This window comes from Sarcophilus harrisii, chromosome 5 (assembly GCF_902635505.1).
Source record: "Sarcophilus harrisii chromosome 5, mSarHar1.11, whole genome shotgun sequence".
In the NCBI taxonomy this organism is placed as follows: Eukaryota; Metazoa; Chordata; class Mammalia; order Dasyuromorphia; family Dasyuridae; genus Sarcophilus; species Sarcophilus harrisii.
Genome location: NC_045430.1, coordinates 54975678 through 55119856, shown reverse-complemented (window position 1 = coordinate 55119856; position 144179 = coordinate 54975678). Strand labels below are relative to the sequence as shown.

General features: G+C 35.5%; 1 protein-coding gene across 1 annotated transcript; it reads right to left on the bottom strand.

The window, feature by feature from the left end:
* Positions 1 to 23108: 23108 nt before the first annotated feature.
* On the bottom strand, positions 23109 to 130823 carry CAPS2 (calcyphosine 2). The gene is given in 16 exon segments (XM_031940159.1): positions 23109 to 23668; positions 91529 to 91625; positions 95177 to 95296; positions 102184 to 102197; positions 106253 to 106396; positions 111877 to 111912; positions 111915 to 111940; positions 113032 to 113150; positions 118671 to 118764; positions 118849 to 118944; positions 119965 to 120039; positions 121730 to 121890; positions 128087 to 128242; positions 129406 to 129525; positions 129671 to 129716; positions 130735 to 130823. Coding segments are annotated over 16 exon segments (1953 nt in total).
* Positions 130824 to 144179: the final 13356 nt, after the last annotated feature.

Sequence of the window (144179 nt, the reverse complement as noted above, 5' to 3'; positions counted from 1 at the left end):
ATCTATTTTGTTGTTTTTGTCACAAAACCAACTCTTAATTTTATTTATTAATTCATTAGTTTTTTTTTACATTCAATCTTATTGATTTTTCCTTTTATTTTTAGAATTTCAAGTTTAGTGTTCGGTTGGGGGTGGGGTTTAATTTGCTCTTTTTTTAGCTTTTTTAGTTGCAAGACTAATTCATTGATTTTCTCTTTATTTTTCTTTATTTTATGCAAGTAAACCTCTGGAGATATAAAATTTCCACTTATTACTACCTTGGCTGCATCACACACATTTTGGTATAATGTCTCATTATTGTCATTCTCTTGAGTGAAATTATTAATTGTGTCTATAATTTGCTGTTTCCCCCAATCATTCTTTAGGATGAAGATTATTTGGTTTCCAATTACTTTTTAGCCTATTTTCTTTTTTTCTTTTTTTTTTTTATTATAGCATATCCATGCCAGGGTAATTTTTTTACAACAATATCCCTTGCACTCACTTCTGTTCTGATTTTTTCCCTCCCACCCTCTACCTCCCTCCCCTAGATGGCAAGAAGTCCTATATATGTTGAATATGTCCTAGTATATCCTAGATACAATGTATGTGTGCAGATCCAAACAGTTTTCTTGTTGCACAGGGAGAATTTGATTCAGAAGGTAGAAATAACCCAGGAAGAAAAAACAAAAATGTTTACATTCATTTCCCAGTGTTTTTTCTTTGGGTGTAGCTGCTTCTGTCCATCATTGATCAATTGAAATTGAATTAAGTCTCTTTGTCAAAGAAATCCATTTCCATCAGATTACATCTTCATACAGTATCGTTGTTGATGTATATATAATGATCTCTTGGTTCTGCTCATTTCATTTAGAATCAGTTCATGTAATTATCTCCAAGCTTCTCTGTATTCATCTTGCTGGTCATTTCTTACAGAACAATAATATTCCATAACATTCATATACCACAATTTACCAAACCATTCTCCAATTGATGGGCATCCACTCAGTTTCCAGCTTCTAGCCACTACAAACAGGGCTGCCACAAACATTTTGGCACATACTGGTCCCTTTCCCTTCTTTAGTATCTCCTTGGGGTATAAGCCCAGTAGAAACACTGCTGGATCAAAGGGTATGCACAGTTTGATAACTTTTTGGGCATAATTCCAGATTGCTCTCCATAATGGTTGGATTCGTTCACAGCTCCACCAACAATGTATCAGTGTCCCAGTTTTCCCGCATCCCCTCCAACACACATCATTATTTTGTCCTGTCATCTTAGCCAATCTGACAGGTGTGTAGTGGTATTTCAGAGTTGTCTTAATTTGCATTTCTCTGATTAATAATGATTTGGAACACTTTCATATGAGTGGTAATGATTTCAATTTCATCATCTGAAAATTGTCTGTTCATATCCTTTGACCATTTATCAAATGGGGAATGGCTTGGTTTCTTATAAATTAGAGTCAGCTCTCTATATATTTTGGAAATGAGGCCTTTATCAGAACCTTTAACTGTGAAGATGTTTTCCCAGTTTGTTGCTTCCCTTCTAATCTTGTTTACATTAGCTTTGTTTGTACATAAGCTTTTTAATTTGATGTAATCAAAATTTTCTATTTTATGATCAATAATGGTCTCTGGTTCGTCTTTAGTCACAAATTCTTCCTCTTCCACAAGTCTGAGAGATAAACTATCCTATGTTCCTCCAATTTGTTTATAATCTCGTTCTTTATGTCTAAATCATGGACCTATTTTGATCTTATCTTGGTATACGGTGTTAAGTGTGGGTCTATGCCTAATCTCTGCCATACTAATTTTCAGTTATCCCAACAGTTTTTGTCAAATAATGAGTTCTTATCCCAAAAGTGAGGATCTTTGGGTTTGTCAAACACTAAATTGCTATAGTTGACTATTCTGTCTTGTGAACCTAACCTGTTCTACTGATCAAGTAATCTATTTCTTAGCCAATACCAAATGGTTTTGGTGACTGCTGCTTTATAATATAGTTTTAGGTCAGGTACATCTAGGCCAACTTCATTTGATTTTTTTTTTCATTAATTCTTTTGAGATTCTTGACCTTTTATTATTCCATATGAATTTTGTTGTTATTTTTCTTCATTAAAATATTTTCTTGGAAGTCTGATTGGTATAGCACTAAATAAATAGATTAGTTTAGGGAGTATTGTCATCTTTATTATCTAAAACCGTCCCGCCCTTGAACAAAAACAGACCTTTCCTGGGGAATCTCAAGGATGTCTTCTCTTCGTAACTGTGGGTTTTTTTTTTTTTCAGTCAGGCATTAATTCAGAGGCTTGTAATGAGATGGATTCTGAGAGAAAATGTGGAGCTTACACAGCTGTGTGCCTCCTCGCCGCCATCTTGGCTGGAAGTCCTTTTTAGCCTATTTTCTCCTGGATTTTGATTGAATGTAATTTTTATTGCATCATGATCTGAGAAGGATGCCATTTACTATTTCTGCCTTTCTGCATTTGAAATTGATGTCTTTATGTCCTAATATATGGTCAATTTTTTTACAGGTTCCGTGAACTGCTGAGAAGAAAATACTCCTTTCTTTCTCTATTCAGTTTTCTCCATAGATCTATCATACCTAACTTTTCTAGTGCTCTATTTACTTCTTTAACTTCCTTCTTATTTATTTTGTGATTTGATTTATCTAGTTCTGATAATGCAAGGTTTAGATCTCCTGCTATTATAGTTTTGCTGTTTATTTCTTCTTGCAGATCTCTTAATTTCTCCTTTAGGAATTTAGATGCTATATTACTTCACGCATATATGTTTATTATTGATATTGCTTCATTATCCATGCTCCCTTTTAGCAAGATATAGTGCCCTTCCTTATCTCTTTTAATTAGATCAGTTTTGGCTTTTGCTTGATCTGAGATCAGAACAAGAATGGCTACCCCTGCTTTTTTGGCTTCACCTGAAGCTTAGTAGATTCTGCTCCAGCCTTTTACCTTTATTCTGTATATATCATCCTGCTTTAAATGTATTACCTGTAAACAGCATATTGTAGGATTCTGGCTTTTAATCCAGTCTGCTATCTGCCTCTGCTTTACGGGGGAGTTTACCCCATTCACATTTATGATTAAAACTACTAATTCTATATTTCCTGCCACTTTATTATCCCCAAATTATGCTTTTCTCTTTCCTTTCCCCCTTATCCTATTCCCCAGTATTAGACTTATGAGCACCACTTGCCTCATGCAGCCCTCTCTCTTTAGAATCCCTCCCTCCCGCTTGAAGTCCCTCCCCTTTTCTTAAAACTTTTCCTTACTATTTCTGTATTCCCCTCTATTTAGCCTACCACTTCCCTTTTCACTTTTACCTTCCCACTTTTCAGTGAGGTGAGAGAAGTTTCTATGTAAACCACAAATGTCTAATATTTCTCTTTCAGCTAAATCTGATGAGAGTAAGATTCACACTATTTTCAACCTCCTCCCTTCCTTTGCTCAAACATAATAGATTCCCTTTGTCTTTTTGTGAGATGTAGTTTCCCTCTTTTTACCTCCACTTTTCCCTTTTTCTGGTACAATTTCCTTTCCACCTCTAGTTTCTTTTTTTTTTTATATTATAACAGTAAAACCAAATTATATATGTAGTCTTTATGTATACCCATAACAGAAATGCAGTTCTCAAGAGTTCTTTTTACCTTTTAAACCTTCTCTTGAGTCCTATATTTGGAGGTCAACCTTTTTGTTTAGCTCTGTAATTTTCATCAGAAATAAATGGAATTCACCTATTTCTTGAATATCCATCTTCTTCCCTGGAAGAAAAAAGGCTCAATTTTTCTGGGTAAGTTATTTATGTCTGCATGCCAAGTTCTTTTGCCTTTAGGAATATTAGATTCCAGGCCCTTTGATCCTTTAATGTAGATGCTGCTAGATCCTGAGTTATCCTCACTGTGCCTCCGAGCTATTTGAACTGTTTTTTTTTCTGGCTGCTTGTAATATTTTTCCCTTGGTCTGATAGTTCTGGAATTTAGCCATAATATTTCTTGGAGTTTTGATTTTGGGATCTCTTTCAGTAAGTGATCAATGAAGTCTTTCAATGTTTATTTTACCTTATATTTCTATAACATCTGGGCAGTTATCAGATTGCTTTTTGACTGATTGATTATATCAGAGTATTGAACTTCTAAAGACTCCCTGGGTGTAACCTCGACAGCTATTATGCCCCACCTGGTTTTTGCCTGGGACCTGGGAGCTGGGCCCCGCCTCTAGTTTCCCTGAGTCAATCTACATTCTGATGCCCAATGGAAGCTTCTGTTGCATTTTAGACATAAGGTTTTGGATCTTGTTCTCCCACCCTGTTTTTTAACTCTATCTTTATGCCAACATTGAGCTTTCAGATACCCTACTTTACCACAGTGAAAACATTGATGAGTCTCTATGGAAATCCTTAGCCAAAAGAGACCCTGTCTTTTCATGTTCATATCTTGAAAAGTCTGCATCATAGCCTGGATATAAAAGGCTTTTGTGCCCACTGTTGCATAGGGTCTTATGATCTCCTCTAAAGGAGTATCCTTGTATAGTCCTAGTATAATTCTTCTACAAACCTCATTAGCATTTTCTCTAGCAAGTTATCTTATCATAATTTCTGTTGCTACATTTTCACCAGTAGTTTATATGACAGCTATCTACAGATGTCCCACAAAATCATAAAAGGGTTCGTTTGAATCTTGCTCTATTTTCGTGAATGTTTCCCTCTATCTTGTCTTCCTGGGAGGGTGCCTCATGCTTTGATAGCAGCAGCAGCAATTTTCTCATATGCTATGAAAGGGTAATTAATCTGTGCTAATATGTCTGCATAATGACCTATACCTGTTGGGTGATCAAAGGTGATTGGTATATTAAGTCCCGTTTGCCTATTTTGTTGTCTTGTATTCTACATAGTTCTCTATACTCTGAAAGCCACAACAAGTTTTGTCCAGGTTCTAAACATGTCCTTGCTATAGATTTACAATCACTAGGGGTTAAAATTTCATAAGCCAAATTCTCTAATACTATCTTAACATAAGATGATGTAGCCCCGTAAATAGTGCAACCCTTTCTCAGATCTTTGATAATTTCCAGATCAAAAGGAGTGTATCTTCTCCTTTCTTGACCTGAAGTGTCATATGCTTCTATTCTTAACTCCGGTATATCCTGTCCTTCATTTTTAGCTTTAACTAGTGCCTTTTGTAATCTTGTCCTAAGGAGTGGGCAAAACTGCTTTGGTGGTGCTGATGGTGTCACTGTCCCCTCCCCCTCCTCCTTCTCCCTCCACCCATGAAGGGTTTATTGAGAGAGGTAGCTCAGGATATAGGAAAATGCCCTAATGGCTCCTGTTGTGAAGCATCACATTCCTTAATTTCAGAATTGTACTTAACTCCTTTCTTCTCTAATTCTTCATGCTTTCCAGTTGTTTTATCACTACCCTCCTCCTGCTCTGTCTTCTTTTTTCCTTATTCTAATACTTATGTAATTCCTTAAAACCAATTGTATTAAGTTATATGTATAGAATATTTCTTTAGGAACTGAATCAGGACCATTATCATTGTAATATTCTATTAATATTCTAACCCTCTCCTACTAGTTTCCACTTGCCTGGCTCTAATTCTTCTTCCTTAAAGAACTAAGGAGATGTGCATTTTAATGTTTTGAAGAGTTCAATGATCTACTTCCAAATTACAATCAAACCTTAGTTTTTTTTATTAGCCTAACTATGTTTTCTACACACTTCCCTTGGAGTGGGGAAGGCTCTTTTCTAAGCATTTATCCCATTTCAGCTGAAATACTAATTTAGCCTTTAACGAATTTTCCTGCTTGTCTATTTTTGTATTCACCCTATTTCTGGGTCATGGATGTATATCCTTAGTCCATGTTTGGGCTCCAAATGGAAGGTTCTGGTTAGCTTTCTGGAGGTCTTAGGACCAGGCTTGGTTTTAACAGAGTAATTACCATGAGAATAGTCAGGAATAAAGTCCAAAGTCTTTATCATCTCCTTCACAGTCTGTTATTATCTCCTTCACAGTCTGTCTTCTTTGCTTGAGTCCAGGTTGGCTTTCTGGAGGTCCTCTGGAAAGGGTCTTGGTTTCAGTGAAGGAATGCAGTAATACAAGAGACAGGAGAGCCACCAGGATGGTCTCTAACTTAAAGTCTATCTCTCTCAAAGTGCAGGAAGCAAGAGAGCCACCAGGACCCTGATCAAAGATGGAATGTTTCTCTTCCAGTCTTTGTTGGCTTTTATATACTCTATTACAAGTACATTATCATAGGTGTCAATCATGTAGAATTATACTGTAAAGTACATGTAAACTAGAGAACCATTATCTTAATTCCACTGAGTTAACACCTTGTTGTAAGATTAAATCAATTATACAGAACTAGAGAACTATTAATCATCATGCTAACCGAGATAACCATTGTTTTATCAGTTCCTCTGAGTTAACGCTTTGTTTCAAGTATATTTCTCCAGAATTCTGCCTTTTACACATAATAGAGTATGAGTTAGAAAATTAGAGTTAGAGGAATCACAAGAATGTGGATAAAGGAGAAGCCTTGAAGTCAAAGGCTATGTTCATGTGCCAACACTGCCATATACTTGTTATAAAGCCCAATATAATGGTATTGAGATACCTCTCAATACCCTAATCAATTTTATTCACATTACCAGTTACAGAAAAAAAGAGACCACTCTGCCTTGCCTTTCATCACAATGAAATGTCAGCTTCATTTCCTTCTCATTAGCCAACAGGCTCTTAGACCTGAAGAGATGGGACATAGAACAGGTAAATTTTGAGACAAGAATCACTTGGAGTAGGAGGAGATTCTTGGAAAAGAATAGAAATGCCTTCATTGTGAGCTGAACTAATGCTTTCCCTTAAAAGACAGTAAAACCATCCTTGAGACATAAATGAATAAAGGGATCAGAGACTCAATCTATTGCTATCTCTGATCACTAGAAGACAAAAAGTATATGCTTCATGTTTCACTGAAGGACCACTATGATGAGATAGAGGAGAAAAACTTTAACATAATAATAGTATATATATATATATATATATATATCTGTTTTATATGACTATTGTCAATCTTACGTAAATAGAATGTACCATATATGTGCTTATATGCATATATGTGTATACATATACATGTGTTAAAGTTGACAAGTCAAAGATAACTTTTCAAAACTATTTACTTTAAGTTAGAAACTATAAATAAATAATCTGGTGGGAAGTAGAGGAGGGAATACATCTATATGAATATCAGCTACTCCCTCTCCCCCTCCCAAAAAAGGGATGGCTGAAGTAGCTAAAGTCAATAAGAGGGGCAATATTATGTAGTGGATAGATAATTGGCCATAAAATCAGAAAAACGAGCATTCACAGTCTGCCACATGCTGACAGTATGATCCTGGATAAGTCATTTACTCTTTGATTGTCCCTAGGTAACTTTCTTATACTATAAAGTTAGAGAATAGCTGAGCTACAGAAGCAACTTTCCTTACCAATATGAAAAAATAAATAAAGCATTGAAAGAGCTGAATTTATGAAGATACATCTGTCTTCTAAAATACTACCCTTATTGATGTAAGAAATTACACAATAATTTTTTGAGGAAATCCAGATAATAAACACAGAATCCTATCTTATATTTAGTAAGATCTCTGAACCCTCTAATGGAGGATATGAACCTAGGCACTCATCTTCCTCTCTATGAAGAGGTTTATATTGTATATATATGCATTTGTAGGTATTTAATAGTTACACTTAAGAATCATTATGAAGTTATGTAATGGATTCAGACAATGATTTGACAATATTTTGTAAACAATTAGAACAAGTTGTTAGACATGTCTGACAATCCTCAAATAGATGAGACTTTTCATTTTCTAAGATGCAGGGGGAGGAGGAGGAAGGGAATATATTTGATAAGACACAATTTTCAAGTGAAAAGCAAACTCAGATTACCTAACCCAGAAACCAGTGGGGTGGGTGGCTATGGGACTGCATCAAATCTTAGATTTATGAAGTTACAATGTTGATAATTTTTATAGGTTTCATGAGAGGACCACAGCAAAAATGATTTTCTGAGATCAGTATGTGGCTGAGAGAAGACTGTTTTCAATGGAAAAAAAGAAATCAGGAGCTAACCTGTTTCTATGGTAACAGTATAACAGGTAGCCAACAGCTGGAGAGAAAAGGATCCAAGTTACATAGACAAAAATTTTGCTCTTGTTTCACTTTATTAGTATTATGATCCTTATATACCAGTCAAAATTTAATTTGTCTCTCAACTCATGACCCTGGCCCATCTCATTTTAAATGATAATCATCAATGATTAATCAACTCAATCTTTCTCAAGACATCCCCACAACACATCAGAGAAAGTCAAAGTTGAAAGAGACCCTCGTTGAGCCACAGGATAACAGGATGAACTGAAGATCTACTAGTCCATGTCAAACTTGGGCCATGTATTGACTTTAAAAACACACACACACACAAATTAACATTATCTGTATTGTATTGTATTTTTATTTATGTATTTCTCAATCATATTTCAAACTGGTTTGGGCCATACTCAGAAAGGTTGTGGACTGCTATCAGTAGTTGTAAGCTTACACCTCCACTCTACTCTGATTTTTAAATAAAAAGACCAAGGCCAAGAAAGATAAAGAATCTGTTTGGGGGTCCCCAAAGAAGTTACATAATAATACATCCAAGTTTCAAATTCATTTTTCCTAATTCCAAACCCAGTCCATTATGCTGTACTGAGATCATCTTTATTTTGCAAATAAGAAAAACAAGATGTTAAAAAGTAACTTTACTCAAGATCACTCAGTGACAGAACTCAGGTCTCCTGACTTTCATTCAAGATTCTTTTTGGTATTCATTCTACTACATTAATACATTGTTTCTCATGTCTCTCTCCTTATTTCAAAACTACTTTCTAAAATATACTGACTAGTTTATGGAAATCAGTTAAGAACTTGCAACAATAATAGAATATAAAAGTCCTTTATCATCTCTAAAGAATACTATCCCCCTCAAAAAACAAACAAAAAAAGAAGCAATTATTCATTCCTAACGCAAATAGAACTCTGGGATGAGTTTATATAATACCCTACATTTCATTTGACCAGATTGCTTTTCCACCAGGTAGTTGCTATTATTTTCTTATGCTGTTAGTTAAAGATCTTTTACAAATCGTTTAATGTCCTTTACTACTTTGTTTAAATGTATTTCCAAAGATTACCATAATAGATGGATATATGACTCAGAAGATCTAAAACTATGAGACCTGAAATGATATTGACTTCATTTGTAGAAGTAAAAGAGGAAGGTAATAATATGCATTTTAAGATTTGAAAACTCTGGCATAACTTTTATGAAAACATAGATATTTCTTTATCTTCAGATGTTTAGAAAGTAACATTTTTGACAGATAATACATTTTCCCTCTTTTTTCTCATTCCTCAAATTTCTTTTATTTTTATTATTATGCCATAATACTCCTGTAAACACTTCTGAACCTGGTGAACTACATTAATCAGATTATCTTTTGAATGCTGATTGGTTGGCAAACATCATGAATAAATAATTGACCCAATTATGTTAAAATAGACCAATTGACTATTTTGGTTCTTTGGATAATTCTAATGAACCAAGTACACCAATTCTTCAGCAATCTAACCTAATGAATGCTCAGCACTTTATCATATGATTGCTAAAGTAAATAAAACTGCTCTATATCAATTGGCTTTCACCAAACTAAGACATTTGGAAAGGCATAACTAAATCAAAAAATGTTGAACTACTTTTGTTTGTATTGCTATGTAGTTGACTGGGTAAATGCTAAATGGTCAGCCATTGATCCATTTTTTTTTTTTTAACATGAATTGAACGTCCCACAATTGGTTCATTTGTCTTAGGAAAGAACAGCACTGAATCGGTGCTAACACCTTGTTACTATAACAAAGATACCCCCCCAAATAACTAAAAAAAAAAAAAATGAGAAATACAAATCAACGAACCAAAAGCACAATAACCTCACAATTATGATAGACAATATTTGTGACCATATTTCTAACAGAAATGGATGCATATATTTAATGTGTCAGATTTTTTATACATACAATTTTACAATTTATAATATCCCTTTTAATATTAATTTATTCTTATCACTACAGTAGTAAACGCAACTTTCTAAAACTAGATAGTTAGATATCACAGTGAATAGGATGCTCATCCTGCAGTCAAGATCTGAGTTCAAATTTTATCTCAGACATTTACTAGCTGTATGACCCTCACTTAACTTATGAATATCTTAATTACTTCATATGTAAAATGGACATAATAATAGCACCTCTCAGATTGAGGTAAGGATGAAGTGGGATTAAATTTTTTAAGCACTATATTAACACTAGCTAATATGATTTTTAAAAGCCCATTTGGAATCTTGATTCTTTGAATGAGAACCATGATAAAGGAAAAAGTACTTCATTCAAAATATCTAAAGAAATTTTGGCATACAATAAAATAATGTTTGACCCAACTTTCATTCATATAATTCATTCATTTCATTCATATCAAGATTCATATGTATCACAAAGATAAAAAATAAAAATGCCAGTCACAAAGCAAGGCATACAGTAAATGGTCTGTGTGCTCCATGTTAAAAGATCAAAAAGAAAATTCCAGCAAGGATGGTCTCCCTATGGTAGATTTATATGGAAAGGTAGTCCAGAAAAACACAGGATGTATTGGTATGGCTAGACAACAATTTGCATTTTTGGAAGAAGTACCACTTCAGTATCATTTAATTATTTAAGTATGTGTCACTTTATTGTCTTTAGGGCAAATTTCCTGATCAGCCACTTAAAATATTTGGGTTTTTGTTTTGTTTTGTTTTCAGTTTTCTTCGGGTGTCTTTTTTTACATAATAATTAACTATGTTATGGTAACTTTGGTACAACTACAGGAATAACAAAAAAAAAAAATCCTTAAGAACTAATTAAACAAAGACCAAATTTCATGGAATAAATGCTGTTTTGCCTCATTGCTTTTACTGGCAATTGAGGATATAATTTCACTAGTATTTTACTAACACTGCCTCGTCACTGTATCATTGGAATCACTGTAATATTTTAAAATATCATGTAAAAGACACAATTAACAATTGTCTCAAGATTTTGATATTTTGTTTAAGAAATGTTTTAGATGCAATAACATTACATCTACAAAAAGCAACACTTTGCTATGTCATTGTAGAAATTCATACTTTCCTTACCCAATCCCTTCCCTCACATTCCCTGCAAAATATTTCTGGAAAAAGGCAATAGAGTTGCATAAATTGTGAATGGTATACAGATTCATTGAAGGAGATTCAAACTCTTCTAAGTATCTGAATTTCAATCTTCTCAAAAAATTAAGTTTCAAGAGAAAGTTTCATATGTTCATAGTTACATTACCAAAAGGATGAGGCAAACATTTTTTAAACATAACTTTTTGTAATCACCTTGAGTCCTTAAGAGTATTTTTTCTAAACTTTAAAAATTCAGGTTCATTAAAGAATCTTTCTACAGGCATCTTTTTGTTCACTAGTAATAAAATATTTTAACAGAAAATAAAATACATGCTCCATTTGCTTCTAAAGTGTAAGTACTGAATTAGAAGTGAGAGACAAAACATAAGGTCTGTAAACATCTCAGCATAACCTTGTTCAGAATGTTTGTACAGTATGATCTGATAATATCACTAGAATAATCTCTCCCTTCCTCTCCTGATCTGACTTTCTTGCTAACAGGTTACCATGACAATTTATATTTGAATTTCTATAAATTTCTATTTTTATAGAGTACATAGTTAAGGATAAAATTTCATGTCATAAATAAGAAATGTGACTTCATTTACCAAAATACATTAAACTAATTTTGCACATTTATGGGTTGTGATTATCTATAGTTTTTAAGGGGGCAAAAAGTGGAAGGAAGGGATTTAGGCAACAACTTAAGCAAAAGGCAAATATGTAACTAATTATCAAATTTCTAATAATTGTGGTTTCATCATCTGCAACAATAAGTTATTAGACCAAACATCTCACTTAAGCAATTACTAGACAGTACAAAATAGAGATTTGAGAAAAAGGATGAAGAATCTGTATTCTGTTGGTTCTGTATTGAACCTGTGTTCAAATACAAATGATGAAAACACATTTAAATGAATTAATGTGGCTGAAAATATTCAGTAAAAGGGAATAAAAATAATATTTTTATTCCAAAAATCATAAAAATTAAAGTACTTAGATATATTAAAAATAAAACATAATGAAATATTTTGCTGAAACAAATGATTTAATTAATTCATTTATGTCTATTATGATAATAATATTATATATGTACATGTTATATATAGAGATATAATTTCTACCTCAATCTACCAAAGCAGTTATATTCATTAAATTGGGCTCATTACTCAGGGTATTGACTTAATTGCAAACATTGTCCAAAGTCTTGAATACTTTCAGAGTCATCATTAAAACTCACTTGTATTATAAATCACCATTTAAATATGTAGGTATTATTATTTATAACGTTTCATCATTATTATTTGTCAATTAAAAATATAAATGATTATATCTTTTTAAAGGTTCTAGTAATTTGAAATGGGCCTTCCCAGAACTTCAAAGATTATTTTTAAATTATTCTACATTCTCACTCTTTCCCACAGGAAGCAAAGAATATCAATTCTACTAACCTAAATGTCATTACAAAACCACCAAAGTTGTATATTACTCCTAAATATTAAAATTTCAATAACTATAAAACAATACACCAGTTCAAAAAGCAACATAGATCCACAGAGAATTAAAAGATTACAAATTTAGGAATAAAAGTTCATAATTTACTCAACTTGTTTTCTAATTGTTATTCTTCATTGTTTCTTATCTCATCTATAAGTTAGGTCAAATCTTCAATATTATTCATCTCAATGTGTTGAAAGCACTTCTGATGCAGTGATTTACATTTATGAAGAAAAATTCAACATAATGAAATTCCACCACAAAGTGGACACCTCATTATTGACCTAGACTAATATATCCCTTCAGTTACCATAGAGAATGCTGATAAAACACTGTCATGCATATACAACACCTGCAAACCCTGATGTGTAGTGAGCCCTAAAAGAAAGAAAAAAAAAAAAAAACAAACAAACATGATTCTCTTTTCAGCCAACAAAGGAGAGGATTCTGGGGTTCTCAGCTTGAAAACAAAAGAGGACTACAATAATCATAAAGTGCAATTAGTAGCTCTCTGTGAATGTTAGAGCTTTAGGATTAAATTTTAAGAAAAGTCATCCCAAAGAAAGTTATTAATACTATTTCTAAAGATAAATATATGAACAAACAAGAGAAAATATGTGTGAGAGAGAGAGACTTCTTTTATAAGGGGTGGAAGGAAATACTATACCAGATTTTCTCCTCCAAAAACTAAAAATATTATCACCCTCTGCTCCTCAAGACATATGTAACAAATCTCTTCCATTTTAAAAAGGTATTATTTAAAACCAGTCATCAGATCTTGTTACCAAATATTATCATGGAAAATTGACAGAGGAGGAAATGAAAATGGGGCTAAAGTGTAATAAGAGAATCCTTTGACAAATGTGATACAATGATTTTAAAAGGGGAAAAAATAAATTATTTTCCTATGCAAAATAAAATCCCATAACTATGTGACTTTCTATTTATATTTATAAATGAACCTCTAAATTAAATTCCTTCTGAAAAAAAATTGAAGACTTAATCTGGGCTCTTTCTAAGCAATGATTGAAGATAGAAACTAAAAAGAAAATTGAGCTGGACTTACATTCCAAACAAAATTTAAAGTTTGCCTAAATAAGTAATTCAAAATTAAGCTATTAGTAAACTGGCTGAACTCTTTGCCTGGCTTTGTTTTTTGTTTTTGCTTTTTAAAAAAAATACATATGCGGTTTATTCCAAATTCATTGTCTTGATGAGTTTTATAAATTCCTCAAAACCAACTCAGTGAAGTTTAGCAGACTTCCAAAGCAGGGAGGGAGTGAACTCTAAAGAGAAGTAAGATTCTCTTGGCCAAACATCTTGCATGAATAAACACACACACACACACACACACACACACACACACACACACACACACACATTATTCCTTCACTTCCCAAAATAGGACTCTAATTGAAGTCACTATTCTGGATGAATTAGAAGGTTATGGAAAGTTATGCTTCATTTGAAATGTTAAATCAGGATGACTACAATGTAGAAGAAAATAGTAAAGGTAAATGAAAAAGTGGAAGACAGAATAGAAAAAATAAGAAGAGTTAAAAGTGATTTGAGTTTCTGGAACTCCCAGACCAAGGTTTGCACTAATCCATAAAGTAAGATAACTTTTATTTATACCCCGCTTCCCATCCTAAATGGAGGAAACCATAGTCGCCTTTTTATGGTCTACAATCCTGTGGCTCCATGGAGTCCCTTGGCAGCACAGGCCACTTCTGGAACCCTCACAGAACCACCCTTCCAAAAAGGGAGCAGAAAGGAAGAAAGCAATCGAGAAATAATGAAATTAGGGAGTTTGGGGAAGAAAGTGGGGTCGACCCTGGTCTTACCCTGGCGGCTTGAGAAGAGTAGGGGTCCTCGAAGAGAGCCCACATCCGGGGCTGAAGCCTTTTCCAACGGTTGGTTTTGCAGTCCGGGCCACCCACCCCTACCACCTCCTCAATGCCCAGCCTCTTCTTAGCCGTCAGATCTTCTTCGTCGCCCTGGTCGCCGCCAATGAGGTCGGGGGTCTCAAAGATGTCGAGCGCCTCCTCCGCGTCCCTGTGCTGCCTATAGGTCATCCAGCAGCAGGGCTCCACGTCAGTCTCGTCGATGCCCCAGAAGGCCAGCTCCTCTTCGAACAGGGGTCCGCACACGTCAACAGGGCAATGCAGCTTGCCTGTGCGGTAATAGTTGAGTACGTTGGCGAAGACCCCAGGGTGCCGATCGAAGAAGAACTCGACCCTCCCGCATCCGGGGGCGGCCGGAGAGTTACAGTTGCTTGCTCTGTTCTGGAAGCAGCCTCCAGCTGGGCCAGGCAGAGGAGCGGGAGGCGTCTGGGGAGGGGGCGATGGCTGCTGCTCATCACCTCCAGTTAAATAATCTCCTTGGGGCTCCGAGGCTAGCAAAGCTAAGCGGGTCCCTGGAATGGTCTTCAGCGTGCTGCGGTAGGTTTCATGCCGGGTCCCTCCCACGTTGAGGATCACCCTCTCGTTGTTCTCGATCTTGCCCATTTCTGTAGCTCAGACATGACTGAGGGGAAGCGAATACACCACCGGATTAAAAACAAGGCAAGAGGCCACCTCCCACCCCCATCCCCCCCATTTCCCCTCACTCCGCTTTTCTCACAATCCCCTCCATCCCCGAGAGGAAGTGAATAACGACAATGAGAGTGGAAAGGGGGCCAAAAGCTGGAGGAATCAGCTTTGGATGCTAACTCCCCTTCGTCACACCTACTATTAACAGCCTCTTCGGATTGCCTCAGATCTTATCCGATCCTTTCGGTTTTCCTTAGCTCACGCCCTTTCGGCTTCGCAGATATCTCCCCTAATTCATCTCTTACCCCTTCCTCCCCTTATCTTCCTAACCATCCCTTTCTCCCTCTTGCTCCACTCTTCCCCAAGCGCTAGGGAGCTCATAATCCTCACTGCTCTCACAATTTAGGAACCGGTGTGAGGTAACCGCAACCTTTCCTTTTCTTTCCTTATTCCTAGCCAGACTTAAAAGTCTGTGATTTTAAATAAATAAATAAAAAGTAAACCCTCAACAAACACGGAACGGATAGTTGCTTTTCCCAACTGAGTTTTGAGTTCCCCTGGTCTCGAGATTTTTATTATTATTATTATAGCTTTTTATTTACAAATTATAGCATAGGTAATTTTACAGCATTGACAATTGCCAAACCTTTTGTTCCAATTTTTTTCCTCCTTCCCCCATCCCCTCCCCCAGATGGTAGGTTGACCAATACATGTTAAATATGTTAAAATATAAATTAAATACAATATAAGTATATATTTCCAAACAGTAATTTTGCTGTACAAAAAGAATCGGACTTTGAAATAGTGTACTATTTAGGCTCGAGATCTTTAACTCAAGTTCACTTCTCCACTTGGCCTTACAGGATAGTCAAAAGGATTGAAGGCAGAAGTCATAATATAAATAACATAAATACAAATAGACATAATATAAATAAACAGATAAGGCTGCCTCTTAACTAGCAGACCCTTACCTAACCTATTCTTCCTACCTTCGGAGGAAGGGGGCGGGGCATGAGAACAGATTGTTTGGAGCAGTCCCTCTAAATGCAAATAATCCATTCAGTGCGCTCTCATTCCCAGGGGTAATGAGGGAAGGGGACACTGGAGAAAAGCATTTGTTTTCTAGGAGGGGGATAGTCCAATCCAAGGAGGACATCTTAACGGATAGCCGTTGGCAAATCACCATTACTAGCTGTTTTAACTCTAGCCTACCACTCATCTTTCCCTGAGGTTTCCCTGAGGCCGCTACAATCAGATGCCCAAAGAGTAGAAGGGTATGCCTGTCAGCCAAATACACTTATCCTGCAGCATCCCCAAATCCATTCCTTCCCTCCCTCTCCAGTTTCCTTCCATCCCAGAATACCTTAACAAGCAAGAGCCCGAGAGAAAAATCAGTCTGCTTGATTTCCAATCCTTCACGACTTTTTTCCCAGTCGATGTTCCTTCGACCAATGAGAAACTACTTGTTGGATTTTTTCCTGTTCAGGTGGCTATGCCGCCTCCCTCAACCCTGAACTTGGGAAGATACAGAAACAGCGTTGTGTTCATGTTGTGAGATGTACGCCAGGCTTCAGCATGGAAGCCCACAGTCAACATCATAGAAATCTGGGGAAACTATGGAGCTTGGGTGGATACAAGCAATACTCCCCAACCCTAATAAAGAACCGATGGATTGGAGCGTTCTGAAGTGTCTTCTCCGGCCAAATGAAAGTCACTCCCCTCTAGAAGGTTGTCACCTTTGCAAAGCGGAGTATTGTTTTCTTTGAGAAGAGCCTATTCTTTCACAAACTAAAACTGTCCTTTCAGCATTAATCTTTTCTCTCCTTGTGCTCCGAGGCTCACTTGGCAAGAAAGGATGGGTAGGTCTGAAGAAACTTTATAGTACAAACTTAGCTCATTTTTTTTTAATGTAGCTCCATCCTCACCTTCCCTGCAGCTTCTGCCTTCTTTTTATTTCACTCCCTGAATATTGGGAGTACAACACATTGCCAACAGAAAATATTCTCAAAATTCTCCAGAAAAGTTCTGTTTTTGCTTGGAGAGGGGACAGAATGGGGTAGGCCATACACAGATCTCAGGAAGGCAGTGAGAGCACTGGAAACAGGGCATGCTGAGCAAACCAGAGTGGGGCGGAGTATGGTCTCTGCTGGCAGAAAATCTGCTAGGAGAACTTTACCACAGTGTGAGCTATTTTGCTCTGGCAGCAAGCCAGTAAAGAAGAAAGTTATGGGTTTCCTCCCAGAGTGCTCTCTGGCATACTGGCAGCAAGCCAGTAAAGCAGCAGAGAAGCTATAAACACAGTAAAGACTATAACCCCAAAAGCTAGAGTCTCTCTGGACCTAGCTGCACCCACTCCACTCAACACCTGTAGTTGATGAGGTATGGATCGTGGCAGGAATATGGGTTGGTCTCCTAGTTCTCCAAAATAACCAAGTTAGGGTGGGTTCGCATAGAGAAATGCTACACAAAAGGCTGTGATAAGAAAAGGCACTTTATTAAAGAGAGAAAGACACTAAGATGTTCTCTTAGTGGGCAATGTCAAAGAATTGCAAAGAGACATTTTCTCAGGGCTTACTTATATACAGAAACAAAACAATTTGGGCTTTGCATCCGAAAGGAACATACTTGAGACAGGGTGTGGGAAAAGAGTCTTTCCCAGGGAATGTAGATTTAGCATCCAAAAGGTGCATAATGTGTGGGAAGAGAGTCTTTCCCAGGGTATGTAGGTTTTGCATCCAAAAGGTGCATAATGTGTGGGAAGAGAGTCTTTCCCAGGGAAGGTGCATATGGGAAGAGAGTCTTTCCCAGGGAATGCAGATGCTCTTCTGGACTAGGCTGTATTGTCCTCATCATCTCCCCCCCTCAAACACTAAACACAAATTCTTTTGGGAAAGGGCCGGTGGTCTCAAGTCTTCTGTATCTACTTCCTGCTGGGAATGGTCATAGAGCTCAACCTAAAGGGGGGAAGAAGGGCAAGTGGTGCTTGGGGGAGAGAAGCGAGATCTGAAAGCCGCAGCCACAGTGTCCAGTGGATGCAGAGTTCGTACATCAGTTATCTCAGAATTCCCGGGTTGCAGGAGAAGTTGGAAGTTTGCAGCTTGTAGCCTAGAAGAAACAAATCTCACGAGCAATCTGAAAAGGCAAGGACCAAATATGAGCAGAAGGATTACAATGAGGAGGGAAGAAGATTAGAGTGAGAATCTTCTTTCTCCAGAGTTTTTCCAGGAGTCTTGCGGAAGAGAAACTTCAGGTCCTCAATGGGTTCACAGGAGTACTCTGGGGTATCTGAAGGAGAGGTAGAAGCAGCATTTTTAATTCTAGAGATATGGGTCCAGCTGGGGGATCCTTCCAGTTTAACAGCTGTTAGGAGTGGTTAAAATGACCTTTTAAGAGCCTTTCCACTTTACACCTAGAGGGTCTGATCCCTGGAGCTTCCAGGTTTTCAAATACACCAAATCACCTGGATTGACCTGAGACAGGATTTGGTTTGAGGGTTCTGAGGGAGGTGCTCTTTTGCGTATTCAGAGAGCGCCTTTTGAAATGCACTGAGCTGAGTAGCAAACTGAGTGCAAGTCCTCATCTAGTAGGATGTCAGTGATTAGGAAAGGCCTCCCACACAGAAGTTTGAAAGGACTTAGTTTAATTTTTCCCGGGGGGGTGGGGGGGCCCGATTCTCACTCTAAGTAGCCCCAATGGGAGATTCTTTATCCAGTCCTCCCTAGTCTCCAAACAGAGTTTGGTGAGGACCCTCTTAAGGGTGTAATTCATTTTTTCTACCTTCCCAGAGGCTTGAGGACGCCAGGCAGAGTGGAGATGATAAGAGATGTTTAGTGCCTTGGCTATCCCTTGGGTTATCTGAGAAATGAAGGCTGGTCCATTATCGCTCTGCAAGGAGCTGGGCAACCCAAAACGTGGTATGCTCTCCTTCAGCAGACACTTAGATACCTCATGGGCCTTTTCAGTCCTGGAAGGAAAAGCTTCCACCCAGGTAGTGAATGTATCAACAAATACCAAAAGCAACTTAAAACCTCTACAAGGAGGCATATGGGTGAAGTCTAGCTGCCAATCCTCACCAGGGTATTGCCTCTCCTCTGGACTGGCTTCAGGAGAGGTGGGGGCTTAACAGCTCCCTCAGGATTTATCTGGGCACAGATTGGGCAGGCCTGGCATACCTGTTTGTTTCCCCCAGCTTGTGGCCCGTGAAAACGCGTTTCACCAGGGAATGGAGAGCATTTCTCCCCAGGTGTGTGGCCTGGTGGAGACCAGAGATCAGTTTCCATTGACTTGCCTCCAGGATTAAGAGGTGGTCTAAGGGCGTTTGAAACCAATCGGAGGGAGAAAGGCTGTATCCCCTTTCCTCTGCAAGAGCTTTTTCCTGTGAGCTATAGGAAGGAACAAAAGACTCAGGCAGTTGGGGTATTAAAGGTGCCACAATCAGTGGTGAAAGGGCAGCAGACTTAGCGGCTAAGTCTGCCAGCCTGTTTCCCTTGACCTGAAATGAATCTCCCCTCTGGTGCCCTTTACAGAATATGATCGAGACCTCTCTAGGTTCACGGACAGCTTGCAATAGATGCATAATTTCTCCTGCATATTTAATGGGAGAGTTTTTTTGCTGTCAACAAGCCCCTTTCTTTCCAAATAGCTCCATGAGCATGTAAGATATGGAAAGCATATTTGGAGTCGGTGTTGATGTTGACTCTCATCCCCTTCCCAAGTTCTAACACTCTGGTTAATGCTATGAGCTCCGATTTCTGTGCAGAGGTGCCAGGAGGCAATGGCTTGGCCTCCACAGTGCCATGAAGAGACACCACAGCATAGCCTGCCTTTCTCTCCCCATTTTTGAGAAAGCTAGACCCATCCGTGAACCACTCCCCATCTGGGTTCTCAAGGGGGGGGGTGTCCTTTAAGTCAGGTCTGCTAGAGTAGACAGAATCTATAACTTCCTCACAATTATGAACAATCTCTTCCGATTGAGAGATGTCAAGGAGAAGAGTGGCAGGATTTAAAGTGCGACAGACTTGGAGGGACAGCTCAGGGGTATCCAACAGGAGAGCCTGGTACTTAGTAAGCCTCCCACTTGAGAGCCACTGATGCCCTTTGGCTTCTAAAATGCTTTGGACCCTGTGTGGGGTTAAAACCTCTAATGGCTGACCCAGGGTCAGTTTGGAGGCTTCCTCAATTAACAGGGCTGTGGCAGCCACTGCTCTGAGACAAGAAGGCCATCCTAGGGAGTCAGAGTCTAGTTTCTTTGAAAAATAAGTCACGGGTCTGGGGTCAGGCCCTAGAAGCTGAGTAAGGACACCCAATGCTTGTCCACGCCTCTCATCTACATACAGAGTGAAAGGTTTCTGTAAGTTAGGCAGGGCAAGAACAGGAGCAGAGGTCAGTTTGGCTTTCAGGGTTTTAAAAGCTTTGACCTGCTCTGGTCCCCATTCAAGAGGAAGGTTATCAGGACCTTGAATAGAATCATAGAGGGGTCTGGCAATAATCCCAAAATTAGGGATCCAGATACTGCAGAAACCAGCCATTCCAAGAAAGGTTCTCAGTTGCTTTTTTGAGGCAGGATCTGGGAGACTTAAAATAACCTGTTTCCTCTCCTCAGTTAGAGATTGAGAGGTGGGGGTGAGATTGTGACTCAAATATTTGACTGACTGGCGGGCAATGTGGGCCTTTGGTAGGGAGACCCTGTACCCCCTCGAGGCTAGAAAGTTTAAGGTCTTTGTGGCCTCTATCAGAGACTCCTCTCTGGTCGGGCTGCAAAGTAATATATCATCTACATATTGTACAAGACTACTGCTGGACAGATTAAGGTCCCACAGATCTTTAGCTAGGGCTTGGCCGAATAAATGAGTGCTGTCCCGAAAGCCCTGGGGCAACACAGTCCAAGTTAGTTGATGGGGAAGTTCCCCTGGTTTAGCCCATTCAAAGGCAAAAAGGAATCTTGAGTCCTCATGTAAAGGGATACAGAAAAAGGCATCTTTAAGGTCCAGGGTGGAAAACCATTGTGTATTCCCTGGAATTTGTGTGAGAATTGTATATGAGTTAGCCACTATGGGATGGATTGGGACAACCGCTTCATTAATCGCCCTAAAATCCTGCACTAGCCAGTAATCTCTGTTGGGCTTTCTGACAGAAAGAATCGGAGTATTACAAGGGGAGTGGCAGGGAATCAGGAGTCTGAATTTAAGGAACTTGTCAATTAAAGGCTGCAGCCCTATACTGTCTTCCTGCTTAATTGGGTATTGGCGCCTATGAGGAAATACACTAGGATCCCTTATCTGATAAGGGCTGGAGTGGCATGCGTGGCTCTCCCAGAGATGCCCTGGTCCTGTGTGGGACCTATTTCCCCCCAGATTTCACAGGGAATGGGGGGAGGGGGTCTGGAGAGGAGTGCACAGAGATTATCTGGAGGCCTCACCAAAGAGAATTGGGCTCCCAGTTTCATCAAGTCCCTACCCATCAATGGGCTGGGACAGGAAGGGATAATTAAGAATGAATGTGGAAACAACAGGTCCCCGAACCGACAAGGTAAGGGGAGGGTTTCCAAACGGCGAGTAGGACTGGAATGCTCGAGCAGAACAGAGAAAGAAGCCCCGGTGTCAAAGAGAAAAGAGACTGGTGTACCTCCTACGTCCAAGGTCACCTTAGGCTCGGCTTCGATGATGGAGGTAGGGGGTCCATGGCCAAGCCCAGGGCCCCGTCAGTCCTGGCCTGGAGAGGCCTGGAGAGCGAGGCTGGAGGCCGTGGTTCTCCCCTTTTCTGGGCAGTCGCTCTTCTGGTGTCCTTCCCGTTTGTATCTGAGGTAAGGGCCTGGAGGTTGGTTCTTCTGAGGGCAGTTTTTTGCCCAATGGCTGGGCTGATTGCACCTAAAGCACAAGCTTTGGGAACCCTTGAAAATGGCGACAGCCAGAGACTGGGCGTGCTCTCTGTTCCTTGCTCTGACTTTTTGGTCCTTCTCCCAATCCCTGTTGTTAAATACCCCAAAGGCGATTTCCACTAATTGATTCATGGGAGTCTGGGGCCCTAGTTCCAATTTCTGCAGCTTCCGTCTGATATCTGAGGAAGACTGGCTGATAAAATGCATGCCGAGGACTGCAGTCCCCTCTGAAGAAGTGGGATCTAGGTTAGTATATTTCCTAATGGCTTCTACAAGGCGCCCCTGAAATAAAGCGGGATTCTCAACAGCTGCTTGGGTGATTTCTCTAAGCTTATCATAATTCATCTGCTTTTTAATCCCCTTTTTCATACCCTCAATGAGGCAGGTTAAGAAATGATCCCTTTTCTCTCTATCCCTGCTCCCCTGCTGATAGTCCCACTCGGGGTCTGCAACAGGCACTGCTGCAGCCCCTGCTTGATATCAACTAGGGGAGGTGACAGCCAACTCGTCTCCAAACTTCTGGGCCAGGTCCCAGATCCTCTTTTTCTCCTCTATGGTACAACAAGTGGAGAGAAGGATGTTAACATCTCCCCAGGACAGATCATACTGGAGAGTAACAGCTCTAAACCCCTCAGTAAATTTAGTGGGATCTTCAGAATATCTGCCCAGTTTGTCCTTAATCTGGGAAAGATCCAACATGGAAAAGGGCACCTGCGCTCTAAGCATCCCCCCTCCAGGGCTGGGCATTTCCCTTAGGGGGCAAAGATTAGAAGAGGTCCCCAAACCAGAGTCCCGAGCCACAGCTGTGATGCGATCAGGCTCTGGGGGAGGGGTAGGAGGGTGGAGGCTTGGGGCCAGAGTGGCCAGAGGAGGTGGTAGAGAAGAAGGTGGAGGAGGAGGAGGAGGTGGGAGAGAGCTTCAAGAGAAGGGAGTGCCTCTTCTCATCCAAGAAGGGCTAAACAATGCAGAAGCCTCAGCCCCAGAGTCCAGCTCTGGGGGAGGGGAAGGAAGGAAAGGTCGGATAGTGTGGGATCCTGGGTCCTCCGTCTGATAAGGAGGTGGCTTTGGAGGCGATTTAGGAGCAACCTGTGGAGGGCCACAAGGAGGGGCAGATGCTCCCTGCACCTCCAAAGAAGTAGGAAGGAGAGAATCATTCAGAGGATCAGCTTCTTTCTCTATTTCCTCCACAACAAACTTAGCCAGCAACATCCTGCAAATTAACCGTGATTTAGGATTCTCGGAAAGGGCCATGAAGGCCTGGACATAAGGAATTTCCATCCATTTCTCTTGTTTCTTGAAAAACAAGTCCAATTCTCTAATAGTGGTGAAATTGATAGAGCCATTAATTGGCCATGCCTCATGATTGTCTAACTTATAGTGAGGCCAGATAGAATTACAAAAATAGACAAGCCTTTTCGATTTTGAGTCTTTTAAGCCAAATTTGTTCTTATTTCTCAAGAGATAGCCCAATGGAGAATCTTTAGGGATGGAGGAGAAAAACTAACCCATTTTTGCCACAAGCCCAAACAACTTTACAATTCTATAGCCTAACCTTTCTAGACGTCTCAAGAAAGGTGTCAACAAAAGGGCCTCTTGTAAGAAGACAATTAGTCCAAAAAAAAAAAAAACAGGATTTGTCCCTACAGTGTCCTACAGGCAACTAATTTCCTCTTAATAGACTCCCGGAATCTGTCAGCAGCTTAGGTTCTAACCCAGGGTAACCAGAGCTGCCCCCCGCTATAGAAGAAATTATGGTGGGCTTCTTACCTCAGTAAAAAGAAATCCTCCTACAGGCCACCAAATGATGAGGTATGGATCGTGGCAGGAATATGGGTTGGTCTCCTAGTTCTCCAAAACACCAAGTTAGGGCAGGTTCGCATAGAGAAATGCTACACAAAAGGCTGTGATAAGAAAAGGCACTTTATTAAAGAGAGAAAGACACTAAGATGTTCTCTTAGTGGGCAATGTCAAAGAATTGCAAAGAGACATTTTCTCAGGGCTTACTTATATACAAAAACAAAACAATTTGGGCTTTGCATCCGAAAGGAACATACTTGAGACAGGGTGTGGGAAAAGAGTCTTTCCCAGGGAATGTAGATTTAGCATCCAAAAGGTGCATAATGTGTGGGAAGAGAGTCTTTCCCAGGGAAGGTGCATATGGGAAGAGAGTCTTTCCTAGGGAATGCAGATGCTCTTCTGGACTAGGCTGTATTGTCCTCATCATCTCCCCCCCTCAAGCTAAGAACATTACATTTTGGTGCCCAATGTGGGGCTAAGAATCTATATCTGTGACCCAGAAATTAGGGAAAATACAAAAATAGAAAAGAAGGAAACTTTTTAAAGGGCTAAACTAGTATTGCAGCTGAAATGGGACAAATGTTTAGAAAGAAGCCTTTTCCAGTTCAAGGAAAATGTGTAGAGAGCACTGTTAGACTTATGAAAAACCAAGATTTGATTGTAACTTGGAAGCAGATCATTGAACTAGTCAAAATATTAAAAATACAGATCTCCTTGATTCTCTAAGAAAAGAGATTTAGACCCAGACTAGTGGAAATTAGTAGGAGAGCAATAATGTGAATACTACAATGATAATGGCCCTGATTCAATTTCCAAAGAAACATTTTATACATATAACTTAATATGACTGGCTTTAAGAATTATATAAGTATTAGAGTAAGAAAAAAGAAGAAAGTGCAGGAGGGGGAGGAAACTGACAAACTAAGTGAAAAGGATGAAGAATTAGATAAGAATGGAGTTAAATACAATTCTGATTAAATTAAGGAATGTGGTGCTTCACATCAACAGCCATTAGGGCATTCCCCAACCCCTGAACTTCCCCAACCCCTCAATTAACTCTTCATGGGGGGAGGGAGAAGGAGAAGAGGGAGGGGCAGTGACATAATCAGCACCACTTATGAAGCAGCCTGTGACAAGATTACAAAAGGCACTAGTTAAAGTTAAAAAAGGAAAGGATATATTTGATTTGATAAATGTATACCCTGTGATTGAAGAATTTGATTTTTGAAGTCAAACCAGGAGAAGATACACTCCTTTTGATTTGGAAATTATTAAAGATTTGAAAAAGGGTTGCACTCTTTATGGGGCTACATAATCTTATATTAAGATGATATTTGAGAATTTGGCTTATGCAATTTTAACCCCTAGTGATTGGAAATCTATCACAAGGACATGTTTAGAACCTGGACAAAATTTGGGTTTTTTGGAGTATAGTTAACTATGCAGGATACAAACCCAAGAAAATAGGCAAACAAGTTAATATACAAATCACCTTTGATCAACTAGCAGGTAAAGGTTAGTATGCAGACACTTTAGCACAGATTAATTACCCCATAGTTGCATATGAGCAAATTGCTGCTGCTGCTATCAAAGCATGGGGCTCCCTCCCAGGAAAACAAGATGGAGAGGAAGCCTTCACAAAAATAGAGCAAGGTCCAAATTAACCCTTTGCTGATTTTGTGGGACGTCTGCAAACAGCTGCCCCAAGAACTATTAGAGAAAATTCAGTTCCAGGAATTATGATAAGACAACTTGCTAAAGAAAATGCTAATGAGGTTTGTAGAAGAATTATATGGGGACTACACAAAGATGCTCCTTTAGAGGAGATCATAAGACACTATGCCAAAGTGGGCACAAATGCCTTTCATACCCAGACTATAATGCAGAATATGGGAAGACGGGGTCTCTCTTGGCAAGGGATTTCCAGAGAAACTCATTGATACTTTCAGTGTGATAAAGTAGGGTATCTGAAAGCTCAATATAGGCATAGAAATAGAGTGAGAAGACAGGGTGAGAGAACAAGACCCAAAACCTTATGTATAAAATGCCATAAGGGCTTCCACTGGGCCTCAAAATGTAGATTGACCCAGGGAAATGAGAGGTGGAGCCCAGCTCCAGGGTCCCAAACAAAAAACAGGGGGGCATGATGGCAATAGAGGTTACACCCAAAGAGACTTTAGAAGTTCAGGACACTGATATGATCAATCAGCAGAGAAGCAATCAGATGAGAGAAAGGGATTACATGATCAATCATCAGAATAGCAATCAGATGGCAAAAGGGGATTACAATTGAGGAGAATATAGGCTTTTTAACTTGACAGAAGGGCAGTGTCCAGTGGGAGCAGCTCCAATGTAATTGCCAGGTGATGAGGAGAGATCTTGAAAGTGGTAAATGGAAGGGACTAAATAGGTTAACTGCTTGGGAGAAAGGGTTTGCTTGTATTCCTACAGAAGGAGAAGGAAACAGATGGGTGTCAACAAGCACTTGGAGAGAGACAGAAAAAGACAAAAACCTCAAAACAAAGAAGACCTAAAAAACATCTGTACTGAAAGAGCATGGCTGATAATAAGACTATTACAGAACTTTAAAACCAGAAGGAATCATTGGATTCCCTAAGACATGATAAGATTATTGCAGGACTTGAAAACCATTAGGAATCATTGGATTCTCTGAGACATGATAAAGATTGATACAGGACTTCAAAAACTTGCAGGAATCATTGGATTCCCTGAGACATGATAAAACTAATACAGCACTTCAAAACTTTCAGGAATTATTGGATTCCCTACACATGTGAAGTAATGGACAATAGATTGGTTTTGGACTATTTCTAGGACTTATGGACATGTATAATTCCTCATGTTGATTCATGTTTGTTATGTCACCACTAGCCTGTGTTACTATGTGCTTGTGTAATGACTCCCCTTCAGAAACCCACTAATCTGTTTTGATTCCCCATTTTCCTTTGGTTTTCTTCTCCCTTCTTGAGTCATCACCTTCTTTTTGGTGTTTTCATCCCTTTTTTGAAGAGTCAGGGAAGGTGTGATCACCTTTTTTGGGATTCTCACCTCCTTGAGAAGTCAGGGAGAGTGTGATCACCTTATGTTCTAAAACAAAAGAAAGCAGGAGATGTTATAGGCCAGAATTCTGAAACAAGGATTCTTACAAGATGACAAGTCAGTGGAATTGATGAGACAATGGTTATCTAGTTTAGCATGGTGATTAATATATCTCTAAATTCAGCATGATTGATTTAATCTAACAACAAATAATGGTTTCCTAGTAATATAATGATTGGTTTATACTCAGTGTAGAGCATATAAGCTGGGAGCCTCAAACAGATTCATTCAGAAGAGAAGGCAGAGAAGACAAAGGACTAGAGGAAGGAACTCAAGCTCTTGGAGCCAAGGAGAGAAAAATTCATTTCCATCTTCATCAGCACTGTCTTCCTTAACTTCTCTATTGAAACCAAGATTCCAGAAGGCCTCTAAGAAATCTAGTTAAAGCCCCAGGCAAGGAGACAAGACTTTGAAAGAGATAATAAAGGATTTGAACTTTAACCCCTGGCTACTCTTGTGGTGATTACTCTACTGAAATGAAGGCTGCTTCAGGAATCACTAGAAAATCCAAACCAAGAATATTATATGTCTGTCCCTGAGGATCAGCATTTAGCAAGAAAAAGTTAAACTTTTAATTGAGCTTAAAAGCCTGAAGGAAGAGGTCAGAAAAGAGGGTGGGGACCATCTAAAAGAGAAAGCTTTATGAAGGAAATTTTTTTTTCTGGCTAATTGGGGCCATTCAATGGGGTTAGTGATTAGCTTTTCTGCTTGTGAATATCCAAAAGGTGATAATTAGCTTTCTTCTAAACCTAACAATTTCAATCCTAACCACTGTTAGACTCTGAAGATATAATGAAAACAGGAAATCAGCAATTATCTTAAACTTCTGCCACAAAGCTCAGTCTTATATCAATGAAAAACTTGAAGAAAGCCAAGGGAAACATTGAACTACGAAAAACTGCAAGATATATTGAAAACAACATAGAAAATAATAAAGATAATAGAAAATAATGAATAGGAGAGGTAAATATGCACAATAAAATTTCTTGATAATTAAATGAATTGCAAACTTTTTGTTAGATCTCAGGACTAAATCTTATTGTTATCATTATTGAATGGTTTGCAAAATGTAGTTTTAAAAATGATAATCGAAGAACAGAAAATATTACACTAGGTTATACAAGACTTGAGTAGAAATTGTGCTGGACTTTAAATGACATATGAAGATGATCCATGGAGAAAAATAAACCATATATCTCTTCTTGTACAAGTATTGGAATACTCAGACTAATTTCTGTAGTAGAGAGAATTAAGGGAAATAAGAAATGTTATGGTAGTCAGAGACATGGAAGAAAATTAAAGAAGAGCTGAACACCATTGGTTTCATTTCTTTGCTAAGGAAAAAATGTGGAGAGAGAAAGGAGGTTATTCATCCTTTGTTCTTGAAGAGGACAACTGACATGAGGGTGATACCTTAACTTCCATGTAAGTGGATTTAAATGAAGTAGAGCTGTACAGTCTGACTTTCCTCCAGACACATCAAAGTCCACTGACAAAATATCAGTCAAGATGACTGGAGATGACCTGGGATATAGTGGGTGAACAATGGTTCTTCTAAATGAAGATCTTTCATGTTGGAGGGGATGGGGGAAAACAGGGATACTGATACATTGTTGGTGGAATTGTGAACACATCCAGCCATTGTGGAGAGGAATTTGGAAATATGCCCAAAAAATTATCAAACTGTGCATACATACCTTTTGATCCAGCAGTGTTTCTACTGGGCTTATACCCCAAAGAAATACTAAAGAAGGGAAAGGGGCCTGTATGTGCCAAAATGTTTGTGGCAGCCCTGTTTGTAGTGGCTAGAAACTGGAAAATGAATGGATGCCCATCAATTGGAGAATGGTTGAATATATTGTGGTATATGAATGTTATGGAATATTATTGTTCTATAAGAAATGACCAGCAGGATAAATACAGAGAGGATTGTCAGGACTTAGATGAACTGATGCTAAGTGAAATAAACAGAACCAGGAGATCATTATATACTTCAACAATGATACTGTATGAAGATGTATTCTGATGGAAGTGGATTTCTTTGACACAGAGACCTAATTCAGTTTCAATTGATCAATGATGGACAGAAGCAGTTACACCCAAAGAAAGAACACTGGGAAATGAATGTAAACTGTTTGCATTTTTGTTTTTCTTCCCTGGTTATTTTTACCTTCTGAATCCAATGTGCAACAAGGGAACTGTTTGGTTCTGCACACATATATTGTATCTAGGATATACTGCGACATATTCAACATATATAGGACTGTTTGCCATCTAGGGGAGGGGGTGGAAGGAGAGAGGGGAAAAATCAGAACAGAAGTGGGTGCAAGGGATAATGTTGTAAAAAAATTTACCCTGGCATGGGTTCTGTCAATAAAAAGTTATTATAATAAATATAAAAAATAATAAATAAAAAAATAAAAAATAAATGAAGATCTTTCATGTTGGAGAGGATGTGGGAAAACAGGGACACTGATACATTGTTTGTGGAATTGTGAACACATCCAGTCATTCTGGAGAGCAATTTGGAACTATACTCAAAAAGTTATCAAACTGTGCACACATACCTTTTGACCCAGCAGTGTTTCTACTGGGCTTATACCCCAAAGAGATACTAAAGAAGGGAAAGGGACCTGTATGTGCCAAATGTTTGTGGCAGCCCTGTTTGCAGTGGCTAGTAGCTGGAAAATGAATGGATGCCCATCAATTGGAGAATGGTTGAGTATATTGTGGTATATAAATGCTATGATTATTATTGTTGTATAAGAAATGACCAGCAGGATGAATACAGAGAGTTTTGGCAAGACTTACATGAACTGATGCTAAGTGAAATGAGCAAAATCAGGAGATCATTATATATCTCAACAACAATACTGTATGAGGATGTATTCTGATGGAAGTGGATTTCTTCGACAAAGAAAAAATCTAATTCAGTTTCAGTTGATCAAGGATGGACAGAAGCAGCTACACCCAAAGAAGAACACTGGGAAATGAATGTAAACTGCTTGCATTTTTGTTCTTCTTTCCAGGTTATTTATACCTTCTAAATCCAATTCTCCCTGAGCAACAAGAGAACTGTTCAGTTCTGCACACATGTATTGTATCTAGGATATACTGTAACTATTTAACATGTATAGGACTGCTTGCCATCTGGGGGTGGGGGTGGAGGGAGAGAGTGGGAAAATTGGAACAGAAGTGAGTGCAAAGAATAATGTAAAAAATTACCCTGGCATGGATTCTGTCGAAAAAAAGTTATTTAAATAAATAAAAAATAAATAAATGAAGATCTTTCTCATGTCTTTGCTTATCTGAGGCAACTTACATTTAATGATTAAGATCTAGGCAAGAAGTGAAACAAAAGATAGAATAATTTACCATCACAAGGGAAAGACTCTCAAAGTTTCTGGCCAGAACAAAAAACAATTGATATAAAGGTAGAATTCTGAAGAAACCACATTGTACATCAAAAAAAAAAAAAAAGTTTAGCATTAAAAAAAAAAATGATCCAACCAAAGAAGGTTCAAAAGGACTGAAATAGGGATTTTTGGAATTCTGGTTTCATGAAACCTATCACAACTTGCTATGGAGTAATTTATTTTATTTTATTTATTTTTGCTAAAGCAATTGGGATTAAGTGACTTGTCCAGGATCACACAGCTAGGAAGTGTTAAGCACAGACTTGCTGACATATAAAATGAGCATAGTTGTCTATAATTTGACCATTCTTTGCAATTGCCCTTCCTTAGGATGAGGATAAAAATTGATCTTTTTCATTGTAATTTTCATTACAATTTTCATTGTAATTACAATGGCCATTGCTGAGTTTTTCAAATTTGTTAATAACAGTTTTTAAGATTTTAAGTAGCCATGCAGGAATTCCATCAACAAGCCTTATTATTTTCAATGCTTCCAAAGGCCCACTTGACTTTATTCTGACTCTAGACCAATAATCATACCATTGTCATTATCTGGAATGTTATGGTCTTTCCTATATAGTTTTTCTGTATATTCTTGCCATTTCTTCTTAATCTCTTCTACTTCTGTTAAGTCCCTACAATTTTTTCCATCCTTACAATGTTTTTCCCTTCTCTCATGCCCATTTTTACATAAAATATTTAAAAACTCTAATTTTCCTAAAGAGATCTATTATCTTTTCCGTTCTATTTTTCTGCTATTTCCTTGTGTTGCTCACTTAAGAAAAGCTACTTATTTCTCCTTAATATTCTTGAAATTCTACATTTAATTGGGCATATCTTTATCCTTCTTCTTTACAATTTGCTTTCATTCTTCAGTTATTTGTAAAGCCACATCAGACAGCCATTCTTGCTTTTCTTTTTCTTTGGGTTGTTTTAGTTACTACCTCCTTTTCAATATTGCAAACTTCTACCCAGATCTAATTCCTTAAATATATTTATCACTTCGATTTCATATTCATAAGGGATGTTATTTAGGTCATATCTATATGGTTTGATGATTTTCCCTACTTTAATTTAAATCTGGATTTTACAATAAGAAACTCATACTCTGATTTACAGTCATCAGGAGGTCTTGTTTTAACTAATTGTATAGTGCTTTCTTTTCTTTGGCTACAAAGTATATATTCATGTCATTATTGAAATCTGGTAATGTCCATGTGTTGGATCGCCTTTTGAATTATTGAAAAAAAGCGTTTGCTATGACAAGTGAGTTATCTTCATAAAATTATCTTAAGTTCAACCCCACTTCATTTTGTACTCCAACACCAAACTTGCCTATTATTCCAATTATCTTTTGATTTCCTACTTTAGCATTCCAATCCCCTATGAAAGATATGATACCTATTTTAAATTTTATTTCTACAAGATGTAGATCTTTGTAGAATTGAAATGCTTTGGCCTCTTCAGAATCAGTGATTGGAACATAGACTTGTATTATTGTGATGTTGAATAGTTTGCCTTGGATTCAAAACCATATCATTCTATCATTTTTTAGATTATAGCCCAGTACTCCTTTTCTTTCCCTTTTATTGACTATAAGGGCTACTTCATTCCTTCTAAGAGATTCCTGCCCATAGTAATGTATATAGAGGCCTCATGAATTAAATAAAATACTCCCATTCATTTAAGTTCACTGACATCCAAGATTTCATTTATAATTTTTCTATCTTCTTTTTGATTGCATCTGACTTACATTGCACAGACACATTACAGGTTTAAATATTCATAAATGGCATTTTTTTAATTAAAGTTTTTTATTCACAAAGCATATGCATGGGTAATTTTTCCAACATTGACTCCTGAATAGCCCCCTGTTGCAAATTTTCCTTTTCTTCCCCCCATCCTCTCCCCAACATAGCAGGCAGTCTTAAAACATGCCAAATATGCCAAAATACATGTCAGATCCAATATATGTATACATATTCACACAGCCATTCAGTTGTGCAAGAAAAATCAGATCAAGAAGGAAGAAAAAGAAAAATTGAGAAAAAATAAACGAAATGCAAGCAAATAATTCTCTCTGTGTTAAGAGAGAATGTTATGCTGTGTTCCACCCTCTGTTCCCATGGTTCTCTCTCTGGGTATAGATGGTCCTCTTCATCATTGCACAAGTGGAACTGATCCGAATCATCTAAATGTTGAAGAGAACCATGTCTGTAAGAAATGATCATCATATAGTCTTCTTGTTGTGTATAATGATGTTCTGGTTCTGCTCATTTCACTTTGTATCAGTTCATGGTAGGTCTCTCCAAGCCCCTCTGAAATCATCCTGCTTTTCTTACAGAACAATAATATTCCATAGCATTCATATATCATAATTTATTCAGCCATTCTCTAATTGATGGGCATCGACTCAGTTTCCAGTTTCTTGCCACTACAAAAAGGGCTGCCACAAACATTTTTGCACATGTGGGTCCCTTTCCCTTTTTTAAGATTTCTTTGGGATATAATCCCAATAGAAACAATGCTGGATCAAAGGGTAAGTACAATTTGATAATTTTTCGAGTATATTTCCAAACTGCTCTCCAGAATGATTGGATCCGTTCACAGTTCCACCAACAATGTATCAATATGACATTCATTTTTAATAATTTTTTTTCTTTTCTATTTTTTTAAAATTTATTTAATAGCCTTTTATTTACAGGATATATGCATGGGTAACTTTACAGAATTAACAATTGCTAAACATCTTGTTCCAATTTTTCACCTCTTACCCCCCCACCCCCTCGCCTAGATGGCAGGATGACCAGTAGATGTTAAATATATTAAAATATAAATTAGATACAAATAAGTATACATGACCAAAACGTTATTTTTGCTGTACAAAAAGAATCAGACTCTGAAATATTGTACAATTAGCTTGTGAAGGAAATAAAAATTCAGGTGTGCATAAATATAGGGATTGAGAATTCAATGTAATGGTTTTTAGTAATCTGCCAGGTTCTTTCTGGGCATAGCTGGTTCAGTTCATTTACTGCTCCATTAGAAATGATTTGGTTGATCTCGTTGCTGAGGATGGCCTGGTCCATCAGAACTGGTCATCATAATATTTTGTTGAAGTATATAATGATCTCCTGGTCTGCTCATTTCACTCAGCATCAGTTCTGTAAGTCTCTCAGGCCTTTCTGAAATTATCCTGTTGGTCATTTCTTACAGAACAGTAATATTCCATAATATTCATATACAACAATTTATTCAGCCATTCTCAACTGATGGACATCCATTCAGTTTCAGTTTTAACCATTACAAAAGGGCTGCCACAAACATTCGTGCACATACAGGTCCCTTTCCCTTCTTTATAATCTCGTTGGGATATAATCCCAGTAAGTAACACTGCTGGATCAAAGGGTATCACAGTTTGATAACTTTTGAGCATAATTCCAAACTACTCTCAAAATGGTTGGATTCATTCACAACTCCACCAACAATGCATCAATGTCCCAGTTTCCCATCCCCTCAACTATCATCATTATTTTTTCTGTCATCTTAGCCAATCGCAGGTGTGTAGTGGTATCTTAGGTTGTCTTAATTTGCATTTCTCTGATTAATAATGACTTGGAGCATCTTTTCATATGACTAGAAATAGTTTCAATTTCTTCATCAGAATTGTCTGTTCATATCCTTGACCATTTTTCAATTGGGGAATGGCTTGATGTTTTATAAATTAGAGTTAATTCTCTATATATTTTGGAAATAGGGCCTTTATCAGAACCTTTGACTGTAAAATATTTTCCCAGTTTATTGCTTCCCTTCTAGTCTTGTCTGCATTAGTTTTGTTTTACAAAACCTTTTCAGTTAGTATAATCGAAATTTTCTATTTTGTGATCAGTAATGATCTCTAGTTCTCTTAGGTCTAAAGACCTTCCCTTCCACAGGTCTGAGGGGAAACTATCCTATGTTCCTCTAATTTTATTAATAATTTCATTCTTTATGCCTAAGGTCATGAACCCATTTGACCCTATCTTGGTGTACGGTGTTAAGTATGGATCAATGCCTAGTTTCTGCCATATTAATTTCCAATTTTCCCAGCAATTTTATCAAACATAAAGTTCTTATCCCAAAAAGCTGGGATCTTTGGGTTTATCAAAGACTAGGTTGCATATTTGTTGACTGTTTTATCCCTTGGAACCTAATCTATTCCACTGATCAACTAATCTGTTCCTTAGCCAATACCAAATAGTTTTCGTACTGCTGCTCTATAATATAATTTTAGATCTGGTTTAGCTAAACCACCTTCATTTGATTTTTTCATTAATTCCTTAAAATTCTTGATCTTTTGTTTTCCATATGAACTTTGTTGTTATTTTTTCTAGGTCATTAAAATAGTTTTTGGACTCTGATGGGTATAACGCTAAATAAATAGATTAGTTTAGGTAATATTATCATCTTTATTTATTTCTCACCCTATCCAAGGCATTTAATATTTTTTCAATTGGTTAGATCAGACTTAATTTGTGTGAAAAGTGGTCTGGAATTTTGCTCATAAAGTTTCTGATTTTTCCCTTGCAGATGATTCCTAAATATTTTATATTATCAGTAGTTACTTTAAATGGATTTCTCTTTGTAACTCTGACTGTTGGATTTGTTAGTGATATATAAAGATCTGATGACTTATGTGGGTTTATTTTATAACCACAACTGCTAAAGTTTGGATTATTTCTAATAACTTTTAGCAGAATCTCTGGGTTCTCTAAGTAACCATCATGTCATCTAAGGTGATAATTTGGTTTCCTCATTACCTATTCTTATTCCTTTAATCTCTTTCTCAGCTCTTATTGCTAAAAGCTAGCATTTCTAATACAATATTAAATAGTAATGGTGATAATTAGGCAACCTTGTTTCACTCCAGATCTTATTGGGGATGGTTTGCAGTTTGTCTCCATTACATATGATGCTTACTGATGGTTTAAATAGATGCCTTGCTGATTATTTTAAGGGAAAGGATCCATTTATTCCTATACAATCAAGTGTTTTTAATAGGAATGGATGTTGGATTTTATCAAATGCTTTTTCTGCATCTATTGAGATGATCATATGGTTTTTTAATTTGGTTATTAATGGCCAATTATATTTGATAGTTTTCTAATATTGAACCAGCCCTGTATTCCTGGTATAAATCCTACCTGATCCAGTGTATTATCTTGGAGATGATTTTCTGTAGTCTTTTAAATATCTTATTTAAGATTTTAGCATCAATATTCATTAGGGAGATTGGTCTATAATTTTCTTTCTCTGTTTTCAGCCTACCTGGTTTAGGTATCAATTACCATGTCTGTGTCATAGAAGGAATTTGGTAGGACTCCTTCATTCCCTATTTTATCAAATAATTTATATAGCATTAGGGAATTGTTCTTTAAATGTTTGGTAAAATTCACATGTAAATCCACCTGGTCCTGGGATTTTTCTTAGGGAGTTGTTTAATTGCCTGTTCTATTTCTTTTTCTGAAATGGGACTATTCAAACAATTTACTTCCTCCCTCTGTTAGTCTGGGAAGTCTATATTTTTGGAGGTACTCATCCATTTCCTTAGGTTATCAAATTTATTGGCATAAAGTTGAGCAAAATAACTCCTTATTATTTCTCTAATTTCCTCTTCATTGGTGGAAAGTTCTCCCTTTTCATTTTAAGACTACTAATTTCATTTTCCTCCCTCCTTTTTCTAATCAGATTTACCAAAAGGCTTATCTATTTTATTGGCTTTTCATAAACCAAACTCTTAGTTTTATTAATTGGTTCAATAGTTTTTTTACTTTCAATATTTTTAATTTCTCCTTTTAATTTTAAATTTCCAATTTAGTATTTGATTGGGAGTTTTAATTTGGTCTTTTAGTTTTTTATTTGAAGCCCAATTCATTAATCTTTTCTTTCTCTGTTTTATTCAAGTAAGCCTCTAAGGATATAAAATTCCCTCTTATTACCCTTTGGCTGCATCCACAAATTTTGGTATGATGTCTCATCGTTGTCATTATCTTGAGTGAAATTATTAATTTATCTATAATTTGCTGCTTCACCCAATCATTCTTTAAGATGAGATTGTTTAGTTTCAATTACTTTTTGGTCTATTTCCCCTAACTTTTGTTGAATGTAGTTTTTATTTGCATCATGATCTGAAAAGATAGCATTTACTATTCTGCTTTCGCATTTAATTTTGGGTCTTTTGTCCTAATATATGGTCAATTTTTGAATAGGTTCCATGAACTGCTGAGAAGAAAGTATATTCCTTTCTATCTCCATTCAATTTTCTCCAAGATCCAACATACCTAATTTTTCTAATATTCTATTTACTTCTTTAATTTCTTTCTTATTTGTTTTGTGGTTTGATTTGTCTAATTCTGAGGTGCAAGGTTGGGTCTCCCTACTATTACAGTTTTTTTGTCTATTTCTTCTTGCACTCTCTTAACTTCTCCTTTAGGTAGTTGATGCCATATCATTGGTGCATATATGTTTAATATTGATATTGTTCCGTTGTTTATGCTACCCTTTAGCAGGATGTAGTTTCCTTCCTTATCTCTTTTAATTAGATCAATTTTTACTTTGTTGATCTGAGATAAGGATGCTCCCCTCTTTTTGACTTCACCTGAAGCATAATAGATTTTGCTCAGCCTTTTACCTTTACGCTATATGTATCTCCCTGCTTTTAAATGTGTTTCTTGTAAACAACATTTGTAGGGTTCTGACTTTGATCCAGTCTGCTATCTGCCTCCTCTTTTGTGAGTTCATCCCATTCACATTTATGGTTAGAATTACTAAATCTGTATTTCCTACCATCCTAATAACCCCAGATTATGCTTTATTCTTGCCTCCCCCAACCCTCTTTCCCCTTTTAAACTTATGTACCCCTTGTGTCCAAAGCACCCTCTTATAATCCCTCCCTCCCCCCTTGAGTCTTTTCCCCTTCCTTCCCTTATTACTCTTTTCTTTTCCCTTTTCCTCTCCCCGTTTTTAATGGGCGAGGAGAATTTTCTCTAAAACAAATATCAATTATTTTCAATTTGAGCCAACTCTGATGAGGTAAGATTTTACAATGTTCTCCCCTCTCTAATTCCCTCAGATATGGTAAGTTTCCTTTGCCTCTTTGTGGGATGTGGTTTCCCTCTTTTTTCCCTCCTTCCCACCTATTCTGCCATCATCCCTTTTCCATATCTACTTCCCTTTTTTGTTATTTCAGTACAATCAAATTATACATGCATTCTTTTGATATCACAACAAAATACAATTCTCAAAATTATTTTACCTTTTCTGCATCTCTTGGGTTCTTGGTTGGAGATCAAATTTTTGTTTAGTTCTAGTTTTCTTCAGAAACAATGGAATTCATTTGTTTCATTAAATTCCATCTTCTTCCCTGGAAGAAAATGCTCAACTTACTGGGTAGTTTATCCTTGGCTGCATCCAAGTTCTTGTGCCTTTTGGAATATCATATTCCAGGCCCTTCTTTCCTTTAATGTAGAGGAAGAGAATAGATCTTGGGTGATCCTTTTTGGCACCTCAGTATTTAAATGGTTTTTTGGCTGCTTTAAAATTTTTTCCTTAATCTGATGGTTCTGAAATTTGGCCACAATATTCCTTGGGGTTTTATTTTGGGGTTTCTTTCAGAAGGTGTTCGATGAATTCTTTCAATCCTATTTTACCTTCTGATTCTATTACATCTGGGTAGTTCTCTTTGATGATTTCTTGTAAAATAATCTAGGCTCTTTTTTCATCATAGTTTTCGAAGTCCAATAATCCTCAGATTATCTCTCCTAGATCTATTTTCAAGTCTGTCGTTTTCAAGTAGATAATTCATGGTTTTTCAGTTTGTCATTTTTTTGTTTTGCTTGACTGATTCTTCTGTCTCAATGAATCATTAGTTTCAATTTGTTCAGTTCTAATTTTGAAAGAATTATTTTCTTCATTAGCTTTTTACTTCTTTCTGTATATGTCAATTGAGTTTTAGATGTATTGTTTTGGTGTGTGGAATTTTTTTCCATTTCACTAATTTTTTTTAGTGAATTATTTTCTTTTTCCAATTCACAGATCCTACTTTCTTAGTGTTCTTTGTCTTTTCCAATTCACAGATCCTACTTTCTTGCAGTTCTTTATCTTTTCAATTCCACAAATCCTACTTTCTAGTGAATTCTTTATTTTTCAATTCATAATTCTTACTTTCCGGTTTTTTATTTTTTTCCAATTCACCAATTTTGTTTCCCTCACTGCCTGGGAATTTTTTCTTTTCAATTCTATTTCAGGAGTTTTGCTCTCTTTAAGGCTTCTCTTTCCTTTCCCCATTTTCTTCTAACTCTCTTTTGAGACTTTTAATGGTCTCTTCTATGGGAAGCATCATGTAAGGAGGACAGTCTGATGCATTTTGCTGTTTGAGGATCTCTTCAGGTTTTGCTGACCTGCTCTTTTTCTTCATAGAAGCTTCGTCGTTCTTTTCATCTTTTATTCATGTTTAAAGCCTTTGGGTGGTCTCCCTAGGCAAGGGGGTTTCACTTCTCTGCAGACAGGGAAAGATGTAAACCGATTTCAGAGCTCTGAGGTATGGGGGTGCTCTGGGTGAGGGTTTTCCCTTCCCCAACAGGAAGTGGATTCAGCACTGCTGAGCTATCCAGTGCCAGTTGGGCTGTGCGGGTTAGTGAATTGCCCTCGGCTGAACTAAGGGAGTGAAAGTGTCACTCCCCAGGCGGAGCCTTTTGGGACTGTGAGTTTGCAGCTGACCAGAGCGCAGACTGCCCAAACTCTGCCAGCGTCTCTGCCTGATGCAAATCGGCCCTGGAAAAGCTCTATGGCCCCAAGCAACTCCCCCACTCGCAGATTGGAGGCTAACCCGGGCTAATCCTCCTGCCGTGCAGGATCGCTGCCCAAGGAAAAGCCCCGTCTGCGGGTTGGGGTTGTGAGCTTGTCTGAGATCTGTGCTTTCACTTTCAGGTTTGGGGGCTCTCCTCGGAACCCTAATTTCTTTCCGTCTGTGCTGATCTCCCCTGGCCCGAACCAACCTTTTTGGCGAGACTGCAGATTTTCTTCAGCCGGTTGAGTTGTTCTACTTCTTATCTTTACGAATTGTAGCAGTCAAGACTATTTTTGAGGCTCGATATAATATTGATAAAGAGGGTAAGAGAAGAGCTTAGAAAGTCGCCTGTGTCTTCTCCACCATCTTGGCTCCGCCCCCCATTTTTAATAATTTTTTAAACAATCATGCTCTACAGCCTTTCCACACCACTTCTACTACTACCTCTTGGAAGTGATTCTAATTTTTTTTAGAAGAGCTAGGGTATGTTGGAGCCAGGTACGGATGTAGTCTCAGTAGAGCAAAGTATAACAGAATTAGAATTCCCTCATCTGGATATCATATTTATTTCCTCTAAAACGGGTAACCTAAGATGGATCAAGACATTCAACTAGTTTAGAAAATGTGTCTAAATATGCTATTATTCATTTCATCTAGTCAGAAGACTGCAGTGATAATGTGAGTAACTATGTCAATAATTAATAACTTGATAAAAGTCAGGCATCTGCTAAATTGATTTTATTGATATTGGTATTCTTTGTAATGGTAAAAGTTACAGTACATCCATGGCTTCTTATTAGGTTCAAATCTGTATTATGACCTTCAACAAATCCTCCACATGGGGTCCCCCCCACTTTCTGGGGACTTTCCTCTAAATTTCTTGATGTTGTAAGGTATGAAGGATACCATGCTGTCTGTCTTTTTTTCTAGCTACATTAGTGTTCTATCTCTTTTTGTAATCATAAATTTCTGTGAAGTTATTCTTTATGACAAATTTTCTCCAGAATTCCTCACATATCAACAAAATATCCATCTCTTGATGAAGAAGTAATGACTCAAGATTTAGTATAAGACATATATTTTGGGAGGATGGAACCAACAGGACAGAAATGTCTTTCTGTGACCTCCTTTGACATTCCCTCAATTAACAGGGAATCAACAGATTAAGACTCTAAACTGGTTTTAGAGTGACAGAACCCACAAATATTTGGAATACAACAAATTTCCAGAAGAAGATACTATGGAAGAACTTCAGAAAAGGTCTGTTTCAATCGGGAATGGGGAGAGACTGTGAATCCCAGACCACAGCATAGGGAGTGCAAAGTAGGGGGCTGGGGCACAGAGCCAGGGCATTGCTGCATCCAAGCACCAGGTAATCTACTGTGACATTCTTAGACTATTTTGTCCTGGTTGCAAGCTGGTGCTTAAAGCAGATTTGCTGTAAGATACCCAAAGTCCAATACAAAAGGCAAATTTTAAACCTCTGAGGCCTGGAAGAATGCAGGACGTTTCTGTGCTTACCCAGTCCCTGAAGTTAGTCAGGAGAACTGTTCCAGGGCAAACTAAAGCAGCTATGACCCCTTTTCCTTAAGAATAGATTTCAACTATTTTTTAAATGAGCAAAAATGTAAAAAGAACTCTGATTATATACAGCTTTTATAAAGAAAAAGAACAGATCTCAAAACCTGAATATCCTAAAAGCAAACCAGCTCCAGGTGAAGAACCAAAGAGTGATATGAGTTAGTCCCCATTTCACAAAGCTCTCTTGGAAGAATTCAAAAAGGATCTTAAAATAGAGTTAGAAGAAAGTGGGGAAAGGAAATGAAATCTTTGCAAGAGGGTATGGAAAAGGAAAACCAGAAATTATCTGGAGAAAAGTCCTTTAAAATGGACTTGATGAAATGGAAAAAGCATATAACTCCTTGAAAAATAGGTATGAAAAAGAAACCAATTCACTGAAAAACAAAATTTGTGAAATGGAAAAAAATGCAATGAACAAAACACTTTATATAAAAGTTCAATTGGCCAAATGCAAAAGAAGATAAAAAAGCTAACTTAAGAAAAAAATTCACTAAAAATTCAAATTGAACAAATGGAAGTGAATGAATCAATGAGATTTCAAGAATCAGTCAACTTTAAAAAAAAAAAGAAAAAATAGAAGAAAATGTAAAATATTTCATTGGAAAAACGACTAACCTGGAAAATAGATCTAGGAGAGACAATCTAAGAATTATTGGACTTCCTGAAAACTATGATGAAAAAAGAGTTTAGACATCATTTTTCAGGAAATCATCAAGAAAAACTGCCCTAATGTCCTAGAACCAAAGGGTAAAATAGCCATTAAGAGAATTCACCTCCTGAAAAAGACCCCAAAATGAAAAGATGGTAGCTAAATTTCAGAATTATCAAATCAAGGAGAAAATATTGTAAGCAGCCAGAAGGAAACAATTCAAACATTGAGGAGCCATAATCAGGGTTACCCAAAACCTGGCAGCTTCCACCTGAAAAGATAGGTAGGCCTGGAATCAGATATTCCAAAAGGCAAAGGAACTTGATTGCAGCCCAGAATCAATTATCTAGCAAAATCGAGCATCATTTTTGGGGAAAAGATGGACATTCAAAAAAAAGTGAATTTCATCCATTTCTAATTAAAAGACCAGAGCTGAATAGAAAATTTGATCTTCAAATACAGAACTCAAGAGAAGCATAAAAAGGTAAAAACAAAAGACAATATAACTTCCTTTTAAAAATTAAAAAGCTTATATCCCTATATGGGAAAATGATATGTTTAACTCTTGAGCTCTGTAGCTCTGTTATGGTTACACATAGAGGGTGTAGGTATAATTTGATTTTATTATGACAGTTTTTAAAAAGAAATTAAGGTGAGGAATGGTGATTATACTAGAAGAAGAGGAAAATAGAGTTAAAATGGGGGTAAATTACATCTCATGAGGAGGCAAAAAAGACCTATTGCAATTGAGGGAAAAAGGGGAGGGAGATGAGCATTGTGCAAATCTTACTCTTATCAGATTTGGCTCAAAGAGAGAATATCATAAACATTTAGCTTCACACAGAAGGTTGTTTCACTCATAGGGAAGGAGGAGGTGATGGGGAAAAGGAAGGGGAGAGGCTAATAGAAGGGAGAAGAGAAGTAGAAAGGGAAAGACATAAAAAATAAGGACTACAAAAGGGGAGAGTTGTTTGGGGAAGGAGTAATCAATGACAAAATACTGGGAAGGAGGGAAAGGGGGAAAAGGAAGAGAAAATATAATTGAAGGTAAATAAGATGGCAGGAAATATGGAGGTAGTAATTGTATCTGTGAATGTACATAGGATGAACTGTCCCATAAAACAGAAGCAGATAGCAGACTGGATTAAAAGCCAGAATCTCACAATTTGTTGTTTACAAAAAAATCATTTAAAGCAGAGTGATACATTTAGAGTAAAACTAAAAGACTGGGGCAGAATCTATTATGCTTCAGCTAAGGTAAAACAGCAGGGGTAGCAATCCTGATCCCAGATCAAGTAAAAGCAAAAATAGATCTAATTAAAAGAGATAAGGAAAAAATATATTTTGGTAAAAGATACCATAAATTATGAAGTAATATCAATACTAAATATATGTGCACCAAGCAGTATAGAATCGAAATTCCTAGAGGAGAAGTTAAAGAGAGTTGCAAGAAGAATTAGACATCAAAACTATACTAGTGGGTGATTTCAACCTTGGTCTCTCAGAACTAGATAAATTGAACCACAAAATAATAAGAAAGAAGTTAAGGAGGTAAATAGCATTCTAGAAAAGTTAGATATGATAGACCTTTGGAGAGAATTTAATGGAGATAGAAAGGAATATACATTTTTCTCAGCAGTACAAAGAACCTATACAAAAACTGACCATTTATTAGGGCATAAAAACCTCAAAATCAAATGCAGAAAGGCAGAAAGAATAAATGCATTTTTCTCAGATCATAATGCAATAAAAATCACACACAATAAAATGCCAGGGGAAATTAGGCCAATAATAAATTTGGAAACTAAATATTCTAATCCTAAGGAATGAGTAAGTGAAACAACAAATAACAGACACAATCATTTCATCAAAGAGAATGACAACAATAAGACAACATACTAAAGACATAGATACTTTTATAAAATAGAAAAATAGAAGATCAATGAATTGGGTTTGCAACTTTAAAAGTAATAAAAAGAACAAATTAACCCTCCCCAATTAAATACCAAATTTGAAATTCTAAAAATAAAAGGGAAGATTAATAAAATTGAAAGTAAGAAAACTATTGAACTCACAAACAAAACTAAGAGTGTGTTTTATGAAAAAATAAACAAAATAAATGTAATTTGATTAGAAAAAGGACAGAAGAAAATCAAATGGTTAATTTCAAAAATGAAAAAGGAGTTCTCCTTTCCATCAATGAAGAGGAAATTACAACAATATTTAGGAATTATATTTGCCCAACTGTAAGTCAATAAATATGATAATCTAAGTGAAATGGAGAAAGTGTAATGCCTACAAAAATATACATTGCCCAGATTAACAGAAGGGGAAATAAATTACTTAAATAGTTCCATTTTAGAAAAAGAAATAGAACAAGCTATTAATAAGCTCCCTAAGAAAAAATCTCCAGGGCTTGATGGATTTACATGTGATTTCTACCAAACTTTTTTTTTTTTAAATTTTTAATAGCTTTTTATTTGCAAGTTATATGCATGGGTAATTTTACAGCATTGACAATTGCCAATCTTTTGTTCCAATTTTTCCCCTCCTTCCCCCCACCCCCTCCCCTAGATGGCAGGATGACCAATACATGTTAAATATATTAAAGTATAAATTGAATACACAATAATTATACATGACCAAACCGTTATTTTGCTATACAAAAAGAATCGGACTCTGAAATATTGTACAATTAGTCTGTGAAGGAAATCAAAAAATGCAGGCGGGCAAAAATATAGTGATTGGGATTTCAATGTAATGGTTCTTAATCACCTCCCAGAGTTCTTTTGCTGGTTGTAGTTGGTTCAGTTCATTACTGCTCCCTCCATTACAACTGATTTGGTTCATCTCATTGCTGAAGATGGCCAGGTCCATCAGAATTGATTATATAGTATTGTTGTTGAAGTATATAATGATCTCCTGGTCCTGCTCATTTCACTCAGCATTAGTTCGTGTAAGTCTCCCCAGGCCTTTCTGAAATCATCCTGTTGGTCATTTTTTACTAAACAATAATATTCCATGATATTCATATGCCACAATTTATTCAGCCATTCTCCAATTAATGTGCATCTGCTCAGTTTCCAGTTTCTGGCCACTACAAAAATGGCTGCTACAAACATTCTTGCACATATAGGTCCCTTTTCTGTTCTTTAAGATCTCAGAGTTGTCTTAATTTGCATTTCTATGATTAATAATGACTTGGAGCATCTTTGCATATGGCTAGAAATAGTTTCAATTTCTTCATCTGAGAATTGTCAATTGGAGAATGGCTTGATTTCTTATAAATTATAGTCAATTCTCTATATATTTTGGAAATGAGGCCTTTATCAGAACCTTTGATTGTAAAAAATGTTTTCCCAGTTTATTGCTTCCCTTCTAATCTTGTCTGCATTGGTTTTGTTTGTACAAAAACTTTTCAATATATAAACTTTTCAATTTGATATATAATCACAGGTCTGAGAGGTAAACTATTCTGTGTTTCTCTAATTTATTTATAATCTCATTCTAGGTCATAGACCTTTTGGACCTTTTCTTGGTGTATGGTGTTAAGTGTGGGTCAGTGCCTAGTTTCTGCCATATTAGTTTCCAAATTTCCCAGCAATTTTTGTCAAACAGCGAGTTCTTATCCCAAAAGCTGGGGTCTTTGAGTTTGTCAAATACTAGATTATTAAAGTTATTGACTGTTTGTCCTTTGAACCTAACCTTTTCCACTGATCAACTAATCTATTTCTTAGTCAATAACAAATGGTTTTGGTAACTGTAGCTTTATAATATAATTTTAGATCTGGTACAGCTAGGCCACCTTCATTTGATTTTTTTTTTCATTAATTCCCTTGAAATTCTTGACCTTTTGTTTTTCCATATGAACTTTGTTGTTATTTTTCTAGGTCATTAAAATAGTTTTTTTGTTAGTCTGACTGGTATAGTGCTAAACAAATAGATTAGTTTAGGTAGTATTGTCATCTTTATTATATTTGCTCGCCCTATCCAAGAGCATTTAATATTTTTTCCAATTGGTTAGATCAGACTTAATTTGTGTAGAAAGTGTTTTGTAGTTTTGCTCATAAAGTTTCTGATTTTCCCTTGACAGATAGATTCCTAAGTATTTTATACTATCAGTAGTTACTTTAAATGCAATTTCTCTTTATAACTCTGACTGTTGGATTTTGTTAGTGATATATAAAAATACTGATGACTTATGTGGGTTTATTTTGTATCCTGCAACTTTGCTAAAGTTGTGGATTATTTCTAATAACTTTTTAGTAGAATCTCTGGAGTTCTCTAAGTTGATTTCCTCATTACTTTAATTCCTTTAATCTTTTTCTCAACTCTTATTGCCACGGGTAGCATTTCTAATACAATACTGAATAGTAATGTGATAGCGGGCAACCTTGTTTCACTCCTGATCTTACTGGGAATGATTGCAGTTTGTCCCCATTACATATGATGCTTACTGGTGGTTCTAAATAGATGCTACTTATTATTTTAAGGAAAAGTCCTATACTCTGAAATGTTTTTAATAGGAATGGATGATGGATTTTATCAAGTGCTTTTTCTGCATCTATTGAGATGATCATATGATTTTTGCTAATTTGGTTATTAATATGGCCAATTATACTGATAGTTTTCCTAATATTGAACCAGCCCTGCATTCCTGGTATAAATCCTACTTGATCATGGTGTATTATCCTGGACATGATTTTCTGCAGTCTTTTTGCTAATTTTAAGATTTTAATTTAGGTATCAGTACCATGTCTGTGTCATAAAAGGAATTTGGTAGGACTCCTTCATTCCCTATTTTATCACATAATTTATATAGCATTGGGGCCAATTGTTCTTTAAATGGTTGGTAGAATTCACATGTAAATCCATCTGGTCCTGGGGATTTTTTCTTAGGGAGTTGATTAATAGCTTGTTCTATTTCTTTTTCTGAAATGGGAAAAATGCAAATTAATGAGGCCTTGCTCTGTGAGATCTAAAAGTATATTACAAGTGGTGGTCATCAAAACCTTTGCTAGTGGCTAAGAAATAGAGTAGTCAATCAGTGGAATAGGTTAGTTTCACAGGCAAAATAGTCAATGACTATGGCAACTGAGTGTTTGACAAATCCCCAAACTCCAGCTTTGAGGATAAGAACTCACTATATGACAAAATCTGCTGGGAAAATTGGAAAGTAGTATGGCAGAAACTAAGCTGTAATCCATACTTAACACCCTATAGGAAGATAAGATCAAAATGGGTTCATGATTTAGATATAAAGAGTATTATAAGCAAATTAGAATAAAGTTTCCCTCTCAAATGTGTGGAGAAGGAAGGAATTTGTAGCCACAGAAGAACTTGAAATCATTATTGAACAAAAAAACCAGATAATTTTGATTATATTAAATTAAAAAGTTTTTATGCAAACAAAACTAATGAGACAAGATTAGAAAGGAAGCAATAAATTGAGAAAACATTTTTACATTCAAAGCTTCTAATAAAGGCTTCATTTCTAAAATACATAGAGTATTGACTCAAATTTATAATTCAAGCCATTTTCCAATTGATAAATGGTCAAAAGATATGAACAAATAATTTTCAAATGAAGAAATTGAAACCATTTCTAGTCATATGAAATGGTGCTCTAAATCATTATTGATCAAAGAAATGCAAATTAAGATAATTCTTAGATACCATTACACACCTCTCAGATTGGCTAACATGACATGAAAAGATAATGACAAATGTTGAAGGAGATGTGGGAAAACTGAGAGACTAATACATTGTTGGAGGAGTTGTAAATTGATCCAACCAGTCTGGAGAGCAATTTGGAACTATGCCGAAAAGACTGTGCATACCCTTTGATACAGCAATGTTTCTACTGGGTTTATTATTCCAAAGAGATACTAAAGGAGGGAAAGGGACACATATATGCCAAAATGTTTGTGGCAGCCCTTTTTGTAGTGGCAAGAGGCTGGAAACTGAGTGGATGCCCATCAATTGGAGAATGGTTGGGTAAATTATGTTACATGAATGTTAAGGAGTATTGTCCTATAAAAAACAATATGATTTCAGAGAGTTCTGGAGAGACTTACATGAATTTATGCTAAGTGAAATGAGCAGAACCAGATCATTGTACAGAGCAACAGCAAGATTATATGATGATCTTGGGGCTGCTAGATGGTGCCATGGACAGAGCACCAGCCCTGAAGTCAGGAGGACCTGAGTTCAAATCTGATCTAAGACACTTAACACTTCCTAGTTGTGTGACCCTGGGCAAATCACTTAACCCCAATTGTCTCAGAAGAAAAAAAAAAGATAATATGATAATCAATTCTAATAGATGTGGCACTTCTCAATAATGAGATGATTCAGAGTAGTTACAATGATCTTGTGATGAAGAGAACCATCTACACCCAGAGAGAGGACTGTGGAGAATGAGTGTGGATCACAACATAGCATTCTCATTCGTTATTTTCTTTCTCATTTTTTTTCCTTTTTGATTTGATTTTTCTTATGTAGCATGACAATTTTATAAATATATATGCATATATTGGATTTAATATTAATATTTTTACTACATTCAACATATATTGGATTAATTGCTATCTGGGGGAAGGGGTGGGAAGAAAGGGGAAAAAATTGGAACAAAAGGTTTTGCAAAGGTTAATGTGGAAAAATTATCCACGCATATCTTTTAAAAATAAAAAAAGCTTTAATAAAAAAAGAAAAAAGTGATAAGTTGAAGAGCTGGTGAGTTGATGTGAAATAATGGGGTTAAATGACCATGTTCTGTAGGGGCATTCAGATTTTAAGGGTGAAATTGAATATAAATTCTTTGAGAACAGAGCCTTTTATTCTTGTTTATCTTTTTATGTTAATCCTTACCATAATCCTTTGCATATAAAATAAAACTAAAATGTAAAAAAAAATTATTGGATATGGTTCATGAGATGTGTGGAATTAACTGAGTGAAGACACTTTCGTGGAAATCTAGTCTTAAATTGTACTTTAATTATTAGGACTTATAGAGCTATAGCTAAAAGTTGCTGGTGTTTGTTCCCTCCTGTTTTCCACCACTTTAGACTTAAAATTTAAGTATTTCTTTTAAAGGTGATGATGACTTTGAATTCTCTTATCTTAGCATATCTGCTTGTATAGCAGTTCTCTAGGGAAATTTAAATTAAGAATGTTATTATTGACTTGTATTCTTTTGCTTCTAGCATAGATTTCTGGGTTTATGGTTATAAGCCTGAACTCACCCAAACAATGGGAGAAAAGTTCAAGGTGGGGAAGGAGGGTCCTGTTCTATTTAATCTGGTGTTTTGCCATTTATATTTTACACTCCTTTTGCTGACAAACACTTTGTCAGATGGGAGTTGCCCTTTCTTGGGACATCGTAATAAACTCTTTTGTTTTTTCTTACTCTGAAAGTCTCTGATACTGTTCTATACAGTGGGAATTTTACTTTGTTTGATTATGCATATTTATTATGAGTATTCTATTTCTTTTTTTTCACTCTTGTTTTATTGGAGAAAACATAAATATGAAAATTGAGAAAAGTAAAATTAATTTTTTTAAAATAAGAATGATATTTGATGCATTTGAAATCATCAGCTATGAAATCAGAACAACTGAGTGTGAGTCCCAGATCTGTTGCTTACTAGCTGTGACCCTGGGCAGATCACCTCACTGATCTTCAACTTCTACATTCAATAATAAATACTGTTTCTCTCACAAAGTCAATGTGGGTGGAAATTATTTCCTGACTTTTAAATACTCTGGAAATAAAAGTCATAATTCTTATTAAGTGTTGCATCAAAAATCAAAACCCTTAAATCAATGCAATTTGATTAAAGAAACATGTAAAAAAATAATAAAAATAAAAAGGCACTTTGCAGAGCATTTATGGCTTCAAACTTTGGGGAAAAAACACAATAGTCTCTATTTTTGAAATCTGATTCAAGAGCTAGATTTTTGTGGCTTTAGAACTATTAAAAGTATGCTCCAGTGATGCCAAAATTTATTAGAAAAAAATTAGAAATTTAAGAAAATTGAGATAGATATAGTCTCACTGAATAAGAATTACCTTTCCCTAGAGAGCAAGTAGCATACAGAAAGACCCTTATTCTCAAATAGAGAGCTACCTGTGAATTCAGCACATCTAGAGAAAGCTAAAGATTGGAAGCATTCAATAAAAATTATATTATTTTTCCCAATGTATTCATTAGATCACCTTTATTCATAGCTGAAGGAGATACCAAAGACTTAGATTCTAAGCCATCCATTTTGCAGAGGAGGAAATTGAAGCTCAGAGAAGTATAAAAATTTTGCCAAGATCATATAGGTAATTCATATCTAAAGTTGGGTTTTGAGCCTAGGTGATTCCTTTCCTATTCTAGTTCAAACCTGAACTCCTGGCCTGAATATCTACTCTGGAAAACAGTTTCCCTCTTTCTTAACCCCTTGGACTAAGGGACTCCAAAAGAAACCCTGATTTCATTCCAACCTATGTTGGGCTTTTGATTTCCTTGGAACCTAGAATAAGATCCTGCACTTCTTCCACAAATGATGTGGTTAAGAGAACAATGGACTCGAATTCAGGAAAAACTAGTTATAAATACACCCTCAGACACTTGCTTATGACCCTGACTTAGTCGCTTCAATTTTTTGTGCATAAATAACCTCCTTGTCTCAAGAATGATGATGAGTTGGATTCAATGACTTCTATAGTCCCTTCTAGCACTATATCATTGCTCCTATGAGAACTGTCCTTTCTCCTGCCATAGCATTTGCTTTGATAAATGATGTATATTGATCATCACAGAAGATAAGAAGAGGTAAGAATCAGGCTAGACATTTTTATTCTATCTTACAATTCTATACCCTACTCAGGAGAATATTATCAAAGCACTAAGCTTCATCCATTCTACAAAAAAAAAAAAACAGAGGTCTCAGTATATCAACATTTTTTTTTCTCAGTGAGGAAAATGCTTCCAGTAATATCTAACTCATGGGAATTTCAATATAACCTATTTAAACAATACAAATGAGCAATGTGGGAGATACAGTGTGCCCTCATTGGACCAAAAAGATATACCTTAGAAAGGCAATTTTTGCAAAATACAGAAAGAATACCCATAGGTGCCATTGTCTAGTTAACAATGTCAAAAATTTGTGCCTTTAGTGGAGATAAAACTTTCTTGAATAAAATGCCTTTCTATGAACTGATTCACCTCTTTCCAGAAAGTATTGTGATGCTTTAAAAGTTTGAGAGACATAATTTCTGTGTAATTGTTCATTTTATTAAAACTGTCAGCCTTTTAATACAGTCACTAGCACTCTTAAATGTGAAAGATTATCGTGGCAGTATATAAACTTATATATAAGGGTTTATAAGCTTATAAACCCTTGGAACAATGGTGTTCCTGAGTGTGACAACTTATTTTAGTTAACAGTTAATGAGAAAATAAATATCACAGTGAAGGACTGAAGCATATTCTAAAGAATTTTGATTGTGTGATTTAATCTCCAGCCTTGGGCAATCTATTCAAATGATTTATATCCAACATGGGTAAAGCATGATGGCTTCCCCATCTGTGTGGAATTCTGAAGAAAATTATTAAAAAAGTTTTTTTTAAATAACTTTTTTTGACAGAACCCATGCCAGGGTAGTTTTTTACAACATTATCCCTTGCACTCACTTCTGTTCCGATTTTTCCCCTCCCTCCCTCCGCCCTCTCCCCAAAGATGGCAAGCAGTCCTATACATGTTAAATAGATTGCAGTGGATGTTGGATATAATATATGTGTGCAGAACCAAACAGTTTTCTTGTTGCTCAAGGAGAATTGGATTTAGAAGGTATAAATAACCTGGAAAGAAGAACAAAAATGCAAGCAGTTTACATTCATTTCCTAGTATTCTTTCTTTGGGTGTAGCTGCTTCTGTCCATCCTTGATCAATTGAAACTCAGTTGGATCTTGTCTTTGTTGAAGAAATTCACTTCCATCAGAATACATCCTCATAGAGTATCGCTGTTGAGGTATATAATGATTTCCTGGTTCTGCTCATTTCGCTCAGCATCAGTTCATGTAAGTCTCGCCAATCCTCTCTGTATTCGTCCTGTTGGTCATTTGTTACAAAACAATAATATTCCATAACATTCATATACCACAATTTACTCAACCATTCTCCAATTGATGGGCATCCATTCATTTTCCAGCTTCTGGCCACTACAAACAGGGCTGCCACAAACATTTTGGCACATACAGGTCCCTTTCCCTTTTTTAGTATCTCTTTGGGGTATAAGCCCAGTAGAGACACTGCTGGATCAAAGGGTATGCACAGTTTGAAAACTTCTTGGGCATAGTTCCAAACTACTCTCCAGAATGGCTGGATGTATTCACAATTCCACCAACAATGTATCAGTGTCCCTGTTTTCCCACATCCCCTCCAACATTCTGCATTATCTTTCCCTGTGATTCTGGACAATCTGACAGGTGTATAGTGGTATCTCAGAGTTGTCTTAATTTGCATTTCTCTGATCAATAGTGATTTGGAACACTCTTTCATATGAGTAGTAATAGTTTTAATTTCATCATCTGAAAATTGTCTGTTCATATCCTTTGACCATTTATCAATTGGAGAATGGCTTGATTTCTTATAGTCAATTCTCTATATATTTTGGAAATGAGTCCTTTATCAGAACCTTTGACTATAAAAATGTTTTCCCAGTTTATTGTTTCCCTTCTAATCTTGCCTGCATTAGTTTTGTTTGTACAAAAACTTTTCAATTTGATATAGTCAAAATTTTCAATTTTGTAGTCAATAGTGATCTCTAGTTCTTCCGTGGTCATAAATTCCTTCCTCTTCCACAGGTCTGAGAGGTAAACTATCCTATGCTCTTCCAATTTATTTATGATCTCATTCTTTATGCCTAGATCATGAACCCATTTTGACCTTATCTTGGTGTACGGTGTTAAGTGTATGTCAATGCCTAGTTTCTGCCATACTAATTTCCAATTTTCCCAGCAATTTTTGTCAAATAATGCATTCTTATCCCAAAAACTGGGGTCTTTGGGTTTGTCAAACAATAGATAATTAAGGTTATTGGTTGTTTTGTCCTTTGAACCTAACCTATTCCATTGATCAACTTGTCTATTTCTTAGCCAATACCAGATAGTTTTAGTAACCGCTGCCTTATAATATAATTTTAGATCTGGTACAGCTAGGCCACCTTCATTTGATTTTTTTTTTTCATTAATTCCTTGAAATTCTTGACCTTTTGTTTTTCCATATGAACTTTGTTGTTATTTTCTAGGTCATCAAAATAGTTTTTGGGAAGTCTGATTGGTATAGCGCTAAATAAATAGATTAGTTTAGGTAATATTATCATCTTTATTATATTTGCTCACCCTATCCAAGAGCATTTAATATTTTTCCAATTGGTTAGAACAGACTTAATTTGTGTGAAAAGTGGTCTGTAATTTTGCTCATAAAGTTTCTGATTTTCCCTTGGCAGATAGATTCCTAAATATTTTATACTATCAGTAGTTACTTTAAATGGGATTTCTCTTTGTAACTCTGACTGTTGGATTTTGTTAGTGATATATAAGAATGCTGATGACTTAGGTGGGTTTATTTTATAACCAGCAACTTTGCTAAAATTGTGGATTATTTCTAATAACTTTTTCGTAGAATCTCTGGGGTTCTCTAAGTATAGCATCATATCATCAGCAAAGAGTGATAATTTGGTTTCCTCATTGCCTATTCTTATTCCTTTAATATCTTTCTCAGCTCTTATTGCCATAACTAGCATTTCTAATACAATATTAAATAGTAATGGTGATAGTGGGCAACCTTGTTTCACTCCTGATCTTATTGGGAATGGTTGCAGTTTGTCCCCATTACATATGATGCTTACTGCTGGTTTTAAATAGATGCTGCTGATTATTTTAAGGAAAAGTCCATTTATTCGTATACTCTCAAGTATTTTTAATAGGAATGGATGTTGGATTTCGTCAAATGCTTTTTCTTCATCTATTGAGATGATCATATGGTTTTTGTTAGTTTGGTTATTAATATGGCCAATTATGCTGATAGTTTTCCTAATATTGAACCAGCCCTGCATTCCTGGTATAAATCCTACTTGATCATGCTGAATTATCCTGGGGATGATTTTCTGTAGTCTTTTTGCTAATATTTTATTTAAGATTTTAGCATCAATATTCATTATGGAGATTGGTCTATAGTTTTCTTTCTCTGTTTTCAACCTACCTGGTTTAGGTATCAGTACCATGTCTGTGTCATAGAAGGAATTTGGTAGGACTCCTTCATTCCCTATTTTATCAAATAATTTATATAGCATTGGGGCCAATTGTTCTTTAAATGTTTGGTAGAATTCACATGTAAATCCATCTGGTCTTGGGGATTTTTTCTTAGGGAGTTGTTTAATTGCCTGTTCTATTTCTTTTTCTGAAATGGGACTATTCAAGCAATTTACTTCCTCCTCTGTTAGTCTGGGAAGTCTATATTTTTGGAGGTAGTCATCCATTTCACTTAGGTTATCAAATTTATTGGCGTAAAGTTGAGCAAAATAACTCCTTATTATTTCTCTAATTTCCTCTTCATTGGTGGAAAGTTCTCCCTTTTCATTTTTAAGACTACTAATTTCATTTTCCTCCCTCCTTTTTCTAATCAGATTTACCAAAGGTTTATCAATTTTATTGGTTTTTTCATAAAACCAACTCTTAGTTTTATTTATTAGTTCAATAGTTTTTTTAGTTTCAATATTATTAATTTCTCCTTTTAATTTTAGAATTTCAAGTTTAGTAATTGATTGGGGGTTTTTAATTTGGTCTTTTCTAGCTTTTTAAGTTGCAAGCCCAATTCATTGACCTTCTCTTTCTCTATTTTGTTCAAATAAGCCTCTAAGGATATAAAGTTTCCCCTTATTACCACTTTGGCTGCATCCCACAAATTTTGGTATGATGTCTCACCGTTGTCATTATCTTGAGTGAAGTTATTAATTGTGTCTATAATTTGCTGTTTCACCCAATCATTCTTTAAGATGAGATTATTTAGTTTCCAATTACTTTTTGATTTATTTACACCTAACTTTTTGTTGAATGTAGTTTTTATTGCATTGTGATCTGAAAAGAAAGCATTTACTATTTCTGCCTTCCTGCATTTAATTTTGAGGTCTTTATGTCCTAATATATGGTCAATTTTTGTGTAGGTTCCATGAGCTGCTGAGAAGAAAGTATACTCCTTTCTATCACCATTCAGTTTTCTCCAGAGATCTATCATACCTAATTTTTCTAATATTCTATTTACTTCTTTAATTTCTTTCTTATTTGTTTTGTGATTTGATTTATCTAAATCTGAGAGTGCAAGATTGAGATCTCCCACTATTATAGTTTTGCTGTCTATTTCTTCTTGCAACTCTCTTAACTTCTCCTTTAGGAAGTTAGATGCTATACCACTTGGTGCATATATGTTTAATACTGATATTGCTTCATTGTCTATAGTACCTTTTAGCAAGATATAGTTTCCTTCCTTATCTCTTTTAATTAGATCAATTTTTGCTTTTGCTTGATCTGAGATAAGGATGGCTACCCCTGCTTTTTTGACTTCACCTGAAGCATAATAGATTCTGCTCCAGCCTTTTACCTTTACTCTGTATGTATCTCCCTGTTTTAAATGTGTTTCTTGTAAACAACATATTGTAGGGTTCTGACTTTTGATCCAGTCTGCTATCTGCCTCCTCTTTATGGGGGAGTTCATCCCATTCACATTTACGGTTAAGATTACTAATTCTGTATTTCCTGCCATCCTAATATCCCCAGATTATGCTTTTCTTTTTCTTGCCCTCCTTCCCCACTTCCTTAGTATTAAACTTATTGGTCCCACTTGCGTCACCCAGCTCTCCCTCTTTAGTATCCCTCCCTCCTCCCTTTGAATCCCTTCCCCTTTCTTGTACCCTTCCCTTATTACTCTTTTTCCTTTTCACTTTTCCTCTCCCACTTTTTAATGAGGTGAGAGAAGATTCTCTATAAAACAAATGTGTCAATTATTTCCTTTTTGAGCCAACTCTGATGAGAGTAAGATTCGCACAATGTTCCTCCCCCTCTCTAAGTTCCCTCAGATATGATAGGTTTCCTTTGCCTCATCGACGCATGAAGTTTCCCTCTTTTTATCTCCCCTTTCCCCTTTTTCTGACACTATCCCCTTTCCATTTCTACTTCCCTTTTTTATGCTATATCAGTAAAATCAAATTATACATTGATTTTTATATATATCCACAACAGAAATACAGTTCTCAAGAGTTCCTTTTACCTTTTTCTACTTGTCTTGAGTCCTGTTGTTGGAGATCAAATTTTTTGTTTAAGTCTGGTTTTTTCTTTAAAAACAGATGGAATTGCTCCGTTTCATTAAATGTCCATCTTCTTCCATGGAAAAAAATGCTCAGCTTAGCTGGGTAGTTTATTCTTGGCTTCATTCCAAGTTCTTCTGCCTTTTGGAATATCAAATTCCAGGCCCTTCGATCCTTTAATGTTGAGGCAGCCAGGTCTTGTGTGTTAACAAATTCCCCAGAGGCAGAAACAAGAAGACAATTTTATAAGAAAAAGAAGTAAAGATTAGGTTGATATACTACTATGATGGCCTAGAGATATAATTGGTGTAAGGATGGAGTAGTTCCCATCATTGAGTTCTATAATTTACTGACTCACAGACTGGCCAGCATTGTCTCTGGTACTCCCAAGGTCAGATAGCCTTAGGACTTCTCTCAGGAATTGAAACTTTCTCACATGTTTGGCAGTTCAATAGATTTCAGTTGACAAGTTTAGAATATAATGCAACACTCTTTTTTTGGATATATATCTACTTATAGTAGCATACTATATATTCTGCTAATTGTCTCCAAAATCATAGTTTATTAAAACTTAAAATGTAAATAAAACTTTTGGGATATCTTTTATATATTTTAGAAGCTCATGTCAAGTATGTGTTCAACTAAAACTACTTTAACCTTTATTCTATTAACTACCCCATCAAATGATGTCTTTCTTGCTATTTGTCCAAGATAAAGATGTCAGTGTTTGCTTCAATTGTTAAAAAAAAAAAAAAAAAAAAGGGTTATCACCATCTTGATCGTCTTAGTCCAGAAACCCCTACTTTATCTCCACCTGCAACTGGCTGGAACATTTATAATACAAAAGAAGTCAAGTTGTACTGTTGTGCCACAGTTCCCTTTAATTGTCCTGCCTAAGTTTCCCTAATTGTTCTGCCTCAGTTTCCCTTAATTGTTCTGCCTCAATCCTTCTGGTTGCAAAGCCATCCTTCCCTCTTAATCATTAGAACTGACATAATTTAGGGCTGGCTATGTTGAGATTATAAACTGTAAATATTTGATCCAGATAAGAAGAAAGACCTTCTATCTTAGACATCATGACCTCAGCCCTTCCCTACTTATCAGAATGTCTGGTGCCTCCCCCCACCCAGTCAGAATGGATTGATAGTCTGTTCCACTCTCACTGCTGTGACTCCTCCCTTGCCTCAGTCTACCCCGGTCACTTGGAGCCACGTGTGTATGTATACTTCATGGGAAATACACATTAGCTGCTGGATGTTGGATCTTTGCAGACAATAGTCTCATTCAGCCCTGGGACCAAACCATGGATTCATTTGGTCCCAGCACAATCTCTCCCTCTCAAATAAAATATTATAAACTCTCTACTCTCTATCTTGCCTTAGTTTCTCTGGTATTACAGGACAGGGCTTAAATTAGAGTCCAAAATATGACATCACACAAAGCAGGAAACACCTCAGTATTTGTAAATTATGGCCAAATGAACTGGGGAAACCTCATATTACAAATTTTTTTTTCTTTATCTTCTTTATGCCCTGAGTCTTATCCATAGAGTTTTTTTTAGCAGAATCTCATTAACAAGTTGATTATATCCAGCTGGGATGTTGGAACTAAAAATATGACAAAAGCATTTGTTGGGTCCCGATTGATGAATGTCATTCTATTGAAGATGAAAACCATACTATTAGGGTAAAAGCCCCAAGGGGAGGGGAATGAAAGCTATTTTCAGATACTTTGTCTAGCAAATAACCTTGTGTGTGTCTGGAAACTTACTCAAACTAACCAGCACATGGGGACCTAGTAGATTCCTGTTGAGTTGAAAATGTGTGGGACTAAAATAATCAGAAGTTCAAGTATGTGTGCAGGAATAACTTTACTTCTCATGAGAAAAGGTGGGCAGTCACACACACACACACACCACACACAGGAAAAAGGCATTCCTTTTTTTATTTTCTAGCACAAGTTCCCCTCCCCAAGCACAATTTCTAAAAATGAGGTAAGAAGGCATTTGCCTTAACAGAACTGGGTGTTTCCCACTCTATCCTATGCCAGTCCCCAAGGAACTTCCAATCGAGAACAGGAAGATAACAGTGGTAAGCTAAGGACAAAGAATAAAAGATTCTTTTCAAATCTCAAGTCATCACCCATGATTACAAAATCTAGTTCCTGCTCCTAAGTGACATGAGAATCCTGAAACTAAAGGGGAGACCCTGAAATTCTCCCTCTGAAACTCCTTCAAGGAGATAGACTCCTTGAATTCTTGCCTCTGTAAAAGACTCACCTGAGGAAAACAAGATAAGTAGCTTCATTCTGTTATTCTGAGAGACTGGCACCACCCCATTGATAACACTCACTACTGATTTTGCTCTCTATCGAAGTTTAAAATTAGACCTCTCTAGGTCCATGGGCAACTTGTAGTAGTAGTTCCCCTGTGTAATTAATGGAGGAATGTTTGACTGTCAAAAATTTCCTTTCTTTCCATATAACCTCATGAAACATGCAAAATATATAGGAGTCATAACAGATGTTCACTCTCATTCCTTTTCCCAATTTTAAAACTCTGATAAAAGCAAAAAGGCTCTGAAGCATTTGTGGGGGACTAGACTCTCCAACGATTGGCCCAGGATGAGCTTAGGAGCTTCCTCAATTAGAAGAGCTATGTCACCTAGCTCTAAGGCAGGGTGGTCACCCCAAAGATACCAAAGAGAAATAAGCAAAGGGTCTGGGATAGGGTTCCAGACACCACCAGGACCTGCCCCCCCACCCCTTCCATCAATGTACAGTGAAAAAGACTTTAGGTAGAGCTAAGGCACAGGCAAGATATTAGTTTAGCTTTCAGGGTCCTAAAAACCTTGGCCTGATCAAGGCATGCTAAGATTGTTTGCTTCCTCTCCCAATAAGCAAAAGGGAGGTGGGAAGTGGCCCAAATATTTAGGCAAAGTGGACCTTCAGACAAAGAAACTCTTGCCGTAGGAAGCAAGAGAGTTAAATGTTTTATAGCAGCAGCCAGAGAAGCTTCCAGGACTGGGCTGCAGACTTGTGTTATGTCTCTCACTGACCACTTGCTCTGTTACAGAAATTTGCTATAAGAGGAAAAAGAAGGGAAATGATTATAATATAATCAGTCAAAATGATTCTTTTGGGCCTCAATCTAAGAGTACATACATAACAGGATAAAGCATCCTTGATTCTCACAACCAAACATGCAGTAATAATTTCACTTCATAGCCTGACTCAGAAATAATCAGGTGGTAAGCAAAGAAACAGAACTGGGAAACTGAGATAGAATGATCCCACCTTAAGCAGAGGCTAAGGTTGTCCTCCCAGCTCTTGCTCAGATAAGACATCCACCTATAAGGCATCCCTCCCTATAACTTATGGCATTTCTCTGGAATAGTGGATTCCTGACTTAATGATCCTTCAGCAATCACATCCAAATTTGAAACTCAAAACAATATTAGTTACAGACCCAAGAGATTTCATCTCAATAGCAAGTTTCACCAATGAGAAACTTCAGGTCTATATAAAAATAATTTTACAAACCATTGTGCATAACCTATCAAATGCACCTGCAAGACACAATCAAAACTAATGCAGGAATATCAGGTTAAAATTCTGATCTAGGCACTTCAAAAAAAGCTATAGATCATATTCATTAAACAATGAGATCATTATGCACTTAAATAAATATTAAATAATGTGCTGAAGACAGATGGAGACCTTGCAGTTGCAGGTCTAACAAACCTCTTAAAAGTTTTTTGCATTGCTAAGCAGTGGAATCTTTGATACAGCATCAAAAATGTCCTTGCCTTAAAGTAGCCATAAGTTGAAAAATAAAAACATTCAGTTATTAACACCAAATGTAAGCTATTCCTTTAAACAATAAAAGCAATTAATGTTAAAATAATTTCATTTAACCAGCAAGAGGGTAGGTGAGCTCCAGTGAGGGGTTTGTTTTCTTCTAAGAAGCAGCTACACCCAGTGGGGGGAAGGGTGAGTTAAATTTTCACCTTCCCAAACCAACAGATCTTTCCCTTTCTCTTTCCCCCACTCCATGTGGTATCTCTCCTAACTCCACCATGCTTCCTGACCCTACTTCTCCTTATAGCTAACTCTTTTAGGGTGCTAAATTCTCCCCTGGACCCAGCCCACCAGCCAAGGGACATGCTCCAACCTCATGGGGTATCTCCTTTCTTCTAGGAGCTTATCCCTTTCCATAATAAATCTACCTTTTACCAAAGATAATGGCCAATGTGAATTCCCCAATGACTGAACCCCAACTTTAGTGCCTATCATCATTTGGTGTCTGCATAATCCACATAATACCTAACAGTTTTAGGTTTCAATGTTATGACAATAATCCCAAATAATTTAATTAGCAATTTCACAATTTTCACAGGTGTTAGTCAAATAAACATAACACAACCTATCACAAAAATGGATAGAAATCTCATGTAATTTACAGTCATTTCTAATTTTAACGTACACCCCAATTAAAAAGTTATTTTAAAAATAAATACTTTACCTTGTGATATTATAATTAGATGTTCCATTCAAACTATCAATTGCTTTTGCAAATCAATCTTTCTTGTACCTTATTTTTAAAATCATCTCTTTTTTTAAAAAATCTTAAGATTCAAGCTACAATATAGATAATATTTAAATAACTTTGGATCAAATTTCATAAAAGTTATACATATGTCCAGCAGAGCTAACAAATTTTTAAGGCATAGCTCATAATTTTTACAAATTGCCCAATACATATTTTAGAAAGTAATATACTTCACCTAATTAGGGGATACAAACATGTGATCCCTGAGTAAGCTACCAGAATTTTGTTTTAATAATCTATTTCTTTAACTTCAAATTAAATCAAATACAGATTTAAATTTCCAATAGTAATGTTTCAATATTTGCACACAAATTTCTAAGCTCTTATGCTTAAAGTAAACAAACTCACTATTCTAATACATACCATTTAATAGTGATTGTCTCATATAATTATGAGATATATCATATAAAATTTATAACTCATCTTGATATCTAAGGAGGTGACCTTAAGTTCAATATTCTTTATATAAAAGCCAATCATTATAAATTGTTTCTACTTTAAAAAGTTGTAGATCATCAATAAACTCATTCCTTCATTGGGACTTATGTAATTCAAGTTATTTTTCAGGAAAAATAACCTTACAAAACAGTTTTAAGAAGCTTAACAAATTTACAATTTAAGAGAAATTCCAGAAGACTCCACTTCCTATCAGTTGACTTTCTTTGCTCTCTTTTACCTCTCCATATTTCAGATCAATGAAAACCTGATCCATATAAGGTTTTGCTCTCTTTTTTTTCCTATATGAATCACAAAAGGCTTGCAGACTATATATACATACATATATATATATATATATATATATATATATATGTACATGTATGTGTATATATATATATACATATACATATATGTATTTTAACAAAATCTAGCTCACAGAATAGACACAACAGACATTATGCACAAAGACACAAACACAGACAAAAATTATATAAAAGAGGACCGTTCTTTCTCCACACACAAGGCAGCAATATTTCATCAAGTGCACATCCTGATGATATTTTAGATTTATTTGCTCCGAAGATTTGGTTTGGACTGCTCCTTCCCAATTTTCTTCTAGGTTGAGCAGCTCCAATCTTTTGATTTAAGATTTTGTAATAAACAGAACAGACCAAGCTTGGAAGGATCACCCCAATCCAGCAGTCATCCAGAGCACCCCTGGCTCTGTGTCATTTATCAAAACTTCCTTCTGTTTTACTAAATAGCATCCCTTAACCTTGGATCACCAAGTCGTGATAATCCCAGGGTCCCCTTCAGTATAAGGACATAGATAGTGCCCGGGGGGGAGCAGCTACAATCTCTGGCCTGCTCCTTCCCTTTTACCTCTGGGGCATGCTCATATAAATTATCTGACTGGCTACTTGCCCTTGGGCTTTTTCTTCAGAGAGTTGTGTTTATGTTTATATTTGGATGCTTCTCTTCAGGCTCATATTTCACAGAGAGGGAAATTGAGGGTCTGACCTCAAGGATGGTCAAAGAAAACCCAATCTGGTGCTATCCTGAATAGAAAACCCAGCCATCTCTTTAGGAAGTCACAATCCCAGAATGAGCCCCCATAAACTGTGTAAGATGACTACTTAGAGGCATCTTCAGATATAGTCAGGAAGCATTTATTTGGTTCTTGCAAAGAGAGGCCCAAGTACTCCAGCAGAGCAGACCTGGGAATGGGAACCTCTTAGTTCCCATCTCCCAGCATTGTATCTAGTTTAGCAAGCCAGAAATAGGGAATTTGGTTAAATAGCAAAAGACACGGGTTCTTTGGATGGACTGAAAAGGAAGTAACTATTAACCAATGGTCAGCAATATTGTCTACTTCCTGTGAGTCACGTGACTTCCTAAAGCTTAGACCTAGAGAAATGGCTATTCTGACAGTCATTCTTATAGTATTTTTCTGTTGCAAATGACAGTCAAACATGATCTTGTTAAAGGAGAGAAAGTATAGACATTAATAAAAGGAAAGCCAGAAAATTTTAAAAACTCATATCAAATTTCCTCTCTCTCTTCCCAACTGTATGGCAAAAGTGAAAGATCCCTAAATGTGGAACATTTCATAGATTATCAGATTTTTAAAAATGTATTGATTGGTTTTGCTTAATTTCATTTTCTTTCAGAAAAAATCCCTAAAGAAAAGGAGAAAGAATACATGGGAAACAGACAACGCTAAAGGAAAAGCTTTCAATAAACATTTATTTATTTTTTAAAATGTTACATCACTAGGAATCTATTGAGATATCTATTAATCTGGTACACTACAATAGATACTTTCAAGGATGCAAAAGAAATAGAACTCAAGAGTTGTCCTTGGGGAGCTCACATTTTGGCTAAGGACACAACTTTTGTACATGAAGAAATGAGACAATAATACAAGACTGTGTTACACAAAAAGTTTTCGGTATAATTCAGAAAAGTTGTGTCTCCTTGGATAAGTCACTTCATTTCTGGTGAATTCCTCATCTGCCAGGAAGATCTCTTCCTAATTTAAATCCAACTATTCTACTGCATAAAATTAAGTCCTAGAATTGTGTGATACACACTAAACTGTAGGTTTTACCAAATTTAATGGAAGAGAATAATCGCTAAAAGTTGTAGTAGTAAGGAAAATCAAGATGGGAAGCATAGTGAGCCTGCTGTGAAATTGAAAAATTTTATTGACAGATCAGAATGATTAAGGTTTTTCAGGTAAGAAGAGTGGGATGATATGTACAAAAGGAAAAGCAAATGGGATGTGAAGATAATAGCCTTCTTCTTTGAAGTTTCATCTCTAACAGACTGAAATAGATGGCAAACCTACTTTGACCATATAACAAAAGGGAACTCCATGACAGATTGCTATTAGTACTGTTATACAAGAAAAACTGCTGAATTAGAAGTCAGCCTAGATTCAAATCCTGACTCTGGTAATTATTAGCTGTGTAACCATGGATCATTTTTTTACATTTTCTGGGCCTCCACATTATTTCCTCTATAAATGGTAACATACTACATACTTTACAGGATTATAGTGAGTAGATTGCTTTGCAAAAGCATGACATAAATGTTTATTATTATTTTTCTATTAGCTTTTGGAAAACTCATCCATTGAGAGGCAGTATGTTATGGTGGAAATAGTAATGTACTTCTGAATAAGAATTGGATTTGGGTCCAACTGGAATCTAGGGCAAATCACTTGACCATTGATCCTCATCTATATTATAAAATGTTAATATTACTAATCCCATCTTCCTCATAGAGCTGTTGAGCTATCAGATAAGAGAATTATGAAAATTGCTGTGTAACTCTAAAATATCTATAAATACAAGTTATTATAGAATACATCTGTGGATTCTACGATAAATCCACTGGTAGCACTCCTTCCACTAGTGCAAATTCTCATCAATATTTGGGATCTATCCCATATACTAAGAACCTCTCCCTCTAATGCTTGATATGATTTGAGCTAGTCTTGGTTAAGACACACACACACACACACACACACACACACACACACTCCATAAAGTGTGGTTAGTACTACATATAAAATCTTTTCAATGTGGTTATAATAATAATAATGGCTTGCTTCTATATTTTAAAGGTTTACCAAGGGCTTTACATATGTTATGTCATTTATATATGTTACCTCACAACAACTTTATGGGGTAGGCACTTATTCCTACTTTATAAATAAGATGAAAAAGTGACTTTCTCAGGGTCACATAACTGCTAGTTTAACATTGAAGGCAGGATTTAATCTCAAATTTTTTCCTACTTCAGATCTAAAGTTCTACCCTTTACATCAGAAATGTCAAACTTGCAACTACCCACCACCACCACCAATAACAACAGCTACAACATCAACAACAAACTAACTCAATATGATCTGAACCAGATTTAAATGCAATTGGGAAATGTTTGACAAAATAAGTTACAATTTAGACAATGTTAATTTGTGTTTTTTAAATCAATATTAAACCTGTAGAGTTAGTTTCTCTTAGGGTTTAACACCAGTGAACCACATCTCCTCCTAGAACTTGCTGGAACTCATACTACCATGATCTAACTTTCAAGAATATAGGGACACCTTCCTACAACAATGAGGCATCAAAGGTGGACTTTTCTGAGACTAGATTTGAATTCACAAAGATGAGATCTTCCTGACTTCAGACTTGGTACTCTATCCACTGAACTACCTAACTATCCTATTTGGCATATAGCAATCACCAAATAAGTATATTTTGAGTAATCGTTTCTAGAATTAAAACTGTATTACACGTTACATATATGTGTGTAAGTAATGGTATTTTTAGCTATGTTTCAATCAGTGAGAGTAATGAATCTTTTGACATGGTCTTCAAATTCACATTATTTGAAACAATAAGTTTGTAAAATATGGTTATTGGTTCTAGCCCCATGGAAACATTCATTTAAAAAATTATTTTCAAAAATATGCATGGATAATTTTCAATATTTACTCTTGCAAAACCTTGTGTTCCAAATTTTTTTCCTCATTTCCCCGACTCTTTCTCCTAAACAGCAAGCAATTTTCTATACATATTTCCACAATTATCATGCTGCACAAAAAAACAGATCAAAAGGGGGAAAAATAAGAAAGAAAACAAAATGCAAACAACAAAAAGAGTGAAAATTCTATGTTGTGATCCACATTCAATTCCCACAGTCCTCTCTCTGGGTGTAGATGTCTCTCTTCATCACAAAACCATTGGAATAGACCTGCATCACCTCACTGTTGAAAAGAGCCACGACCATCAGAATTTATACTATTGTCATGTACAATAATTTTCTGGTTCTGCTCATTTCACTTAATATCAGTTCATGTAAGTTTCTCCAGGACTCTCTGAAATCATCCTGCTGATCCTTTCTTATAGAACAATGTTATATTCTATAACATTCATGTACAATAACTTATTCAGCCATGGGCATCCAGTCAGTTTCCAGTTTCTTGCCACTACAAAAAAGGGCTGTACATGTCAACATTCAGTGAAAATTAAAATAATTAAACTGCTTTGGAGAATTCATTATTCACACTGTTGGAATCTTTACAAAGTGTTAAGCCATTAGAGTTGATAGAGACAATAATTATCTAATTTAGCATGGTTCAATATGATTGATTTGATCTTAGAAGGAGATATTTTGGGCCAGAACTTGAAACAAGATACTAAGTACAACTGATAGAAACAATGCTTGTGTTCACATCTTTAGAGAGCTCATAGAAGCTATAAATATTTAAGTATTCATTGGAGTTCACATGTTTGGGAGATTTCAGGGTTTAGAAAGAGATATCTGAATTCACACCTTCCTTAATCCCTGCTTCCAGAAGGGGGAGTTAACCTTTGGGAGATCATATATATATAGAGGAAGCTCTTAGAGCTTGGGAGAATTACTTCAGAACATTGACTGGGGTCAGAGAGGAGCACTCTGGGAGGAAGCTCACAAGCCCTCTCTCCGAGGCAAGAGAGATTCATTGCATCTTCCACATTGGTGCTGTCTGGAGGCCAAAGAAAGCAGAGGCAGAAGCAAAGGACAAAGCTGCAAGAGCTCTTAGAACAAAGCAGAAAGATAGGTCTCTAAGAAAACTAATCGGGCTATATTGAAGGACACAATAAAAAATCTGAACTTTTATCAGCTGGCTGAGATTTTGGGTGATTATTTACTTGTATTTGAAACTAAAGCTGCCTCCAGAAAACCTCCCCAAGAAACCCTCTCTCCCAGAGAGAACCATCTTATATTTTAAAGAACAAGAACACCACACACACTAATCAGAATTTATCTGTACTAAACAATTTGGAGGGAGAGGGAGAGACCAGATGTCTTCATCAACCTGCTATTTTATCTGCAACTCCACTGAACCATATATTTCATAGAAAACTGCCAATACATTGAGAAATTCAGTGATTTGCTCAGGTTCACAGAGCCAGGACTTGAATTCTTATCTTCCTGACTCCAAGGCTAGCCCTTTATCTCCTATGCCATGCTAAATATAAATTTAAATATTTATTAAACTATTTTCCAATTATATTTTAATTTGGTTTGGATACATTGGTAGTATTAAGAATTATATATTTTGTACTTCTGGACTAGAGCACTGAAAGGGCTCCTTGAGAACAGAAACTATTTGGTTTTTCTTTGTATTCACAGTTCTTGGCAGATAGTAGGTACATAGTCTATTGATTGATTAATTCATCTATGTCACAGAAGCAGTATATTCCATTAGCAGGTTTTGAATCCAGTTCTTCCTAGTTTTGAGGTCAGTTCTCCATCCATTATAATGTTGCCTCTCAGTTCACTAATAGATTTGTTTTTAAATGGAAATAGTCTAATGATTTTTTTTGTCAAACTTCATAAAGGACTTTGGAAGAATATAGAAGGCAAAGGAAAACATTCTAGGAAATCCAACGAGAGTAGGTTACCATATTTAAAAAATCATTACTAAATATAGGATCAAGTGTGCATAAAACATAGAAAATATATCTAAGGGACTTGGAAAAGAGAAAAGTAAGAAGTAAATTAATATTAGAAGAGTTGTAAGAGTATATGGGCCCCAGGAAAAGGGGAAGACGAGGAAATAAATTCATTGAAGATGCAGGTCCTAGAATTAGGGTTAGGCTATGAAAGGAAAATTTTTCCACCCTGTTCTCTTCATCTCATAGGTAATAGGAGGGGAATGGAAGAAGTAAAGGAAAGATTATAAACGTATGATTTGTGGCATTCCTTTGTCCCCCAATCTCTGAACCTGTTTTGTTTTCTTCTTCTTTGTGCTGGGGGAGGATTGGGGGGCCGGGGCCTAGAAAATGACAAAAATGAAAATTTCAATGCACAAATGATTGGGGGAGAGCTGAATCCTCCTGTTTTATACATAGCAATCTTTAACTCCACCTATATTCTGAGAGAAAATGTTTCTAGGCTGCCTGGTTTACTTCTCCTGTCAATCAGTCAGTCAACAAGCTTATATTAAATATCTATTAAATATTCTATATTATATTATATTAAATATAAATATAAATTAATTAAATAAAATAAAATAAATTAAATATAATATAATATATTATATTAAATATTCTATATCTAGCACTGTGCTAAGCACTGGGTCAGTCAGACAATTTATATTCATAAAGTATTATATAAAGTATTTATAAAGCACTTACTATGTACCAGGCATTTGCTAATCTCTGAAAGATTAAAATAAAAAAAGACAATCTGCTCCCAAGGCACTTGTGGTCTAATCACAGGACTGTGTGCAAACAGCTGAGCACAAACAAGATACAGATATGAATTGAATGAATAGAGTTTCTTACACAGTCAACAAATTGTTCATTGGGAAAAGTCAACACAGGAAAGACATTAGCACTAATAGGAATTAGGAAAAGCATCTCATAGATGGTGGAATGGAAAGAAAGAGGGGCAAAAATAAGGACCCTTACCATTAAGTAGCTTATATGCAGGAGACAACATACAAATAACTGTTTCCATTTAATCTCCATGAGAAAGGAAAGGGCAAATGTGGCAAGAAATTTATTGAAGAAGATAGAATTTGAGTTGAGTATTTAATGAGAAAGAGACAAAGACAGAAAGTTTTCTAGGCACTAAGGATTGCCACGGCAAAGGCACAGGATTTCAGAAGATGAATTGTCTGGGTGAGGAAAAGCAAACGGATCAGTATTGCTGAATTTCAGAGATCTTAGAGTTTGTATTGTCCTCTATGATTCTAAAGAAAGAAATGGAGAAAAAAAATAAAGGCTTTGCATCTGGTTTACCATGATCTATGTTTATTCAAGTTTGAGCCTTTGTTCTGCTAGAAGCTGGTTGAAAAGGGCAGAATTCTGTTGATTGGTTTACATACTTCATTAGTATCTATGTTCTTCTGTCCTTCATATCCATCTGTCTGACTCTCATATTTTTATCTATCTATCTGCTTGTCTTAACTACTGATTTAAAGGAAAGTTGTATTACTAAACAAGTGCAGTGGATAGATAAATGGATACATAGAACAGAAATAGTGGACAAATAATATATACATATATATGTACAATAATCTCTCAGAACAATGTTGAAAGGTTGTAAGCTAAAAGAACTTATCTCTGCTTCATTAACTAATAAACAGTTTTGTCCAATAGAGGCTAAAAAGGAGAAGCTAACATAATAGTAAGTTGCTGTGGTGCTGATTTCATTCCTGAATAGACCCAAAACACCCAGTTCTTCAGGTCAGAGTTTTGAGTTATCCTTATCACATGGGTTTCCCCGCTAATGAACTTCCCTTTGAAGAACTAAAGCTTCTGAGATTCACAGAAAAGACCAGATGCCAAAAATCAGTCCACAGATAGGACTAGATATCTACACAATGACTGAGCTTGAGTGGATTGGGTTATGCTGACTTTATGTCTGGATTAAACAAGTCTATACCTGGATCTCTTTCTGGATACCATCCCTGACCTTATATTAGGATCCTCACCCTTCTGGGTGTCTCAAATTAGAGATCAGAAGCCAAAGTAATTGAAAGTAACAATATTTTTTTTTCTGCTATTACCCTGTTGTTGGTCTTTCTGTACATTAAGGGCTAATATATAATAGATATAATTCTGCTTCTTCCTTCATTTATATAGTAAATGCCACAGAATCACACAGACCCAAAGCTGGAAGAGAATTCAGCAGCCAATTAGTCCAATTTGTATACATAAAAAAAAGATCACCAATGAGAGAAATTCCACTACCTCCCAAGAAGCAGTTCATTTCACTTATAGAAATCTCTAGCTGTTGAATCAAATTTTCCTGAAATCCAGCTGAAATTGACCTTTTTGAAATTTCTACTCATTGTTTCAGGTTCCATCTCTTTGCATCAAGGAAAACAAATATAAGCCCTTAAATACTTGAAGGTAGCCACCAAGTCTTCTCAAGTCTTTATGTCTATAATGAAACTTTTTATGTTTTTGCATAAATTTTCCCAGCCACCTACCCTGCCTTTCCTATTGATATAAAGGGTAGTTCCATCTTCCCAGTCCCTCAGACTGCCAACCTAGGAACCATCCTAAATTCTTCACTATATCACATCCCTATTCTCCCATATCCAATCTCTTGTTAAGGTTTGTCAATTTTGCCTTTGCAATATCTTCAGAATATGCTCCTCTTCTTTCCTCTGACTCTGACACCACTGCAGTGCAGATCCTCCATCTCTCCTTGATTATTTCAAAAGTTTCCTGGTGGATGGGCCTGTGCCAAGCTTTTCCTCAATCTAATCAACCCTCTATTCAGTTACTAAAATGATTTTTCTAAAGTGCCAGTCCTACTATGTCATCTTCCTACTCAATAAACTATAAGTAGGTTCCTATTATTTCCAGGAACAAATACAAGCTGTTCTAGTTTGTTTCCACATTACCTACTCTTATTCCTTTAATTTTTTTTACTCTCTTATTGCTAAAGTTAATATTTCTAATACAATATTGAATAGTAATGGTGATAGTGGGTGACCATATTTTACCCCTGATCTTATTGGGAATGATTCTAGATCTATTCTTTATCATAAGAGATAGCTCTTTGATTAGCACAGCGGGAAAAGCATATTTGGAAAGAATACCAAAAATTATTTTTTAAAATAAAATAAAGTAGTTAAAAAGCCAATTTTGTTGCTCTGCCAAGGCAGAGTCAAGATGATAGAGAAAAAGAAGAGACTTGTCTGACTTGTCTAAGTACACTCCTTGCAACATTAAACCTCAAAATGAATTTTGTAGTAGCAGAACCTACAAGAGGATTGAGTGAAACAATTTTCCAGTCCAAGACAATTTAAAAGATCAGCAATTAAGGTCTATCACATTGGGGAAAGAATAGTTCTCAGTCCAGTTCAGTTGCCCCAGGGCAGAGTATGCTATAACCATCCTTGAGTGTAACTTATTTAATAGCAGCAGTGGTAGTTGCCAGAGTTGTCAGCAGTGTCTAAGCACTGGGTTTCAGTTCCAGGATGAGAAAAGGCTATAGTAGATAAGAGTTTGCAGTTGCTGGATAGTGGGGGAGAAAAGAGTGTTTGTGGTCATTCACAGATATGAACACATGTGACATAAACATGCCTCTCAGACTATATTGCCTTAGAAGAACTGAAAACTTATAGATCCTTCAGAACTATCTCTGAAAATAGCTGAACAAAAGACCTGAGATTTGGGATAGTGTTCCTTCACCCTGGAAGAAGAGATCAATTTTAAATATAAAGTTAAATGTCAAGAAATAGGCTAGAAAAATGAAAAGAAGAAAAAAAACTTTACCAAAGAAAGTTTCTATGATGACAGAGAAGATAAAAACACAAATTCAGAAGAAGATGGCAAAGTCAGAACAGTTACTTACATCCAAAGCCTCAAAAAAATAATAAAAATGAATTTCTCTTAGGGCTACAAAGAAAAAAAAAGAGATTCCTGGAAGAATTAAAGTAGCATTTTAAAAATCAAACAAGAGAGGTAGAGCAAATATTGAAAAATGAAATGACAATGATGTAAGAAAGTCATGAGGAAAAAATAAGAATCAATAGCTTGGCAAAAGAGCCACAAAAAATCTGAAGAAAATAACATCTTAAGAAACTAAATAGGCCAAATGATAAAAGAAGCAAAAACATCCAATGAGAGAACTTCTTAAAAAGCATAATTGGCCAAATGGACAAATATATACAAATATATGCAAAAATTCTCTGAAAGGAACTATTTAAATTGACCACATGGAAAAAAAATGTACAAAAATTGATAAAGAAAAGGTCTCCTTTAAAATGAGAATTGATCAAATGAAAAAGAAGGTACAAACTCTTGCTTAAGAAAATAATTCATTAAAAATTTGAATTGGGCAATAGACAGTTAATGATCCAATGAGACATCAATTGTAGAGAGCCAGAACTCTGGAGAAGTATACTTGAACAAGGTGTTAACTCAGTGGAACTGATGTGATAATACTTCTCTAGTATTTAGTATGGTAATGTAATGATTCTCTAAGTTCACATGTAATCAGTATGCTGTAGTGATGTAATACAATAAGGTATATAAAGACTAAGAAGGACTGGAAGAGAGACATTCTAACTTTAACCAGCCTCATGGTGTCTGTCCTGCCCCTGTAACTCCTGCACTAAGATCAAGGCTGCTCCTGAGGTCCTCCAGAAAGCTAGACCAAACACTACATTTTGGCAGCCCTAAAAACATAGGGCCTTGCAAAGCAGGGCACAAAGCAGTTTGACTGACATGATTGTAAGCTCAGTGGAGAAGTTTCTGTGAACAGGAAACAGGGTGAGTAAAATAGTCATATTCGTTTTTTAACTAAAATGGGGCAAACACTAAGAAAAGAGCCTTCCCCACCCCAAGGGAAAAGTGTAGAATGCATAGTTAGGTTAATAAAGAAGCAAGATTTATTAGTAACTTGGAAGCAGTAACTTAAATATATTAGAGTGCACATCTCCTTGGCTATCTAAGGAAGAAAAATTAGAGCCAGATATGTGGTAACTAGTGGGAGAGCAACTAATTGAACATTATGAAGCTATGGGTCCTGATTCAATTCTTGAAGAAACATTCTTTATGAACAATATAATACAATTGCTTTTTAAAAAATCCCACAAGTTCTAACAAAGCAGCTAAAAGCATGGAGAATTGGACAAGAACAGCACTGATGACCTCAAGGGGTGTGGTGCTTCTCACTTTCACAGCTCAGTTACACCCAGGCAGGTGTCATTAGGGCATTCCCCATCTCTTGACCATCCTCCTTCAATTTTACCCTTGAGGGTAGAGGGAAAAGGAGGAGGGGGAAAGGCAGTGACACCATCAGCACCACCCACGCAATATGACACCATTACAAAAGGTACTAATTAAAGCTAAAGAGTAAGGACAAAATACATCTGATTTAAGAATAGAAACGTATCCTGGGATTGAAGAATTTAACTCTTCAGGTCAAGTCAAAAAATTCAGTTTAATTTAGAAATTATCAAAGATATGAAGGCTTGCACTTTTTATGGGTATACATCGTCTTATGTTAAGATATTACTAGAAAATTTGGCTTTTGAAATTTTAACACCTAATGAGTGGAAATCAATAGTGCAAGAACATATTTAAAACCTGGACAAAACTTGTGACTTTCTGAGTATAGTGAACTTTGTAGAATACAAGCCCAATGAAATAGGCAACCTGGAGTTAATATACCAGATAGAGGGGAAGCTTTCACAAAAATAGCACAAGGTCCAAATGAACCCTTTGATTATTTCGTGGGACAATTGCAGATAGCTATCCTATGAACTATTGGTGAAAATGTAGCAACAGAAACTATGATATGATAACTTGCTAAAGAAAATGCTAATGAGGTTTGTAGAATTATACTAGGACTATACAAGGATGCTACTTCAGAGAGGAGATCATAAGACTCTGTGCAACAGTGGGCACAAATACTTTTTATACCCAGGCTATGATGCAGACTTTTCAAGATATAAACATGGAAAGACAGGGTCTCTTTTGGCTAGGGATTTCCAGAGAGACTAATCAATGTTTTCAATATGGTAAAGTAGGGCATCTTGAAAGCTCAATGTTGGCAGAGAATACAGGGTGGGAAAACAAGCCCCAAAACCACATGTCCAAAATGCAACAGAGGCTTCCATTGGGCATCAGAATGTAGACTGATTCAGGGAAATGGTAAGTGCGGCCCAGCTCCAGGCCCCCAGGCAAAAAACACGTGAAGCATGATGGCAGCTGATGTTACACCTAGAAAATCTCTAGAAGTTCAGTATGCTTATGTGGTCAATCAGCAGAGAAGCAAACTGATGGGAGAGAGAGATTACAATTGGGGAGAACAGAATTTTGTGTAGCTGAGACTACTGAAAGACACCCTGGAGAGGTGAAATCTGTCTCTTTCTGGCCTATGGATCCTCTGCCTCCAAGCACAGTAGGCTTAAACATTTCACATCCTTATACTACTTACAAAACAGTGTCCATCCATACACTGCTTTGGGAAACTAGGGAATGTGTAGCTAATATCCCAGTTACTAATATAAATAGACAATGTGTGATTTATCAACCAGGAAAAGTAGTAGCATCAGGTTTACTGATCTATACTCCTAATAGGCAATTTGATGATATTTGGTCAGATTTTGACTCCCAACAACAGAATCCAGGAATATTCTGGACTGCAGCTGTTACACCTGACCATTCTATGCTCACTATCTATGTAAATTTTACTCTTTATTGGCATAACTTGGCATGTATTATGCCATTTATAAATGTAATACCACTGGAATGGTTGATAGACATGGGTGCAGATTGCACAGTCATTAGAGGTGACAGTTGGCCCAGTCATTGGCCAAAGATTAAGGCAGACACCTATATGTCTGGCACAGGAGGATCAATACCAGCTGAAATTAGTTCTACCCCTTTAAGATGGGTATTTGAAGGTGAATCAGGAGCTTTTATTCCTTTTATAATTGAAAAAATCCCCATCAATACATGGGGAAGAAACATCTTACAACACTTAGGATTACAATGAAGTATTTCACCTTTTTAGGCAGTGCTACTGTTAAAGGCCTACCTGCACTCTCACCTGTTTCTATTCAGTGGAAAACCGATACACCAGTTTGGGTGGAACAGTGACTCTTAGAGAAAAAATTCAGGCCTTGGACACTTATAACCTTCTCTAAGTCCTTGGAATTCCCCTGTATTAATTGTAAAAAAAAAAATCTAGAAAATGGAAGATGTTGACTGATTTAAGAAAACTAAATGAACAGATGGAAACTATTGAAACTCTTTAGCCTGGATTTCCATCTCCTACTCAATTGCTTAGATAATGGTCTCTTTGGGTTAGAGACATTAAGGATTCCTTCTATTCTGTCTCTCTACATAAGGGGATATGAAAAGATTTGCCTTTTCAGTGTTAAGCATTAATTTAGTTGAGCCTTATAAAAGATAAAAATTTAGTTCTTTACACTACCATCAAGAAATAAAACAAATTGAAAGAATGAAAAAATAGAAGAAAAATGTGAACTATTTCATTAGAAAAACAACTGACCTGGAAAATAGATCCAGGAAAGATAATTGAATAACTATCAGATTACCTGAAAGGCATGACAAAAAAATGTCAAAGACATCATCTAAGAAGAAATTATCTTTTTTTGTCCTTTTTAAAATAGTATTTTATTTTTCTAAATACATGCAAAGATAGTTTTCAACATTCATTTTTGTAAAACTTTGTGTTCCAAATTTTTTTCCCTTTCTTGCTTATCTCTGCTCTCCCCAAGACAGCAAGCAATCTGATATAGGTTAAATATGTACAATTTCTTTAAACATATTTCCATATTCGTTAAGCTTTGCAAGGAAAATCATATTACAAGGGAAAAAACAAGAAAAACAAACAAGCAAATAAACAAACAACAGCAACATAAAGGTAAAAATCCTTTTCTTTGATCTCCATAGTTCTGTCTCTGGATGCAGATGGCATTTTTCACTCCCAAACTATTGGAATTGTCTTGAATCACCTCATTGTTTAAAAGAGCCAAGTCCATCACAGTGGATCACCATATAATCTTGTCATTCTGTATAATGTTCTTTTGGTTCTGCTCACTTCATTTATTCATGTACCATAACCTATTCAGTCATTCCCCAACTGATAGGCATCCACTCAGTTTCCAGTCCCTTGCCACTACAAAGAGGGCTCCCACAAACATTTTTGCACATGTGGGTTCTTTTCCCTCCTTTAAGGTCTCTTTGGGGTATAAACCCAATAGAAACACTGCTGGATTAAAGGATATATACAGTTTGATAACTCTTTGGGCATAGTTCCAAATTGCTCACCAGAATGTTTGGATCTGTTCACAATTCCACCAACAATGCATTTTGGGGGAGAGGGGCGGAGTCAAGATGGCAGAGAAGACACACGCTTCATCCTGAGCTCCCTTCTACCCTCACTTATGATTACCAAATTCAGCCTCTGAAATAGTGCTTAACTAGTAGAATCCATGAATATTGGAAGTACAACAAATTACTAGCCGAAGATAATCTGGAAGATCACCAGAAAATGTCTATCTTGATCAGCTGGCAGGAGTCCAGTGCAGGCAGGGAGGTGGAACTTGGAGGCTGGTGTATGCTGAGTGAACCAAGGGTGGGTGTGGTCTCCACAGGTGGAGAATTTGAAGGGAGGATTCTACCATGGCTTGGCTGCTCTGCTTTGTTTACAAAGCAGTAGATCAGCAAAGTAGTTACACAAATGCCAAAAGTAGATTGCACCCCAAAATGCCAGAGTTTCACAGGACCTGGCCACATCCATCCAGCATCAGAAGTGACTCAGCATGGACCATAGTGCAGCTGTGCAGCCACATTCTGCAGGGCAGGACTCTGCCCAAGGCAGTCACATTTCTGCACAGCGGGGCCCTGTGTAGGGCAGTCACACTTCTGGACAGCATGGTGGGGGTGGGGAAGAGAGGAGGCTCTGCCCAGGGAAATCACACTTCCACCACAGCAGGGCTAATCCCAGGGCACTGGCACTTCTGCAGTGCTGCCACTCATTGCAGCCTGTTCACAGGAAAGTTACTGTCCCTCATTGTCTGTCCCTGTTCTGTAGAGGAAGCTGAGAATCTCCTTGCCCTGAAGGCAGACCTCAAGAACTTTTTTAAAAAATGAGTAAAAACGCAAAGCGAGCTCTAACTATTAGATAGCTTCTATACAGAAAGAGAGCAGATTTCCAACCTTGAGGAGACTAATCTCCAGTAGTAGACAGTCATGAGTCTTGAGTAGACAGTCTCCAGACAAAAAAAATCCCAAAGGGGAATGTAATCTGGTCCCCATGGCACAAGGCCCTCCTAAAAGAAATTATAAAAGATCTTAAAAGAGAGCTTGAAGTAAAATGTGCAAAGGAAAGAAAAGGGAGGCAAGGGAAAAGTTGGAACAGAAGTGAGTGCAAGGGACAGTGTTGTAAAAAATTACCCATGCATATGTTCTGTCAATAAAACGCTATTAAAAAATCAGAATTGAACAAATAGAAATGAATGATTCATTGAGACATCAAGAATCAGTCAAGCAAAACCAAAAAAAAAAAAAAAATGAAAAACTAGGAAAAAATGTTAAATATCTACTTGAAAAAACAACAGAACTGGAAAATAGATCTAGAAGAGATAATCTGAGGATCATTGAACTTCCTGAAAATTATGATAAAAAAAAAAGAATCTAGACACTATATTTTAGGAAATCATCCAAGAGAATTACCCAGATGTAATAGAATCAGAAGATAAAATAGGAATTGAAAGAATTCATCAAATACCTTCTGAAAGAAACCCCAAAATAAAAACTCTAAGGAATATTGTGACAAAATTTCAGAACTATCAGACTAAGGAAAAAATATTACAAGCTGCCAAAAAAAAACCAATTCAAAGACTGAGGAACCACAATAAGGATCACTCAGGATTTAGCAACTTCCACCTTAAAGGAATCTGATATTCTGAAAGTCCTGGAAGGCCTGGAATCTGATATTCTGAAAGGCAAAAGAACTTGAAATGCAGCCAAGAATAAACTACCCAGTTAAGATGAGCATTTTCTTCCAGGAAGAAGATGGACATTCAATAAAAAAGGTGAATTCCATTTATTCCTAATTAAAAAAAACAGAGCTAAATAAAAAAAACTTGACCTCAAATATAGGATTCAAGAGAAGCATTAAAGATAAAAAGAACTCTAGAGAACTGTATTTCTGTTATAGGCATAGGTAAAGAGTGAATGTATAATTTGATTTTCTGTTATAATATAAAAAAGGGAAGTAGAAGTGGAAAAGGGATTGTATCAGAAAAAGGTAAAAGGGGAAATAAAAAGAGGAAAATTAAATCCCAAGAAGAGGCAAAGGAAATCTATCATATCTGAGGGAATTAAAGGAGGGAGAGGAACATTATGTGAACCTTACTCTCATCAGCTTTGGCTCAAAGAGAAAATATTAGACATATTGGCTTACATAGAAACTTTTCTCACCTTATTAAAAAGTGGGAGAGGAAAAAGGAAAAGGAAAAGAGTAGACTAAATAGAAGGGAATACAAAAAAAGGGAAAGATATAAGAAAGGGGGAAGGACTCAAAGGGGGTGAAAGGGATTCTAAAAAGGGAGAGCTGCATGAGGCAAGTGGTGTCCATAACTTTAATCCTGAGGAGGAGGGTAAGGGGGGAAAGAAAAAAAGTATAATCTGGGGATAATAAGAAGGCAGGAAATACAGATTTAATAGTTTCAACCATGAATGTGAATAGGATGAACTCTCCCATAAAGTGAAGACAGATTGCAGACTGGATCAAAAGCCAGAATCCTACATTATGTTGTTTACAGGAAACACATTTAAAGCAAGGTGATACAATCAAACTAAAAGGAAAAAGCTGGAGCAGGATCTTTTATGCTTCAGGTGAAGTAAAATAAGTAAGGGTAGCTATCCTTATCTGAGATACAGCAAAAGCAAAAATTGATCTAATTAAAAGAGATAAGGAAGGAAACTATATGTTGCTAAAGGGTAGCATAGACAATGAAGCAATATCAATACGAAACCAAGTGATATAGCAGAAAATTTTTGGATGAAGAAATGTAAACTATTTCTAGTCATATGAAAAGATGCTGCAAATCATTATCAATCAGAGAAATGCAAATCAGGACAACTCTGAGATACCACCACATACCTTTCAGATTGGCTAGGATGACAGGAAAGGATAATGTTGAATGTTGTGGGAGATGTGGGAAAACTGGGACACTGATTTCCACTATTGGTGGAATTGTGAATGCATCCAACCATTCTGGAGAGCAATTTGAACTATACCCAAAAAGTTATCAAACTGTGCCTACCCTTTGATCCAGCAATGATATTGCTTGGCTTATATCCCAAAGAGATCTTAAAGAAGGGCAAGGGACTTCTATGTGCCAAAATGTTTGTGGCAGCCCTCTTTGTAGTGGCCAGAAACTGGAAACAGAGTGCATGCCCATCCATTGGAGAATGGCTGGATAAGTTGTGGTATATGAATGTTATAGAATATTATTGTTCTGTAAGAAATGACCAGTGATTTCAGAAATTCAGAAAGGCCTGAAGAGACTTACATGAACTGATGCTGAATGATTTCACCACCTAGTGATCAACACCAGGAGATCATTATATACTTCAACAGCAATACTATATGATGATCAATTCTGATAGATGTGGCTCTCTTTAACAATGAGATGAACCATATCAGTTCCATTTGTTCAATAATGAAGAGAACCAGCTACACACAGAGAAAGAACTATGGGAAATGAGTGTGAAACACAACATGGCATTTCCACTCCCTCTGTTTTTGTCCACTTGCACTTTTGATTTCCTTCTCAGGTTATTTTTACCTTATTTCTAAATTCAATTTTTCTTCTGCAGCAAAAAAAGTCTATGGACATGTAAACATATGTTGTATTTAACATATACTTTAACAAATTTAACATGTATTAGTTTACCTGATAGGGGAGGGGATGGGGGAAGGAGGGGAAAATTACCCATGCATAATATCTTGTAAATAAAAAAGTATAATAAAAAAGAACATTTTTTCATGACTAGAAATAGCTTTAATTTCTTCATCTGAAAATTGACTATTCTTATCTTTTGACCATTTATCAATTGAGGAATGACTTATCTTCTTATAAATTTGTTCTCTATATATTTTAAAAATGAGGTCTTTATCAGAAACACTGAATGTAAAAAATTGTTCTCCAGGTTTCTGCTTCCCTTTTAATCTTTGCTACATTGGTTTTGTCTTGTAGTTTTGCTCATATAGTTTCTGATTTTCCCTTGACAGATAGATTCCTAAATATTTTATACAATCAGTAGTTACTTTAAATAGAATTTCTTTTTGTAACTCTAACTGTTGGGTTTTGTTTGTGATTTATAAAAATGCTGATGACTTATGTGGGTTTATTTTGTATCCTGCAACTTTGCTAAAGGTGTGGATTGTTTCTAATAACTTTTTAGTAGAATCTCTGGGGTTCTCTAAGTTCACCATCATATCATCAGCAAAGAGTGATCATTTGGTTTCCCCATTGCCTATTCTTATTCCTTTAATCTCTTTCTCAACTCTTGTTGCCAAAGCTAGCATTTCTAATACAATAAAAATATATATAAAATTTTGATAGTGGGTAACCTTGTTTCATTGCTGATCTTACTGGGAATGGTTGCAGTTTGTCACCATTACACATGATGCTTACTGCTGGTGTTAAATAGATGCTACTGATTATTTTAAGGAAAAGCCCATTTATTCCTATACTCTCAAGTGTTTTTTAATAGGAATGGATGTTGGATTTTATCAAATGCTTTTTCTGCATCCATTGAGATGATCATATGGTTTTTGTTAATTTGGTTATTAATATGGTCAATTATACTGTTAGTTTTCCTAATATTGAACCATCCCTGAATTCCTTCTGTAAATCCTACTTGATCGTGGTGTATTATCCTGGGGATGATTTTCTGTAGTCTTTTTGTCAATATCTTATTTAAGATTTTAGAATCAATATTCATTAGGGAGACTGGTGTATAATTTTCTTTCCCAGTTTTCAACCTACCTGGTTTAGGTATCAGTACTATATCTGTGTCATAAAAGGAATTTGGTAGGACTCCTTCATTCCCTATTTTTTCAAATACTTTATAAAGCATTGGGGCTAATTGTTCTTTGAATGGTAGAATTGACATGTATATCCATCTGGGCTGGGAATTTTTTTTTAGGAAGCTGAATAATAGCTTGTTCTATTTCTTTTTCGTGAAATGGGACTATTTAAGCAATTTACTTCCTCCTCTGATAATCTGGGAAGCCTATATTTTTGGAAGTAGTCATCCATTTTGCTTACGTTATCAAATTTATTGGCACAAAGTTAGGCAAAGTAACCCCTTATTATTTCTTTAATTTCCTCTTCATTGGTGGAAAGTTCTCTCTTTTCATTTTTAAGACTACTAATTTGAATTTCCTGTCTCCTTTTTCTAATCAGATTTACCAAAGATTTATGCATTTTATTGTTTTTTACATAAAACCAACTCTTAGTTTTATTTAGTAGTTCAATTTTTTTTAACTTTCAATATTATTAATTTCTCCTTTTAATTTTAGAATTTCAAGTTTAGTAATTGATTGGGGGTTTTTAATTTGGTTTTTTCTAGCTTTTATTACCTTCAATTCATTGTCTTCCTTTCTCTATTTTATTAATAAAGCCTCTAAGGATAAAATTCCCTTATTACTCCTTTGGTGCATCCAGAAATTTTGGTATGATGTTCATCGTTGTCATTATCTTGGTGAAATTATTAATTGTGTCTATAATTTGCCCCTTTTTTTTTTGTTTCAAACCCAATTTCCCTAAGTTTTTTAATTAGTTTTATCTTGGTCAAAAAACTTTACATTTTGTTTATTTTAATTTTGATTTTTGTCCTAATATGGTAATTTTTCTTGGTTCCAGAACTGCTGAAAAAAAGTACCTCCTTTGTGTCAACCATTCAGTTTTCTCCACAGATTTATCATCTTAATTATTCTAATTTTATTTCCTCTTTTTTCTTTTTTTTGTTTTGTGATTTGATTTATCTAAATTAGTCAAAGATTAAGGATCTCCCAATATTATGATTTTTGTCTATTTCTTCTCACAACTCTCTTAACTTCTCCTTTAGAAAGTTGATGCTAACCATTGGTGCATATATTTTGTATACATATTCTTCACTGTTTATAGTACCCTTTAGCAAGATATAGTTTCCTTCTTATCTCTTTTAATTAGATAAGTTTTGCTTTTTTGATCTAGATAAGGATGGCCCCCTCTTTTCTGGCTTCACCTGAAACATAATAGATTCTGCTCCAGCTTTTTACCTTTCTCTGTATGTATCCCTGGTTTTGTTTTCCTGTAAACTATATTTGGGGTTCTGACTTTTGTATCTGCTATCTGCCTCCTCTTTTGGGAGGCTCATCCCATTCACATTTCGTTAAAATTCCTAATTCTGTTTTCCTCCATCCTAATATCCCAAGATTATGCTTTCTTTTTCTTGCCCTCCTTCCCCCCTTCCCTAGTATTAAACTTATTGGTCCCACTTGTCCACCTCTCCCTCTTTAGTGTCCCTCCCTCCTCCCTTTGAATCCCTTCCCTTTCTTTATTTCCCTTATTACTTTTTCCTTTTCCCCCCACTTTTTAATGAAGTGAGAAGATTCTCTCTAAAACAAATTTATTATTTCCTCTTTGGAATCTGTTGAGAGTAGGATTCCACAATGTTCCTCCCCTCTCTAGTTCCTCGATTGATAATTTCCTTTCCTCACATATGTATCTCCTTCTTTTTTCCCCTTTTCCTTTTTCAAATATCCCTTTCCATTTCTACTTCCCTTTTTTATGTTATATCAGTAAAATCAAATTATACATGTGGTTTTTATGTATATCCACAACAGAAATACACTTCTCAAGAGTTCCTTTTACCTTTTTCTAATCTCTTGAGTCTTCTTGTTTGGAGATCAAATTTTTGTTTAAGTCTGGTTTTCTTTGAAAAATTAATTTCTTTTCATTAATTTATCTTCTTCCATGGAAAAAATGCTCAGCTTAGCTGGGTAGTTTATTCTTGGCTGCATTCCAAGTTCTTTTGCCTTTCAGAATATCAGATTCCAGGCCCTTTGATCCTTTAATGTTGAGGCAGCCAAATCTTGCATGACCCTTATTGTGGCACCTCGGTATTTTGAAATGTTTTTTTTTTTTCCTGTCTGCTTATAAAAATTTTTCCTTAATTTGAAAATTCTGAAGTTTGGCCACAATATTCCTCGGAGTCTTTATTTTAGGGTGTTTTTCAGAAGGTGTTTTATGGATTCTTTCAACGCCTATTTTACCTTCCGATTCTATTACTTCTGAGGAATTCTCTTTGATGATTTCCTGTAAAATAGTATCTAGGCTCTTTTTTTCATCATAATTTTTGGGTAGTCCAATGATCCTCAAGTTATATCTCCTAGATCTACTTTCCAGGTCTGTTGTTTTTCCTAGTAAATATTTGACATTTTTTCCAATCTTTCATTTTTTTGGTTTTGCTTGACTGATTCTTCCTGCCTCAATGAACCAGTCATTTCTATTTGTTCAGTTCTTATTTTTAGTTAGTTATTTTCTTCATTAGCATTTTTTACTTCTTTTTGTATATGTCCAATTGAGTTTTTAAATGAGTTGTTTTGCTTTATTCAATTTTTTTACATTTCACTAATTTTTTTTAGTGAATCATTTTCTTTTTCCAATTCACAAATTCTGTTTCCTTGAACTTCTTGGGAGTTTTTTTTACCTTTTCCAATTCACATTTCAGGAAGTAGTTTTCTTTTTCCACTTTATCAAATTTTTCTTTTAGTGAGTTATATGTCTTTTCTGTACACTTTTGCATAGCTTCTCTTTCCTTTCCCCATTTTTCTTCTAGTTCTCTTTTAAGGTTTTTAATAGTCTCTTCTAGGAGAGTCTTTTGTGTTGGGGACCAACAATTGTCTGGAGACTGTCTGCTATCAGTCTCTTCAGAGTTGAAAAGCTGTTCTCTTTCGGTATAGAAATTATTGATTGTCCTTTTGATTTTTTTATTCATTTTGTTAAAGTCTGTAGGGTCTGCCTTAAGAGCCAAGAGGTTACCAGCTTCCTCTGCAGAGCAGTGAAAAGTGAATGGACAGGTAGCTGTCCTGCTAGCTGGCTACAAAAAGCAATGAGGTACTGGAGTGATCTGGGAAAGAGTTCCCCACCTGGAAGTAACTGAGGCCTGCAGGGATGAGCTGGCAAAGTGCCCTGCAAAGAACCCCAGCTGTGTGAGATAACGACTGCCCTGGGGCTAGACGCTGAGCAGTGAGAGTTGCACTACCCCAAGCCAAATCCTACCCTGGGAATGTGAATATTAGTGGCTGAGCAGTGGATGGCCTTGTAGGGACCAGAATTTTCTCTGCCCTGGGAAGCACAGTCTGCTGGGGAAGTTCTATTGCACCAGGCCGAGCCCCACATTGTGCAGGGTAGAGGCTGCCCAGGCTGTGCCCTCCTGCTGTGCAGATTTGTAACTGCCCCCACAAAAGCCCCAAACTGCAGGATGTGGCTGCAGGGCTGTGTTAATGTCTGCCTGAGTCACTTCTGGGTTTGAGTAGTTACAGCCAGATCTTGTTAGGTTCTGGCATTTTTTAGAGTACCTTGTGTTTTAGGCTTTAATTTCTCTGCCAGTTTACTGCTTTATAATCAAGGCAGAGCAGTTAGCCTATAGCAGAGTCTTCTCTATAACTTCTCTAGCCACAGAGATCACCCCTGCCCCTGGTCTGCTCAGGACACTAGCCTCTTGCTGCCTGTGCTAGTCTGTTCCTGGCCCCTCAGGACAAACCTTTCCTGGCGATCTTCCAGATTGACTTCAGGTGGTAAGTTGTAGTGCTTCTAATCTTCATGAATTTAATCAGTGAAGAACTATTTTTGAGGCTGAATTAAATAGTTGGTTATGAAGGGAATGAGAGGAGCTTAGAAAGTCGAGTGTGCCTTCTCTGCCATCTTGGTTCCGCCCCTGTCTACTTCTTATCAAACCTTTAAGTTAAACCATTCTTAAACAACAAGGACACTTACTCATTTAGGGACTAGATGCCAAGTCAGGATGGTTGGTGATGCAAGACAAAAGGATTTTGAAAGTATCTCCCCCAAAAGCCAATACATAATTTCTTCTAAAATGTCATCTCTTTTTCATTTAAGTCAGTCAAAAAGTTAAAGTCGAAAAATAATTTGGTGATAAGATAAATAACCTTATATCAGTTTTCAGATTATAAACAATAGTGATGTGATTTAAAATAGGACAATGAGAAAATAGTTTCATAATTTGCTTTACACATCTTTATTCAATTTTGCTGTTTTTAACCCCATATTTCTAATCATGATCCAAACCAGTCCTAAATCTGCAATTAGTAGAGAAATCAAAATAATGACAGTGACTCTTGTATGAATAATTAAAAAGAGGAAAATTGCAACGTATGTGTTAAAACTATCATATTACTAGAACTTTTCAATTAAAGGAAACTCTAATGATTTTACACATACATCTGAATAAATGACCATTCCTTTTTATCCACCCAATCCTTAAATATTAAGGCAGAGAAAAAATATTTATCTGGATGTGCCCAAGTCTAGTCTACTTTTGCTTATTCAAATTTCTGCTCATCCAGTTCTTCAGCAGAAAAAGATTCTAGATTGAATATTTTCTGGAATAAAATAATCTAAATAAAAGAAAGGCAATAGTATCAATTTCAGAGAATTCAAAAAGGAATGGGCAAACATATCCTCAGGTCCAGGCTAAGAATAGTAGTTAACAATGATTTACAGGGCGGAGCCAAGATGGCGGAGAAGACACACGCGACTTTCTAAGCTCTTCTCTTACCCTCTTTATCAATATTATATCGAGCCTCAAAAATAGTCTTGACTGCTACAATTCGTAAAGATAAGAAGTAGAACAACTCACTGGCCGAAGAAAATCTGCAGTCTCGCCAAAAAAGGTTGGTTCCGGGGCCAGGGGGGAGATCGGCGCAGACGGGGAGAGAAATTAGGTTCCGAGGAGAGTCTCAAACCGAGGGTGAAGGTACAGATCTCAGCACAAGCGCGCACCCCAACCCGCAGTACGGGGCTTTTCCTTGGGGCAGTTGTGATCCTGCACGGCAGGAGGACACAGCCCGGGTTAGCCTCCAATCTGCACAGTGGGAAGCTCGGCTTGTGGCCATAGAGCTTTTCCAGTGCCGATTTACATTGGGCAGAGACACTGTGGCGGAGTTCGGGGCAGTCTGCAGTCTTCGGTCTGGGGTCAGCTGCTAATACTCACAGTCCCACAAGAGGCTCCGGCCTGGGGCAGTGACACTTTCACCCCTTAGTCTCTAGCCAAGGGCAATCGCTAATCCACTCAGCCCTACTAAGCAGTTTGATAGCTCGGCCAGTGCTGAATCCACTTCCTGTTGGGGGAAGGGAAAACTCTCACTCAGAGCACTCCCATACCTCGGAGCCGGAAATCGGTTTACATCTCTCCTGCTCTGCAGAGGAAGCTGGTAACCCCTTGCCTAGGAGACCTACCCTAAAGGCTTTAAAACATGAATAAAAAGATGAAAAGAACGATCGACAGCTTCTATGCAGAAAAAGAGCAGGTCAGCAAACCTGAAGAGACCTCAAACACAAACATGCATCAGACTGTCCTCCTTACTATAATGCTCTCATAGAAGAGACCATTAAAAGTCTCAAAGAGAGATAGAAGATAAATGGGTAAGGAAAGAGAAGCCTTACAAGAGAGCAACAATTTCCTGAAATACGAATTGGAAAAATAAAGAATTCACTAGAAAGTAGGATTTGTGGAATTGAAAAGACAAAGAACACGCAAGAAAGTAGGATCGGTGAATAGGAAAAGAAAATAATTCACTAAAAAATTAGTGAAATGGAAAAAATTCCACACACCAAAACAATACATTCAAAAACTCAATTGGACATATACAGAAAGAAGTAAAAAAAGCTAATGAAGAAAATAATTCTTTCAAAATTAGAACTGAACAAATTGAAACTAATGATTCATTGAGACAGCAAGAATCAGTCAAGCAAAAACAAAAATGACAAACTGGAAAAACCATGAATTATCTACTTGCAAAACGACAGACTTGGAAAATAGATCTAGAGAGATAATCTGAGGATTATTGGACTTTCCGAAAACTATGATGAAAAAAAGAGCCTAGATACTATTTTACAAGAAATCATCAAAGAGAACTGCCAGATGTCATAGAATCAGAAGGTAAAATAGGCATTGAAAGAATTCATCGAACACCTTCTGAAAGAAACCCTAAAATAAAAACCCCAAGGAATATTGTGGCAAAATTTCAGAACTATCAGATTAAGGAAAAAATTTTACAAGCAGCCAAAAAAAACATTTAAATACCGAGGTGCCACAATAAGGATCGCCCAAGATCTGGCTGCCTCTACATTAAAGGAAAGAAGGGCCTGGAATATGATATTCCGAAAGGCACAAGAACTTGGGATGCAGCCAAGAATAAACTACCCAGCTAAGCTGAGCATTTTCTTCCAGGGAAGAAGATGGACATTTAATGAAACTAATGAATTCCATTTGTTTCTGAAGAAAAAACCAGAATTAAACAAAAAATTTGATCTCCAAGAATAGAATTCAAGAGATGCAGAAAAGGTAAAAATAACTCTTGAGAATTGTATTTATGTTGTGGATATACAAAAAGAATACATGTATAATTTGATTGTACTGATATAACATAAAAAAGGGAAGTAGATATGGAAAAGGGATGATGGCAGAATAAGGTGGGAAGGAGGATAAAAAGGGAAACCACATCCCACAAAGAGGCAAAGGAAAATTATCATATCTGAGGGAATTTAGAGAGGGAGGAACATTGTGTGAATCTTACTCTCATCAGAGTTGGCTCAAAGAAAAATAATTGACATTTGTTTTAGAGAAAATTCTCTCCACCTCATTAAAAACAGGGGAGAGGAAAACGAAAAGAAAAGAGTAATAAGGGAAGGAAGGGGAAAGACTCAAAGGGAGGAGGGAGGGATTATAAAGAGGATAAGTATCGTGATACAAGAGGGTACATAAGTTTAAAAGGGGAAAGAGGGTTGGGGAGGCAAGAATAAGTAAAGCACAATCTGGGGTTATTAGGATGGCAGGAAATACAGATTTAGTAATTCTAACCGTAAATGTGAATGGGATGAACTCCCCATAAAGAGGAGGCAGATAGCAGACTGGATCAAAGTCAGAACCCTACAATATGTTGTTTACAAGAACACATTTAAAGCAGGGGATACATATAGAGTAAAGGTAAAAAGGCTGGAGCAAAATGTATTATGCTTCAGGTGAAGTCAAAAAGAGGTAGCCATCCTTATCTCAGATCAAGCAAAAGTAAAATTGATCTAATTAAAAGAGATAAGGAAGGAAACTACATCCTGCTAAGGGTAGCATAAACAACGAAGCAATATCAATATTAAACATATATGCACCAAGTGGTATGGCACTCAGCTTCCTAAAGGAGAAGTTAAGAGAGTTGCAAGAAGAAATAGACAACAAAACTGTAATAGTAGGAGATCTCAACCTTGCACTCTCAGAATTAGACAAATCAAACCACAAAACAGATAAGAAAGAAATTAAAGAAGTAAATAGAATATTAGAAAAATTAGGTATGTTGGATCTGTGGAGAAAATTGAATGGAGATAGAAGGGAATATACTTTCTTCTCAGCAGTTCATGGAACCTATTCAAAAATTGACCATATATTAGGACATAAAGACCTCAAAATTAAATGCAAGAAAGCAGAAATAGTAAATGCTTTCTTTTCAGATCATGATGCAATAAAAACTACATTCAACAAAAAGTTAGGGTGAAATAGACCAAAAAGTAATTGGAAACTAAACAATCTCATCTTAAAGAATGATTGGTGAAGCAGCAAATTATAGATACAATTAATAATTTCACTCAAGATTATGACAATGATGAGACATCATACCAAAATTTGTGGGATGCAGCCAAAGCAGTAATAAGAGGGAATTTTATATCCTTAGAGGCTTACTTGAATAAAACAGAGAAAGAAAAGATTAATGAATTGGGCTTGCAACTAAAAAACTAAAAAGACCAAATAAAAACCCCCAATCAAATACTAAATTGGAAATTCTAAAATTAAAAGGAGAAATTAAAAATATTGAAAGTAAAAAAACTATTGAACTAATTAATAAAAGTAAGAGTTGGTTCTATGAAAAAGCCAATAAAATAGATAAGCCTTTGGTAAATCTGATTACAAAAAGGAGGGAGGAAAATGAAATTAGTAGTCTTAAAATGAAAAGGAGAACTTTCCACCAATGAAGAGGAAATTAGAGAAATAATAAGGAGTTATTTTGCTCAACTTTATGCCAATAAATTTGATAACCTAAGTGAAATGGATGAGTACCTCCAAAAATATAGACTTCCCAGACTAACAGAGGAGGAAGTAAATTGCTTGAATAGTCCCATTTCAGAAAAAAGAAATAGAACAGGCAATTAAACAACTCCCTAAGAAAAATCCCCAGGACCAGATGGATTTACATGTGAATTTTACCAAACATTTAAAGAACAATTGGCCCCAATGCTATATAAATTATTTGATAAAATAGGGAATGAAGGAGTCCTACCAAATTCCTTCTATGACACAGACATGGTACTGATACCTAAACCAGTTAGGCTGAAAACAGAGAAAGAAAATTATAGACCAATCTCCCTAATGAATATTGATGCTAAAATCTTAAATAAGATATTAGCAAAAAGACTACAGAAAATCATCTCCAAGATAATACACTATGATCAAGTAGGATTTATACCAGGAATGCAGGGCTGGTTCAATATTAGGAAAACTATCAATATAATTGGCCATGTTAATAACCAAATTAAAAAAAACCATATGATCATTTCAATAGATGCAGAAAAGCATTTGATAAAATCCAACATCCATTCCTATTAAAAACACGTGAGAGTATAGGAATAAATGGACTTTTCCTTAAAATAATCAGCAGCATCTATTTAAAACCATCAGTAAGCATCATATGTAATGGAGACAAACTGCAACCGTTCCCAATAAGATCTGGAGTGAAACAAGGTTGCCCACTATCACCGTTACTATTTAATATTGTATTAGAAACACTAGATATAGCAATAAGAGCTGAGAAAAAGATTAAAGGAATAAGAATAGGCAATGAGGAAGCCAAATTATCACTCTTTGCCGATGACATGATGGTATACTTAGAGAACCCCAGAGATTCTGCTAAAAAGTTATTAGAAATAATCCACAACTTTAGCAAAGTTGCTGGTTATAAAATAAACCCACATAAGTCATCAGCATTCTTATATATCACTAACAAAATCCAACAGTCAGAGTTACAAAGAGAAATTCCATTTAAAGTAACTACTGATAATATAAAATATTTAGGAATCTATCTGCCAAGGGAAAATCAGAAACTATATGAGCAAAATTACAGACCACTTTTCACACAAATTAAGTCTGATCTAACCAATTGGAAAAATATTAAATACTCTTTGATAGGGCGAGCAAATATAATAAAGATGACAATATTACCTAAACTAATCTATTTATTTAGCGCTATACCAATCAGACTCCCAAAAACTATTTTAATGACCTAGAAAAAATAACAACAAAGTTCATATGGAAAAACAAAAGGTCAAGAATTTCAAGGGAATTAATGAATAAAAAATCAAATGATGGTGGCTTAGTTGTACCAGATCTAAAATTATATTATAGAGCAGCAGTTACCAAAACTATTTGGTATTGGCTAAGGAATAGATTAGTTGATCAGTGGAATAGATTAGGTTCAAGGGATAAAACAGTCAACAAATATTGCAACCTAGTCTTTGACAAACCCAAAGTTCCCAGCTTTTGGGATAAGAACTTACTGTCTGATAAAAATTGCTGGGAAAATTGGAAACTAATATGGCAGAAACTAGGCATTGATCCATACTTAACGCCGTACACCAAGATAAGGTCAAAATGGGTTCATGACCTAGGCATAAAGAATGAAATTATTAATAAATTAGAGGAACATAGGATAGTTTACCTCTGAGACCTGTGGAAGGGGAAGGTCTTTATGACCAAAGCAGAACTAGAGATCATTACTGATCACAAAATAGAAAATTTCGATTATACCAAACTGAAAAGTTTTTGTACAAACAAAACTAATGCAGACAAGATTAGAAGGGAAGCAATAAACTGGGAAAAATATTTTTACAGTCAAAGGTTCTGATAAAGGCCTCATTTCCAAAATATATAGAGAATTAACTCTAATTTATAAAAAATCAAGCCATTCTCCAATTGAAAAATGGTCAAAGGATATGAACAGACAATTCTCAGATGAAGAAATTGAAACTATTTCTAGTCATATGAAAAGATGCTCCAAGTCATTATTAATCAGAGAAATGCAAATTAAGACAGCTCTAAGATACCACTACACACCTGTCAGATTGGCTAAGATGACAGGAAAAAGTAATGATGATTGTTGGAGGGGATGCGGGAAAACTAGGACATTGATGCATTGTTGGTGGAGCTGTGAACGAATCCAACCATTCTGGAGAGTAGTTTGGAACTATGCTCAAAAAGTTATCAAACTGTGCATACCCTTTGATCCAGCATTGTTACTACTGTGATTATATCCCAAAGAGATTATAAAGAAGGGAAAGGGACCTGTATGTGCACGAATGTTTGTGGCAGCCCTTTTGTAGTGGCTAGAAACTGGAAACTGAATGGATGTCCATCAGTTGGAGAATGGCTGAATAAATTGTGGTATATGAAAATTATGGAATATTACTGTTCTGTAAGAAATGACCAACAGGATGATTTCAGAAAGGCCTGAGAGACTTACACGAACTGATGCTGAGTGAAATGAGCAGGACCAGGAGATCATTATATACTTCAACAATCAATACTAGAGGATGACCAGTTCTGATGGATCAGGCCATCCTCAGCAACGAGAATCAACCAAATCATTTCCAATGGAGCAGTAATGAACTGAACCAGCTATGCCCAGAAAAAGAACTCTGGGAGATGACTAAAAACCATTACATTGAATTCCCAATCCCTATATTTATGCACACCTGCATCTTTGATTTCCTTCACAAGCTAATTGTACAATAATTCAGAGTCTGATTCTTTTTGTACAGCAAAATAATGTTTTGGTCATGTATACTTATTGTGTATCTAAGTTCTGTTTTAATATATTTAACATCTACTGGTCATCCTGCCATCTAGGGGAGGGGGTGGGGGGGGTAAGAGGTGAAAAATTGGAACAAGAGGTTTGGCAATTGTTAATGCTGTAAAGTTACCCATGTATATATCCTGTAAATAAAAGGCTATTAAATTTAAAAAAAAAAAAAGGAATTCCCCAGTATTTGTTCTAATAAAGAAATCTGGAAAATGAAAAAAAAAACAAAAAACAAACAAACAAAAAAAAAAAACAATGATTTACAACAAATTTCAAAGCATTGTGGCTATAAACAACTAGAAGTAAGATGTATTTGCTCTTGTATTATTTACCTGATATCACATGAGTGTGTCTCTTTGCACAATAGCAGTTTTTGATATCTATAATGCTCACACTGCCAGTTTTGGTGAAATCTAATTTCATATAGGCCTAAACAAAGAGAGAAGAATAAAATTAACATGAAAACATTTGAAATACTAAGTAAATCATCTTTGCTATGCTTCAAATAAGTCATTCCTAAAGAATTAAGATGAAATTTAAGGCAGGGGCTTGGTGTGTATAACAGGAAATCAACATCCCAATCTGGGATCAGCCTACTATACCTCCCTACACTTTAGGCAATATCTTAACCTTTGTAACCACTTACCACTTGTAGTTCCCTCATCTGTAAAAAAAAAAAAAAAAAAAAAAGACTAGGACTAGGCAATGTCATCTATCTAAGGTTCCTTCAGACTCTAAGATTCTATGATGGCAATAAATAATTTACATAAATTTATTTATAAGAGAGATGTGACTAGAAAAATGAGATTGTGAATATTGCACAAATTATTTGATAGTATCAATTTTGCTTATTTTTCATTGTTGTTGACTTATTTTAATTGTGTCTGAACTCATTTGGGGTTTTTTTTAGCACAGATTCTGGAGTAGTTTGCCATTTACTTCTCCAGCTCATTTTACAGATGAGGAAACTGAGGCAAACAGGATTGTGATTTGACCATGGTTACACAACTATTAAGTGTTGGAAGTATTAATTGAACTCAGGTCTTCCTGAATTCAGAGTCTGTGCTCTATCCATTGTAGCACTAGTTGCCCACATAATATCAATAATAATAGTTATTGTGCTCAACAGAATTTTGAATAATAGAAAAGCTTTTAAGAATGTAAGGACATCCTTAAGGAACCATCTTCTATCAGGAAAATGGGAAATAATAATATTCCCATTTTGCAATTAACAAAAGACGTATCTTGACATATACAAGATAACCTTCTCGGGAAAGGGACCTGTATGTGCACGAATGTTTGTGGCAGCCCTTTTTGTAGTGGCTAGAAACTGGAAACTGAATGGATGTCCATCAGTTGGAGAATGGCTGAATAAATTGTGGTATATGAAAATTATGGAATATTACTGTTCTGTAAGAAATGACCAACAGGATGATTTCAGAAAGGCCTGGAGAGACTTACACGAACTGATGCTGAGTGAAATGAGCAGGACCAGGAGATCATTATATACTTCAACAACAATACTAGATGATGACCAGTTCTGATGGATCAGGCCATCCTCAGCAACGAGATCAACCAAATCATTTCTAATGGAGCAGTAATGAACTGAACTAGCTATACCCAGAAAAAGAACTCTGGGAGATGACTAAAAACCATTACATTGAATTCCCAATCCCTATATTTATGCACACCTGCATTTTTGATTTCCTTCACAAGCTAATTGTACAATATTTCAGAGTCTGATTCTTTTTGTACAGCAAAATAACGTTTTGGTCATGTATACTTATTGTGTATCTAATTTATATTTTAATATATTTAACATCTACTGGTCATCCTGCCATCTAGGGGAGGGGGTGGGGGGGTAAGAGGTGAAAAATTGGAACAAGAGGTTTGGCAATTGTTAATGCTGTTAAGTTACCCATGTATAAATCCTGTAAATAAAAGGCTATTAAATTTAAAAAAAAATCAACCTAAAAAAAAAAACAAAACAAAAAACAAGATAACCTTCTCAAAAGAGCCACTATTAAAACTAAGTTTTATAAAGCACAATTGTGCCTTTCTTCATTCTGTAAAGGAAGCTAGTGGTATAATGGATGAAGTACAGGTTCTGTTGTCTGAAGGATTTATATTAAAATCCCAGTCACAGACACTTACTAAGCTATGTGACCCTGGAGAAATCAGCTAACCTCTGTCTGCCTCAGTTTCTTCAAATGTCAGATAAGGATATGAGTACCTACAACACAGGGTTATTAAGACAATTATTATATTAAGACAAAATAAGGTAATATTTGTACTGCTTAGCACAATGCTTGGCACAGAATAAGCACTTAGTCAATGCTTGTACCCTACCTACTCCTTCACTAGGAAATGCTAACTGCATCTTCCCAGTCAATCCTAGATCTAAGAAAGTCTAAGGAAACACTGGGAGCTTCATAGAATTCCCAATTCTTCTATTTTTGCCTACCTGCATTTTTTTATTTCCTTTACAAGTTAATTGTACACTATTTCAAAGTCTGATTCTTTTTTGTACAGAAAAATAACTGTATGGACATGTATGTATATACATATATATATGTATATATATATATATATATATATATATATATATATATATATTTAACTTATACTTTAACATATTTAACATGTATTGGTCAACCTACCATCTGAGTGAGAAGGAGGGGGAAAGAAGGGCAAAAATTGGAACAAAAGGTTTTGCAATTGTCAATGCTGAAAAATTACCCAGGCATATATCTTGAAATAAAAAGCTATAATAAAAAAAGGAAGAAGAAAAAGAGCAAAAAGTGGAAACAATAACCATCCTTGTAACTCTAGTTCTACAAAATCCTACCTCCTTTCATACTACAAAGTAAGGGAACATAAAAGAATTTCAAACTCAGCAGCAGGCAAATGGGGTGTTAGTCTCTTGTGCAGTTTTTATCCTACTAGTATACACTTTGACTCTCCCTTTATAGTGTTGGTGAATGGATATAACATTAATTGTAAATGTCCAAGTCAGAACAGACAATCAATTAGACATAACTCTCAGAATTCCTGAGCTCAATCCCAAGCTCAGTTCCCTTTGTAGAAGAGATTAAAAGCATGTGCCACTATGCCAAGCCCAAATTCTTCTAAGAGTATAATAATGTTTAGCTTCTATTTTAATATTTAACTGTTTCAAGTGACCCTCTTCAGAAACTAATCTGATTTGATTTCCCATTTCCTTTGGTGTTTTCATCTCCCTTTTTGAGAAGTCAGGGAGGGTGTGACCACCTTCTTTTTATGGTGTTTTCACTTCTTTTTTGAACAGTCAGGGAAGGTATGATTCATTCACCTTCTTTTTGGGGTTCTCACCTCCTTGAGAAGTCAGGGAGGTCATCACCACCTATGTTTTGAATCAAAAGAAAGCAGGAGATGTTAGAATCTTAGTGTTAATGGAATTGATAGAAACAATGCTTGTTTACACCTTTGAGAGTTCACACATTGGAGTTCACAAGTCGGGAGATATCCAAGTTTAAACCTCCGACAATCCCACTCTCTCAGAGGAGGAGTCAACCTTTGGGTTCACACCTTTAAGAGATCATATATAAGAAGCTATCAATCTCAGCGAGAGTCAGTTGGGAGATTGAGAAGTCAGAGTCGGAGTTGAGCTAAAAGCAAAGGACTAGCAACAAGAGCTCTTGGAACCAAAGAAAGCTAACTGGGCTATTTTGGAAGAGACAATAAAAGATTTGAACTTTTATCAGGTGGCTGTGTTTGAGATGATTATTACTCTGTACCAAAACTAAGGCTGCTTCCAGGAAACCTCCCCAAGAAACCTGCTGCCAGAGAGAACCATCATATTTTATAAAAAGAAGAGAACACTACAGAGTTCCATCACAAACCAAAAAGAAACAAAGTTGTTCATTGATCAAATCCTTACTAAAGAATCTAATTGTCTATTTTACATAATCATTTTTAAAGACTACCTGAAACAAACTTACTTTTCGAAGAAATGTTTTTCTGTATTCATTCATTTCACCAAAAATGGCACATTTGAATTCTCCACAATTAACTTGGCCATTACCACTGATATTCAGAATTAACCACAAATCCTCAAAATCCTAGAAATTAACATCATTAAGATATTTAATATAAAATATGTTATTAAAAAGGCATAACAACAAAATCTAACTAATCAATTGCAGCTAGTAGTAAACAGACTATTTAGATTTTTAAGGACTCAAAAAATCATTTTGTGATGCCAATATCTATTTGCCATTTCAATTTATACATAATAAATTCATTTATATCTGTGATAGTTAACATACATGAATATGTTGGCTAATGAAGAAATTTAAAAATATTAATTTTTTATGAATATTAAGTATCTAGAATTTATGTATAATGGGACTTATCATGAACTCTGCCCTCTCCAATGTGCTATGATTCCACCATGTCCAGTTGGAGTGTACAGGGAGCCGAGCATTTGACCACTTACAATGGGCCACATGTATTTGAACTCAGCACTATGCATGTTTGAATGTTCTTGCCCGAGTATATAGGGGAGGGTGTGATTATGCTTATTGCACATAAAGAGATATCACTGTATCATCAATATTTTATCTTGATTATAAAATAGATCCAATTTCAGTCATGTAAAAATAAAAATTGACAAAAAATTGTATTTCTGTTTTTACATGAAGGACTTTGAAAATATACTTAAATTCAGTTTATATATTGATACCTCTACCTATATAAAATAAAGACCATCAGCTTTCAAAAATTGGAGCAGAATAGCACACATATATTAAAACAGAATTCAAAAATTTTTTCTGATTACTTAGAAGGCATTTAAGCAAAGATATTATCAAATATCTTTGCTCTAAAGAAATTGATGCGGACAAAGTGTAGTTTGAAATGAATTCTTACTGATTATGGTATAGACACCAGAAGTTAGCATTAAAAAGAAACATGTAATAATATCAGGAGATGGGGAAGGAGGACACACACACACACACACACACACACACACACACACACCAGAGGAGACTTGAAGGGCTTCCATATGTAAATATCATTTTTGTTATTCTGAAATTAAACTTGCTTATGTTCTGACTTTCCTATATCTATAGCTTGCTTGGTGCAGCTCCAGCTCAGGTTAGAGACCAGTTCCAGTCCAGTTGACAACTTTCTCATCTTAGCAGGAACATAGCACTGACACAGTGGATAGAATGCCAGAAAGACTACTCTTTCTGAGTTCAAATCTCACTTCAGACATTTACGAGCTATGCGCCCTGGGCAAGTTTGCCTCAGTTTCCTCTTTTGTAAAAGGAATTGGAGAAAGAAATGGCAAACCACTTCAGTATCTTTGCCAAGAAGACCCCAAATGACATTTCAAAAGAGTCTGGCACAACTGTAAAAATGATTGAATGACAATTTAGCCATTCTTTAAAACATTTCTTCCCTTTATTTTCTTGTACCCTTGAACTCTTTATTGAATTTCTTTATCCATTTACATTGACAAAATTATTCAAAAATTTGAATTGACTCCACCTCAGTTCCCTGCCACCAGTCCTCCATATTCACAGAATTCTACAAATTGCCATATCTAATGATTTTCCCCCTCTCTGCAGCAGAGAATACTGCTGACTCAACTCTTTCTCTTTTTCCCTCTTTTTTTTATTCTTTGACCCTGGATCAGTGAGGAGAAAGAGATAGCAAGTTGATACAAAATATCACATACATTAAGAGAATTTTTTCTAAGCATTTTAAGAAAAACAAATTAATAATTTTTCAGATGAGGAAACTGAGAACTGGAGAAAATATATATTTTAAATGACACAGCTTAGTGTTGGAGCTAGGCCTTGAATGCACATCTATCCTGACATCAGGATCTGACAGTTTTCTACTATTCTGTCTTCCTCTCCACTGACAGGGTGACTAGAAAGCATTTTTGGTGAGAGTAAAACCATGAGCAGGAATAAGTAAGTTTTGCAAAAGGGACACATACTGTCTTTGCTTTAGCTATTCCTTATATTGTACCATCACAGTGTATACAGAGGTCAAATTCTCAAATCAGAATGTTGGGTGAATATCTGGGTGAATATTATATCTAAGTCAAAATCTCATTGAAAAATCTGTTGCAACCCAGTATATTATCCTTTGTGGTTGGAGTCTCTCTCTCTCTCTTTCTCTCTCTCTCTCTCTCTCTCTCTCTCTCTCTCTCTCTCTCTCTCTCTCTCTCAATAATTCAGTCTATATCAGAGGGCAGATAATTCTAAGATGGTTACTAAAGAAACAATTAAATGCAAATTTAATTTTCACAACATCAAGCTGAACTTTTTAAACAAGAGCAGGAGAGTACCAGAAACTACTCAGATCCAAAAATTAAAAGCAGAAAAATTTAGGTTGAAAACTAATGAAGGAGTGGAGAGAAAATACTCCTGAAAATATACGTTACTAGAGAAAGATTCCACAATGCTATAAATGATTCTTCTTGCTTTTGCTTTTGTTGGATGGCATGAGAGAACAAAGTCACAGGGAAAATATCATAGCCCCTTCTGACTAAAGGAGAATACTAGCAAAACCAGCTCACACTGTCTTTCTGAGCTTTATCGATTTAACCAATCAATTAATAAACATTTGTTGAGTGTGTGTCTCAGAATTCATGTTCTGAGTGCTGACTAGCATATAAAGACAAAAATAGCACTGACTTCTGGAAAGACAACACACAAACATTATATACTTAATAACATAATGCATGTATTCATGTGATTACATGTAGGTATACTTATAATATACTTATCTACCTAAGAACATACATAGTATAAACATGTGCATATACGTATACATATATGAGTACATATAAATACACATTTATATGCCCCCTGTTTGTATCTGCCCAGTGTAAAGGGTTGAAAATCTGAGTAGGTGCACTTGGACAACTGAGCACTTAAGGCTAATTACTTATGGACAATAATACTCTATTAGAATATGCTTGGAAAATGGCCCTTCCCCACTAATCTGTGCTGGCTCAATTGTTTGATGTTTACAGAGAATTGTAAGAGGGACTAGGGGGTGAAGTAAGAACAGCTAGTGTCACTTTGGGCAGGAGAGGAAGAAAAGGTAGGTGGTGGAAATCCTGTGTCCATCCAATTCCCTTCTACCCCTAAAGACCAAGAATAAAGACCAAGGATTTTTGTTTATCCTGACTTTGGCTGATTCTAAGGTATTCAGGATGCTCACTCGGTCCTCACATTTGGTGCCCAACGTGTGGATCAAGGACCCTAATTTCACTGAAGAAGTCCCCCCAGTGACCAGGAAATAGGGTGAGTATTTATTTGAATAGACAAGCAGGGAACTTACTTAAGTGAGGTTCAAGGGCATAGTGATTCTTCCTCTTACAAGGCAGCTTCAACTCTACTTACGGAGCAGATCCTTAACATGCCCGCATCAACTCCACTTTCCAGGATGGAGGGAGGAGGAGCAGTGGGAGGGGCAGTGATACCACCAGCACCTACCCCCCAGCAACCACCCCCTCCTATGACTAGATTGCAAAAGTCACTATTCAAAACCACAGAAGAAGGGTAAGATATAGCTGATTTGAAAATAAGAATGTATCCTGTGATTCAACAGTTTAACACTTCAGGTCAAGAAAGTAGAAGATATGCTCCTTTTGATATAGAAATCATCAAAAATCTGAAAAAGCCCCACTCTTTATGGGGCTACATGAGCTTATGTTAAGATGTTATTACTGACTTTGGCTTATGAAGTCTTAACCCCTACAGACTGGAAATCTATAACAAGGACATGATTAGAACCTGGACAAAACTTGTGGCTTTCTGAATATAGTGAGTTTTGTAGGATACAAGTCCAACAAAATAGTCAAAGTGGAGTTAATCTTCCAATCACCTACGACCAACTAATAGATGTAGGTTCTTATGCAGACATTTCAGCACAGATTAATTAACTCATTAGCAGCATATGAGGAAATTACTGCTGCTGGTATCAAAGCATGGGCTTTTCTCCCCAGTAAAAACGACAAGATTGAAGCCTTCACAAAAATTGCACAAGGACCAAATGAACGCTTTGCTGATTTTGTGGGACGTTTGCAGACAGCTGTCATATGAACTAAAGGTAAAAATGCAGTAACAGATATTATGATAAAGTAATTTGCTAAAGACAATGCTAATGAGGTTTGTAGAAGAATTATACAAGGACTACACAAGGATGCTCCTTTAGAGATCATAAGATGTTGTGCCACAGTGGGCACAAATACCTTTTATAGCCAGGCCATAGCAGACTTCCCAAAATCCAAACATGGGAAGACAGGGTCCCTTTTGGTAAGGGACTTCCAGAGAGACTTATCAATGCTTTCAATGTGATAAAGTAGATCATCTGAAAGCTCAATGTTGGCATAGAGATAGAGTGAGAAAAAAGGGTGGGAGAACAAAACCTAATACCCCATGTCCAAAATGCAACAGAGGCTTCCATTGGGCATCAGAATGTAGACTGATTCAGGGAAATGGGATGAGGGGCCCATCCCCAGGGCCAAAGCAAAAAATACTTGGGACATGATGGCAGCCGATGCTATATCCAGAGAGTGCCTAGAAGTTTAGTATCCAGATATGACCAATCAGCCAGGAAGCCATATGATGGGAGAAAGGAATTACAATTGGGGAGAATAGAGTTGTATGCAGCTGTATGCAGTTGTATGCAGTATGTATCTACCGAGATACTGCCTGGGAGGTGAAATCTGTTCTTCTCCAAGGCTATGGATCCCTTGCCTCCAGGTACAGTAGGCTCGACCATTTCACCTCCTGAGAGTACTTACAAAACAGTGTCTATCCATACACTGATGTGGGAAACTGGGGAATATGTAGATACTATCCCATTCACTAATACAGGTAGACAATGTGTGATTTATCAACCAGAAGAAGTAGTAATATCAGGTTTACTGATACAGACTGCTAATAAGCAATCTGGTGATAGTAGCCCACATTTTGACTCCAAGCAATAAAATCCAGGAATATACTGAACAGCTGTGATAGCTGACCGACCTATGCTCACCATCAATATAAATGGCATACCATTAGAAGGATTGGTAGAAACTGGTGCAGATCATACAGTCATTAGAAGTGCCAAATGGCCCAGTTACTGGCCAAAGATTAAGGCAGGCACCTACATGTCTGGCATAGGAGGATCAATAGAAGCTGAAGTTAGTGCTACCCCTTTGAGATGGATATTTGAAGGGGAAATAGGAGTTTTTAACTCCATTTGTATTTGAAAAAATCCCCATCAATCTGTGGGGAAGAGACATTGATTTGAGAAAATAAATGAACAGATGGAAACTGTGGGAACTATTCAGCCTGCACTTTCACCTCGTACTCAGTTGCCTAGAGAATGGCCTCTTGATTGTTTCTATTCTATCCCTCTAGATAAGGAGGATATGAAAAGATTTGCTTTTTCAGTACCTAGTGTTAACTTAGCTATGTGTCAAATGTATATTGCTGCTGCTCTTACTCCAGTAAGAAAAGCATTTATAAAAGTAATATTATTACATTACATGGACAATATATTGGGATATGCACCTGAGAAACAAAATGTTAGAAGCATGTCTACAAAAGACCATAGAAACACTAGGGAACTACAAATTGCACATAGCTCCAGAAAAAAATTCAAAGATATGCTCCTCTTCAATATTTAGATATGAAGTATACCCTAAGGTACTTACAGTACAAAAACTTTCCTTAAGAACAGAGAAGCTAAATACCTTAAGTGACTTTCAGAAATTGATAGGAGATATCCAATGCATGTGTTCAGTGTTAGGCTTGAGTACCTATCACTTACAACCATTATATGACATTTTAAGGGGAGACAGTGCTTTAAACTCACCACACCAGCTTACAAAAGAAGCTCAAGAGGCTTTGAGAGAAGTTGAACTGGCTTTATACAATGTGGTTGAAAGAGTCACTCAAAAACCCTTGGAAATATCAGTTTTTGCTATGCAGAATGCACCCACAGCAGTCCTTCATCAAGGAGACAGTGTGATAGAGTGGGTGAGCCTCCCAGCATAACCAGAACAAAACCTTATTCCTTAAACAGTATTTGTGGCTAGAATTTTATTAAAGGCCATTAAGCGAGCAGTACAATTATCTGGGATAAGCTCTGACAAGATATACACCTTTTATACTAATGCACAAATTAATGTATGCTGTGAAATCATCGCAGAGTGGCAAATTTTTATTGGCCACAGCTCCAAATTTTACACATGGGTCTCCCTTAAAGATAACCAGACTATTACATAATTGGCAATGTTTTCTTGAAGAAAAGGTTTCTAAAGTTGCTCTTAAAGGACCAACTATCTTTACAGATGCATCCAAACATAATATTTGCACTGTATGTATACTTTTGTGACAACTATAAAGAGAGTAGTCAGAACTCCTTTTCAGTCCACTCAGCAGAATTAATTGTATGCAATGATTCTGGCTCTTACTTATTATCCAGTAGATATAAATATAATATCTGATTCAGCCTATTAAGTAGGTGGGGTACAAAGAATTGCACAGCCCAAATAAAATTTGTAGCCTCTAACCCTAACCCTAATTACTCTTTTTAACGCACTTCAAGAGCAAGTGAAAGCATCCAGGTAAGATTTATATCTTGCATGTCCACTCTCATAGTGGACTTCCAGGTCCTATTTTTGATGGTCATTCAAAGGCAGACAGCCTTCTAACTATTTGCCCAATACTCCTTTATTTCAAGAAGCCTAAGTATCTCATTTTAAATATCATCAGGGTGCTCGAGCTTTACGTTTACAATCTGGTATAATAAGAGTGGAAGCTAGGAGCATAGTGAAAGCCTGCCCAGCTTGTCTTCCTTTCCATGCTCCTACACTCCCTCCAGGGAAGAACCTTCGTGGTTTGAGACCTAATGAAATTTGGCAAATGGATGTGTCCTATTGTAAATCTGTTGGTCATCTGTCTTTTATTCATGTTGTAGTAGACACCTTTTCAGGATTCACTTTTGCAATAACAGCAGCAAAAGAGACAGCCTGAGTAGTCATTGAATTCCTTATACAAGCATTTGCAATTATGGGTGTGCCACAAGCAATAAAAATAGATAAGGGACCTGCATATACTTATAAACATTTTGCACACTTTTGTGCACAGTATAAGATTTTACACACTATCCTTTAATCATCAAGGACAGGCAATAGTAGAGAGGAGAAACAGAGACATTAAGACACTCCTCCAAAAACAAAAGAAAGGGGGAGCCACAGGTAACTCTAGGAACTTCTAAATCTAGCTCTTTATACTTTTTTGATTTTTGACAAAGATACACTGGCTCCAGTAGACAGGCTTTATAACCCACCAGAAGGGCAATGTCCAGTGCAAGCAGCTCCACTATCTTTAGATAATCGCCAGGTGATGTGGAGAGACCCAGAAAGTGGTGAATGGAAGGGACCAGATAGGTTAACTGCTTGGGGGAGAGGGTTTGCTTGTATCTCTACAGATAGAGAAGGAATAAGATGGGTACCAAGGCCATATTCGCCTTGTCCTTTGGAGAGAGACAGAGCAGACCCTTGAAACAAAGGAGAAGACCCAGGAAACATCAGGTGGTCACTGACTGTGCCCACCACTGAAAGAGCCTGGAAATTATGGCATTTGACTCATGGACATCAAACATTGTTGGACTCCAAAACCCTCAGGAGTCATTGAATTTTCTGAGAAATGATAAGACTGTTGCAGGACTTCAAAATCTGTAGGAATCATTGGATTCCTTAACATATAAAAAGACTGTTGCAGGACTTCAAAAACTTCCAGGGATCATTGGATTCCCTGACACGTGAAGCAATGGACAATAGATTGGGTTTTGGACTATCTCTTGGCTGCTGAAGGAGGCCTGTGTGTGATTGTTGTTTACATACCCTCCTTTTAGGACTTCTGGAAATCTTTTACAACACCATGTTGATTCTTATTGTTTGCACACTCATAATTCCAAATGCTTGTATAAGGAATTCAATGACTACTCGGTCTGTCTCTTTTGCTGCTGTTATTGCAAAAGTGAATCCTGAAAAGTTGTCTACTACAATATGGATAAAAGACAGATGACCATGCACTACATGTGTGTACAATTCATGTTTGTTACACCACATTGAGCCTGTAGTGGCTGATACCTCCCATGCTGATGGGTTTGTCCATACCTGTCTCTAATAAGATCCTTCAGCCCAGAAACCCACTAGTAATATCTGACTTGATTCCCCACTTCCCTTTGGTGTTTTTCATCTCTCTTCCTGAGAAGTCAGGGGGGGCCATGATCACCTCCTTTTCAGTGTTTTCACATCCTTTACTGAAAAGTCAGGAAGGACGTGATCACCTCCTTTTTGGGGTTCTCACCTCCCTGAGAAGTCAGGGATGGTGTGACTACCTGTGTTCTAAAACAAAAGAAAGTAGGAGATACAAAGGGCTGAAACTCTGAGTAGGTGCACTTGGACAACTGAGCACTTAAGGCTAATTACTTATTGGACAATATACTATTAGAATATGTTTGGAAAATGGCCCTTCCCACTATTCTATGCTGGCTCAATCATTTGGTGTATACAGAGGGTGTATAGAAGGGACAAAGGGGAGGAGTAAGACCAGCCAGAGTCACTTTGGGCGGGAGAGGAAGAGAAGGAAGATGGTGGAGATCCTATGGGCATCCAATTCTTTTCTACTCCTAAAGACCAAGAATAAAGATCAAGGACTTTTGCTTATCCTGACTTTGGCTGATTCTCAGATATCCAGGGTGCTAACTAGGTCCTCACAGCCCAGAGAACACAAATTATATATAATGCAATCATTTTAATATATTAATGTGATTATATTTACTAAATATAAATGCACTCGTTCTTATGCCATACATATATACATATATGTTCTATAAATTTGTGATATATGTATAAATATGTATATGTATATATGCATGAACATATGAATTTGGGGAAGATGAAAAATAGTGAGGAATCCAGTATGATTCCAAGTATGCAAGTCTGAAGACTGGAAGGATAGTGTTGCCCTCTACAATAATAGATGTGAGAGTAGCAGGCAGTGGGATTTAGAGATAATGACTTTTTATTGATATGTTGAACGTAAGATGTCTTTAAGACATCTCATTTGAGATGACTGAAAAGCAGATGAAATATGAGACCAGAGGTCAGTAGAGAGGTTAGAGCAGGATAGGTAGATCTGAGAAGCATCAGAATACATATGATAATTAAATTGGAGTTGACAAGATGTCCAACTGAAATGATATAAAAGGATAAGAAAAGAAAAAAAGGTTCTTGGGAAAATCTTGAAAATCACTTATATTTATGTGTGATCTAGATGAAGATCTAGCAAAGCAGACTGAGAAGGCATGGTCAGATGGATAGGAGGGAGTGGTGTTCTGAAAATCTAAGATGAAATTTCAAAAGAGTAAAGTGATCAACAGTGTCAAAAACCACAAAGAAGCAAAAAGGGATGAGAACTGAGAAAATGTTATTGAATTTAGCAATTAACAGATCACTAATAACTTTGGAAGGAACAATTCAAATGAAATGATGAAGTCAGAAGCCAAATTAAGAAGAGACTGAAAAGAAAAGCAGGAAGTATTGCATTTGTTCAGCAGCATCTATATAAGAATGAATGCAGCAAATAGTGGAAGTGATCTAAATATCCAAGAATAAAGCTTGGTAGGCTCAAAGATTCAAAGGAAGGTAGTAAAGAGTTGAATTGGTTAATCAAGTCAAGATGGAGAGAAGAGAAGAGTGTGGCTAGGCCAGGGGAGATGGCCTAAAAGAGAAGTGAGGGGAAAATTAAGGAAATAAAAGTTGTGAAGTAAGACCTTCATGAACAAAAAGTTTTGTAAGGAAGAGATGAAAATCCAATAAGTTATATAAACCAATGATTAGATAAGAGGATTTTTAAATTCTTGAAATGGGAAGTGGTACCTTTGTGGATGATGGTAAGATCAGGATTATGAATAACTTTCTGTGGCTAAAGTGTGGTAGAGGTATGGAAATGGGAAATGGATTATCATATATTAGAATTTAAGAAAGCCAATTTGGCTAAACAATAGTATGAAGGGAGAGAAGTAATAGACTGTGGGTAAGAAGAGATTCCAAAAAAAATCACAGTCTATACAGGAAGGATCTCATATTTTAAAACACAGAGGGATCAAAAACACATTCATAAATCACATTTCCCCCCCCTTCTAGGAAAAATGTGCATTGCAGAAAAGGGCAGGAGGAATTTTACCCACATCGCTTAAATTGTCATTTTCTTCCCCCCTTCACTTTTTTTTTCATTAAGCATCTAGATGACTACACCAAAGTTAAATGAGGAAGAAATGACTTTTTTTATTTATAATTTTTTTGAGATATCATAGAAGGTGATCTGGGCCCTATTTACTTTTACTTTTTCTTTTTAAAGCCTTTTATTTTCAAAACATATGCAAAGATAGTTTCCTTGCAAAACTTTGTGTTCTAAGTTCCCCTACACCACATAAAATGATGATATTGGTGCTCAATAAACAACAAGAAGTAAAAGTTTGTTGAATTGAATTCTAGGTATGGAACTTTATGGACCTTTTCTAGAAGATAGTGTGAGAAGTCTAGATTGACTGAAATGGAGAACATGAAAAAACAAGAAGAAAAGCAGGATGGAACAATAGCTCAGGATCCTACATCCAAAAACGTAGTTGATGAGGTAGGAGAGAGGGGGAATGTTTACCAAGAAACTGGTGGTCAGGGTGACATCAGAAGAGAGTCTTCTTACGTCAGAGAGGTCAGTTAGGAAGGAGATTCAGTAGTTGAAGCATGTAGGTCATGAGGGACTGAACTAGATAAACATTACTGAAAATGGCAAGGCAAAAGGAAGGGAGACTTCTCCAAAGGAATAATTTAAAAGATTTTTGCTGTTTTATTTTGATAAAGCAAAATTGGAGAATTAAAGAACAGGATGAATCTAAGAAAGAAAAATGCTGTCTAAAAACTGCACAGAATCTAAAAGGAGAAATGTAAACTGCTTTATTGCTAGTCATACCTTTCCAGGCACTTCTAACTGAAAAAAATTTCAGGGCCTGTTTAAAATCCATTTTACATAGAAGACCATTCCCTTTCTTGTCCAAATGCTGGAAGTATTTTCCTAATCCTGTTAAAATACAAACAACACTTTGATGTAATTTCTCTTTTAATAGATCTGTTCATCAAGAAAAGAGATAAAATAAAAACTAAACAACTTATTCAGGAATGGCTCAAATTGAAATTGATTATTTTTCCACACAAAAATGACATGATCAAGGTAATCTATGGAAAGAATAAATAATAATAGCTACAATTTATATGGCATATACTATGTGCCAGGACTATGCTAAGCATTTTTTTGATTATCTCACTTGATCTTCATTAACAATCCTAGGAAGGAGATGATATTATTTCCATTTTACAAATGAAGAAACTGAAACAAACAGAAGTGGAGTGACTTGCCTACACCCACACAGCTTTTAAATTATTATTTTATTATTATTAATATGCTTCTGCAATCATAATTGAATTTGGATCTTGCTGATTTGAGGCCCAGATCTCTGTCCAATGTATCACCCAGCCTGATGTTATAGAAGACCAAATAGACAGACACTTATAGCTAATGGTAGCTACTATCCATACTGGTTAACTATTGACCATTTCTATACTATTGTAAAGTACCTATTTGCAAAGTCTGAAGGATACCACATTATCCTCTCAGAGACACAGGGAAACAATCTGGAAAATAAACCAGAGCTGTAGTACCACGCTGTGGTAAAAGTTTTATTTACAATTTAGATAAAGATTTTTTTAAAAAGCAATGTATTGCTGGATAAGTGTATAAACATCCTTTGTTTCAATAACAAAATCTCTCTGTGTTCTCCCTGGTGAATATTCTCTATGTCTAAGAACTTCCTTAGGTCTTTTATTACATTCATATTTTTTTTCTATTTCTATTGTGACTAAATACTATTTCTAATCTCATTATTTGGATACTGCCAAACACTCGGAATGCTTTGTTTATGATACTGGTAGTTCTAAATGACTTTGAGTTCCTTAAATTAGTTAAGAATTAACATATATCTACCTACTATACATAAGGAATTCTATGCAATTCGAGTTTAAAATCATTTTCCCAGCCAAAATCCATCTAGGGGCATGTTCTTAGTTTCCTTATTTTTCTTCCATATGCAGTTGACTTCATTGAATTTATCTTTAAGTCAAAATTTTGCTTTATCCTCAAGTAATATAATATAAATAAATTTATTTCTTCTTAACAACTTTTGTATAACAAGTTTTAAAAGAACAAAAAAGAAACTAGCAAACCAAAAAACCTCCCTAAAATATAACTAGAGTTTGTTTTGTCCAAAACAAAACACTTGGTTTGATTTAGATGATGAATTTATGACTAATATATCTGATAACATCTGATCACAAGGAACTCACTTAGACTCATTTAGTAAATAGTGACAGTTCACATCTCTGTCCACTCTTCCAACTATTGCTGTCAAATTGAGATGAGCCTCAAACAGGAAGAGGCATGTTTTCCTAAAGAAAAAGAGCACCTTTGCAACATTCAAACATGTGAGAACTGAGTACAATAAATAACACACTCAGAAACTGATTCAAGAAGGGGAAAAGATCTAGTTCTTGGTGGGGATATCAAAAATAAATATAAATATAAATAAAGAATGCAGAGGCAAAATAGAATGTCATAATCAAAACAAATGAGTCTTACTAAAAAGCACATAACCAAAAAAAGAGGGATATTTTTCTCTGAGACACACCTATAAAATGAAATACTTTTCAAACCTGTTTAAAATCTGGCTGTCTTGGAAGTTCTTTCCTATCCAACTGTCATAAGGATGTTCCCACTTCTGTCAAAATATGAATGCTCCTTTGATGCAATTTCTCATTATGAGTGTGTGTGTGCTAACGCGCTTGTGTGTGTGCTAGTGCACGTGTGTGTACTCATTATAAGAAATAACTCTTGAAAAAAGGATTAAGGGAGGATTTACTGGAATTAAAGGCAATGTAAAAACAAAAGACATCAAAGAAAAAAAATCTAAAATATTTGTTCAGATTAAATGTTTTGATATTTAGAACAAAAGAAAGTAGACAAAAATAGACTAGGGAATTGATTCAGTAAAACACTATTAAATTTTCCTTGTTAATATGCCTGAAGCATAGATTTATTAATGTCACTACACATCTCAAAACCCTTTAATGATTCCCTATCAATTAATAAAATTCAAAGTTGAATTTTGAAAATTTTAAGTTCTACCATTCAAACCTTTTTATAGTGTCATGCTGTCTTAAGTTTCCTACTTATTTCACATTATTGACCTTCTATCCATATTTAAAGCTTCATCTAAACTAGAATACTCATCACTTTCTTGATGTGCCCTATACTCTCCTGCATCTATTCCTCTGTTCACTGTGTTTCATTAATCTCACATATGTATCTTTTATCCCTTTTTCACTTGTACTTAACCACTCTGCAACATTTAGTTCCACTGAAACTTTTTCCATTGTCTTCTGTTATCTTTCTCTTCTCAGAAATAATCACTCAGAAATTACCTTTTTTCCTTCTTGGTCTCTGAATAAACCTTTTGAATCATATCTAACTTAGAAGATATATTAATTTATCTATCAATAAGAATTCATTAAGCACTTGGACCACTTCTTCCAATCTCCATGTTAGCATTTGCCTTATATGAGTTCTCTATAAAACAATAGTTTAGGCAAATGTACATTTGGAATTTCAACAGCATGGCCAGCCCAGAGAACTCACAGAATGCAAACACTCACATGGAAATTATAAGAAGTGATACAATAATACTCTCAAGTTCTCTCTAAAGAATTTTGAAATTTATTGTGAAATATGGAAGAAACTGGAAAAGGTCTTTCCAGCATAACATGCCCACATTAAAGAAGATGCTGTGCTCTATAAGCAAAATAGAACTGTAGTATCTCAAAAGAAATATAAGATTCACAAATTTACAGCCATATTCACTTCAAATGATCATATGGACTATATATATCTGACCTATGGTAGAGCCTTCTGAGCTCATAAGGTCTGATCACTCATGGTTGCACATACTGTGCAACTTTAACCCCCAAATAGTGATAACATTTTGGTCCTATTTGAGAATAATGGAGAGTCATCATTGAACATTAACTCTGTGGCAGACACTGTGCTAAGAACTACATAGTTCAATCTATTTATTGTATAAATTAAAAAAAACCCCTCTAAAACCAAGAGCTTAAGAGATGGAATGGAAACTCATATCTAAACCTAATGCTACTGTCATGGTAGCAAGCCTGTCTTTTAGGATGGACAAAAGAGTTATCTGTCAAAAGAGTTATCTGAAGAAATTTCATACATGGAAAAGCATTTATACACACATATGTCTTCATGGATAGAAGTTACAGTCTGGAAAATTTTGGCTCACTAAAGATTAAAAAAAAAAAAAAAAAACTTCCCAACAACTCATGTTGTCTTAAAAGAGGATGAACTTCCCTCTAAAAAAGTGAAATAACTATTAAGTGAAGAAGAAAAAAAGAAAGAAGGAGGAGGAGGTAAAAGAGGAGGAAAAAGAGAAGAAGAAGAAGAAGAAGAAGAAGAAGAAGAAGAAGAAGAAGAAGAAGAAGAAGAAGAAGAAGAAGAAGAAGAAGGAAGAAGGAGTAACTGCTCACTATATTCCAGACATGTACTAATAGCTTGAGGGTACAAAGTAAAAAAATGAAATAGTTTATGCCCTCCAGATATTTACAGTCTAGTTATAGGAAACAATATATACTTATACAGGTCTATACAAAATAGATACAAGGTAGTTTGGGGAAGAAAAGCACTGGTGGCTTGTATGATCAGAAAGGGCATCTTGTAGAAGATAGTACTTGAACTTAGTCTTCCAGGAAGTTAGTGATTCTAAAAAGGAGGAGTGAGGACACAGTGAATTTCAGCAATTAGAAATATCCAATGAAAAGTTATGTAGATGGGAGATATCTTGAGAGGATAGTGCAGCTAGTCTATAGTTATGTATGCAAAAAGGAGAACAATTTAATACTGTTTAAGTGTTACTCTATTAATAGTTATATCAGTGTTAATAATACTAGAAAGATAGATCAGGAATAGGTTTTATAGGGCTTTAAATGCCAGCTAAATGATTATAGGGGATATAGTCACTGGTGCAGATTCATGATCAGATATGTAGGCAGAGACATAGTCAAATATAATGTTAGTAAAAATTACATTGGCAGCTGTGTAGAGAATTTGTTAGAATAAGAAGATGCTATCCCAATAATTCAGAACAATACTGAAGGAGGCCTAAACTATCCTGGTGGTTGAGTAATTTTTTTTTTTAATTTGGAGGGACTTTATTTTCTTATAGTTTTTTATTTACAAGATATATGCATGGATAATTTTTTAGCATTGACAATTGCAAAACCCTTTGTTCCAATTTTTCCCTTCCCTCCCCTGACCCGCTCCCCCAGATGGCAGGTTGACCAATACATGTTAAATATGTCAAAACATACATTAAGTATACGTATACAAATCCATACAGTTATTTTGCTGTACAAAAAGAATCAGACTTTGAAATAGTGTACAATTAACCTGTGAAGGAAATAAAAAATGAAGGCAGACAAAAAAACAGAGGGATTGGGAATTCTACATAGTGGTTCACAGTCATCTCCCAGAGTTCTTTCACTGGGTGTAACTGGTTCATTTCATTATTGCTCTATTGGAACTAATTTGGTTCATCTCATCGCTGAAGAGGGCCATGCCCATCAGAATTGATTATCATATAGTATTGTTGTTGAAGATACATTGATCTCCTGGTTCTGCTCATTTCACTCAGCATCAGCAAAGATCTGAGTTTTATAATATTATAAGTGCAATGATTTTGTAAATTCTACTGGATACCTACAACATAGTGAGGGTACCTTCTTCAATGTTAGTGAGTCAAAGAAAATCCCCGTGTGAGAAATACTTTAAAGTATTCTGCTATCTAATGGGAATATTCTGATCACATGGACAATTTCCATTAATAAACTTTTCTTATAGATTGAGTGGAATAATTAAATACACTTACAGACTTCCTACCAAATCACCTATTTAAATTACTTGTTATTTATATATTATATGTGAATATCTATTATATATATTTGTGTGTTATATACATATATACACACATATATATGTAAAGACATATATATTATAAAAAGATAAGATTTTCTGTATCTACCTGTCTTCCATACTAGAACATCAATTCCTTGCAAATAGGGATCATTTTATTCTTTGTACTTGTTTTTCCAATGACTAGAACATAGCACACATTAATAAATGTCTGATGATTGATGACAAGGAGAGGGTACCTTTTGAAGTGACTATTAGGGCTTAGTGAGCTATTCATTATGTACTACTACTTCAACTACATTTCCCCCCATACTTGCTATGGCAATCAATGGGGAAAAGAAAATTGTATAGATATATTTTGGCTTTATACTTTTTTGGACTAAAGCTACAATTTTATTACTACGGAGAACTTTCAAGGAGTAAACTTTCCCTACCAATACAAATGATCATCTGCTCTGCAACTTAAGAGTCTTAGAGAGTTATATATCCTGCATTGTGTGGTTAAATGATTTGACTCGTGAAGATACTTCTGTCACTCTCTTCCTGTTCAAATCATTTCCATTTTCTACAAATTATTTTCTGCAATTAGAATATTTATAATAGTTTGAAGAGATTCTTTCCTCCTGTAAAAGCCTTAGTCCTCTTTTTAAAACATCTCTGATTCTATACAGTTTGTTTTCTACTCACAAGAAAAAGAAAACTGTCAATTAAACAAGTGAATATCCTTCCACCAAGAACTAAAATCATAAAATCTAGTTAAGAGCTGCTTTTAAATGTTCTATCATTTTTTAAAAAGTCACTTCAATGATATTTTCAATGAATTTGCATTTATGAAAGCAATCAGTCCTTTTGTCAGGAATAAAACAAATTAAATCATTTTAAAAAGGATAAAATACTTGATGAATGAACACTATAATATAAATAAAATAAAATTTTAATATCACTTTAAACATTTTAGTCACTTAATAAAGTAATAGCAATTATTTTACTTTGCAATGCTTTGCTATTCAGGTAAAGTAGCAATGTAATATGAACAAATGCTACAATAACAAAAAATGTACAATAAACTACAATTGGATTTAAATTGGTGTGAATAATGAATCTTTGGAAGTGATTATTCAAGCTTGCAGTTGATATTTCCATTGGTCTGGGACCAATTATCCTTTTTTATATAATTTTAACTTTGAAGAATGAGATTCAAATGCATGCTTCTGTTTCTGGGGATTCATGATTCACATCAATTGGTATCTAATTATAAAATAAAGTATGGAATTATTATTACATACAGTGATCAATATTGAAAATCTAAATTCTTTTATCTGTTACAGTACCCAAACAACATTTCAAAGGTTTTAGTTTTTGCTATCAAAAAAATACTATGATTTACAATTTTTATTATCTTAAAACTGTAAAAATTTTAAAGCCTAACAAGATAAATAAGATCAAGTTTCTTATTAAAATGTATTTTTAATTTTATATTATTTACTATAAATAATATGTATGACATATAAAACATGATATAAAAATAGAATATTTAATGCTTTAGAGGTTTTTAATGACCCAATATTAAAACTCAATACAGCAAAGAATGACAATTTAAAGTTATTCATGATTTAGATTGTTTTCTCTCCCATTGTACTCTCTAAGTGAAAAATTAATCTAGAACTTACCTGAGACTGTCCAAAGTTAATTGATCAACATATGTGATTCTAAGAATAATTAATGCATTGTCTTTTATGCTTTTTGGAAAACTAAGATGATCAGAACTCAAAAATGTCAAATTAGTACCCTGAAGACAATGACAAAAAAGAAAGGTTCACATCTTTGAAGTACATAGATTATTTAAAAGTGTCAAAATTACTAACTAATGCTGATACTTAGCAAAGAATAATTTTAAAATCCTCAAAAAGTACATTGTGGGACAACTATGCATATTTTGGTTAATTCTTTAAATTTTCTATAAGAAATGGAAGAATCCATTTAAACATATCATTATATTAAATAAATGATAAAACTAAGTGAATTTTTTACTCAAAATAAAATAAAACTCAACTGTTCATGCCAATAAAAATTGGGAAAGAAAAACTCAGTTCAACATATAATGTGATTTCTCCAATGTATAGAAATGGTACTAATGAGAGATGGTCATGTATTTTAAGCAATGTAGATTTTGCTAACAACTCTCTACACTTTTTATTTCCCAAGTTGGTGAAACTGATATGGGTGGTCCATAGCCAAACACCATGTTTTTTTTTTCATATTAAGAGAACTGAATGAACTTAAGCTCATTTATTCACAGAACACTTATTAAGCCTTGATTGTGCACAAAGCACTAGATTAGCCATTTGCTCCTAAAATTATATTAACAGAAATGGGAACAGAGCTAGGGAATGGACATTTGAATTTAGTACCATAGGGAACACCTAAATGAGCAAACTCCCTCTACCAATACAGATAATATTTGTGTTGCAATTTATACTATGAAAATTTCCAGAGGCATGGATAAATTAAGAGTCACACAGCCAGTATGTGTTAAGACATGGGACTTGAACTCAGGTTTTCCTGATGTCCCTCAACAATAAGTATGTAAGGGAATTTTGGTTCTAATTCTTCAAGATAATCTTGTTCTATCAAACAAAACAGAAAATGCAAGGGGAAATAATGGGAATGTAGGATTGAGCCCATATTTCCTTGTGGGGAGGGGGGATATTGTGCATCTTAAAAGAACCAGTGACTAAGAAGGAAGCTAAATCTGTTTAGAAATCATGCTTGTTTTCTTATTTTTTTAATGTCACACAAGAGAATTAAAGGATTTTCTCCTCAAAAGTAATTCATCATCTCATTAATTTTAATCAGTTTAACATCAGCATCAATTTATTAAAATTCAAACAGTATCTCTTGCATGTACAGAATTGTTTTACATGTTATCTTCAACTTTCCTCCTATTAAAATTTGTGGGCTTTTTGAAGGTAGAGATAATATTTTTCCTTTTCTTCCTATCCCCAGCACACAACAAAATTGTAGGCAAAGTATACATACTTTACATACATAGAATTTAATAAATGCAACAGTAATACATATATACATTATTATGTTACCATATTGAAGATGCTACTTCATATGTTAAGATTTGCAAAACATTTTAGATTTATCTTTGCCTCATTTGAGTCTCAGAAATACTGGAAGACAGCAAGTACTCAAAACTCTGTTTGATAGAGGAAGACACAGGAGCACTATGAACTTACATAACAATCCTGTATTCATGTTATGAATCAGTGACAAAGTCACTTTAAACTGTCTTCTGATCTTATGTCATCAAGCCATTATTACAATGCTTCCTTTCTAAATTATAGTAATATGTCACAAATACAGTTAGTCAAATCTTGTTGTTTTTTCTTACTTCATAGATTAGCAGAACTCAAAAAGAAAACAGTTTTACTAGAAAAATCAATTAATAAAAATATAAAAAATTATGTTACATTATACATAGATATACCTATATAGACATATAAATATAGGCAGAAATGTGGCAAACATATATAGTATACAGATATCGCTATATATACATGTGAGATATAGATATAATAAATATAAATAGGATATAGAGATATATTCATATATAGGTATAAGTACATAAATAGATGGATGGATGGAGGGATGAATAGAGAGGGAGAGAGAGAGATCTTAACCCAGTTATGGAAGTTGTTACTGACACCAGATTAATAATACAGTGTTAACCAAGAAAACTCTTTGACCAAGACTTTTCTCCCCACCCAGAATCACACTACTAAAAAGGATATTAAAATATCTTTTGCCCTAATTAAGTATCTTTAGATTGGTGAAGAGAGAGAGGTCAGAATAAACAATTTGAAAATATCTAGAAAACAGAAACTATCATTTTCCTTGATAATATTTAGTTATAAAAAGTAGTTTGCCTGTTATTAAATGTTTTTAGAATCAGTACCTTAAAGTACCAATAGATGGTGATATCATTACATAAAAGATGCTATTTTTTTTTTTTTTTTTTTGCCTGTGGTATCTTTTATTCTTTTTTTTTTTTTTTTTTAAATTTAATAGCCTTTTATTTACAGGTTATATGTATAGGTAACTTTACAGCATTAACAATTGCCAAACCTCTTGTTCCAATTTTTCACCTCTTACCCCCCACCCCCTCTCCCAGATGGCAGGATAACCAGTAGATGTTAAATATATTAAAATATAAATTAGATACACAATAAGTATACATGACCTAAACCGTTATTTTGCTGTACAAAAGAATCAGACTCTGAAATATTGTACAATTAGCTTGTGAAGGAAATCAAAAATGCAGGTGGGCATAAATATAGGGATTAGAATTCAATGTAATGGTTTTAGTCATCTCCAGAGTTCTTTCTCTGGGTGTAGCTGGTTCAGTTCATTACTGCTCCATTGGAAATGATTTGGTTGATCTCATTGCTGAGGATAGCCAGGTCCATCAGAACTGGTCATCATATAGTATTGTTGTTGAAGTATATAATGATCTCCTGGTCCTGCTCATTTCACTCGGCATCAGTTCATGTAAGTCTCTCCAGGCCTTTCTGAAATCATCCTGTTGGTCATTTCTTACAGAACAATAATATTCTATAATATTCATATACCACAATTTATTCAGCCATTCTCCAATTGATGGGCATCCATTCAGTTTCCAGTTTCTAGCCACTACAAAAAGGGCTGCCACAAACATTCGTGCACATACAGGTCCCTTTCCCTTTTTTATAATCTCTTTGGGATATAAGCCCAGTAGTAACACTACTGGATCAAAGGGCATACCAGTTTGATAACTTTTTGAGCATAGTTCCAAACTACTCTCCAGAATGGTCGAATTCGTTCACAATTCCACCAACAATGCATCAATGTCCCAGTTTTCCCACATCCCCTCCAACAATCATCATTATTTTTTCCTGTCATTTTAGCCAATCTGACAGGTGTGTAGTGGTATCTTAGAGTTGTCTTAATTTGCATTTCTCTGATTAATAATGACTTGGAGCAAAAAGATGCTATTTTGATTAGAAGAATAAGGTTTTACTTTGCTTATTTTCTAGTGTAAGGAAGAGATATTTTTGAGCTTTTGTTTGTTTTTTTTTTTTTCCCTTCTTTGAAGGGAGTTAACATTGATTTGTTTTACATAATAGTAAACATTGTAAAGGGCAGGGACTTGAGAACTTTGACAAGATTAGTACTTTTAGCCTTTCATTTTTTCTGTTGATCTGAACTATTTGTGCCCAACCTATTACAGGGGCATGTGATTTGTTTTTATGTAGAAATAACTCTGGGTCCCTGAAGATTTCACCAGGGAAATATTGCTCTTGACAGTAACCTATGGGAAACTGATTGATTGTTGTCTTTCATTCTTAAAGAGAACCAAAATTATATCACTATGTTGGAGTCAAGGTACACTTTGTACAATCATGACCCAAAATACTAAAAAGAACTCAGAAGACACTATCACAAGTTGGGCAAAAATAGTTCATATGAACAGAAAAATCAAAAGCTAAAAGTACTAATCTTGCAAAAGTTCTCAAGTCTCTGCCCTCCACAATGCAGTCTCCTCTCAGTTTTGTTAAAGCTCAAGTCTTACTGATACATTATTGGTGGAATTGTGAATACATCCAGCCATTCTGGAGAGCAGTTTGAAACTATGCTCAGAAAGTTATCAAACTGTGCATACTCTTTGATCCAGCTGTGTTACTACTGGGCTTATATCCCAAAGAGATTTTAAAGAAGGGAAAGAGATCTGTATGTACAAGAATGTTTGTGGCAGCCCTCTTTGTAGTGGCCAGAAACTGGAAACTGAGTGGATGCCCATCAATTGGAGAATGGCTGAATAAATTGTGGTATATGGATATTATGGAATATTATTGTTCTGTATGAAATGACCACCAAGATGATTTCAGAAAGGCCTGGAGAGACTTACACGAACTGATGCTGAGTGAAACGAGCAGGACCAAGAGATCATTATATACTTCAACAACAATACTATATGATGATCAATTCTGATGGACCTGGCCATCTTCAACAATGAGATGAACCAAATCAGTTCCAATAGAGCAGTAATGAATTGAACTAGCTACACCCAGTGAAAGGACTCTGGGAGATGACTATGAACCACTACATAGAATTCCCAATCCCTCTATTTTTGTCCGCCTTCACAGGCTAATTGTACACTATTTCAAAATCCGATTCTTTTTGTACAGCAAAATAAGTATTTGGACATGTATACTAATATTGTATTTAATTTACACTTTAACATATTTAACATGTATTGGTCAACCTGCCATCTGGGGGAGGGGAAGGAGGAGAAAAATTGGAACAAAAGGTTTGGCAATTGTCAATGCTGTAAAATTACTCATGCATATAACTTGTAAATAAAAAGCTATAATAAAAAAAAAAAAAAAAAAGCACAAGTGTTAACCATGTTTCTCTTCTCCATTTAGTAAACCCCAGTGGTTCCCAACTACCTTCAGGATCAAATAAAAATTTTTCTGCTTGGCATTTTCTTTTGCCTTATTGCCTTCCCCATAATCCACAAGTCAGTGGGATCAGTCAATTTACTGTTACTCAAATCTCCTCCCAGCTCCAGGAGTTTTCAGTGGTTATTCCATATATCTTTCACCTTATCTCCACCTCCTGATTTTCTTGACTTTTTTCAAGTCACAGTTAAAAACTCACCTTCTATAGAAGCCTTTCCCACTCCTCTCTTAATTTCTTGTCCCTTCCCTCTTAGATTATCTCTAATCTATCCTTTATGCTGGGTGATGTCAAAATCAGTGCAGTTTTACACTAGTTAAACTTAAAGCTGCATAAAGATGAGCTTAATATACTATATATTTAGTTTATACATAGTTGTTCCATGTTGTCCTCTCCATTAATTTGTAACCTTTTTGACAGCAAATTAACTTTGCCTTTCCTCATCACTTAGCACAATTCTTATCACACTACAGATTTTTAATAAATATATACTTGACTACATGTCTATTGGTCAAGAATTATCCAAACTTCAGAGATGCCATCATTAGACCAAAGGTGTCTGTATGTTTTTAGCCACAGCAATCCATGAAATTGTCTGTATTTGTGAAAGAGTTTCTACAGTTAAAAACATAAGATTTTCTAAATATGGAAGTTAACTACAATAGTAAAGTTGTTCCTTGTGTTTTATCACATTCACTTTTAGTCTCCTATGATTTTGCTTCGTTTTGTATGGATTTCTGCATCACCCAGCTCAATGAAGCAAACAGCAACTAAACAGATGTTTTAAAAAATAATAACTTACAACATAGAAGTCTTGAAGTTCATACTGTTTGCCTTTTCTTCGTCCATACTGATGACTATAAATGCCTTTATGAATAAAGGAAAGTGGATTTGTTCTATAAATAAAATCAGAAAATCTTAAAATTATGAAATTTCTCTTAAACTGATATTTTAAATTATTGTAAAGTTATAGAGCTTACCTACTGCTGCCAAATTGTTGATACTCATAAATTGTGAGTGACTTTTCATGTACAAAGAAGAATCCCATCAATTCTCTGCAAGCACCATGTCCATTCCTAGATAAGTCGAAAATTATTAAAATTTTTAGTTAATCTATTTCAAAGTCAAGTTAATGGAATATATAAAATATGGTACAAACAAAAATGGCAAGATAAAGACAAAAATATATTTTAAGCAAACCTTTTTTCTGATTGAAGATTCTGATCCAAAACTTTGAAAGGAAAAATAAATTTAAATAAATATTCAAAACACAGAGTGAAAAAAACAACACTAATAATTTCATATTGTTGTTTATCCTTCATTCTTGAAGAGACCATGACATCAAGGTGGTGATATCATAACATGCAAGTGAATTAGATTTAAATGAGAGAGGGCTGTGCAAGAGCAACCTCACTTTCCCTTCTAGAGCCATCTAGGTCCAGTGACCAGATATAGATCAGGATGAATAGGGTTGACTCTGAATGCAATGGGAAACCTGGGTCTTTTTAAGGTAAGGTCTTCAAAAGGCCTCAGTTTGACTGAGGCCAAAAGCTTTCAGTGATCAGGTGATCAACTTTTTTCAGTGATCATTTTTGTTTTCAAGAACAAAGGACAAAGAACAATATAATTCCATGAGAATAATATGTAGCGCATTTTAAAAAATCTGAGTTTTCTAGGTTGCCTTTAAATCCTCTTGTTAAAATGTTTTTAATATCCTCTAATTTTTTTTTTTTCTGAAGCAATTAGGGTTAAGTGACTTGCCCAGGTTTACACAGATAGGAAGGGTTAAGTGTCTGAGACCAAATTTGAACTCAGGTCCTCCTGACTTCAGGGCTGGTGCTCTATCTACTGCACCACCTAACTGCCCCCAATATCCTCTAATTTAAAAAAATGTCTAATTCACATTTTTACAGTTATTTATATTTTGTTATATAACAAATAAACCATACCCATTCACTAAAAATAATTTAAATTTCTATTTCTTCATTTGTAATGTTAACTTAAAATTAATGTCTCATATTTAACTTTCATAAAAAGGTAACATTTATAGAACTTTTGTGTAAATAAGAAATGCTTATAGTCAAATGGACAATTACCTTGACAAAATACGAGCATCAAATTGCAAATTGTTTGAAAGTATATTTTCAGTTAATGTTGAATGGGTTTTAATACTGTTAAGGAAAAAATTAAGGAGAGTTTACATAGAAGTACTTATCCATTTTAAAACATTAACAAGTTTTCCAGTGATCTATTAAAAGAAATATACCTGAAAGAGACCTCAGAATCTATCTGATCTAATTTTCTCATCCTTACTGGTGAGGAAACTAAAGTCCCATGGAGGGTAAATGCACATAGTTATTATACAAGAAGCATGAATCAATCAATATGCTCTATACCTACTATAGGCTAGTTAGTATAAGAGGCACTTGGGAATATGAGAACAGTCTTAGACCTCAGGGAATTAACAATGTAACAGGGGAGATATGTACTTCATATATATGAGACTGAAAAATTTACATGTATGAGAAGCAGTAAGAAAATAAATTTGACCAGACTATACAATATGAATGATAGTTTAAGTGGGGGCCAAGTTATAAAGTGTTATAAATGCCAAATAAGAAAATTGATATTTGATACCTGAAATAAAAGAGAAGAACAGTAATTTTTTTTTAATAGAGAAGGGATGTGATCATATTTTCACTTTAGGAAAATCATTTTGCCAGAAATTTGAAGGAAAAAGGGAAATGAGGAGAAACTCAACACCAGGTGACCAATTAGGAGGGTATTATAATTGCCAGAGAGAAGTGATATGAGTCCTCATTATAAAAGTGAAAGGAAAAAGGCTGATGAAAGAGATTTTGAGGTAAAAATAATTCTTGACAACTGATTCTATATGTGCATTAGAATAAGAAGTCAAGAGTAGGTGAGAGAAGAAATAGAAGCAATAATATAGAAAGTTTTGACCTATGAAAATGAATGAAAAGGCAGAGAGATACAGGAGAACAGTTTATGAGAATGGTAGGGCATAGTAAGAAGTTTTTGTTTGTTTGAGAAGAGCAAAATTTGACCCTGTCTAAAGTGGTTAAAGAAAGAACTAGGAGATATTAAAGAATAGTCATCAGAGAAATAATTTGAATCTAATCCTCTTACTCCAAAGGCAATGCTCTTTCCATTAATCTATGCTGTTGTATTTAGATAAATACTAATTCAATTGAAATTCCCATTTTATGTCACGTTGTATAATAGCAATTTTTATTAAAATACTTAATCAAATGAATCAAAAACTCAAATGTATGTTTATGATTGGATACTATTTATTGATTCTATTATACCAAGAATTTGAAATTTTGAGGTAAATCAAACTGTGACCTAATTACAATAATGAAACATAAAAGAAGCAAAAGTTACAGACTGATAAGAACTCCTATAGGCCCACCATAAAGACATATACAGACTTCCGCATGAAATTGAACACAAAAGTAGTAAAGAAAAAAAGCATCCAGTATACTGGTGACATATTTGCAGAATGAAATGGATAAGAATAATCAAGGCTGAAAGACTGTGGATACCTTGTGATTGTCATCAATGACAAACTAAAGAAATTATCCATCCAAATATGTATTCAGCTAGGAACTTCATCAAAGTTATCCAAAATAAAAGACTTTAAAAAATCAATATCTGAACTAATCCTAAATCCATTCCTGTATTGTAAGTGAAGCACCAAAAATAAATCTATAAATGAGACCTTGAAAATGATTAATCTTTTTATAGAAAAAAACACTTTTTAAAGAAAAAAGGGAAAAGAAAAAACCTTCCATACTAGTAATATAGCTAGAATTTGTCAGTTTATAAAAATCTTACTTTGTTTCATGTACTGTTCATTTTCTAAAACATAGAGATGATTTGTCAAGGAAAAGAGAAAGATAAGGAACCTTTTGGTTACCAATTATTGAATTTTATTCTGAGTCATTGATGACTGCTCTGAAAAACAAAGCAGATTGATTAATAATTAAATGTAACTCCTATATTTGTTCAATCACTGATCCATTTATAAACAGTCATGATAGTTCACCTCTATGAGACAAACTATATTTCTAGTGAAGTACCTATCTCACATACCAAAGAAGCATAATATAATGAATATATAATAATATTTACGTTTTCTAATAGCAATTTATATTAAAATATTTTAATCAAATGAACTGTTCTTCTATACATATTTCCAGATTTATCTTGCCGCACAAGAAAGATCAGATCAATGGGGGGGGGGGGGGAATGAGAAGAAAAGCACAAGCAATAATAATAAAAAATGTGAAAATACTATGTTGTGATCCATATTCAATGACTTTCATTTTATACTAAAGTTTTAGGTCTGATAGATCTGATAGATTTTTTTAACTCACTAATTCCCTTGATATTCTTTACCTTTTCTTTTTCTAAATGAATTTTGTTATTATTTTTTCTGGTTCTATAAAACAATTTCTTGGCAGTTTGGTATGAAACTGAATAAGTAGACTGACATGAACAATTGATATTTTTCCAATTGTTTAGATTTGATTTTATCTGTGTGAAAAGTATTTTGTAATTGTGTTCATATAGTTCCTAGGTTTGTCTTGGCAGTTAGAGCTTCAAATATTTTAAATTATCTACTATAATATTATTATATATTTATATTGTCTATTCTCTTTCTATCTTGCTGCTAAGTTTTGTTGGTAACATATAGAAATGCTGCTGATTTGTGTGAATTTATTTTATATACTGCAACTTTACTAAAGTATTTGTTTCAAGTAGTTTTTTTTACTTGATTCAGTAGGATTCTCTAAGTATACCATCATGTCATCTGCAAAGAGTGACAATTTTATTTACTCATTGCCTACACTAATAGAAATTTATTAAATTCCTACTATGTACTAGGCACTGTGTTAAGTGCTTTACAAATCTCATTTGATATTACAACAATCTTATGAGAGAGATGTTGGTGTTAATCTAATTTTTACAACTGAAAAAACTGAAGCATTCAGAGATTAAAAATCTAACATTTATGTTACCTATCTGTCTTTAGAATAATTATTAGCATTTAAATAGTACTCTAAATTGTGCCAAGGTGTTAAATGTGGCTTGCTGTCTTTTTTATTGTACTGTTATGAAAATGTTTGTTTTATAATAAATAATTTCATCAAAGAGAATGGCAATAGTGAGACTGGAAACTAAATGGATGTCCATCAGTTGGAGAATGGCTGAATAAGTTATGGTATATGAATGTTATGGAATATTACCGTCCTATAAAAAACGATCAGCAGAATGATTTCAGAAGGATCTGGAGAGACTTGAACTGAGTGATGCTAAGTGAAGTGAGTAGAATTGAGAGAACACTGTACACAGCAGCAAGAAAATTATACAATGATAAATTCTGATGGAAATGTCTCTTTGTCAGTGAGGTAATTCAGGTCAGTTCCAAATGGTCTTATGATGGAGAAAGACATCTGCACCCAGAGAAAGGACTTTTGGGACTGAGTGTGGATCACAACATAGTGTTTTCATCGTTTTTTTTGATGGTGGTTGTTTGGTTGCACTTTGTTTTCTTTCTCATTTTGATCTGATTTTTCTTATGCAGCATGATAATTGTGGAAATATATGTAGAAAAATTATCTAGGGGAGGGGGAGGAGAAAAAGAGGGAGAAAAAATTTGTAACAAGGTTTTGCAAAGGTGAATGTATCTGTTTTGAAAATAAAAAAGTTTATTAGAAAAATGTACAGACTACCAAAGGAAACAGTTATTATTAATAATAACAGCTTTTAATCAGTGCTGTAAAATTTACAAATGTGTTACATATGGATTTCTTTTGATCCTCACAACAACCCTGTGAAGTAGATGCTATCCTCATTTTACAGATGAGAAAAAACAAGGCTGAGAGATTAAATGACTCATCAAGAGATAAGCAAAGTGAGACCCAAAACATTAAGTGACTAGAATGTGGTCCAGTAGTAATAATTGCAAAAATTGGTCTCTGAACCCATTATCTGATTTCAAATCTAATGTCTGTCCCATGTTACTTAAGAATTTAATAGGCTCTTTATTTTGTCCCTTGGGGGTAGATATGAGAAAAAACAGGCATAGCAAGAAGGCTAACATTATTTTTTTTATATTAAAAGCATTTAAAAGGCTTTCTACTGCACAATTTTCTTTTCATTAATTTTTGTCTGCTTGTACTGATATAATAATTCAACAAATGATATGACTAATGTAATAATATGACTACTGAATTTCATTCTTATAGAGATATTAAATTTCTAATAAAATATTTAATTAACTACAAAAAGGCTATACAAAAGAAATCCACATAAGTCATCAGCATTTCTATATATCAGTAACAAAACCCAACAGAATTACAAAGAGAAATTCAACTTTAAATTGATTATTGTATACCGATTGTATAAAATATTTAGGAATCTATCTACCAAAGGAAAATCAGAAACTTTATGAGCAAAACTACAAAACACTTTCCATACAAATTAAGTCTGATCTAACCAACTGGAAAAATATTAAATGCTCTTGGGTTGGGCAAGCAAATATAATAAAGATGACAATACTACCTGAACTAATCTATTTATTTAGCACTATACCAATCCAACTCCCAAAAAACTATTTTAATGACCTAGAAAAAATAACAACAAAGTTCATATGGAAAAACAAAAGGTCAAGAATTTCAAGGGAATTAATGAAAAAAAAATGAAATGAAGGTGGCCTAGCTGTACCAAATCTAAAATTATATTATGAAGCAATGGTTACTAAAACCATCTGGTATTGGCTAAAAAACAGTCAAGTTGATCGATGGAATAGGTTAGGTTCAAAGACACAAAATAGCCAATAACTTTAATAATCTAGTGTTTGACAAACCCAAAGACCCCAGTTTTGGGGATAAGAATGCATTATTTGACAAAAAATGCTGGGAAAATTGGAAATTAGTACGGCAGAAACTAAGCACACTTAACACCACACACAAAGATAAGGTCAAAATGGATTCATGACCTAGACATAAAGAATGAGATTATAAATAAATTAAAAGAGCATAGGATAGTTTACCTCTCAGACCTGTGGAAGAGGAAGGAATTTATGACCAAAGAAGAATTAGAGATCACTATTGACTACAAAATAGAAAACTTTGATTATATCAAATTTAAAAGTTTTTGTACAAACAAAACTAATGCAGACAAGATTAGAAGGGAAACAATAAACTGGGAAAACATTTTTACAGTCAAAGGTTCTGATAAAGGCCTCATTTCCAAAATATATAGAGAATGGACTCTAATTTATAAGAAATCAAGCCATTCTCCAATTGATAAATGGTCAAAGGATAGGAACAGACAATTCTCAGATGAAGAAATTAAAACTATTTCTAGCCATATGAAAAGATGCTCCAAATCATTATTAATCAGAGAAATCCAAATTAAGACAACTCTGAGATACCACTATACACACCTGTCAGATTGGCTAGAATGACAGGGAAAGGAAATGTGGAATGTTGGAGGGATGTGGGAAAACACGGACACTGATGCATTGTTGGTGGAATTGTGAACACATCCAGTCATTCTGGAGAGCAATTTGGAACTATGCTAAAAGTTATCAAACTGCATACCCTTTGATCCAGCAGTGTTTCTACTGGGCTTATACCCCAAAGAGATACTAAAGAAGGGAGAGGGACCTGTATGTGCCAAATGTTTGTGGCGGCCCTCTTTGTAGTGGCTAGAAGCTGGAAAATAAATGGAAGCCCATCAGTTGGTGAATGGTTAAGTAAATTGTGATATATGAATGTTATGGGATATTATTGTTCTGTAAGAAATGACCAGCAGGATGAATACAGAGAGGATTGGCGAGACTTACATGAACTGAAGCTAAGTGAAATGAGCATAACCAGGAGATCATTATATACCTCAACAATGATACCGTATGAGGATGTATTCTGATGGAAGTGGATTTCTTCGACAAAGAGATCTAACTCAGTTTCAATTGCTCAAGGATGGACAGAAGCAGCTACACCCAAAGAAAGAACACTGGGAAATGAATGTAAACTGCTTGCATTTTTGTTTTTCTTCCTAGGTCATTTATATCTTCTGAATCCAATTCTCCCTGTGCAACAAGAGAACTGTTCGGTTCTGCACACATATATTGTATATAGGATATACTGTAACCTATTTAACATGTATAGGACTGCTTGCTATCTAGGAAAGAAGGTGGAGGGAGGGAGGGGAAAAATCAGAACAGAAGTGAATGCAAGGGATAATGTTGTAAAAAATTACCCTGGCATGGCTTCTGTCAATAAAAAGTTATTAAATTAAAAAAAAAACAATGAATTTAGCATAAACATACATATTTAGACAGAAAAATCAGTGTTAACAAAATAAAATCAGATTTTAAATCAGCACTATGTAAAATCACTCTAAAGTTTGGATTAACATGAACTTTGAGTCTGGCAGAAATTTTAAAGCTATCACTAAATATGTTCTGAATTATTTTACATTAAAAGGCATTCTAATAATTTGTATTTTTTGTTGTTTCTGTGAATAGAATAATAGTTACCCCAGGAAAATTATTGCATTGCTGTTAGAGTTGTGAACTAATCTAACCATTCCTGAAAGCAATTTGGAACTATGCTCAATGCGCTATAGAAGTGTGCTTATTCTTTAATCCAGCAGTGTCACTATTGGGTTTGTATCTCAAAGAGATCATAAAAGAAGGAAAAGGGCCCATATAAGCAAAAATGTTTGTAACAGTTATTTATGTACTGTCAAGGAATTAGAAATTAAATGCTCAATTGATGAGCATCCATTGAGGAATGGCTGAATAAGTTATGGTATTTAAATGTAATGGAATACTGATGAGCTGGCTGATTTCAGAAAAGTCTGGAAAGACTTACATGAACTGAAATTTAATGAAGTGAGCAGAACCAATAAAACATTGTAAAGAGATTATTGTAAAGGGCTGAAATTATGAGAAGGTGTACTTGAATCAAACAACTGAGCACTTAAGATTAATTGCCTAATCGACATGAGACAATAACATATGTTTCAATAAATGGTTCTTCTCACAGTTGATGCTGACTCAATTTTTGGTATTAAGATAATCATAGGCAAGGATTAGAGGGTGAAGTGAGACAGGTAGGACACTTTGTGGCAGGACAAGGAGGAGAGAAGTTGGTGACTTTGGACTGGCGAATCCAAGATACATCATTGGCAAGTCTGTGGCAGTTTGTATGTCTCTTTCACTTCTCCTAAAAACCAAGGACTTTTACTTCTCCTGATTCTGGCTGTCTCTGAGGCCCTCCAGGGAATGAGCCTGTACTCCACAGATTGTGTGATGATTAAAGACAATTCCAATAGACTTTGGATGGAAAAAATGTCGTACTCATCCTGAGAAAGAACTGTGGAGCCTGAATGTGAGATTTCCTTGCTTTGTTTCCTTGCTTTTCCTTTTTTCCCCCTTTGGCTCTGACTTTTTTTGTACAACATGAAAAATATGGAAATATGTTTAGAAGAATTGTACTATGTTTCACCTATATGAGATTGGTTGCTATCTTGGAGGAGGGGAAAGGAGGTAAAAAAGGAGGGAGGAAACATTTGGAACACAAAATCTTACAAAAATTAATGCTGAAAGCTATCTTTACATTTATTTGGAAAAATAAAATGCTATTAAGAAACAAAAAGAAAAATACCTTAACAATAAGATATTTCCATATCTTATTGCCACCTCCAAAATTAAAATTTCAGACCACTTTTGTTTCTCAAAAAACAGGCCACAGAACATGTGCCTTGAATTTCAGCAGATATGAGAAAATCAATTCCCTCAACTCTTCTACTCAGCTACAGTTTGCTTATGGTTCTTTGCAGCTTAGCAATGGAAAGGTTATAATAGTATCTCAACCAAGGAAGCAAAGAAAGGTCATCTTCTTTGTGAATCCTTGGCAAATAAAGAAAAATGAAGAAAGATAGGGGAGGAAAACAGAGTACAAGGAATCCCAAGGCTAAATAGTAGGTCTGGTGACCTGAACTCCAAGGAATTACTGTTTCATAATAACATAAATAAATATTCATTGTTTAACAATTCAACTAAAACAAGAAGAATAAACAAGCCAAAAAATGTTCAGAATAACTTCTAGATTATGAAAACTCAAAATTTTCATAGAGATTTATAAAGATGTGGAAGATTACCATTTAATCTATAATCTTTGGAGACTGCTGCCATGAAATATTTAGTTGATTCTTCTCTGAATTTATCTGACTATAACGCTTATATCCTTCTTTCATTTCTATATGATATTGCTGATATTTCTGCTTATATTTCTGGGTTAGAGACGGCAAATTTTCTGTTATTATTTTCTGTGTGAGAAAAAAGAGATACTATTCACTAAAATCATAACATTGAGAGATTATTTTAGAAACACACCAAAATAACAGTAAGCTTTTTAAAAAGTGTTTCTACAATTTAGTATTTTATAGGAAATTGGTTAGATATTACAATCTACATTGTAAAAGAATATAAGCATATACACACTGAATAATATTTATCAAAGATTCAATAAAGGATTCACAGATCCCATAGATTTATTATCTTTATGCTAATAATAATACTCAAGTCAACTTACACAGCCCTAACCTTTCTGTTGACTTGCATCTCTAAACTGTCTTTCAGACATGTCAAACTAAAGAACCAATAGATGTCTTAAATTCAACAAATTCAAAATTGAAATCCTCATTTTAGCTCCTAAACGCTCCTGTTTACTTCCAAATTTCCTTATTTACTGTCAAGGGCACCCACCCCAAGTCCCTAGATTCACAATTTATATCTTTCTTAACTACTAAACATCTCTTGTCCAGCCCATATTCAGAATGTTGGTAATGCCTGTAGATTTCACCTTTCAAACATCTCTAGAATACATTCCTTTTTCTGCTTGGTGGCCTATTGCCACAATCTTTCCATTCCAGTCCATCCTCCACTTAGCCACTGAAATGATTTTCCTACAGTACAGGTGTGACCATATCATCCAATCCCTAGTCAATAAAGTACAGTGACTTCCAGTCACTTCCATTATCAAATATAAAATACTTTGTTTGATATTTGAAGCCCCTCATAACCTCTCCGATATTCCTGATCTTTTTATACCTTACTTCTCATCATGTATTTTATGGGCTATCCATTTACAAGACTGCCTTTCAGCTCTGCACATTTTCGAGGACTATCCCCCATCCCTGGAATGCTCTTCCTCCTTGTCTCTGCTTCCTGGCTTCCCTAGATTCCTTCATGTTCCAGCTAAAATTCTACCTTCTACCAGAAGCCTTTCCTAATCCCTCTTAATTCTGGTGATTATTTCCTATTTATCCTGTAATTAGTTTTTTTGTACAAATTTGTTTATTGTCTCTACTATTACACTGTGAATTCCTTAAGGGGAAAAACAGTATTCCCAGGGCTTACTACAGTTCCTAACATATAGCAGATATTCAGTAAATGCTTACTAACTCTTAATTTACTGACAAATACTAACCTGGGCATTTGAAAGATAAAGAGTGGAAGACAAGCATATGCCCCAACTAATAACTGAGGATAAACATGGTGCTTCAAAATTAATATGAACTGTACTTAGAGGAAAACCTGTAGGATCATCCTAAAATGAAGTCAGATGGAAAAATTTATATCTTAAAGATTACATTTCTTTCCCATACCACGCAAATATCTAGACATGCCTACTGCCCACCAAACACACACGCACACACACACACACACACACACACACACACAAATTAAAGTACCTCATCATCTGAATCTACCAGTTTCCCCAAATCAAGTTGTGGCACACTGAAGGAAATAAAATATGAATAACCCAGTTTTGTTTTTGTGTGTATGTGTATAAATGTGTTTAACAAACATATATTTGGAAAGTGAATATAAACAGAATACAAAAATGGATTGCCAACCAATGCCACACAGCACAATAACCATGTCTTTCTAATTCTTTCTTCTCTATCTATAGAAATAGGAATATTCCTATTTCTATAGATAGAGAAGATGTATACACACACACACACACACACACACACACACACGTATATTCATATATCTATAAGCATTTGATTTCTATGGCCTAAGATACTTTTATCAACTAAGAAGAAATGTGATTTCCAGAGTGGAAAAAGATCACAGCTTAATGCCCTGAAAACTTTGATTTGAGATCTAGCAAATGTGTTGACTTGGCTAATTTACTTAGTTCTTCTGAGGTTCACTTTCCTCTTCTATAAAATGGGAATATTTTCCTAACTCACCAAGGTAATCGTGAGAATATAATGAGGTAATAAATGTCTAAAGATTATGTAAATTATAAAAATTTCATGCAAAAGTTATCAAAATTACTAATAAATTTTGAATCCTTGAATTAAATAAAGACTTAGAAAAATCAAGTTTTGGCAAAATAATTGAATACAAATCATAACAATATATTGTAGGAGAGCTAAATATACCTAAATGAATAATTATTAAAAATCAAAGGTTATAAAAGAATTATTTTTTCTTGTCAATGGAAAAGCACTGAAAAGATCATCAGAACTCCTAGACTCAGAATGTTCTGGCCAGAAAAGACATTAGACATAATTAATTCGATCCTTCTCCTTTTAGTAATAAAGATACTGAGGCACAGAGACCAAGTCTGCAGCAGAGGCAGAGCTTAAGACTAGGATACCTATCTCCTAGTCTTAAGTTCTTTCCATTATGGCATTCTACTTCTAGTCTATTAAATTTATGTTGTACTGAGGTTCATATACTTAATATACTTAGAAATAAAAACATCAAAACTGCAAATATTAAGAATAAAAATACTTATTCAGATGGACATGGACTATTGCTTGTCCACAATCTGTGTCTCCATCTCTGTTTGTTTGGATTTTTAAATTTAAGAATGAAAACACACATTTAATATGTTCAAAATTTCTGTGTTTTAAAAAAGTAAAATAATGTTCAGCATATTAAATACAATTATCATGTACCTAACTATATATGCATGCATGTATATAAGATAAAAAATAAACAGTTCACCAGCTGCTGCTGACATTCTACAACTGTCATGAAACATATTAGTTCTATGACAGAGGTACCTGACAAAAAACACTTTAACAAATTCCTTTAACCTAGTGAAATTATCAGCAAGACTGATTTGTCTGATAAATGCATTTCTATCATTCTGATTGGTTACTCAAATTCTTGAATTCAAATCACTCTGCATATTAACTATAATAGATTAAAAACTACCACAATCAGTCAAAAAGTTAGGGAAAAGTTATTAAAATTATCAAGAGATTATATTATTAGGAAACTAATATATACATAATACACACACATATATATATAGCCTATGATATATATGATATGTTTTATATACATAAATATAATATACCCTAAAATACTATCAATCTTCTGTTGTATAACAGAGACAATTAATTGCATACTGTATTATCATATATTTAAAGAATCAAAATCAGTCAGGTATACAATCTATGGTGTTACTTTTATGGGATTTAGTTTAACTAAAATACATATAACTCAAAAGCAGAAGTTTTTAATTCCTGAAATAAAAATACCATATATAAATTAAATATAAATATAATATAAATAATATTATGTCATTTACTGCAGAGAGTCACACTAAATGGACAATCAAGTTAAAAGCAATATGTGGGCATCTCTGTAGCAAAACTGAAAAAACAATGACTATATATTATCCATTAATAAGCCCATTAAAGGAGATCATTCCTTGAAGTATACAGAAAAAAGAATGACATAGCTTATTAAGTCTGAGCCCAACAAAATCATATTTTGTTGCATAATATCAAAAATGGGAATGAAAATGAACAGGAACCAGAGAGATAAGCAGTTCCTCAAAGAAGAAGCCAAAGAAGGGAGAGCTAATTGCATTTTCTGCCAATTCCATTGCCACATAAAAAGTGATCTCTATTCTGAGGGGTATGATCAGCTAGATCTTAGCAAGTAGTTTATGTGGGCTCTCTTCCATAACATCAGAGCCTATTGTCATATAAGTTTTGGGGTACCAGGCAGTAAGGATGAAGGACTGGAGGTGAGGGAAGAAAGTATGGATGTCAATCTAATATTATCCTGTCTATATTAAGTATAGGAAACAAAAGGAATCTACAGCAGGGATAGGAAACAAGAGATCCACACAAACATAATAATAATGATAAGGAGTAGAATTTATCAGAGTTAGTAATCATTGACCTCAATCCAAATTAAAGTTAAAATAGATTTAATCAAAAGAAAACAAAAGGAAAACTACATTTTTCCTGAAGCATTTTAATTAATATTGTTTAAGACTTTAAAACAGCTAAATAGTATAAGGTTGGAATGTCTGGTTGGGGGAGAAGGGAAAGGAAAGGGAAGAATAAACTAAAAAGTGTATAGCTGAGACCAAAAGAAAATCTACAAGAAAGCAAAGAGAAGATGGACAATTCTGAATGGTTCCTTGAACTGGAAATTTATTGTTTCATATTCAAAACTCTTTTTCTTAATTCTGCTGTGCACTTGACTTTTTATTTTTTTCATGTTCTACAAGGAAGCAAAGAAAATATGGACAATCCCAAATACAAACATGTTTGAAATCAATAATAATAAAAGAAATTTAAGTTAAAACATCTTTGAGGTTTGAGGATAGAAGTTCAATCTAGCCAAATTGACAAGGATGGATGTATGGAAAGAATAAACTACTGACATACTGTCTAAAGCTGTGGAATGATAGTCATTTTGAATTTCAATTTGAAATTATTCAAGAAAATTTACTAAAATGGCCATACATCTTGATTCAGAAATCCTAACACTGGATACATGCACAAAATATTGCTATAGAGGTCCAATATATACTTAAATATCCATCATAGAATTCTTTGTTTGCAAAAAAAAAAAATAGGGAAAGAGGAACAACACAGGTTCCCATCAATATGTTTTTTTAATTTTTTATAAAAATAAAATGAAAAATAAAATAATGAAAAATAAAAAATATATATAAATTCCATTTAAAATAACTGTAGCTAATATAAAATATTTAAATATATGACTATCTAACAGAATGTAAAAGTGAGCTAATTTCATGTTCAAGGAGTTCATTTTGAAGTTTTTAAAGAATATTAAACTTAGAATATACTCATTTGTACCTAATAAGGGATTTGAGGATTTGAACATAACTTATTAACATAGGAAACCAGATAAATCCCTAGCAGACTTGTTCCCAGAGGATAGAACAGATCTATACTGCCAGAAGAGTTTAAAAAATTTTTAAATCTGATGAACTTTGAACAGCAGAAGTTTTAATGACTTTCTAGTATGTGGCTATTGCCTGGCTATAATTTAGTCTACAGAGATGAAAATTTTTGAAATGTACTGGATAAATTAGAGAGAGCTCTCAAGCCTGTACCACCTGGCCATGGGAATGCCACAAACAATGCTGCCTGTCAGAGAGCAATCTGTTGCTCAGGAGGCTATAGAACACAATGATGGGTACTCCCCCACCTCCTACCACTGGCTCAATTGTACCTTTAAGTCATTATAGTAGCATATTAAGCTAATCTCTGCTTTTCTTTCCTATAAAATTATCTTCTTGATTCTGATTCTTTTATAGATTCCCTTGGAACTTTAGCCCACTTCAATTGGCATTACAATTATGATAAATCTTTGTCCCTTAACTTGGAAACTGAGTGTGCAAATTTTTGCCAAACCCTCAACATCAATTTAGGGACCTGATATTGTTAGAGTGTCTCCTGCCTCAACATTTTTGGTGCCCAACATGGAGCCCCAAATTTCATGTCCTTGTTAAGGTAAACTCTTTTCATACCCATTCTGTAGTGGGGGACATTCCAAGCACCTAGGAAGGCTTGTATGGATCATCAGAGTTCCATGCTCACAAATTTTCCTTGGTCACGGATGCTCGGACTTGAAATTCCTTATATTTCTTGGCAAAGTTCTTTTTTGACTAAGGAAATTTTGCTGCCTTTTCACCTTCCCAGAGATGCCAGAGGAAGTGAGGCACTATAGGACTAGGAATTCTAAGGCTTGAGACAGTTCACCTCTATTCTAATGTACTAGAGAAGAATTGATGACCCTCTCCTTTCCACTCTTCTAGGGATACAGACTTCTTATCAGGAAGCCCAAGAAAAAGCCAATAGCAATTCAGTTTGCTTGGAATATTTAATTAGAATTTAGGGAATCTTATGAATTAAAGTTGTCAATTTTTAGATTTGTTCTATTTCATTTTTTAAGAAATGTCTTGTTTTTTCCCTAAAACAAAACTTATTAAAGGGAATAGAAATCCTCCCTGAGAACTTCCAAACCTGCAACAGCTTGGGGACAGAATAAATTGAACAGTTAAAAGAAGGCAAAAAATGTATATTTCTCTTTTTTGATGCTTTATAAATGTAATCTAAGGAATTAGGTATTTTCTTTTTTATTATTATAGCTTTTTTATTTACAAGTTATATGCATGGGTAATTTTACAGCATTGACAAGTGCCAAACCTTTTGTTCCAATTTTTCCCCTCTTTCTCACCACCCCCTCCCCCAGATGACAGGTTGACCAATACGTGTTAAATATGTTAAAGTATAAATTAAATACAATGTTAGTATACATGTCCAAACACTTATTTTGCTGTACAAAAAGATCAGACTTTGAAATAGTGCACAATTAGATTGTGAAGGAAATAAAAATTTCAGGTGGACAAAAACAACGGGATTGGGAATTCTATGTAGTGGTTCATAGTCATCTCGCAGAGTTCTTTCGCTGGATGTAGCTGGTTCAATTCATTACTGCTCTAATGGAAGTGATTTAGTTCATCTCATTGTTGAAGAGGGCCACGTCCATCAGAACTGATCATCATAGTGTACTGTGGTTGAAATATATAATGATCTCCTGGTCCTGCCCATTTCACTCAGCATCAGTTTATGTAAGTCTCTCCAGGCCTTTCTGAATTCATTCTGTTGGTCATTTCATACAGAACAATAATATTCCAAAATATTTATATACCACAATTTATTCAACCATTGTCCAATTGATGGGCATCCGCTCACTTTCCAGTTTCTGGACATTACAAAGAGAGCTGCCACAAACATTCTTGTGCATACATGTCTTTTTCCCTTCTTTAAAATCTCTTTGGAATATCAGCCCAGTAGTGATACTGCTAGATCAAAGGGTATGCACAGTTTGATAACTTTTTGAGCATAGTTCCAAATTGCTCTTCAGAATGGCTGGATGTGTTCACAATTGTGGAATTGTATCAACAATGTATCAGTGTTCCTGTTTTCCCACATCCCCTCCAACATTCCACATTATCTTTCCCTGTCATTCTAGCCAATATGACAGGTGTGTAATGATATCTCAGAGTTGTCTTAATTTGCATTTCTCTGATTAATAATGACTTGTAGCATCTTTTCATATGGCTAGAAATGCTTTCAATTTCTTCGTCTGAAAAGTGTCTTTTCATGTCCTTGACCATTCATCAATTGGAGAATGGTTTGATTTCTTATAAATTAGAGTCAATTCTCTATATATTTTAGAAATGAGGCCTTTATATCAGAACCTTTGAGTATAAAAATGTTTTCCCAGTTTACTGTTTCCCCTCTAATCTTGCCTGCATTAGTTTTGTTTGTACAAAAACTTTTCAATTTGATATAATCAAAATTTTCTATTTTGTGATCAATAATGATCTCTACTTCTTTTTTGGTCATAAATTCCTTCCTCTTTCACTGGTCTGAGAGGTAAACTATCCTATGTTTTTGTAATTTATTTATAATCTCATTCTTTATGCCTAGGTCATAAACCCATTTTGACCTTATCTTGGTGTACGGTGTTAAGTGTGGATCAATGCCTAGTTTCTGTCATATTAGTTTCCAATTTTCCCAGCAATTTTTGTCAAACAGTAAGTTCTTATCCCTAAAGCTGGGGGCTTTGGGTTTGTCAAACACTAGATTATTAAAGTTATTGACTGTTTTGTCCTTTGAACTTACCCTATTCCACTGATCAACTAGTCTATTTCTTAGCCAATACCAAATGGTTTTGGTAACCACTGCTTTATAATATAATTTTAGATCTGGTACAGCTAGGCCACCTTCATTTGATTTTTTTTTCATTAATTCCCTTCAAATTCTTGACCTTTTGTTTTTCTATATGAACTTCATTGTTATTTTTTTCTAGGTCATCAAAATAATTTTTTTGGAGTCTGATTGGTATAGCACTAAATAAATAGATTAGTTTAGGTAGTATTGTCATCTTTATTATATTTGCTTGCCCAATCCAAGAGCATTTAATATTTTTCCAGTTGGTTAGATCAGACTTAATTTGTGTGGAAAGTGTTTTGTAGCTTTGCTCATAAAGTTTCTGATTTTCCTTTGGCAGATAGATTCCTAAATATTTTATACTATCAACAGTTATTTTAAATGGAATTTCTCTTTGTAACTCTAACTGTAGGATTTTGTTAGTGATATATAAGAATGCTGATGACTTATGTGGGCTTATTTTGTATCCTGCAACTTTGATAAAGGTGTGGATTATTTCTAATGGCTTTTTAATAGAATCTCTGGGGTTCTCTAAGTATACCATCATATCATCAGCAAAGAGTGATAATTGGTTTCCTCATGACCTACTCTAATTCCTTTAATCTCTTTCTCAAATCTTATTGCCAAAGCTAGCATTTCTAATACAATACTGAATAGTAACAGTGTAGTGGGTAACCTTGTTTCACTCCTGATCTTATTGGGAATGGTTGCAGTTTCTCCCCATCACATATGATGCTTACTGCTGGTTTGAAATAGGTGCTACTGATTATTTTAAGGAAAAGTCTATTTATTCCTATACTCTCTAGTGTTTTTAATAAGAATAGATGTTGGATTTTATCAAATAATTTTTCTGCATCTATTGAGATGATCATATGGTTTTTGTTAGTTTGGTTATTAATATGGCCAATTATAATGATAGTTTTCCTAATATTGAACCAGCCCTGCAGGAATTAGATATTTTCACCTTTGCTAGAAAATTAAGAGGAAACTACAATAGCTAAAACTATTTGGCTATTAGGAAAATTCTAAAATTGTTAAGTAAGTGATTTGGAGTTATTATCATTATGTTAAACCTAAAATTGGTAATTGCTGTGTGTGGAACAAGAGGGATGAGGTAAAAGCCTTACCAGTTCGCCTTCAAATTTGAGGGTGTGCAGCACCATTCCCTTCATAGGGTACAGCCCACGAAAACACTAAGAATAGTTGGGGTGAGCAACAGCAAGCTCAGCCCCTTCCCTGGGGTCTCTGTTAACTCTCCTTAATTTGTAAATTTTCCAGTTTTCTTGAAACCATCTGGGTAAGCAAGGTCATCAGCCTTGAGAAATGAATTTATTTGGGATGTATAGTTGCCAAAGAAGGAATGTGTTTACTAAGAATCTATAAGCTTAATTTAATGATTAATGCTTTACACCAGGAGGAGTTTATACTCAAGCATTAAACATCTCCTATGTGTGTAAGTCCAGGAAAAATCTTAAAATAATTAATGTATTTAGCCCTAATCAGTAGAATTTGCCATTAGAGACAAAATCTCTAGGGATTTTGGATTTGGGTATGATTGCCTGATGGATAATTGTCAGTAACCAATGATTTGAGAAATTACTAAGAGAGATGCCTGAATTGTCAGAGATAGATGTCTTATCTGAGCAAGAGGACAACCTTACCCTCTGCTTAAGGTAGGATCCTTCTGATTCAGTTTTCCAGTTCTATTTCTTTGTTTCCCACTTGATTATTCCTGAGTCTGGCTATGAGGTAGAATTGTTACTGCATGAGTGGTTGTCAAAAAGAGCTAAGGATGATTTATCCTGTCATGAGTATGTTCTCAGGCTGAGGCCTGAAAAATCAGTTTTGGATATTATAATCATATCCCTGCTTTTTCCTTTTATAATAATTTTTTAATCAAAGCAAATGGTCAGTAGAAGCCATGAGCACAATACAAGTATGTAGATGATACTTTGATGTACAGCCCAACCCTGAAGGCTTCTTTGGCTGCTGCCACACCCTTAACTTTCTGGCTTCCTGAAGTGATGATTTATTTGTCTGAAGGCCCACTTTGACTATCAGTCTCTTAAGAATTTTGGCTATGAATTAACTCCCACCTCCCTTTTGCTCACTGCTGAGAGGAAGCTATTTTATCATTCCCTAACCTTCTTCTAAGAAACAACTGTGTACTTTGCTGGCCTAGATGGATTTTGTAGAATTTGAATACCTAACTTTGGTTATTGTCAAGCCCTTTTTTATTCTATTCAAAACCTTGACACAATTCTCCTTGAATGGGGTCCTGATTAGGCCATGGCTTTTTAGGACCTTGAAAGTTAAACTGCTGCCCCCTGTTAGCCCTCCCTAAACCCTTTTACTACTTCTCAAACAGACTTGGTGTCTTTGGGGTGACCCTCCCATTTTAGAGCAGTGACTGCCTTGGTCTTTTTAATTGAGAAATCCTCTAAGCTCCCCTTAGGGCAATCATTGTAGATTTTAACTCCCCACTAAGTTCACAACATTTTTGCTCTCATCAGAGCTTTAGAAGTGGAAAAAGGAATGAAAGTGAATATCTATATTGACTTCAAATATGCCTTTTATGTTTTGCATGCTCATATGGAAAGATAAGGGTTTCTGACAGCCAAACATTCCCCTATTAAGTACACAGGGTGAATAAGAAATCTCCATATTATTAGTAAGTTCATTTAAAATCATTGTAAGAATGTGACTTTCTCCATGTGAACCTAATCAACGTAAGATGTGACTCCCCCTGTGAGAACTTGACCATTCCCTAACCCATAAGAGCATATGTTTTTGCTCCTTCTCCTGTGGGAACTTGACCATTCCCTAACCCATAAGAACAGGTGTTTTAGCTCCTTCTCCCATGAGAACTTGACCATTTTTTAACCTATAAGCTGGGAACATAACACATGTATTTTAGCTCCAACTACATGTCCAGGAACTCGCCACTCCTTGGAACAGTTACTGTTGATAAGGACTGGCCCCCTTGTTGATGCAACACTTGACTACAACCACCTGGAGCCCTTGTTGGTACTTCCCTGTCTTATCTGATGTCTTTATTTGGCTCAAAGCCTTCTTTGTCCTGACTCTTATAAAAGGCGGGTAAAGCATTCTCTAGCTGGAGCCTCTCCCATTTTTCCAGATCAAGTTTGAAGGCTGCAGAATGGGGCCCCCAGCCACTTTAGATCTCCCTCGAATCGGTGATGTACTCTCTTCCTTCTTCCTCTATCCTAATCATAATCCTCATTATTCTTTGTCTTTTATGTATTATTTGCTGTATTAATTATTGTAAGCATTCTATTCTGTGTATTATATAATTAAATTTTACTTTCACTTTGATTGAATCTGAGAGCCTCATTTATAGGAGCATATCCAAACTTTTCCCTAAAATCACAGAACACAGGGAAACAGTTAATGCCCATTATTAGTTAATGTCCATTAACCTAGAGAGGTTTTTGGTGTGTTTTGTAAAGGACAACAGAGGGAGGATTCACTTTAGGCCAAAGGAAACAGGCTTGCCAATTCTGCTGCCTGTTCATTCCTGACCATGGCACTTTTCACTCATATAGCTACCAGGAACAAGCCCTAGCTAAAGAAAATCTTCTTTTCTTTCTGAGTGGTTTCAAACACTTTAACCTTTCAGGCCAACTTCTAATTCCAGAGTCCAGCCAGTGGAAACTTCTCTTTTGCCTATATCAAACTACTCACTTAAAAAAATGCTTTCCAGCACCTTGAGAAACTATTTTCACTAGTCACAAGCTAGGAGAAACAATTAAACGGATCTGTCAAGTCTGCCCAGTTTATGGCCAAGTAAATTCTGAAAGGGCTGTTAAACCCCTCCCCCATCCTGAAGCCTATCTGGAGGAGGGGTACATTCTTAGGGGAGGAATGGAAAACTGATTTTACACATATACCCTCTTTCAGGGGCTTCAAAATGCTTTTGTTTTGTTGTTGACACCTTTACTAATTGGGTAAGAGTTTTCCCTTACAAGACTGAAAAGTCTCAGAGTTTTTGCTAAAGAAGATCATACCCAGGTAAGTTTAATTATTATCTCCACTAAGCATGTCATCCTCTCTACCCAATGTTTAATGCCTTTTAAACATTATGGTACTGGTACTCTAGGCTACTTGAACATTACTCTCACTATGTATAACACACCTGTTCCCAATACTCCTATTTCTTTGAGGAAACAAAAGCTGGGATGGGATTTGGGGAAAATATTTTTTGGTATCCTAGGAAAAGCTATCTGGATGTGAAACATTAATGATAATCTCATCTCTCCCTCATATCCCCCAGTCTTCCTCTGTGTGAGGTTCCTCATTACTGTCCCTTAGGAACCCCCATACTAACTCCACTTTTGTTTATTTATTTATTTTTGCTCATATTTGATCCCTTTCTTTTTAATCTACTTGTAAAAGTTGTTTCTTCCAGACTCCAAACCATAAAATTTCAACTACCTGGTCAATCTGAAATCACCCAATATCTGATTCTGACATTTAGCTTCCCCTGGATGCTGCTGATGCCACCTACAAATCACATGTCCCCCTCTCAGTCTGGACCCTGGACCTTAGCCTAAAGCAGCTCCAGAAGATGAAATCTTTATTCCTTTGTTCCAACATTGGATCTGGACTGCTTGAGGTGGGAATGATAGTATATAGCTTCTAGAGGAATGCCCTGAGACCATTAGGCCTTGACAATGCTGTGGTTCCACTGATAGTGGTGGCTGCCAGATACTAAGCTCTTGGTCTGTGATACCAAGATTTCTAAGACAAATGATGGGAATTGGTGGAATCAGTCTCTGGTTCCTGTTCATGGCTTTAAGGAGCATTACCCTCTTGCTTACTTTGCATGATGCATTTAATCACTAGAATAGTTCAGGATTCCTTAGCTAAAAAGGTCTGATGTGCAGGTGTTGGTTCTGAATGGTAGAGGGTGAATTACAGCTAATACTGGAGAGGGACAAGCCTGAAGGCCTAGATAATGAGGATGTCTAGTGGAAGAAATCAGGATTGGTGTGAGAAACCTTCAAAAGTATGAAATAAAGAGGAGGGACTGAATGGAACCAATGAAGACTTCTCAGAGACTGTAAAGTATAGCAAATCCTAGGCCTATGTTTCAAGAAGCCACATGATTCCTATGAAGTAGAAAGCATTGTTATCCATTGATCAGTAGCCACTTCCTTGTTCCTTGTTTCACTATCTATCCAATGAATTTAAAAATCAATGGGATAAGGAGTGGACTTTTTTTTTTTTTGACTATGTAACCTCACTTCTGCTTCTGCACTGTGCCACATCCTACTAGCCTGTGCCTAGTGAATGTATGCTGGCTTACTTGTAACAAGAACCAAATAAGGATTTTCTGTTTGTATCAGAATAGTCAATTTGGGCAAGGGTGTCTAGCTCCTTGTCCCATACACAGGTTAATTATGAAAAACTTAAGGAAGTTACCCAAGAAGCTGGGGAAAATCTTGTCCTCTTTCAAGAGCACCTTGTCAGAGGCTCTAAAGAAACACACTAACCTGAACCCCACTTCTCTAGAAGGAACCACTATCCTTAGCATGTATGTTATTTGTCAGTCTGCCCCAGACATTTGGAGAAAACTACAGAAGTTAGCTATGGATCTCCAAACTCCCCAGACACAACTGTTGGAAACAGCCTTTAAAGTTTTCAATAAGATGAACAAACTGACTTCCGGCCAAGATGGCGGAGAAGACACACACATCTACTTAAGCTCCGTGTTTTCCCTCAGAATTTATTTCATGACAAGCCTTAGAATTAGTGCTTGACTGAAAAAAACAAACAAACCATAAAAAAAACCAACAGAAGACATCTTTGAAATTTGCCAGAAAAGGTCTGTTTTTGCTGAAGGGCTGGGAAGGTTTTAGATCGGGCATAGGATGAGGGCAAGGAGTGGTAGAGCAAAGCAGGCAGATCACAGCTGAGCAGACCAGATGGGGGTGGGGTGTGATCTCAGCTGCCTCTGAGGGGAGAGCTTTACCACAGTATTGAATGCTTTGCCCTGGGACCAAGCCAGTAGACAAGCAGAGAAGCTAAAAACAAAGGGGGTAAAGACTTTAAGCCCGAAAAGGAATCTTAGTACCTGGCCACACCCACCCACAGTGTCTCAGCATGCTCTCAGAGTCTCAGAGCACAGAAACAGTGCAGCCATTGCTGTCCTGCACTATAGTGCCTCACTGCTGTCCCCTGCAGTCTGTAGAGGAAGCTTGGTAATACCATCCAGCCCTCCCCCACCAAAAAAAAAAAGCAGACCATTTGTTTTTCTTGTTAGTTTGTTTTCTTTAACTCTTCTTTGACAAAATGAGCAAAATAATTAAATGGCCCTAACCATTGATAGCTTCTATATAGATAGAGAGCAGACTTTCAACCCTGAGTAGACTAAAAACAGACTGTCTCCAGATGAATCCTCAAAGAGGGATATGATCTGGTCTTCAACACAGATGACTCTCATAGAAGAAGTTAAAAAGGCTCTCACAAGAGAGCTAGAAGAAAAGTGGGAAAAGGAGAGGGAGGCTTGGCAAGAGAGTCTGGATAAGTCATCCCCCTCATTTAAAGACAGAGTGGATAAAGAAATCAAATCCTTGAAAAAGAGAATTAATCAACTGGAAAAAGAAAATAGCTCTCTAAAAAATAACATTGGCAAAATGGGAAAAAATTCCATAGAACAAAACAACTCACTTAAAAACTCAAATGGACAACTAGAAAAAGGTATTAAAAACGTGAGTGAAGAAAATACTTCATTGAAAATCAGAATCGAACAAATGGAATTGAATGACTCTAGGAGACACCAAGAATCTATTAGTCAAGCAAAACCAAAAAGAATTGAAACAATGGAAAAAAATGTCAAATACCTTCTTGGGAAAATAACAGACCTGGAAAATGGATCTAGAAGAGACAATGTGAGAATGATTGGACTCCCTGAAAAATATGATGAAAAAAAGATCCTGGACATTATTTTCGAGGAAAATAACAAAGAGAACTGCCCAGAAATTATAGAAATAGAGGGTAAAATAGAAATTGAAAGAATTCATCGATCACCTAAAATCAAAACACCAAGAAATATAGAGGCCACAGTCCAGAACTATAAGATGAAGGAAAAAATACTTCAAGCTGCTAGAAAAAATCAATTCAAATATAGAGGAACTGCAACAAGAATTACTCAAGACCTAGCAGCGTCAACATTAAAGGAATGACGGGCCTGGAATCTGATATTCCAAAAGGCTAAGGAACTTGGTATGCAACCAAAAAGAACTCACCCAGCCAAAATGAGCATCTTTTTCCAGGGAAGAATATGGACATCCAACAAAATAAGTGAATTTCACCTATTTTTTGATGAAAAAACCAGAACTAAAGAAAAAGTTTGCTCTATAAATATAGAACTCAAGAGAAACCTAAAAAGGTAAAAAGAAATCTTGGGAACTATATTTCTGCTATAAAGATATATAAAGAACACATGTATACCTTGATCTACAAATATAGAACTCAAGAGAAACCTAAAAAAGGTCAAAAGAAATCTTAGGAACTATATTTCTGCTATAAAGATATATAAAGAACACATGTATACCTTGTAGTTTCTAGAAACTAGAGGTGGAAAGGAAATTGTACCCAGAAAAGGTACTGGAAAATTGCACCAGAGTAAAATGGGGGGTACTACATCTCATGAAGAGGCAAGGGAAACCTATTATGTCACAGAGAAAGAATGGGGGGGGGGTGAACATAGTGTGTATCTTACTGCCATCAGAATTGGTTTAAAGAGAAAAATATAAGACATATTTGATTTATGGTGAAAGTTCTCCCATCTCATTGAAAAGTAGAAGGGGAAAAGTGAAAAGAGAAGGAATAAGCTAGGAGGAAGGGAATACAGAAATTGTGAGGAAAAGGAGCAAGATAGGTGGAGGAACTTTAAGGTGTGTGTGTGTGGGGGGGGGGAATACTAAAAACGGAGAGCTATGAGAAGCCAGTGTTGCTCACAAGTTTAATATTGGGGAAGGGGGTAAGGGAAAAGGAAGGGAGAAGAGTATAAGCAGGGGTTAACAAGATGGGAAGTAATACAGAATTGGTAATTGGAGCATGTATTTAAAACTGTCAGCAAGCATCATATGCAATGGGGAAAAACTGGAACCTTTCCCAGTAAGATCAGGAGTGAAGCAAAGTTGCCCACTATCACTATAATTCTTCAATATTGTATTACAAGTGCTAGCCTCAG